The sequence below is a fragment of the Denticeps clupeoides genome, chromosome 9 (genome assembly GCF_900700375.1).
Source record: "Denticeps clupeoides chromosome 9, fDenClu1.1, whole genome shotgun sequence".
Classification (NCBI taxonomy): Eukaryota; Metazoa; Chordata; class Actinopteri; order Clupeiformes; family Denticipitidae; genus Denticeps; species Denticeps clupeoides.
Window position 1 is genome coordinate 17,905,076 of NC_041715.1, and position 144,179 is coordinate 18,049,254.

General features: G+C 44.6%; 1 protein-coding gene across 3 annotated transcripts; it reads right to left on the bottom strand.

The window, feature by feature from the left end:
* Positions 1-44,863: 44,863 nt before the first annotated feature.
* On the bottom strand, positions 44,864-121,380 carry epha3 (eph receptor A3). Of its 3 annotated transcripts, XM_028990302.1 has the most exons (18): positions 121,150-121,380; positions 115,893-115,957; positions 109,820-110,480; positions 80,351-80,506; positions 75,606-75,941; positions 72,227-72,351; positions 67,079-67,241; positions 65,944-66,046; positions 65,398-65,462; positions 65,066-65,191; positions 64,044-64,229; positions 60,736-60,797; positions 58,392-58,601; positions 55,991-56,140; positions 55,201-55,394; positions 51,041-51,196; positions 48,155-48,247; positions 44,864-47,379 (listed from the first exon to the last, which is right to left on the bottom strand). In XM_028990302.1, the coding sequence occupies exons 1-17, from the start codon at positions 121,241-121,243 to the stop codon at positions 48,172-48,174; spliced, it is 2,928 nt and encodes a 975-aa protein (XP_028846135.1). In that variant the 5' UTR covers positions 121,244-121,380; the 3' UTR covers positions 44,864-47,379; positions 48,155-48,171. The 3 variants fall into 3 exon arrangements, with proteins under 3 accessions (XP_028846135.1, XP_028846132.1, XP_028846131.1); XM_028990299.1 differs by lacking the exon at positions 48,155-48,247 and having other exon boundaries at positions 67,079-67,238; XM_028990298.1 differs by lacking the exon at positions 48,155-48,247.
* Between the last annotated feature and the right edge of the window lie 22,799 nt (positions 121,381-144,179).

Consider the following 144,179-nt stretch of genomic DNA (forward strand, 5'->3'; position numbering starts at 1 on the left):
AATTACATGTACAGATGTATGGACAACCCCCAAAAAAGATCCACAGCAAATGCAGGGGAAAATTCCTGTTGCATTGTTCATTTCTCATGCACTGAGCCTGCATTTCTCTAACCTGGTTCCTCCAACATTAATACATTTAGATCTTGTATTTTCCTGCTACTTATTAATGATTTAGCAGCTTAGTCAAGAAGAGAAATGAGGAGGCATTGATTCTTCTTGCTCTATTAACAGGAGGGCTGTTATTGCTCATTGTAGGGGGACGTATTTTGCCCTGGTGGCAAATAAATCATGGCTCAGTGTGTCTCATTGTGTCTCCGTCTATTAAACAGGGGGACAAAATGCACATCCAAATATGTGATGTCTATTCAGAGATGGGCAGTAACAAAGTAGATTTATGTGAGTACTGAAATTAAGTGGAGTTTTTGAGTATCTGTACTTGCCCTGAGTAGTTTTATTTACATTTGAAAATCGTTTTTTTTTTTACTTCAAACTACATTTCTATCAAGAGTCTTTTTATTAATTTTAATTCTGAAACTGGATGTTCTTTGTAATCGTCTGTCACCCAGAAATAAACCAATCAGTAATTAGTAGGGTCATGTCACGTCTGATGTAATCCGTGACCGTAAATTCTAGTTCAACACCCGTACTTTATTTCAGCAACGAAAGATAAGAAATGGAGATGGGGATGGTGATTCTTTGGTGCCATTTTCGTAACCTTTGCAGTTGTTTGCAGTTTGCAGTTGTACGAGCTATTAGATTGAAACAACATTAACGTGTCCAAAATAGCCAGCGAAGTGACTTTGACCACCAATGCAAAGATCCTACTGTATCCATCATATGTGGTGACCCCTATAGGCCTAAACATGTCATATTGCAAATATATTTGCATATTACAACACGTCATGTGCAAAGATGGACACAACAATGGGACTTTCCTATTTTATAACTCCCATCCAAATAATTAAATCTTTCTTGAAGTCTGGTTGGTGCACTGTGAGCCTGATAACTGATAATGTAACTCAAAGTATTTGAAAGTCAATTTTGAAAAATAGATTAATCCCAAAGGTTACATGGAGTGGATTGTATAGTGCAGTAAAAATAAAACTAAATTATTATATAATTTATTATATAAAGTAAAACTAAAGAAACAATTGTACTTCCAATCTCTGGAACAATTACATAACAAAATGCATTTTAGATATTATTTAAATGCATTAAGGAAATTCGATATTATGAACATTCTATGACCCTTCAGGGAAAAAAAGGAAATCTTTGCATCCTATTAATATTCATTCATATTTAATATTTTTGGGTTTTAGGGCAATTGTTAGGTCGCATATTCAGACCAAAGCATCACTTACCATTTAATACCAGAATTTCTGAAAAAAAAAAAAATAAATAAAAGAGCTCTATTTCATGTTCAGAACAGAAAACCACATCTTGGTGCGTGCCCAAGCAAGCCAGTCTATGGAATCTATTGAAGCAGGGCAGCTTTAAACTTTACAACACAAAACCATTCTGCTGCATTTAATAGCTTCTACTAGAACAGAAGAGCCTCTGACTAATGAGGGAAATGACAGTAACCCAGCCTGACCTTTCTCATTAAACCGCTATCATTGTTATAATGGGCAACACAGGATGAAAATTGGAGGGAAAAAAATCATAATCTCTTGAAATCTTGATTTTCAAAGCAGACGAAGGGCAATAGAAACATTTGAAAAATTTTATCCAATACTGGTGGATCATGAAAATGAGGGAAATAGCAGCAAATTAATTTGCTGCCTAAAAAAAAAAAAATCTAAGCAAAAACTCTCCACTAGATAACACTAGTCTCATTGAGAGGGAAGGAAGTCATCATCTTCTGGAAAAAATTAAGATATCACATTGATGATGAAGTGCCAGTGTGCAGCTCTCCGGAATATGAATGGTCCACTTCAGGCCGGCGTTCAACAGCTGAGAATGTAATGAGACCCTTCGACCGCGGCACTCCGGGCAGTTCATCATCAGACCCAACACAAAAAATGACACGGAAACATCGTTCATCATCAGCAAATCTAAACAACGCTGTACACACTCGCCCCGCGTCTGACAGGCACGCCGCAGGAGGCCCGAGACGCTTTTGCCGCATTTTTCTTCTCCAAGCATTTTTTTTAGCTTGTTAATCTGTATTTTCCATCTGTTTCTTCATGCAAACAGAGACGTTGTTTTTCTTTTTCCCAGCATTGCTAGTGGAATGTGTACTGAAGGACTAAAATGATTAGTTGACAATTATTCCGCAGAGGCTAAGATATGCATCTGCTGATGGCATAATTCAGCTTTTCACCTCAGAAAGTGTTAGAGCTGACGCGGGGGATCCATTCAGATTTGTGCAAGGTGTAGTTTTTCAGCTGAGCGTGAGTGACAGCTGTCTGCTATTGTTAGCAATTTGCCTAAACAGCCACCAGAAAGGAGGCACTAATAAAGAATATTGCACCACATAAACTTCTCACTGCTGTCCAAAATGTTTTTTAATAACAAGGAATGTTGGAAATGGCTGCATTGCACCAACAAATCTGGTGAATATTATACAACAGATATTATTTTACATATATTGAGAGCATCTATTTAGTGGTATTTAGTGTATTATAGAATAGCATAATACAATAATTTTACTCTAATTCATCACATGTCTGATATTGAAGTTATATTGTATTGCAATGTTTTTTGAAGATTAAATGAATATTTTGGATCATGGAAATGCATGTTTGGTTTATGAAGGTTTCTACAGTGGCATTTCTGAAACAGAAACACTAACAAGCTGAAGTTAATACACCTCACCGAGCACGTCACATGCACAGATTGATGCAAAATTACTGTAATGTAACTGTGTGGCGAGTCCAACAACAGCACCATCAACCAGCTGCCAGCTACCATGGCCGACCCAGAATGCATTTAGGTTCCAATTTAGCTCACTGGGGGATGTCAGTAATGGAAACTAAAAAGAAAAGAAAATGTTCTGTAATAATGAGAAGATATTGGGATGTGATTCATATTTATAACAGCCTAACAACACGTCAACATTTTCATTTTAACTGTGGGTGTTTTCACAGGTTTTAATCTACCAACCAAGCAATGAATATGTACCCGGACACCAGGCTGGCCACTGCTCATAATGGGTTAAACACAGATGGCATGTTTCAGTGTGTCACTATGTGTGTTACAATGATGAATTAGAACTTATATTATGCTATAAAGATGGTAAAAGATTAAATTTTTTTTTTCTTGATCGTACCTTTTGTTCTTGCTGTCTTTATTTTTTTTAATTTCATAGCCAGATTCAATAAAAAAGAAGACAAAAAACATAAAGCAGAAGGATCAGCTGCAATCAAAGCTGTTCTCTCTGTTAAAAAAAAGCACATAGGGACAATAAAAGGCTGTGCTTGACAGGAAGCATGCTGAAAGTGTCATGTTTTAGGCAACAGCATCACTTGACGTTTCCAAATGCACTTTTGATGGATGAGCCACAAAGGGTGACCCGTGGATATTGAATGCTATGTCTGTGGGCCATAAATTAAGCATGATCGGATGTATTGTATAGCACTTCTCCCGCCTCGAATTGCGTCCAGATGTCACCGCATTTCAATTAAATTCAAAGGCGCAGCTACGTGTTTCATAAAAGTCGAGTTTTCCAAGCAGGTGCAGGATGATCAGAGTGTTCAACAATGCACCGGAGAGGCCGCGGCCCGCACTTGTCCACCGCCCCTACGCTCGGTGCGGCCTCCGCTGAGTCCGTGAAATCCAAGACGCTTTCGCACGCCACACAGCGGCATGGACATGCAGGCTGATCTGCCAGTGCCCATCAAAGTTGATGTCTCTATTTACCCTCCTGTTCCAGGATGTGACATTCTTTTAAGTGAAGGAGCTCTGCACTACAGAGCAGCTGCTTTGCTTGTCGATTTATTGATTTATTTATTTTTGAAATAGGGCTGTCCAGGTAATTTACAGTAAATAGCATTTCCATTTTATTTGTTATCTGCAGTATCTTTTAAATCATTGTTTATATGCTTTATATTAAAGAAATAATAAAGAAATAATGTACTGGCCAGCGGTATCATACGGTCTTCCATCCCCTGCCACTTCACGGTTGTTCTTCTTAGGGAAAGAAAACGGAGGATTGCAGCTATGTATCAACTACAGAAAACTAAACGACATCACCAAGAAGAACAGGTACCCTCTCCCCCTCCTCAACACCGTGTTCTATTTTTTTAGCCGGGGCAAAGATTTGTACTAAGATTGTCATGATTTGGGAGGGGGGTGAGTGGTAGACTGGTTCCCCAACAGCCACTCAGAATATTGCGCGATGCCGTTTGGCCTGTCCAAAAGCCCAGCCACCTTTCAAGGCTTCGTTAACGATGGGGCGGCGGTGGCCTAGTGGTTAGCGGTAAAGGTGGTTTGAATTTCGATCCACCAAGGTGCCACTGAGGTGCCACTGAGCAAAGCACCGTCCCCACACACTGCTCCCCGGGCGCCTGTCATGGCTGCCCACTGCTCACTCAGGGTGATGGGTTAAATGCAGAGGACAAATTTCACTATGTGCACCATGTGCTGTGCTGCTGTGTATCACATGTGATAATAACTTCACTTTACTTTACTTTACTTTATGTTTCAAGAGATCTGTTCAATATGTGTGTCTTTGTATACCAAGACAATGTTCTCATCTTCTCCCCTGACCTAACCCACATCCACCATGTCTGTTCCATCTTTCATTGCCTCCTGGAGAACAGACTATACATTAAACTCAAGAAGAGCTCCATCCATGTTACCCACACCACCATCCAAAATCAGCCCTCAAGGAATTGCAATGGATCCCGCCAAGTGGTGGCCTTGCAGTTAAGGAATCAGCTCCGTAATCAGAATGTTGCTGGTTCGAATCCCAATCCGCCAAAGGTGCCACTGAGGTGCGGTTGAGCATTACAGCAGAGTTGCCCAGTCCCTCACATCCCTACTCAGGTACAAACCTAACCAAATGCTGTGGACCCCTGTGGCCCAACGTGCCTTCATGTAGCTGAATGCCCGAGTTACGACAGCACCATCCTGATTTACCCCAGCTCCCTTTCAGGTTGGAGGTCAACGCCTCTGATACAGGAGTAGGGGTGGTGCTCTCACAGCGGGACCCCAAGAACAATAAAATGCAAACTTGTGCCTTCTTTTTCTGTCGTCTGACATCAGCAGAGTGCAATTATGACATAGGCAACAGTGAACTGCTGGCAGTCAAGCTGGCACTGGAGGGATGGAGGCACTAGTTGAATGGGGCGGTCCACCAATTCCTGGTCCTGATTGACCACAAGAATTTAGCCTATTTCAGAAAAGCATGACGACTGAATCCCAGCAAGCACGCAGGTCACTGTTGTCCACCCGGTTCCACTACCTGTCCTACCATCCTGGTACCCGCACCACTAAGGCAGACGCCCAATCACAACCTTACACTGGGGACAATACACCACCTGACATGCCACCCGACCGCACTATTGTGCCCACAAACACGCATTTTGCAGTGGGGTCACTATGATTCCCTCACGGGTCACTATGGCTGCCAGAGAACCCAATGCATCTTCTGGTAAACTGGCGTTCCCTGGCAACGTCATAGACGTTGTCTATCGTAGTCTATCCCATCTGTGCCACCAAAGGCCAATAACCAGTGACACCACACCATGAATAAACCATGAGCTCGAAAAATATCTGTGGTGTTACTGCTCAAACCGTCCTACTACATTGGCCAAGCAGCTCCTTCTGGCCAAACTAGGCTGCAATGGACATGTGTCTTTGGCTACCAGTCTCTCCTCCCCCGTGTGATTCCCCTCTCTCACCGCCAAAGGCCCCGTAATCAGAAGGTTGCCGATTTGAATCCCTGACTGCCAAGGTTCCACTGAGGTGCCTCTGAGCAAGGCACAGTCCCCACACACTGCTTCCCGGGCGCCTGTCATGGCTGCCTGCTTATACCAACTATGATTTTGAATTTCTCTTCTGCTGTTCCTCTGCGAGTCTTCTGAAGCACCAGCCATCCAATGAGCAGTACAGGCATCAGGGGAACAGTGTGTGGGGAGGGTGCCTTCACTGTTTGGGATTTGAAATGGCCAATTCCAATTAGGGGTCCGTTTTCTTACTCGCTAGGCCACCACTGCCCCATGCAGAAATTTTAAAACTTCATTAAGAGCAACCTTCATGAAAGCAGCCCTCTGCATCATGAGAATATTCGTTTAGTGTGTTTCTTGACCCTTTTTTAAATAAACACCTCTTAAGTGAATCAGATCAGTGAGAATCCCATTAGGCTCTGGGAACAACAGTCTCTACAGCTCCATAAAAATGGTTCACCCTGTGTGTGATGATGATGAGGTGCAAACAGAATGCTGATTTAGCCTGAAGGTGATGGTTACACAGCAAAGCGCACCCCAGCAGATGGCAGGAAAAGATGTGGCACCCTCAGTTGACCAACCTCTCCTGAGTGAAATATTACAGAAGGACAGATACATAAATTGGGACGTCTATCCTACCAGCGAGGAGTAAAAAAATGCAGTAAAAACTTGTATGTATATGTATGTGCCACAAAGACACAGTCTCACACATACACTCACTGGCCAATGTGACAGAGCTGTTGCCTAGAAAGCCACCTAAGTGGGTTGAGTTCTGATACGTGTGTACACAGCTGGGTGAATGTGTGTGTTCTTGTCTTGAAACTTTGGATTCACTTGTTTTTTGTAGATTAATAAGGCCTAAACTGCCTGATCTCAATAAAACAACCTCACGAGAAATGATTTGTGGAAAGGTTGATTGGGTAAATTTCAGAAATTCACAAATACAAGATAATCATCATCACTCGTAAAACTAACGTTCTTTGTATTATCTTTATGATTATGACTGACATCTCAAAAAGTATCTTCACTTATAAGATAAACAGGCTGAATGGGGCTTTTAAGATACATTTTTTTAATGTGAACTTTGATACCCTGTCATTGGTGCATTCAAGCAGATCAGAAGCAAGCACCCTAATCCTTGTGTCCCTTCACTGGAAAACACAAACAGATGGGGGGAAGATGACCCTCTGCTCAGAAGCCCAAACCAGTGTTTGATTAGCCAACACCGAGATCTATGATTGTCAGATTAATTTAGGACCCCCGCGGCTCCTGGAGCTGAAGCTCATTTTCATCTTCCCTCGAGGCCACCTGCTCCCCTCCATCGCAGGCAACATTTATGGAGCACTGAGCATGTATGGTGTTGGGGCGTCGAGGTCAGATGGACACATCTGTCCTTAACCGGACTCGCGGATGTGGACAGGTGTGGAAGGACGGCAGGCTGCAGTCAAGGTTTTTGCTTTTCTTCCAGGCTGAGAGGACAAACATGTTAAACGACAGCTGCAAACTATGTTAAAAAAAGCTGCAGAGCTTCAGCACCTTAAAAACATGATTAAACATCATTCTAAATTTCTCATTTTGTGATTTTTTTTGACGGGTGACAGATTAAGTTCCAATAACTGCAGGAACATCCATCTCTCTCATGACCCATATTATTTTGTTTATTTATTTTCTTGCAAACTCAAAGCACTTGTTTTTACTGGTCATCTATTTTAAAAACTCCAAACGTTACTTTTCTGGTATCATTTGCTGTTGTGGAGCCCATGCTGCAGATGCGGCTGACAGATCGCATGCCGTTTGACCCCCATTAACGATCAGTCACGTAGTACAACCCATATGACCCGTTGTGTAGTGTGATCTGTACACCAAACTGATGACTTTGAAAGTCGTGAAAAACTGAATTTGCCCTTAGACACTCTGAGCATACTGCACCTAATCGGAAAACTCGGCTTTTATGTAGGTGCACCTTTAAATTTTATTTAATACTGCCTTTCATGATGGTGATGATGCCCCCAGCAACAGGACAAAAAAAATCAGTGAAAGGTTGATGATTATGTAGCTAACGTAAATCATTTTGCATGTTTCTTAAATTTGAATAAAATAAAAACTTCTGTTTCAGATCACATGAGCCAATATTTTATTGACAACAGAACATTGATAACATAATAAAGGTTCAAACTGGGAAACTGTACATTACGTGAGCTCATTTCAAATGTGATGCCCGTGACCAGTCCCAAAATCTAATGGCTAAAAAAGCCAAAATTATTAAAATGATGTGGCTAATTGGTCATTGGTAAAAGTCAATCGGTATCATGTCTTTTATATGATTAGCCGTAAATGTGATGTCTTAGAGAGGCAGACACTCTCAGACATAAAGATGGGTAAAGTCACCTCCTAACCCCTTACTGCAGCCAGCTGAGGGCCTTTTGGTGCTGGTTATCATTAGTCCTCTTGTATGGTCTGCCCAGAAACATTCCCCACCCAAGTTTTCATGGCTTGGTGTGCATCCAAAGCCGCCTCAGCCTGCGTATGAGGGGTTGTAGCGTTTGTCACGTTGCAGGCAGCAGTGCAGGATGCCTCCGGACAGACGGCCACAGGGGTCAGCCTCTCCCCACCAGTGCATATGCACAGCCATCAGTTTTCCCATGCAGGAGCCGGCGCCGAGCCTCCAGAGGCTGAGGAATGTGCAGATGCTTTAGCTTTTGTCATTGCCAGCCAGGCATGGCTGCCTCAGGGGTGGAGAGGTCGCTCCTCCGCGGGCCGGAAGGGAGCTGGAGTGAAGAACGGACCGCTGACAGTGACGGGCAGAGCCATGGAAACAGAGGGCAGCTAGAACGTGCCGCGCCTTCCTGGATGCTGAGCCCACAGTACTGTGAGGAAAGCAAGAGTGCTGACCTGGGTCATTTGATGTCAGATGGATGGAGAGCCTCCCAAAATCACCTCTGACCAAATTAGAACCTTTTGATCCTAGTGATGCCAAACTGCAGGCCTTTGGATGTCAAGTCATAGCATTCTCTCTGAATTATTTTTATAGACGACAACCATATGTGTCAGCTATCTATAGCATACAAATACATTTTAGAGAATAAAATCGTTTTTGCAATAGTATTAGAACGTTATTTTGATTGCCCTGGAAGTGACAAAAGTTAAGATTTTTTTTTATTACATTATTATTTGAACAGGCTATTTGAAGAGTAGTTTATTTGGAGGCGGTAAAAGGCTACCTGAGCAAGACATACAACCCTGAGTTCCTCCAGCAGGACTATCCCTGCAACTATGGACTGTAGTGCCGTCAATCAAGTACAACTACTGATATTGTCTGCATAATTTTTTTATCCTGAAATCCTAGAGAAATCCTAACAGAACAGCTAGTGGTTATGTGACTGGATTAATTAAACTAGTATCGCATGATATCTTTTCAAAAACACCGTTTTGGAAGGTTTTTTATAAATATGTAAGACTTTCTCTGAAGCTCTGTCTCTTCTTAGGTGTCAGTGGGTTGCACTACCTGTTTTCACCACTAGAGATAGCTGTAGCGGCATGGCACGAGTGTCATTGAAGACCTCTTTCGATGGACACCCTCCACCAACACCCCCATAAAAAAAAAAAAAGGTCTGGATTGCTCTTGTCTGAAAAATCCAACAGCAGGCGTTCAAGTTCCCAAAATACAGAATTATTATGTATGTATTTTGAAAGAAATTCTTAGATTCAGACTGACGAGAAAATATATCATTCGGCATTCCTGCCAAATTCATTAACATGACAAAAAAACGAATCCGGCACTCGTATAAGATATCAGGATTGTTTTTTTTTTTTGTTTTTTTCAAAGTTAATTGCAGATATTTTTATATGCCCGAACACCCCCTGATCATGTGAATGGTGGTAATTAGCTCTACATTGTGATACCCACCCCTACCCTGGACCTCCCCTCCTCCCCCAGCTCTTCTTTTCACACTCCAAGTTGGCACAGGTTTTTAATGCGCCCGGGTTTGGGGATGAGATTAATGGTTTTGGGCGAAGAATAAGAATGATATGCAGACCTTATTTGCACTGAAATGGCCCTGAGCTCTCACCACTTCTATTCATTACTGCATCAAAGGAGGTTTGCGAGCCACCCCCCCTCCACTGTGAAAAGTAAATAGTTGGCTGGCTAGTCCCATTGAAACATAAAAAAAAGAACATATTCTCCTTTATAGCGCCTTCACCCACTTTCTCGCTTACCTTCATCTGAAAATACTCGTTAATAATCTCATTCCGCATGCCCATAGCCATGAAAAAAATTCATTAAGCATGTTGGGGAAGGCTGCAGATGATCAAATTCACAGGGCCGAGAGCCAGTTTGCAGCACAGGGCCATAGGCTGGAGATCAGTGGCCATTCATGGCCGGATAATCGGTCGTGTTTTCATTAAGACTGAAAGTTGGCTTTGTGAAAGCCGTCCGCATTAACAAATCTGACTAATGAAAGACGAGCGCAGAACGTGCATTGTGGGTAATACATTCCAGAAGTGTGTCAGGGGACGGATGCTTCAGGAGCGTGTTGCACGATGCGCGATCTGATGTTGCTATTACTGCCGTGACATTACTGATGTCATTCTAGAGCTGATGACACCACGGGGATCAGAACTGAGATAAACATCTGCATGCTGATTTGCATGTCAATTTTGAGATCTGCGCTCATTACGCTGGAAACAAGTGTAAAGTGATTGGGTTGACTGACAAGCTGCATAACGAACTCTGAACAGGCATCAGACTGACATGAGCTTGTGTTGCTTTCTTCACAAGATCACAAGAATACACAACAGAGGGCCAAAAAATCTATATAGCAAATAGATTTTGGATACTTATCTTGCGGGCTTAACTATTTGTTCACGTTTTCATGAACAGAGACCTCCATCTCCATATGCCTTCACAACTCAGAGTTATGGAAACTTTTTTTTCTTTGAGCAATGAGACATGGACCCAACTGCACATCAAAGTCTTCAGTTTACTATAAATCATGAAGGAATATAACACCAGTTTTAAAAAATATATAAACCTGAACAGTAAAGCAACATAAATGCAGCTTGGTGAACATGGGGAATCCTGGGAAGTGTATGCTGAATAGTAGGCAGTTGATTGGCAGTTTCTATTTAGATAATAAATATGTTCTTTCTTATTGTGGTTGAGCAAAAAATGCATCGCTCACAAATCTTGTTACTGTTCATCCTAGAGTAATAACAGCAAATGGACAGTAGTCAGTATACGTCAGTAGTGTCATCGCATCTATCATGTGTGAGCTAAGTTACATATAATTCATAAATAGAGTGTATGTTGTCATAGAATCTTGTAAATAGGCTTTTATGTATGAAGTATTTACATAAAGGACCATAATGTTTTTGTAAAAAAAAATGGAATTTAAAAGTCTTATAGCTCTGGTCTCGGTACATCATTTGGTTTTAAAACAGGTATAAAATACAATGCTTAGCACCTGCACTATGAAGAGGGACTGTCACGAGGGCTGCATTTTTTAGCAGTGCCATTTAAAGTGGGTCGGCTTTAAGGGCAGTGCACAGCGCAGCTTTTCTGGGAAGAAATGGGGTGGAAGGGGGCACCTTGACGAATTTGACCCCTGCCTTGTTGAAACAGCAGGGGAGGGCAACTTGAGCCAATCCCACTCGACCAAACTAACTTTGACCGGTCCGCATATAGAAGGGTGACCTGATAGCAATATTTAGCAACACAGGGGAACAACACCATTCTAACAACACGTTAGAACAATTGGTAACACTTCACACCATTGACACATGTGTCCATACTATTACATTCCAAGTAATACAATGTTCCAAAATGTACTCTCATATCTTCACCCAAAAAAAGCCTAAATTACAACACATTTCAAATTCTGTTACATGCTATAATGCTTTTTTCTATTAGAGATAAAGTGATTTAACAATATCGGTATTTGAACATCAGTTCATGCAATTGGTAATATTTCTATCAGAGATTACTATTAACCCAAAGCTGACATTTGTTGTAATCTGTGTCCTTGTAAGGTGGGATGCAGGGTCAAAGCTTCTGTGTTTGCCATCAGCTTAGTCTCTATCTGGGTGCTTATTTAACATCACTGACACTTTTAGAACATTCACATTAGGATTTGGAGCCCTGATATCCCGGGTTGAAGGGGTTAAAATGGACAGGACATGAATCCTGGACCACTGGTGCCTGTAAGAAAGGGGGTAAGCTGACATGATTTTCATTACACAGTCGATTAAAAAGCTGCTCTTTACTGACGCAAGATTAGCCCCGGATCAGGATTTTATGTGATTTCGCAAACGAGAAGAAAAAGCAAAGGAACGAGGGAAGGTTTGGACAAAAGATTGAAGGGGCTCCAGGGAAGGAGAAGAAAGAGAGGGGACGAGTGGAGCGGTAATCTTCATAGTGTCGTGTGTTTAAAGCCACATTACAGCCTGATCCACAGGCACCTGGTTCCATAGCCAAGTCTGGATCCGATGGAGGAAACAGAGACCCGGAGAAGGACAAATTAGAGTTATATGGAGAAGGATATCAAGAGAAGGAACTCTGCATTCCAAAATCTGTCCCACAATTTTTCAGGGAAAAAATAGAGGGAACTCAATATGCTGCTGGCAAAAGGAGATAGAACCTTCCGTTTCATGGGAGGTTTGTGTTCTGAAGGGAATTTTCAAAAATAAAATTATTCTTTTTTCTAATAGTAATTGAGAGGAGAACAACAAAAAAAAAAAAGTAAGCTTGGCCCAAGCGAGCTAGGGAATGCCGACGGATTTCCAGCGTCTCGGATATTAATAAGAGGCTGGCGTGTTATCCAAACCCTCGTAAAAATCAATTACAGGCAAGCCATGCGATGTTCCTCGCCGACCTCATCAACAGCCATTACCAGCGCCTACGCCGCCGCGCGCTCCAGTCAATAGCCTAAACACGGGCCTGTTCACGTTACCACAGGACCACCGCCCCTCTGCTTCCGGGCAGCCAGGAGACAGAGGGCCGCTTTATTACAGCACCGAGCAGCTGTCTGTGTTCGGAACTAATTTAATGGCCTCTTCCCGTGTCTAATGAACACAGGCCCCTTACGAGCGTGAACATTCAGATGTTGTAATTTTGGAGATAATTAGTTCACTTGTCAGTTTTATGTTCGGTACCTTGGTGGCTTCCTAACATGGCCGGGGAAGCAGTGTTTTTTTCGTTGTGGTTTATTAGACACACAGGAATGGATTTTGCTGTTCTCTTTAATTAGCACAGTCTGGAGCCTGTGAGGGAAATTATTACATTTATGAAAGCAGGCGAATAAAAGTTTTTTAAAAATTAAGTTGTCGTTGTCGCGAATAAACCGCACAAACCTGCTGTCAGTAGCATTATAGTAAAGTAAAAAAATCTATTTACTCATAAGCATTCATTTGACATCTTAGTTAAAAAGAGTACACTAATATCATGTAATATTATGTAAAACTAATGTAATGAGAAAAAAACACATTAAACTAACAACAGCTACGGTTTACTTTTTGCAAATCTCCAAAATCATTATCATTTTCATACTTTTGCCAGGGATGGGCAAAATAAGCACTGAATATATTGCTATAATTACCCTAAAATGATAACTTTTTCAGAATACTTTTACATACATGCATGTATGTAAAAGTGGGGTATGTTTTTATTTTTACATAGATTGAATTCAGATACTTTCTTTCTATATTCTGATTAAACATCACTCTTCTAAACCAAATTAACACATTCATTAAATCATGCGAATGCCCCCAGGCAAGTATATATATATATATTTTTTTGCTAATGGTACATAAGTCACTGCGTTTGGACTGATCTGTAAATTGATTCACATAAAATTCTGTGATCAGAAGTGCTTTTGTGACAAGCAGCCTCAACAACAGCTAATTCTTATACACTTTTAAGGGAGATTATAAATTTCTGCAGCAAATTCATAATATGTTGTACCCTGCTGATATTCTGGCGACTTTTCATCTTGTGTTTGGAAGGGACTGATGCAGCCCAGCATGGAAAAGTAATCTGTACTCCATTACTCGACTGTGACAAGAATCAGATATTGTCCCCCAAAGGCCTTTATTTCAGCGTTCAAAACAACTTGGCCAATTACTCTGCGGACACGATGCAGTTTCCAGAATATTCTGGGAGTGAACTTGGCAGCTCGGAGAGGTGCTGTTTCCTCTTTATGAGCAACGAAAATGCCTTGAGGCTTGGTGAGTGGGAAAAGTCGACTAAATCCCTTCATTTAATTCAGACAATCTATCATCCTTCAAAGCCACAGCAGCCTGCGGATTTCTGAGCCACTGTGCTCGCTGGCTCCAGCCCATTAACTTGTGGAAGCTGCTATTATTCATTAGACGATAAAGAGGAACAAAAGTAATTGAATTACACCCCGATGTACACAGCGAAAGCACAGAGGCTTGAACCTGAGCTTTCCTGATTTCTATCGTCGCATAACGTCTCCGGGCTGGGGACGTGGACAGAAGGCTACAGGAGAGCGAAAAACCGTTCCCCCCCGCCGGCTCGGAAAAGTGGGGTCTGCCCGCCCTCGCCGGCGGAGAAGTCTCATGTCACATCTCTGTTTGTTTAAACTCCGCACGCGGGAGAGGAGCTCTGAGTGAGGTTCTTGACTCGTGTTTTGACTTGGACGCTCTTGCCGACCTGTAGCCTAAGTGTTGGTGGATGGATGATGGGGGCTGGGCGTGCGTTCCCAGCGAGCCCCTTTGAGCCTTACGTGGGAAGGGATGCATGACTCTACGTCTGCCGATAAAACACCAGTTTATCAGAGAATAACTGTACATCGAGGACGCCGTTGTCAGGACAGCAGCTTTTAAAGTACACTAAAGACTCATCGACTCAGTGTTCAGCGCCATGGTCTCCTTCCGCAATTCAAACACAAGCAATGTGGTTTTTTTTTCATCCTATGATGGACGGGTGGCTTTTTTTGGAATTTCTTCCTGCCTTTCACCCAACTGTTGATATAGACATTTTACACTTCAAAAAGGATGTGCCCAGTAGATTCATCCTGCACGTGCCAATTATTGAACCTCAACAGTCCTCTTTGTCCCTCTTTTTGGTTGTCAAGTATAAATGAGTACTTTCTGATCCCCAGCCGTAATATACTAAATGGAAATAATATTACGGCACTCTTGCACTGACCTGCTCCAAGCACTTTGCATGGTCACTTAAATTCCTGGCTGCTCCTCTCCGAGGCTCAAGTTTCAAGTTGAGCTTTATTGTCATGTCAGTTACGTACAGATTTGTGACCCTGTGTTTTCTGATGGTTGTCTTGTACTATTTCAGTTGTACCTCACATTGCTGCTCGGCGTTTTATTTTTAACCAGTTTTTCTGCAGCCAGACTGATGAGCTGCGCTCATGGTTTTATTCCACCTGCCAGACTGCCCTGGACTCTCTGGCTCCATTAAAAGCCAGGCAGACCAAAACAAAATCAGAACCACGGAGTGCCGCAAGCTGACCGCAAATGGAAAAAAGACTGACTGTTGGTGTAATTATCAAAAACCTGTAAAAGACGGCAAAAGAAAACATTGTTGTGTCACACTGTCACAATCCTCGGGTTTTAGTTAAGACTCTATTCTTAATGCACCACAGACTGACTGTATCAAACCCTCACCTGCGGCCTGTGAATTTTTTTTTTTACTTTTTTATTGAGAAGGTCCCTTCCACTAGGGCTCAAATCTCTCCGTCTGCTCATGCCCTCCCAATCTCTGTTCCTGTTCCCTGCCTTGCTGTCTTTGAAAAGTTTTAGCCTGTGACACTGTCCTCTCTAGGGGAGATTGAAGGTCGGTTGAAGCCTGCAGTGTCTCCAAATGATGCGGTCCCTCCCCGACTGTTTAAAGAGGTGTCACCCACACTTGGACCCGTGGTTCTTGAATTGATCAGTGATTTGTGTCAGGTTTGATCCCTAAAAAGTATAAACATGCAGTAGTTCAACCTCTGTTTAAGAAACCTGCAGTTCAAACTACAGACCCATCTCTAAACTACCTAATATTTCTAAAATCCTTGAAAAGATCAGCCAACTGATGTTTTTTTTCAAGGTTTTTCAATCTGGCTTTAAATCCTTACACAGCACTGAGTCAGCCCTTTTAAAAGTTTTAAATGACATACTTTTTGCTATGTCGCAGTCACTCCTGTGACTGTGTTTGTTCCTTTGCTTTTAGATTTGACAGCTGCATTTGATACAGTGGATCATGCCATTTTATTATCTATAGTGGGTGGGTATCAGGGGCACAGCACTGGGGTGTTCCTACTTGACGGAGCGAACTTTTTGTGTCAGTCTTGGTGACCATGTACTGTCCTCTGCTAACCTCTTGTGTGGTGCCCCTCAGGGCTCGGTTCTAGGCCTCCTTTTCATTTGCATTTACTCCCTCTTGGTTTTATACATGGTATCAAATTTCACTTTTATGCTGATGTCTGCCAGATCTACACCCCCCTCAAGAAAACAAGCGCATGCTCTGTTCAGCCATTACTTAGATGTCTTGATGATATAAAAGCCTGGATGGATTTTAACTTTATAAAATTCAATGATAAAAAGACTGAAGTTTTTGTAGCCCCTCAGACACCAGTAAGATGTATTTAGATTCTTTGATAATAAGATAATTGTCTCAAACTTGGGGCTCAAACAAGAAAAGAAAGTGAAGTGATTGTCATTGTGAGAACCAGCACAGCATATGGTGTACACAACAAAATGTGTCCTCTGCTTTTAACCTATCACCCTTGGTGAGCAGTGGGGAGCCATGACAGGCGCCCGGGGAGCAGTGTGTGGGGACAGTACTTTGCTCAGTGGCACTTCAGTGGCACCTCAGTGGCTCGGGATTCAAACCGGCAACCTTCTAATTATGGGGGCTGCTTCCTTAACCACTAGGCCACCACTGCTCTAGGTGCCCTAGATAGTTAAATTAAAGCAAGCTTCTTCCAACTGAGGCAGCTGGCTAAAATAAAGCTTATTTTCCCAGCAGCATTTTGATACAGTAATACATGGCTTTGTCACCACCTGGCTGGATTACTTCAATGCACTTTATATAGGAGTCAGTGCTTCTTCCATCATGCATCTCCAGAGGGTTTAAAATGCTGCAGCTTGTCTTTTATCTGGCACTCGGAAGTTTGAGCACATTACCCCCTATTTTAGCTTCATTACACTGGCTGCCCATTTCTTTTAGAATTCTTTTATTTGCTTTTAGAGCCCTCCATGACCTTGCCCCATTCTATCTCTTTGAGCACCCTCTTGCTCCTTCGGGTCAGCTGATCAGCTGTTCCTGACTAAGGAGTCCCAGGAATAAGCACAAACTTAGAGGACACTGTGCTTATTCTGTAGCAGCTCCCAAACTTTGGAACAATCTGCCTCTAGAAATTCAACAGGCCTGTTCTCTGTCAGTTTTTATATCCTGTTTGAACTCCCATCTCTTTACCCTGGCTATTGACACCTTGTTTGAATTTTTATTTTACTATTTTAGTCACTTTTAGTAATTTTATACTGTTTTATGTTTTAATTTAGCTGATTTTGTTTAATTCATTTGTCATGTATTTTATTTTATTTTATGTGGTGCTAGTTCTTTTTATTTATTGTCTACTTCTTTACTGTACGGCACCTTGGTTGTTCTAAAATGCTTTATAAATAATATAGGATTGGATTGGATATACATGTTAGACATTATATAGTGAAATGAAACAACTTTACTCTGGAGACTGAGATGATCTTCTCATTTATTCGCTGTAGGGTCTTGCAGTCCGACGTGGTGCAATTCCCAAACCAGACAGCTGGTCAGAATGGTCTCAAAGATTACCGCTGTGTCTGAAGACACTGTTGCAGGGAGCCGCTTTTTAACCGGTCTCCTGAAGTGCCGCTAACTACACTCGTTTCACGACTACGCAAGAGTGGGCGTGTACCTAGTTCGGGTGAAACTAACGCCGATTGACAACAATAACGACAGCGAAAGCTAATACATTAACTTAGCTCGCCTAGTCACGTCAACAAAAGCACAAGCACTTCTTAAAAACAAGCTACCCAAGACAGAGTCAAAGTTTATTTACTCACCTCTACAGAGAACCGCGCGAGAAAGATTACCGCTGTTGATAAAAATCCATTACTAAAAGCGCAGGCAAGTGCACTGATGCTAGCAGAGTTCGGTGCATCATAGACAGGGAAGTGGAAGGGAAGGGAAGTGGAAGGGAAATGAGTGGAAGTAGAGAATAGATACATTTGGAAGGCCATAATATGGCTGCATTTAAATGCATGGTTTTACGATATGAACCCTTTAAACGCTGCTTGTAGCGCCTGTCACCTGGTCTGTGAACGTGCTCAACACAGCCACATGTTACAGACCACGCGTGAGGCCGAGGTGCCACTGAGTAAAGCACCGTCCCCACACACTGCTCCCCGGGCACCTTTCACAGCTGCCCACTGCTCACCAAGGGGGATGGTTAAAAAACAGAGGACACATTTCATTGTGTTTCACAATGACAATCACTTCTTACGTCTGCATCGCTGCCACATCAACACCATCAGAGCAGCTGTTTTCTGCAGCAGGCAACATCAAAGAGCGAGCCTGAGTCATGAGCATGTGGACATGCTCACATTTATGGATTGCAAAGCAGAGTGTCTGAACAAAGGGAGTGACAAAGAGTAAGTGTATGTGTGTGTGTGTGTGTGCGTCTGCGTCGGCGACTGTGTGCATCTGCAGTGTAGTTTAGAGAACAAGTTCTGACATTAAAATCATGTAAAATTTTTGGATTGGTATTGCGCTTTATTTTTTTATGAATTCTTATTGTTCTGGCAACTTTATTGTTGTGAAACTTCATTTTAAAAAGGCTATGTATTTGGCAGATGTAAAGCATGCATGTTTATGTTTTTTGTGTTGGTCCATTTTTATATTATTATTATTATAAAAGCTCAAGGAGCAGCATGTTTCTGCACTTTCAAACGTATGTTGTTGAATAAAGGGTTGGAAAAAAAGTTAGTTTTTTTTAATACAATTCTACAATATAACTAACTAACTAAATAGATAGATAGATAAATAAATAAATAAATAAATGAAATTAACGGCAGATTAATCGATTATAAAAATTATTGTTAGTTGCAGCCCTAGTATATATATTTAACTCGTTCAGCTACACTGGTTTCCTGTTATATTCCGAATCTCCTACAAACTCCTTCTCCTATCGTACAAATCCTTCCATACCCTAGTACCTACTACTCTCCCACATTCCTGCTCAGGCTCTTCAGTCAGCTGAAAAGAGTCTCTTTTCCGTTCTACATTGGTGACGGACAATTCAGTGCTGCTCTTCTGAAATACACAGTGACCCACCCCTGGACCTCCTTATGAACCTCCTAAACTCACACCTTTTCTCAAAAGGCCTTCAACATTTAAGTATCTCCGCGTGCAGCAACCTTGGCTTGCCTGAAAGGTGCATTTTGCAGCTGCAGAATGCTTCTCGCCATAATAGTAATTTATTTAGAACGCAATCTTCAGAGAGGCACTTGGCCGACGTGGCGACTGAGTACAAGTGGGTTTCACGTTCCAGACGGAAGACTGCAGAGGCCCCACCAACCCTTTTATGACAAGGAAATAACATAGATTAAGGTACCTTGCCTCCCTTCTCATCCTTTGTCCAACAAGGACATGTGAGCGACCCTGGAGTTCAAGGACGCTGCCGTTGCACAGATAATGGCGAATTCATGGCTGACACGAACATCAGTCTTCCGCCCGAGCTGAGGCGTCATCTCTCAACACCGAGCCTAGTGTTTAAGAAAGGAGACGTCTTTATGTAAAAAGATGTTCAGCAGTAAGACATCCATTTGGCGTGACACGCATTACACACAACGTGCAAAGCCATTTCTCATTTCCATTTCCATTCAAATCACCTGGGCCACGTTCCGCGATCTCAGGAAATAATGGAATTAGGATAAGAACCTGAATACACAGAGGCGCAGAGGCGTTCAGCAAATCACAGCGGTGTGTTTTCCTTTTCATCTCGCCTTCCCACCCCAGCAAGCCTACTGTGTGGAGGAGTGACGTGATCTCCTCGGGCCAACTAAAATGCACTGGGCCTGTCGGAGTGGCACCTTGTCAGCGAAGGTCAGACAGGGAGAGGGTAATAAATGAGGTCGTTCTCCTGAAGGTGATCCCACATCCACTCCGCTCCTGACGTTGACCCCTGTTCCCTTTGGCCCTGCCCCAGACCACCTTTATAGCAATAGGGCCAGGGTCTCACAACAAAAACCAGACAGCGTCAGTGTTCCGATAACAAGCCCATCCATTTCTACACGGCAGGAACAACACAGGGCGCGGCATCATTTTAATTACTACACACACACACACACTTTTTTAAGACAAAGACATCCCTTCATGGCTCAGCTTCTGCACCTCACTGAGCTACTGTGTGGGTGGAGACACGCTACCACTCAAAAGTTTAAATTCATTTTGTCACTTTCAAAGGTTTTTTATTATTACAAAACTCTTGCAATGATCTTAATACAGCTTGTACTCATAAAAAAAGCAATGACACTATCTAAATGCAGAGTGGAATGTCAGCAAATGTGGGTTCGACTGCATTATTGTTTAACTTTTTGAAATATCTTAAATTTTAACTCATTGCCTGTATTTTTTATGTTTAAACTGAAAACAAGGATAATTGTAAATTAACATCCAATACACAATTGTAGTGATGTATGTGCGGACACGTTGCTTCTGTATCTGCTGTACAGTATAACCCTGATGTAGCAACATTAGCTCATTCGTTTTTTTTCTCACTCTGATATCCTCTGACCGATTCCTCATCTTCCATTTGAGCTGTTGGGTGCATTTTTTTTACTTTAAAATGTAGTTTTAGCAGCATTATCCTGAGAAACAAGAAGTGCCTCTATCATACATTTACAATAAAACACAAACTAAAGACTTGGATTTTTACGCATGCATTTTTATGCACGTCATTTTGTTCCTTTGGAATTGCAAAAGCTATTGGAGAAAAAAATTTCATTACAATAAACACACATTTGCGATAAAACCATGGGACATTGTGAAGTCTTTTTCTCACTTCTGTCCAGTTTGCAGCACTTCCATTACTCAAGTCTAGTGACAGAGGGTGCGAATGTTAGCGTTTAAACGTAAATGAAGCCTTTGCCTTTGTAACACAGCACAATGGCTCAGCCGCTTTTGCTAAATGTCAGAGACACCTTGAAACTCGCGTCCCGCCGTAGGTGATTCATCCCGCATTCATTTTACACCCCACGGAATAATCAACAGATGTGCTCCCACCGCTTCTTCGCGGTCTGTTAGGACGTCCCCGTGCATTTAGGATGTTTGGAGAAGGCGAGATTGACTCGGGTAAACTGACGTGAAAAATCACGTGCGCCGAACGGCCGCGCGAATGAATTCGACACTCCGCATTAACCCTAACATCAACAGCAGCAGGGAGTGAGCGATGGCCTGCGTTCGGATGAACGGGAGGCCGTCTCACCCACCGCGCCTCCTTCACACCGGGCCCGGGGCCATCTGGGCGCTCAAGGTGAAAGTAAACCGCAGGCGTGCCTCCTCAGATCGCACCACATCAGTCCTGCACCAGGCCGGAGCGCACCGCCACCCTGGCCAGGCCTGGGATTATGTACCCCATGGGCGCCAAATCAAAATATTTTCCCGTGATTAACGGGCGGTGCCAGGCCGACCGGCATGACCCGCGCGTGCTGGCGGGAACGTTCGAAGACGCGATGTCATTGTCGTGCTGGGGGTGCAGGTGACCGAACTGCTTACACCGTCCCACATGCCCCATCCCGCTGAGGTGTTAATAGGCTGAGGGTGTCATATCTCAGGTGGCGCTGGAGAAAATAGCTTTTGTTTCTTGGAGGCTGAGTTTGCACGTTCATTTCTGCTGGAAACGGAGAAGGAGCACGTGCTCTAACACGATGCTGCGTTAGATCAAAATGACAAGCTGCAACTTGAAAAAAAAATTATATATATATATATATATATATATATGGATGGTTACGACCCGATTGTGAAGATTAATGTCAGCAGAACATCAGAGATGAATCTTAAAGATTTGTTTTCATAATTCTACCCTAAATCTGAGCCATCCTTGTTCTTAATGTCATATTAGCATTAGAGTCAGCAGAAATTTGACTATATGGAATACTGAAGGAAACAGTAGTGATTTAGAAATTTTATTTCCATTTTAATTACAGTCAGACTCTACAGTGCAGATAATAAACAGATCATCTCCAGTCATTTGGCATTGTTGCCTCTGTCATAGTTTGAAATGTGTATGTAAGCTTTAGTCTCAATAACAGACTGTGATTAATGTTAATTGTAAAATGTTTATTGAATGATTCATTTGTTAATTTTTTTAATATATAGGATGCCCAAATTCAGTTACAGAATGTAGAACAGGCATGGTTATACCGGTATAATATTGATATTTCGTAATAATTGACAACATTTGATTTATGTCAACTAAAGAGCAGAAGTGCTGGCACATGGAGCAACTTCTGCTCCTTCAACTCCAGCTGAGGAGCCGCATGTTGGTATCTAAACACCAAACGGCCAACAATGGCTTACATTCCCTTTGTGTTGCTGCTTGATATCAGACGTCAGGCCCCGCCTGTGCAATGCTGTATAACCCTGGTCGCTCGGTAGCTTACACATGCAATTAGGTTGTTTGTTTTACATGTATTTATGGGTCCTGGAGGTCTGACAGACACAGGGCAGACCCTCCACCCCATTGAGAACCATCTGGCGGCACCGAATTAATATTCAACAGGCCTTCTGGTGCAGAGCTCATCCTCTAAACCTGCTGATGACGAGACGCGGCAGAGCCGCTCAGATGCGAATGCATGTAAAATGTACAGATAAGGTCAACCGCTATTTTTAGAGCCTCAGTTCGGTTGTAGCTTCTGAATTCTGAGCAGAATGTGTAAACGCTGCCCCCATTTCTGATCCAAATGGTGATTAACTGGTCGATTAGTTCAATGGGATGAGCCTGGAGAATAGGTGGGAGTGGCTTGTATGAGTGACACAAAGCAGAGGACACTCTTTTGGGAAACCGTTTCTGGGGAACCTTGATCTGTTTTCAGTGTGTGACTCGGGGTAGTTGCTGCATCAAAGCGCGCCATCATACCTACAGAACAAGGTGTTGATTTGGTCAACCGAGGCGGGATTTGTGGTGCGGGGGCACTGTCCCTCAGGAATGCTGAGAGTATGCTGACAAAAGTGACATTCAAAAGAGATTCACACAAAAACGTAACACCAGCTGCATCAGGGGTCAGGTCATTTTTACTATTACTCTGTTGGTTTTTCTTTTGTCCCATTCCCATATTAAGCAGTAATTAGAATTTTATACTGCCTGACTGTTAAACAACCCCGAAAGGAATCACCTTCATGTATGTGCACCGAATAACTATCTCATAGGTGAATGCTGCATTTCAAGGGCTAGGACCTTCTAAGGTTACATATGAAGACCAAGCTAAAATGGCGCCGCAATGCTGTCCCAATTCAAAAGCTCCTTCAAAAGCACCCTGGAAATGCGTCCCCATTTTCCTGGTACAACATGGACAACATATCCCAAAAATCTATTAGCATTAAAATCTTAAGCATTGGGGTAACGCCAGCCAAGGAATGGCTCATGAACTTTAGAAACTAGTGTTCACCTGTACCTCTCTAGATTGATTTCTTGTGTTTTGATGTATATGAGAATATATTAGGGTACATATACACCCGCATATATCTCTACCAATTTCTTTCCATCAGTCTTACCCCATTGCAAGTGCCTTTTAATGAATAATGCAATTGCACTTCCTGCCACTCCTTCGAAAGTGAAAGAAAGTGAAGTGATTGTTATTGTTATTGTGAAACACTGCAGCACAGCACATGGTGACACAACAAAATGTGTCCTCTGCTTTTAACCATCGCCCTTGGTGAGCAGTGGGCAGCCATGACAGGCACCCGGGGAGCAGCGTGTGGGGACGTTACTTTGCTCAGTGGCACCTCAGTGGCACCTTGGAGGATCGGGATTTAAACCGGCAACCTTCTGATAACGTGGCCGCTTCCTTAAACGCTAGGCCACCACTGCTCCTTCATGATGCATAATAGGAAACGTTTCTTTTTTTGTCCGTTGTGTAATTTAAAAGAAAGCTGTGGCTGCAGCCATAAAGGGATGTGACTGATGAACCTACCTGAGGCAAGAATACAGACTTGTGAATTGTTTCTCGTATCCCTCCTCACACGTTTGTTTAAATGTCTCGTGGGAGGTTCATGCTCTCATGCATTCTGTAATTCAGTCAGGTGGGAATAGACAAGCCCTGAATACACATATTTACTGATATCAGTGGCCGAGTGGGATATTTTTACCAAATTCTTCTAAAGGATTTATCTGTATAAAGAATTTATTTGCAACACCATACAGGTGTCCTTTCTAAAATCTTTGAACATTTTTCTGAGCTGTGTTATGTTATGTCTGAGAGGCTAATATAATGAAATATGCACAAAATGTGTTAATATCCCTATATGATGAAAATTCTGTCTTTCAAATAATTATTTAGCAACCTCAAACTTAGGACAGAATTCAGACAGAATGTGTATACACACACACACATATACAGTATATAAAAGAATATGAAGAATATGAGCTCACTCTTGTTTGGAGAAGATATCACTGCAAGTGATAGCCAACATGTGCCTCCCAAAGCCCCCGTCTCGCTTGGCTAACCTCGAATGAAACCTCAGATGAAAAGAAAAAGCTATTTTCACTTACCTCACAAGCCCGAAGTGTGAGGCGTGAGAGTCTGCGCTGTGCGCTGCTCAGCTGAGCCCTGTTTACTGGAGTACAGATGGGGTTCACACAATAAAATGGCAGCTAATTATTATTGTCCTTCGTGCTCGGAGGGATCGTCTTTCAAAATCGATCATGTGCCGTGGGTTTTGATATGCAATCTGTGTGCATCTGTGTTTAAAAAAATTATTTCAGTGAAATACCAACAATGAGCAATATCTAAGACCGAAATACAAATACACAATTTCACCTAACCGTTTTAAATGGTTTACAATAAATCTATTACATTCTGCAATTTAACATGCTCCACTGCTGAAATGCAAAGAAAATTAGATGCATTTATTGTAATCTGAAGTGCTTATATTACACTCCTCTTCTTTCATGGTGAGCAATGAATCTGAAATATACATAAAAAATTGTTTTTTATATGTATCATATATATGTATGGTATGTATGTATCACAGTATTTATGGCAGTGCATGTCTTTTTACACTATATGCGTTCACTATTTTCAGACTCTTCAGCTTTAGTAATTGAATATTTTGTTAGACAGTATGTCTTGTTTAATATTATCTATACTTATTAAGCATATATTAATGTACAAGAGGTGGTGTGTTTAAATGTGCTGATACACTTGTTAATTACTTGAGCATGGTTATAGTAAGGGTAACTCTAATACATAAATACTGTATGTTCACATGTTATGACATAATTTAGCAACATAAAGTGAGGAAGTGTTCCCCTTTACTAAAATCTGTAAACCTGAAACCTGCTTCATCTGAACCTCTTAACTCTTCTTTCGAAAGAGGTGTGGGTTTACGGGGAGTCTTCATCCAGCAGATCTACTGCCGAAAGCTGACGTGCACCCGGCTGTACATTGAGTGTGAAACAGAGACATGAGGCGTTCACAGCACTTCCAAAAAAAAACACGGGTCCTCTCGCCTCTGCGTCCACGCTGATGCCGCTATCCATCACATCATTTGCACTCGGTCACATGGGCTCCATCCTGAGAGCCAAGACCTTTGACCTGCGGAGCCTCCCTTTCTCCGTCGTTGGCGTCGTGGAAAACCATCAGCTGACAGATTTACAGCTCGACGCATTAGTGAAATTCAGGAGAGGCTACGGCCTTGTTGGGTTACATTTCCCTCAGGGCGCTCCTCCTCCGAATAATTTACAGCGAGGGCGCCCCTCTGGAGGCCGGGAAGAATATACTGTTAGTGTTCAAGGAGATATGGATCTGCTGCAAAGTCAATTTAGTGGCCTGGATTTAAAAACCATCCACGGGAACGGCCAAACGTTTGACAATAATAAATGTTTGTGTAGTATTGCAAATCTTCCTGCTGACGGGCAGTGAGGATTTCGGTGAAGCCAATCACGTGCTGGAAGTGGCGTGTACTGGCAGAGCGTCAGTGTCAATAAATGAGCTTTATTTAATTTGATAAGGACGGGGGGGTGTCAGGGAGTGCAAACACATCGGCCAATGACAGGTGTCCAAACACCTTTCTTTATCCCTAAATAAACCATATTGTGTGCAGGCTTAGATTTCGGAGTTGATGGTTCCAATTAAAATTCATGGGAGTGGGATTTGGCAGAGCGTTGTTTGAGGAAAATAATGAGAAATTAACGTTTAACCCTATTAAGATAGTGCTGTACTTCTTGGACTGCTTTGTATCTACTCCGCAGCAGATTGTTGGTAAAAAATGATACCTCTCCTCCAACCATTAAATTCCCATGACTGCATCAGCATTCTCATGAAATCTCTGAATTGAGTGCTATGTTTTTATCTAATGTGCATTTTTTATGCTGTTTGCTGAGTTCTTGGAGCTGCTTTGTCTCCATTTCATGCTGGTAGGAGTGGTGTTATTTGGATGAGGCGTGGCTATGTGCATTGCTTTGTAATATTAAGGCCGTGAAATGACGTACACCATGGCCGCTCTCTGAGATGCTGTCCGTTGGATGTAGCTGCATGTTTGATTTGGCAGTGCTCATGGTTTCATGATTATTATGACAGATATTGTCTTTGTCAGCAGGACAAGTTTCAGGAGCAGGGTTAAATTGTAGAAAAAGAGGAAGTAAGGTGCAAGAGCTCACTGGGCACCTCCCAAATTTAAACTCATTATGAAAGACCTGGCTGACATAAGTACTCATACAACAACAAACAGTGCAATAAGTTGTTCTTGTTAAAGGGCCAAGCGGATATTTCTTGTTTTCATAAAATTTCACTGTGGACGTCTTTGGACGTGAAGAAACTCCCTCTCAACATCTACTGTAGCTCTTTGACAATAGGACTTCTGAAGTCAGCAGCACATTATTAAATAAGTGTTTAGTTGCATATTCTAAAAACATCTAGTACACGAGCATTTGGTGGTCAAAGAGATTCTGCTGCCCCATGCAGCAATACATTTAATTGCTGTTGCTTGTTGTTAATAACAATTTAGAAAAAGTGATTAAGTGATACCTTGCTCTTTCATATTTGATGTAATTTTATATAAAAAAAAAAAAAAGATAATGAATATAAACCCTCTGAGGTCTCCTGATCCCTCACCAGTATCACCAAGGAAAGACACCTAATCAGATTCCCAAAGCAGCCCAGCTCATTTCTGTTTATGCAGTGGAGCCTTGGTTTGTCCATGAGACCACCAAAAAGTCATTTTCAGTCACTTTTATTCACTTAACCTCTTGTAATCTCACTCTCTCCATCACTTCACAAGGATCATGACCATGGGTGAAATTGGGAATTGAGAGTGATGGGCAAATTGCCTCTTGGCTCAGCTCCTGTTTTACCGTAACCCTGCTGTACAATAGGGTCATTGCTGCATTTTCAACATCCTCTTTCCTCTCCCTTGTGACCAAAGCCCAGAGAGACTCTCCATCGTACTCTACAGGGGTACCACATCCTCAAAAATGGAAAAAAAACTCTACATGAAACAGCAGTAGGATCATGATAAAGGGATAATTACCCGCAAAATGAATCTGACAGGTGCCCAATGTCCAATTCTGAAACTAATTTGCAGTTGATTTCATCGGCTGCCATAGTTAAACCCATGTCAGCACCCGGTGTGGACCCGATGTCTGACCGTTCTGCACAAGTGCGCCTTTGCACTTTGCACAAAAAATATCTGGAATGGATCCAAATGAGAATCGATTCTGCACTGATTTCAAGCAGCCGGAACAGATTTTGTATGAATGGGTGATTCAGTTTTATGAACCAGTGTAAGCTCCTAAAAGAAAACAGTTGAATCCACCTAGTTAAATACATGCCTTTGGGCAGCAGAAGGAACCCGTGGAACCCAGAGGAACTGTGTTTATTAAGAAGCTATATTTGCACTGCAGAATGTTAATATTAACAATTTTGTTTCATTTGTTGTCCGATTATCTACTTACTTACACTTATGACTTGTTTACTTTTTAATAAGGTCCCTCCTGTTCCGATTTAAAAACTTTGGAAATTCTTCTCAAACACCTGATATTAATACAGCGCTCTTTTTTTTTTTTTTTTGGGGGGGGGGGGGGGTTACTGAGAACTTTCGGGGGAAAACAAACTTTGCTCTCTCCTCTTTTGGGTTCAGCTTAGCAGGAGTCTAACAATTAACGCACCACAACCAAATCTGCAAATCCCCGGGTGGCCCCTATCTCCAGCACACACAACATTCCTGCCTCATTGTCTGAGATTTATTCCAATCAATCAAGCAAGCCACCCCCGCCTTTAATTCCCTGAGCCCCTTTTCCATGTCTGCCCCTCAAAACGCAGCCACTATTATTACCACCTCCCAAGCGTTTCGCAAGAACGTTGCAGACTGCAATTAACCATGAGTCAGTCCATCTTTCTCATTAGATAAATAACACTGCCTTTTTGTTGTCTTCTCCCTCTGAGAAGATGCTGTGTCAGTGCTAGTATTGTTGAGGGCTTTTCCAGTGCCAGTCTGGGGGGGGGGGGGGTGCATTGTTAGGATGGGAGTGACAGTTGGAGGGCACGCTCCTACTTATATCCACTAGAAACCATTTATTCTCAATTGTGTGTCAACATTTTACATTTACATTTACAGCATTTATCAGACGCCCTTATCCAGAGCGACTTACAATCAGTATTTACAGGGACAGTCCCCCTGGAGCAACTTAGGGTTAAGTGTCTTGCTCAGGGACACAACGGTAGTAAGTGGGATTCGAACCCGGGTCTTCTGGTTCATAGGCGAGTGTGTTACCCACTAGGCTACTACCACCCTCAAAACAACAAATTGAGCTAATAATTTTATGTTTCACATAATACAATATACAAGTGATCATAAGGAAATAGCATCAGTTGTTGTTAAAATAATTTGATGTTTTATGTTTTGATTGAAAAGAGGAGTGTTGAATTCGGGTTTAATCCAAATCATCATCCTTGTTTAAATATAGTTCTAATTGCTGACAACCATAATGCGCATAATCTCTTATATTCTTATTGTCAGAATTGGTATGATTTTTCCACCTGTCCCAATTTTCCATCACCCCTGAACTGACTCCTATAGACTATATTCGCAAACTCAAAAATTCTCCTACAAAATTGGCACACAGGCCAAAACCTACAGTTGCTTGGCGTGACTTTGCTTTGGAATCTGGTCCACCACGAAATCCCACCCACAATGTGTAGCTCCTGTTATTCCTGATGCTGCACCGTGATGTCCACGGCAGGGAATGGGAAAGCAGTCAAGGATGGCCTGCAAATGGCGGCCATTAACCCGGCGCTCGCACCTTGTGTGTGCTGTGAGCGTGCAGCCTCATTCTTTTGTTGTTTGCACAGCTCTGATCTCCCCTTGCCATCTGAACGCCTCAGTGTGCATTTGTGTATGTGTGTGTGTGTGTGTGTTTGTTGGGGTGGGTGAGGCGTTGTGATGATGGTGAGCTAATGCCAGGATGGAAATGATCTGCATCTCTTTGTCATGCTAGATAGAAGGAGGACTCCATCAGGACAAATGGTCCCAGCATTCCTGAGGCCTTGATGTGGGTGAAAGCCCACCGTGACCCGGCTGACCTCCCTCAGCCTGTTTACCCACAACATCAGTCCTCAATCGCGACGGGGCCTGTGCTGACCCGCCGTGACCACTTGACTTTTACCCAATTAAACCAATTTGCATCAGGGAATCGGGGTAATACGTCAGCGCCGCTAATCAAAGCGGAAGGCAGTGGGGAGGGGTGACGGGATTAAGGGAAGCACCCCGGGGCGAGCGAATGTGTCGGGGATGGGGACCAGCTCGCTCACTTCCAAATGTCCACATGCAGCAAACCTGATAGCGTCTTTCTCTTCAGAGCTAAAATCCAGATGGCAGGCATGCGGGCTGCACAACAATCTGCTCATGCACTGAGACTGATTGTCTGGTAACGTAAAAAAATGTCCTGGAAGGGACAAAAATGTCTTAATCAGTCCAAGAAAATTAAGAAATTCCACTCTTTTTTCCATTTAATGAATGCAAATTGGTAGTGTTTTTCCGTTTCATCCAAGCGCTATTTCTCAGAGATGACTAAGACATATGTAGCTGTGCAAGCAACAAGCGGAAGCGAAGCCAAGAAGCTGACGCCGGCCCCGGTCCTCTGGGCCCTTTTCTTTTTCCTTTAGCTACCTTTGTTTCGAACTCCTGTGAGGAAACCATCTCCAGCCCCGGGTTGAGCAAATTATCAGCTCCCTGCCATGCCTCGGCACAAATCAAGTCCATCACGAACCTCACCAAACCGCACATGCAGTTGTGGGATGAGTTTCAGCATCTTCTAGGCTTCCCTTCTGGAGTGGTCAGCAAGGCCGGCGGTGCGTTCTGTTCCAAAAACGCAGGGCTTTCATCCGCTCGCCAAACGCGCCTGTGGAACCCATCCAAGAAGAATAACGCTGCCTAAATCCCAGTTGTATGCATCTTCAGGGAAACAATCGTTTGCAGGTTTTACAGCGCCACTTTGTCATGGTAATGAAGCGCTCACATGCGGCACAAATGCTGCAGTTTATGGTGCCTTGGTGCTGACTGATGAGGATTTTTTTTTTTTTTAAACAGGCCTCCTCTGGCTCTCAAGTGCTAATAGAGGGAGTTTTTAGCCGTGGAGGTGTGATGAAGGGAGAGTCATCAACTTGCTGGGGATAAAGAGAGACCAGGTGTGGCATTTTTCAGTGAAAAGTCATGATATCTTTAGCCGTGATATCTTTAGCAGTCTGGAACCAGTAAACCAGGAGTATACAACAAACTGATGCTGATAAACATTGACATTATTAGATGATTAATACAGTGAAATAAAAGCTTCTGTGTATTTTAGATAAATAGACACACGAAAAAAGAAAATGATGAAAGCCTGACAGGAAAAAGTTCATAAAAAAGTACATTATTAAAACTAAGAATTATTGAAGTATAAACTTCAATATATAAACTTCTTATATATTATAAATATATAATAATGTTTAAATGAACAAACTACAACAATGTATACCTAAATGTATATTCAAATTAAATAAATATAACAAAACTAAATATAAGTATATTTAGTTGAAAAAGACATTATTATTGGTATTATTATACGTTTTTCAATGAATACACATAGTGTATTCGATTATAGTAAAAAGAAAATTGTATTATATATTCCATTTATACAGAAATACTGATTATACATTTATTATAACTTTAAGAACCGTTCACATCCAACACAATGTGTATTTTTTTTGGTACCTTGTGGTACTTGGCCTTGAACCTTCTGCTTATGTAAAACCACTGACGCGATTAAGAAAATGAGGGTTAATGCCGTATGTCTTATGAGGAACAGATTGTGGGCTGGAAAGGGATGGGAATGATGTAAACTGGCCTTTCAGATGTTTCCAGAACAGCATGCCAAGTAAGTCCCAGTGCTTTTGTTTGGGCTCATGTTCGCTTGTTTATGAGAACGACTGTCTATTCAACACTGGTTGGCTCAGGGTTCCTATCAGAACCACCTGTCCAGTCTTCAGATGTGCTGAATGAAGACCCTGTCCCATCATGTCCACCTTCATGTGCAGTTTTAAAGTTGTTGGCGCAAAAAAAAAAACAAGTCATACATGTATGCAGATTGTGGGAATGAAACATAATAGCAAAACTATGGTTTCATGTTTTTACTCAATACAACATGCCAATTTACCAAGCCAATCATGACAGTCAGGACTATACATTGGACATGAACGTTGGCCAACATTTCCCACAGAGCTTGAAATCCCCACCGATGGCACTAGGACTGTAATAAATATTCAGGTGTTAAGAATTGCCATAAAAAGCCTGTGGGGGAAAAAGTCAATTTAACAAACAGATGCTTGTAGCTAATGACTTACTTGTCATTTTCTGTTAACGCTTACAATCAATGCGTCGATGCTCTGGAAACAAGGAATGCAGACACAAGTATATGTAAAGGCCACTATCCACATGTGCCGCAGTCCACTAATTCCTGCAGGCTATCGGCTCTGTAATGAACCACGCCGAGGGGAAAAAAGTCATTGTTTATGCACTCTCTCTCCCTCCATTTCCGTGTCTCCTGTGTGGGATATGAAAGGCTGAGCGGACTAGACTTGCGTTCAGAGTCACATTTCATTTCCCAACAACGAAGAGTGTAAAGAATCTCATGTGATTGGTGCCAAAAGATGAACAAATGAGCCCAGGACATGCTTCATGGTGTATGAATGACATCACCAAGTCCCGCAGTAGTATATAAGTGAAGTGTCCTTGATCGAACGTTTAACCTGCACCAGGCGACCCTTTGTAGACTTGGCTGACTCTCGCACCCTGGGTCCAATCTTTCAGCAGAAAGTAAACTGCAAGTTACCAAGTTAATATTATGTCTACGTTGAAACTTGCTCCATCCAAATCTAAAAGACATCTGAAGTTTCGATAGAGAAAGAGAGGAAACATCTGCGTGGAGAAATGCCGTTCCAGAAGGAGGCTGGCAAACGCTCTGGTAGGACAACAATCTCGGAAATCCTTCCAAGAAATGATTATTAATGAATTTCCTGTGCTGATGGAGGTGGTTTTTAATTGTGAACGCGCCAAATAAAAAGGATGCTGATCGAACGTTTCTTTGGAAAGTGTCCCGCTGATTTGTTTCTGCAATGACACCCATTTGTCATTGTCACAGAGTTTGACGTGAAGTGGCCGCTCTGTGTATCAGACACACCGGCACCCGGACCGGTGTGTTGCGGAATAAATTAGCACGTCTGCCGGCGGCAGCAGGGAGTGTGTGGTGGTACCGGGAGGCTCTGGCTCGTCTCATTTGAGCCCTGTCGGGGAGCAGTGGGGTGTGGCTCCAGCCTCCGGAATCGATGTCGTGGGTTCGTTCCTGTCAAGCCACCACCAGTCAAACGTGAAAAATAATAATAATACAATAAATAAATGCGCAGTGATTGTTTTTAAGTGGTATAAAACGAGTACAAATTACATTTTATAAACTATTAAATGTTTTTTCAAGAGCATGAAGAAAATAGTTTTAAAAGTTTAATTTACAGTGGGCCAGGCTGTATATACTTCAAAAACAACATATTTCAAAAGCAGCATTACATATTAAAAAAAGTTTATACATTATTATACACACAAACTGAGTGTCCATTCATGTGCATTACATCTCTGCTGAACACCAGAGAACAACCCGTGAATGTCATGAGCCTGTACAGATGCAGCCGTCTTCTGCCATTTGGAAATGTTGTAATAATGAGTTATGTGCACCCGCATGGTCAAAAAAATATTTATTTACTACTGGTAAACGTTTCTGTGAGACCCAAGATGATGAATTATGTTGGTAAAACACAAATTGATGGGGAGATGGTATTTTTTAAATAATTTTGTACATTAGATGTTGTACATGATCCAACAAGCTTCTCAATTTGAAAGTCAGTTTAATACATAGAAAGTCAGAGAAGTGAATGAAACTGCTAAACCTCTATTAATGCCATGTAACAGTAGAATGGTTCACTGGCCAGCTAGGAGATGCCGTACAATTTCCTAAAAACATACTAGTTTCTAGTTAGAGTGATGTGTAATTTTGTTGTAATTATGATTTTCCAACATCTGCAGCATATGGACAATAATACTATGCCATTAAGACAAGATACCAAATGCAGAAAGCTTCGTGCAGCTTTTTGTGTACGTTTTATATAATTTGATGTCAGAGTGCATGCCGGCTAAACAGGATACATACAGGTTGGCAAGTCTGGAAGAGGGAAGTGGAACCAACTGTGATCGTGGTTGCAGTTGTGGTTCTTTTCCCTCCTTTTTCCTTTGGACACAAATGGAACCACAGTTGAAGGGCATCTAGATTGTCTTTTGCCCAGATGGTGATCAGCACTTTTATGAAATTTTCTATTTAGAGCTGTTCCCTTATTAAACATATTTTTTAATGCTGGCTCTGATGCATGGTGGATGGCGTTTGAGGGTTCGATTCCTGGACACTACTGCCTGAAGTTTTCATGTGGGTTCCCTCTGGGTGCTCCAGTTTCCTTCCACAGTCCAAGAGCAGCAACAAGCATAAATTGCCCTTAGGATGTGTGAATGTATGTGTGGGTGGACGAATGGAACTGTTCCATAAAAAACTGTAACAGTAACCTTTCTTGCTGGGCCAGAACCCCATGGAAAGTTCCTACAATTTAAGCGACCAAAAAAGCAGCCTAATTGCATAACACCGTCAGAAATGCTAAAAATTAGAGGAGCGCGAAGTGATTTGAATAATTTGAATAATCTATACACTTTCACAAGGGGAAGACCGGGCACAAACGCTGATCCAGATAGAGTGAGCAGATTTGTTTAAACCTGTATGAGTAATGCCTCGGTATGATCAAAACCAAAATACGAGTCGGCAGACATGAGTGGCGTGCTGCGAGCAAGCTTCTTTAAACAGAGCGCCGTAAAGCCCAAAGGCAGCTTTTTCCACTCTGGCAGCCAGGTTTCTGATTGGTTACGGCCTGAAAGCGTATCGACGAGCGAGGTATATGATTACAGTGTCAATACCTGTTATACAGGCCATTTGAGTTGTTTATCACTAAAAGAAGAAAATCTGTTTTTGAACGGAGATGCTTTTCCAGACATAAATTTTGCACAGTGGCGGTAACTGTGGTGTACCTTCAGACATGTTGAAGCCATAATGGCGGGCAAATGAAATCTGCGGCCAGATCAGATTGGTAAATATTAAATTACATTGGTTTGGATTAACACAGTCAAATGTGACAGAAAGCATGTGTCTGTAGTCAGATTGGAATGTGATATGGCTAATCATACTGTAAAGCCAAGACAGAGTTAATCCCAGTCTTACCAGGATAGATGGGGCTTTAAGCAATTTTTTATTCATCAGACACATTGCTATGATCAAGTCATCACATTAGAGACAAGGAAGCATATACCAGTGTACTGCATATTTTTATGTTAAAAGACCAAAATGAATAAATTAAATAAATCAAATTAAAGATTAAAACTAATTTGACAAGATAAGATAAAAAAAATTAAAATATATATTTCAAATAGGATGTGACCAGTTTGTGGTTACCAGTATCTAATTTAATACAGGAAGAAAGCATTGAGAACAACATACAACTATTTCTATTTTGATTATGAGGAAACTGATTCCTTTTGGCAAGTGATACAAGAACAAACGTAGATTTTTTATAAAGCACCTCTGTCTTAATTTGATTAAAATACAGGATGATGACCTCAGGCAACTGCATCTCCAACTCCTGACAGGTCTGGAATGCAGCACCATTTCTTAAACGCACTTTACTGATCTCCTCATTAAATTCCAGTAATGCAGAAAATGGACATACTGCCAGCCAATGTGTGCGACAGTTCGACCAATGGAGACATGTCCACAAGTGCCAAAGCATTCTCTGCACCCGTAGCTTAAATGATACTTACACACCCGGGTGGTTACATGGCAGAAATGTACATATGGCGTCAGTTCATAATGAACTGAGAAAAGAGAGCTCAGCTACCCGTTTTTCCACGGGCCAAGGTTTTAGCAGACCATCACACAATTAGCATCACGATAGCTGAGGGCAATGCCAGTGGTCGAGGCCAGGTTTTGTCTCGGTGCGGTGAGAGGGAACCGTCTCCCTTCTCCAATGCGTCTCTGTCGGGAGTGAGTGATGTTGCTTGCACCGTACAATACGTCTGAGCACAGTTAGAGTTACCCGTGAAATGTGTTTAGAGATGGACTGATGGCTAACACAGTGCCTGCATTATAAGAAAATAAATAGGAGCAGTTTTATCCCACGCAAAGCGGTGAATGGGAAACCAGTTTCCGAGGTTCCCGAGCCAGGGAGGTAATGCAATGAGAACGCACTCTCCATTATATAGGAGACAGCGTTCCTCTGTTCAGATCAATAAAGATCTGAGTATTCAATTAAACTGTCTGGGGAGTTTTGCTGGCCTTACATATCTGTATTTACATCAGACCCATTACTGCGGTTCCTGTTCCTGAAATCACAGGCCGTTGGGAATTGAAGAGGCGACTTACAGAACAGGGCAACCAGGTTGGAGTGATATTGTTTTCCCCGCTTATGACATTAATGGTAAATTGAAGGTTTTTATCTTTTCCCATTTGGAAATGAGCTTCGTTCCTGTCCAATCACCACGACATGCTTGTAAAAGGCCTCTGGTCCATACACACTGTCCCCATAAAGCTGGCCATGATCTGACGACGTCTAAACATGTTTGACAATCAACAGCACTTGTGGAGGACTCTCTGCCAAAATCCAAATGGGCAGTAATTGTGAATGTCAGGTGGAATTAGTGGAGGAATAAATAGTATTTTACTTGGTGCAAGATACCAACAAAGCCAGAAGTGGAGGAAAAAAACCTCCTCAATCTCTTCCCACTGTGAGGCCTTTTTCCCACCAAATGATCCCCAGTAGAGAGACCAAGTTGTGACAGCGATTAACTGGGGAAACATGTTGTACATAATGGTGACCAACAGTGGAATTAGTGGCAGAAGAATTTTGCATTAGTTTATTAGCCACGTCACTGGATGCATCTGGGATGCAGGTGTTAGCAGATGAACAGTGGAGCGATCTGGTTGTGTTCCACTCCAGATGTTCATAATCTACACCTAAATCAGTATACAGCACTGCTGTGTTAAAGAACCTGTTCCAAAGCACAATCAGAAACAGGAACTTTCAGGAACTGGAACTAATGGGACTTTGAGTTCTTGTTGTACATTTGGAAGTAACTGGACCAAGCACTGACAACAATATGTTGTGCTTGTTGGCCTGATTCCTTACATTGACCTCATGCTCCCTAGCACTGTCTTGAGAAAAAAAAAAAAACCTCTTCTGCTTCCTTTTAGTTCCGTCCAGCTCATGCTGGATCTTGTTCTCGGCCCAGATGTTACCTCATTCATCCACGGTTCCATTTTTATTCAACTCTGACTCTGTTTTATGCCTGTATGTAAGATGTCACAATTTGTTACCATTGCAAGACCATACGTTGGTCCGTGACTGGAATCTTTTGAGAAGTAGGAAATAATGGGAAAACATGGTGTGCAGTAACAAAATTTGTAATTGAAACAGTTGCTCATCGGAAAGGCCCTTAAATGTTCTCACCTCATGAAGATGCTACAAGTAATAAATTATGTAATAAATAATTTTTGCTTCGCATTTATGTATTTTATAAGCTGCAGCATTTAAAAAATACTATTTGCCTATATATACTCTTCACATGCACATTCTATTGTGTGCAACAATTTCAGTAGCTACACAATACATTCTGTGCAATGCAATGAGTGTAACCAGTAAATAATGACATTGCAAGTGGAAAGCCAGCAGACTGAGTAATGATCTGTTATTACACAAAAAAAAGAAACTAAAAAAATGCACCCTCCATAATCTGTGCACAAGGCAAATGGCCTTCATCAGAAACGGCCTCATATAAACTTTCCCATCAGAAAAGGAAGGATTAATACTTCGCTCTAATTTGAATACAGTCCAGTCCATAGAAAAATTCCCAAAGACTTAGTGAGACTGTGGCTGGGCCGGATTTCTTGGTGGCAAGCTGGAAAGGATTGGTCATGTCTGAGGAGCATGGAAACATCCTGAAAATGAGGAGACAGAGGGAGGAGAGGCTAATGAAAAGAACCGGATCATTCTTAAAATGCTACGGCTTTGTGGATTTGGAGAACATTAAAGGCCTCGTCCTCTGGATGGTGCCCTGTGGTGATGCCTGCATCTCTGGGCCTGTGGTCCTGAGGTCAGAGCCGTCCCAGGCCTGTGTTGTTATATAAGTGAATTATGGCAGATTCCTCAGGCTTCCTCTTAATGTTTCTGCACTTGTGGGCTCCCCTCTCAGCAGGCAGCTTCCCGGCTACTCTGTGGTGCCTTTGTCTGCTGTCCGGTGTGGTCCGTAGGGAGTCTAAACCGGCCCACCACACTGGTGTCCAGATGTCTTATCCTTGCGCCAGCGTGACCCAGACCTGTGGTTCTCGCCTCAAATTGGTCTTTTTTTGCGGTTTCATATGCATGCTGACACACAAGCAGCTTGAAAGAATGAAAGTCTTTGCCTCATGCATTCATCTAAAAAAATGGCCTCAGTCGTCCTCACGAAATGGACAGTTTTTCACAAAAAGGCCACTGAGCCAGGATGCAGCACGCAGGCAGTCTATCACAGCCGTGACACCTCCACTTGCCTCGGTCCGGGTCATTGCGGAAGCTTTGAAAAATTGTAACAGCAATGCTAGTCAGTAAAGGAGAGTCTATCACTGACGTCCAGTCCACACCGTAAAACTCAGAAATAATAAAAACAGGAGGACCTCAGTAAATCTTCTATATGGTTGATCTCTGCTTTTGATCTCCGGTGGCAGCACCGCATGAAAAAATACATTCATTACAAGATCAGAGAGCGGGAGCCAGGGAGAAGAATGTCTTGGTACAGAATTGAGCTTTTGAACCAGTAGATCCTGTGACTTGTTGTTTTAGGAGTACTGAGATATATGGTATAAAACAGAGTAATATATTAATAAATGAGTGCTGGATGGTTTGGGTTCACTTGTCCCCTTAAACGGGAGGATGGTTGCAAATCAACCTTTGTCCTTTGGATAACTTTTCACTCATGATGCAAGCAGTGACTTTCTGGACAGATGATGCCCACAGTGAAATGTGTCCTCTGCATTTAACCATCACTCATCGTGAGCATTAAAGGTGCCCAGGGAGCAGTGTGTGGGGACGGTGCTTTGCTCATTGGCACCTCCGTGGCACCACAACTATCATTGAACAGTTGATAAATATAAAAATGATCGAACCTTAACCCAGTAGTGAAGCTATGGAATATTTTGGAGTGACATTTGAATGCATTTCCTTATCGTCCAATCACTTTATATCATTGAACACTATTTGTGTGTGAGTGTGTCCATCTGTATTTTGAAACAAAGGCAACCAGCTATACTTTATCCATCGGTGTAGTTATTTTCGGTCACCCAGAACACGATCTGTAATGATGTTGATACGGGAGGAGCCAAATGATTGACAAATGTCACTCACTCCTTATTCTGGATGTTTTAAACCAGCACCCACCAGTATGTCCCATGTGCAAACATCATTAATGACCCTGTTTCTTTTTGTTTTATCAATTTATACATGTCAATTATTTGGCTTTAGACAAACTGAGCCTTGCACTGGACTTGGTCTTCTTCCTCCATTCCCTGCTCCCGTTAAGGGTCGCCACAGTGGATCAACAAGCCTGGCTCCCTGCAAAATCAACATGTGACACAGCCCTCCCCATTTACCTAACCTCGGGATGGGACCTAACACACCGTCACACACGTCCCCAGTGTCTGGGTTCTATAACTGCGCTTAGTGCCTTGGTCACTATTCTGCATTCTTCAGGTGGAAAATATTTGTTATTGCTATTTATATTCTATTTTCCCACTCAGTTGTACTACCTTAAATTCATACTTGTTGTCTCATGTTCATATCTGACCCTGTTGCAATCATAAGAATGAACAAGGAGAATTTCTTTCGGAAGAATGGCATCCATCACCCGCTGTAGAATCTGAGCCAAGGACAGACTTAATGAGGTATTTTATTTAAATTGTCACCAATCTTTATTTTGTCTTAGGCTTTGTATCACTTTTATAAATGTTTCGCTCGGAAACAAGCTCTAAAGCAGCCATGACAAATAACTAGTCCACTATCTAAAATCAATTAACAGTGTGAAGGGGCAACCTTCTTCATGGTGGACATCAGAGGACCAGCTGTTCCACCCCCAAGCTTGTTGACTCAGAGACGTAGCCACTCCAACTTTCTAAAGGCAAACACAATTATATGTTCATTCAATATCTGGCACTTTGAAACGGCCGCTTCATGATGTATTGTTGTGATTCAGCTTAGGGTTTCAGTGTAATGAGTTCATGTTGGTATGCGCATATCTAAGCAACCCTGATGTAATGGACCCAGAGTGCAGCACTCAGAGCTGAGGAATGCTGCCTGGAGACTGAAGTGTCCATCCTCAATCTTAGTCAGACGTTTGGAAAGCCGTCATTGTGCTTGAGTGGATCCTATTGTAAGCACAGGCATTGATAATGCAAACAAGACGTAAGAGCAGGCATTAATTATCATGCCTAAGCACAGGAACTGATCATTTCAAGGGTGTTTAACTCGACACTTAATTCAGTAAGTGTAAACATGATATAAACGTGTCACGTCTGAGGGTCTGACGGGGGAGGGAAGCGCAGGAGAAGGACATCTAGGCAAAAACAGGGATTTATTAAACACAAAGGAAACTCAAACGTTGCATGAGGGCCGAACAGGAAACAAAAGGTGAAAGAATTAATGCAGCCGTGTCGTCCTGCGGCTGCTCTCTGTATTTAACCAGTCCTGATCGCCCCTGCTCGGCAAGCCGCAGGTGATCACAAAAATGATCAGCCGTCACAAAAATGTCATGATAAGTGTTAAAAATATACCATTTTCATTTATTTGTGTAAAGTGCTGTTTCTGTGTTTGTAGAGGACAGTTTTTTTGTCTATAACTTTGTAATCAGCAGATGGTTTTTCTTCAGAAATCATTTATAGAAAAAAATCCAAATAAGTAAATAAACAAATAAACAGGACGTTTATTAACAATTAACTCAAATTGTTATTGACAGTAATTATTAACAATAACCTGGAACATCTCAGTCAACATTGAGGGTCAATTTAATACATTGGTATCTACACAGAGATAGCATCTCCATAGAGAGGAGCACAGAGACATTACATGATTCTTCAGTAGATACTGCTTCAACTGAATAAATATTTCTATATGTCAACTTTGATTAATTAGGTAAAAACTAAACACAATTTTTGCTCTAAAACCTTTTAACGTATCTGTATAAGGGATAATCTGTGGCGAGGTGTTTGCTAAAGGATTTTAACACATGACATTGAGGCAAGAACCACATGAGGCAAGTCCACTCACGCCCTGAGAAAAAAAAGGCCATTTTCCAATTTGCTGCTGAATGCATTAGTTCTTATTACTTTAATGTGTTAAATAACAGATTCTATAGTTACTATGGTTACAAACAAATTCATGTTTATTAATTGATTAAGTAATTAAGCTTGACCAGGACTTTCCCAGGACTTACCCATAAGAATAATGTATTTACCCAAAGATGGAATAATACCGAATTACTTCAATGGTGGATTGATGTTCTATTTCAAGTTTGGCCTCATCTTTGATGCAACCGTACAATCCTGTCAGCATAAAACAATGCAACCTTTTAACTTTCCTGCTACTTACTCTCCTTTAGGTGATTTATTATAACCTCAGCACCAACCTACAGGTCTGGAAATCAAATTAAAAAGGGGGTTTAAATGCTAATTTCCTCATATGAATTTTTAATGGGATACATGTTTTTGCATGAGAATATTACTGTTAGTTTTTTTTTTTTTTTTTTTGGTAGGCAGTGGCTTTTTCCGAGATGGTTTGCATATTCCTATGTCTCGGAGTCAAGTGATAATGAACTTCCAGTGAGATTAGCATAGTGCCTAAAGTAGCTGCAATAATTGTGGAAATGGCCCACTTTCTTTTTGTGTTTGATATTTCCAGACCTTGAAAAGGATTAAAAAGTATGAAATGAAAAATAGAAAGCTTTCCCTCCTTTGTACAACCATAAGGGTAAAAAAAAAAAATCATTGCGGAGCATTTGTGATGATAATTTCCTATCCGCATCCGACAGATCATTTGTTCCGGCAGCAGGAAAGGGAGCTGTGTGTTAAACCCAGGGACCTGTTTCCTTCTCGAACTGACACCGAGTTTTCCCTGGGTTCCTGGGAGATTGACGAGCCCGTCCAGCCAGAGGTTCTGAGAAGGCCACCGCGGTGGTGTGCGGTGGGGCATCATCCATCCTGGCACATGCGCCCCGCAGATGCGTGCAACGAGGCTGACAAAACGTTATGACAGGGCCACAGTGGCCCTTGTGGCCCGGTACTCTGGATCAAAATGTGGAGCTCATCAAGTGTGGCTTCATCAGTCAGGCTGAATGGCTGCTTTCTGCCTTAAATTCATTACTCTTCTTGACAGGAGTCATTTTGCGCAGAACACTTTTGCCTCGATGCATTAAATTGTATTTTTCTATTGTTATTGAGAATTAATGGGCAGAAAATTCAATGCTGGTACCATCAAAACATTTCTTATGCGCAAAAAAAATCTCAAAAATGTGTTTTTTTTTTTTTTTTTCTTCAAAATGCCATCCACACACCCTGCAGTTTCACCAGGATATTTTGCCACTTACTGTATGTGTTTGCAAGGTGGTACTGGGGCTCCGGCCGCAGCTGCAAACAGCTTGACGCCTTTTAACAGGGGATGTGGAGACGGGCTGGTCGCTTCTCGGAGGGATTCCTTGCAGCCTTGTTTAAAAAGCGCTGATATCTGAACCCACAATCCCCCGACCCGCGTCCGTGTTTTGGCTTAAAGTACTCCTCAAGTCATTTTTATTACATTTTTTCGAAAAGCCGAGAACCCACGGAGATCCACGGTGTTCGGGATTAAAGCATGTTAAGACGCGGCCGCTCCAGGGATTTCTGCCACATCCTGCGCTACAGAACAAAAACAGATCGACATTATGACCCGCAGGCCGAGGCTCCCTGCGCCGCAGAGACACCGCAGGCATTAAAGCCCTGTCATGTGCGCCCTTAAAATAGAGCAAACCTGCAGTACGTCCGCACTGTCTGCTCAGATCTGCTCGTAATGCTCGGGAGATTTTACTTAAAAACCGCGTGTGCACGTGTAGGAATGACTGCGAGACTCGCCAGTTTACATCCCGCCTCCGTCTCTCTGCCTGCCCTGGCTGAACCTGCAAGAGAACTTTTTATTTTGTGCCCCCTGTTTCAGCCACGAGAGCGCATCTGCCCCGGCACATCTGGTCCTTCTCAACCTTTCAGTCAGCAGTCAGCTGGCGACGGCCACATTCGACCGGCCTGGAAAGCCCAAAGTTCGGTTGCATTAAGATCACATAATAAATCCAGCTACTAACTATGCATGTAAGGATATGAAATGTTTTATTGAGGCTGGCCTGGTCTGTCCCGGGGCCTTTGCTTTGTAGGATATTTGTAATGCACCGAGGACAGGAGTGCCGTGCCGTGTACCAGACAATTGAAGGCTGGTGGCCACATGTGCGATGTCGAACCCATAAACCTTCAATTGTTTTTTTTTTTCTCAAAGCAACAGGCATTTCCATACAATTTATGATAAGTGAGAAATGGAGCAATAACCTTGTTACTTAAAAGAGTCAAACCATACATTTCAGTTCTTATAACTGTTAAATAAATTAGATAAGCACAAAAAAAAGAGTGTTTAAAAGGCTCTTTATGTCCGAGGAGCATTACAGCATGGATCAATAACCAGCTCCAATATTCCTTTATATCATACTGTGCCTTTAAAAGGGTGTAAAAATGATGGGTAAACATTTGTCAATTTGTTTTTAGAAAAATCAATGCGCTTTGTCATTAAACCGTTTCAACCCAGTCTCCACGAGAAGAAAACACTTTTGTAGATTTGTAGAATAGACACAGGCAGAGCCTGCCCACTCCGATCTTATGAGTTAAATACTTCTTTCACATATTGATTTTTTCACAATATTACTTAAATCGAACAATCAGTAGTAGAAATGTGCCGAACATCTACCAATGCTCTTTTTGATATAATGTTAGCTTTTAGAAAAAAACACACTAACAAATGAGGCCCAATTTGGGTAACGATCTAGCCGACCGCGCCCACACTTTAAGTTCATTACTTTCAGGAACAAGAAACAGTAAGATTTCTGCAGTCCTCAACTGAAGACGAGTGAAATGCATTTAGAGCGCATTAAAATGAAAGTCTATCCTCAGTTACGATCACATTTCGGCAATGTAGCACCTAATTAGGTTATATGAATTGTTGCGATTTTTTTTATGCTATCTGGTCAAAGGTCACGGGAATAGTAGCTCCTGCTCAGGACTGCGCCTCCGCTATTTTAGGTGATGCTCCTGATGGGTCTACGGGCAGTATGGTCTGGACCGCCACACAGAGAGGACCGCACTGCATCATGGTTAAAGTCAGGTGAAAGTCAGCGGCACGCACCAACAAAGTAAGACCCGTGGGAGACATGTTTCTCAGCATTCTTTCTTTAGAAAATATTTTCAGAATGTTTATTATAAAAATATAAATGTTTCCACTACAAATCATTTTACATTAGTAGACAAGGCCATCTACATTTGCACACCCATACGCACGCACAGGTCTAAAGAAAGAAGAGAGAGAAAAAAAAAAAAAAAAAAAAAACAAAGGTTGGTGTGAACAAGTTGTATTGCTCTTTAAAACGTCATGTTCATAAAGAAAATACAAAAAAAAAAAAAAAAAAAAAAACACACACCGACAGCGTCACAGGAACATCATAACTTACTGTATGCTACAACCAAAGCATTCATTTTCACTGGATACTGTGTGTTACCAAATAAATAATAGGTAATTATAATTGCTTTTTAAATGTAGTAAAAAAAAAAAAAAAAAAAAAAATCAAATACAATACAAATAACATGACATATATAATACGGATGGTTTGCTTTCTCATTTCATTCGTTCTCTTACAAGCTGTTTTTGTACAAAGGGACGGCCGCCGCGAGAAGACTGGCTCACTGTTCCAGGGTCTGGTTTACACCGTATTTACATGCTAACAGTAAATAGAGCAGCGACGTTTACAGGCAGGTCGTAGGGACGGAGGAGGACTTGTGAAATGTTCCTTAGAAAAATGCTGAGCCAGATAACATCTGGTTTCTTCCTTTTTTTTTTTTTTTAGTTTTGTTACAATTATTATTATTTCTGCTAAGTTTTCTTTTTTGAAACAGGCTGTTTCTCACTGATGATGAGAAATAGTGATGAAATATGAAATACAGTGTGGCACCATGCGTCCGCTGCCTGAATGTCAGTAGGAAGCAGAAATCGTTTGACTGTCAGGGTCTCAAGTAGTCGTTGGCGTTTGCCTTTCTGTGACTGTCCCTCCAACACCTTCTGTCTCACTTTGCATACAAGTGACAAACAAAAGGAAAAACGATTACAGCAATTGTGAGGTCACCTATATCTTACATTGGAACACTTCTATACTTCTATATGTCAGTGTAATTTTCCAGGATGTCACCAAATGCGGTGTCAAAAGACATCTTTTTGGAAGAATTGTGTCCATCCCTCTAGCACCTTGGCTATGAAATTGTAGTACCTGGGTTCCCTGCCAGGAGACCCTAAGATTATTATTAATATTCACATATGTGTAGTTATTATTGTAGTGTAGATATTATTCTTATTACTGGACTATCACCTTGGTGATCCTCAGTGCTATGTTGTCCAGAGCTTTATGCTCCTGGCAGGGTCTCCCATGTCAAACTGGTCTGAGGTCACAGGACAAACCAAGAATACCCCAGAGTCTCCCCCATAAGTACACATTTTAAATTTGAGTGTACCCCACCCAGTATGGGGCTGCCAGGACTGGAGGTTGGGATCACAGGCGAGTGACTAGTGGCTCAGACCAAAGTGGTAATGTGGGATCAGAATGTGGGTCCAGCACCCGCATGATGAAGGATGGGGGACAGGTGCGATGCCACCCAAGGGGTAGGCTTCAGCCTGCTTTCTACTCAACCCTCATGTGGACAAGTGGATGGAAACCTGGACTCAGTTTAGTACAGTTAATATGTGTTTGCTGGATGATCAATAATAAATAATATTAATATTAGGAATAAAACTGCCTCTTGTGAAGATGCGTTAGATGGGCCCATGCTACTGTATGGTTAATGACATTGTGGTGGCACTTGTCATGAAAAGCTGTGACCTAAAAGCACTGAAATTGTTCAGAGTGATTTTTCCTTCAAATTATTGTCACCCATCTGTGTATTTATATAACATACATCCTGAGATAAAAAAAAGCAATCTCCGACTGTCCCGAAAACCCTCAATCTGCCATTGTGTCATGTCCTGTGGGTAATTACAGAAATGTTATTGAGCAGTTTCCCATTATCCGCATCTACCATCCATGCTGCACCCCTCCCTCCATTAGGGAAGTCCCAGCCTGCAGTGTTAATTGGAAAGATCTGAACCTTATTGACACTTTATTCAAGTCAATTTAGATATAATCACAAAATAACAATTCTATAACTGCACTCAAATCTCTAGGCTAATCCAAATTCAGGCGTTGTTCCTTCCAAATATTTAATCAGGATCTTCAAGCAAGTTTGACAGTGACCAGTTACATTAATTAAGAGCAATTCTCAGTCAATGCACAGTCAATGAATTTGACAAACTGGGCTCAGTGGTTTCCATTCCGTCTGTGACTGGCTGTTTCCTTCTGGATTTTTTTCAACTAATAACTTACACCTTCACAACAAACAATAATCTATTCTAAGTAACTGCTCTTGATCTTACACTCACACCTACTTTACTACTCAGGCCCATGTCTAGGTCTAGTGGGCTACTTTCATGAGCAATTAGACTCAAAGGACATTTCCATTATTATTCCTTGTTCCTTATTTCCTTATCTCCTCGTTCGATTGCAACCCTCAGCAGTGAAGTTGGTATGTGTGGATGAAGTTGATCATAACTTACTGGAAGAGCAAATGGGACAGGGAGTGACATGGTACGAAAAAACTGCTCACTCAAAGTGCACAACTCTCCCAGCGCAGGCGCTGCCTCTGCTCAGGAGAGACGCTGCATGTGTAAAGGTTTTCAGAAAAAAAAAAAAGGCATTTCACTTTCCCCATTCGGACGATTGGCAGCTGGACTGGGCCTTCCCAGGCTGCAGGCTCCATCCCTCTCCCCTCGTGGGACTCCAGGTTGTACCTGGCAAGTGTGGCGGCTCCCGTTAACCCCGGTGAGCCCCAGAGCAGGCAGGCATGGCTTACTCCCCATCTCAGGTCTCTGCAGTAAGGCAACGTGTCATTGGTGGGAGGTTGAGGGTTCGTTCTCCACCTGGACGCCGCAGGTCCTGGCTGCTCTCTGTCTCTCTCTCTCTTTTTTTTTTTTGTTTTGTGTCCTCCAGGGAGCTGCACTGCACAGATACCCTAACCATGTCAGTCCTGTTTCCTCCTTTAGTTGCTGTTTAACACATAGTTTCTGTTCGGTTGAAGCCAAAAAGCAGCAACAGTCTCCTGCAGTTTACACTGGAACAGGGCTGTTCTTAGTGTGTGATTCAAGTGCTTTGATGCTGCTCACAATCTTCTTCTGCGGTCCTACGATCGTCACACCAACCTTCTTGAAGTCCTTCCTGAGTGAAAGAGAGAGGAAGTGAGAAAGGGATTTTGTTTGGTCACTACCAAGGATAATACACTACACAGTCTTCAGTGCTGTTCCATCTTTCAATATCAGTCTTACCATATATATATATATATATATATACATATCTAGACACACACACACACACACACACACACACACACACACATATGTATATACATATATGAATTCAAGATGCATCAAATTCAAAGGATAATCAAATGTATATGTATATGATATCTTAACACACAATATACAATAAAGAGAATCATTATTAGTGCAACAATAATGACATTTGAAGAAAAAAATTAGTCCCATGCAAAACAAAACAGGGGTCCAACTGTCCTTTTACCAAACGAGGTACTCAAGACATGCACTCATTTGGACTTACAGGTTAGAATTAGCATTATTACGACTTATCACAATGGAATAAGAAAGCCAGGCTTACATTTCATTTCATCAACAACTTCTAACAAAATTAGTATGAAAATGCTCGGTACATTTGCCACTTTCCGCAGATTTGGGATGAGAGCTTTTGCTTCTTTGCGAGTTCTGGAGATTACCAAAGCAATTAGTAGATTAAGCAGTAGACCTAGAGTAGGGTTAGGACAAGCAGAGCTTGAAGGAGCGCTGAACGGGCAAACAGTTGGCTTTGCTTGTGTGTAAGTCTCCGAAAGAAGCCCTTGGGGAGCACATGATTGCAAGCAGGGTTGGATTTAGGGAACGTCAGCAGTCAGGGGAGGAAACCATGGTCAAATCAAACCCACCATCCGGTCTCTAGAGGTTAAAGTGTTGTGATGCCCATGGACGGGTCCCACTCAGGACAAGTGGCAGCTGGCCTGACCTCTGCCAGGCAGATTCTACGAACAGAGTAAACCTTCAGAACGACTGTGAACAAGCCTGCTCATAACATGAGACAAAGGGAGCTAGCTAAAAAAAAAGACAAACATACACAAAACCCCTTAAAATCATTTAGTCTTGAGTTCCAATGGAATGCTGTGTCCTCTAATGTTTGAAAACCCTTAGGACAACTCATGCCATTTTTTTTTTATTTTGAAGAAAGCAAGGATATTTCTAATGACCCAAAACTTTTGAGAAGTATTGTTCAAAAGTCTCTTCTTTTTCAGTAGTCTAAATTTTCTTTATACTGATATTCCAATGTTTTAGGTGAAAAAAAAACAGAGAAAATTGTGTTTTTTGATACAGCACTGATCCATGCCACACGACTGTCTGATCTGTGATACCTTTTTGCCCATTTTGTGTGCACATGCCTACACGCTTCAGCATGATCTGTGCAACTTGTTGACTGGCGTCTGGAATGAACACGAATATGAATTAAAATATTTAGTTTACAACTTGACTACATTACATGACATTTAAATATGACACTAACTTATCTGGCTTTTTCATTAAAGGTGTCCATGCATAGCTAATATAGCTGAAGTTGACACTGCCTGCAAGGATTGGTAACCTCATGAAAGACTACGCTTATGAGTAGAAATTTTGGAAAGGCTGCGGTGCAGACTATGCGGATCTGAAAATAAAAGTAATGAATGCTGCTAGTCATTGAGTGAGGCCAGCCGCATGATGAAGGAGAAAAGGACGTCGTAATGAGCTGCCGGCCCGTAGACACGAGCTGTGAGGAGGTGTGCTGCCACACACAACAAGGCGCGTAGGATTTGTGCGACCCGTTGACTCCCGCTTCGACAGCGAAGGGAGCGCCATTCTGTGGACCCGTGGATAAACCCTGATGGTTCAAACGGATGGATCCTTTCGCAATTGATCACCAAATGGCGCAGGATACTTGCTGAGATTACAGCTGATGACACACAGGAAACGCGATACGTGTGGACAGACATGACTGGCTGATGACTTCAGTTCTTTTTTTTTTTTTTTTTTTTTCGATGCCTAATGCCTAACATCTGCATTTCCCGTGCAACATCCACCGTTACTTTATCTGCCGATTAACGTCTTTAATTCTCCCTGACCCGCGCAGCATTTGTTCCATTGATCTTGTTTGACAGGAAGACAATTTTGTAACCGTAGGCAGCGCAACGGAAGAGCAGATTTTTTGATGACTTTGAAGCATCAGATGTGATTAAAGCGATTTCCAAAAAAAAAAAAAAAAAAAAAAAGACATTATATTCCATTCCACCACCCGGCTGCAGATGAAACGCTACAAGCAGTGACTCCAGGAGGCCGAAATAAATGGATTACCAATTAGCTGACGCCGCCCCGCGTGTACTGCCATGCTCAGCAGCCGGACGCGGTTAGGAAGACCTTGTTACATCAGGCCAGGGGCTAAGCACTTTATTTTGTAGGTGGGGTGTTTTTAATACTTCAAGATGATAACTAAGGGGCTAGCAAGGGGCTACCGCGGCCAGATAACTTCTTAAATGTTAAAAGGCGTCGTGTTTTATTGAATCCGAGGGTTGTGCTTGTTTTTTTTTTGGGGGGGGGGGGGGGGGGGGGGGGGGGGGGGTTTGTGTTAGGGTCGGCCCAGCCGCACACAGACCACCCCAAAGCTCCATGAACGAGTCAAGTGGGTCGTGGGTAAGGGAATGTTAAATGTCCTTCGCATCTAATTGTTTGCAACGACAACAAATCAAACCGCGCGAGGAGACTTCTCACAACCGTTCGCTTATTTGTGGTGGAACTAAGAGGCTCTTTTCTGCACAAACACGACAAGGCCGGAAACGGCGTGCCTTTGATCATTCCGCTAATTAAACGTCAAACTATTTACAATGCCAAGCGGTTCTTTGACTTGGGAAATGTCGAGCTTTTCCCATGGAGTAGCGCAAATGCTACGGGAATGCGATGCACCACACGCTAATTTTGATGTAGCTGTTCTGGCTCAGTTTCATCTATATGTTATTATTTATCCCAAACGCACACATATTAGAAACATTAAGTACACCGTTGCCATTTTAGCTGTTATTGATTTTTTTCTTTCATGTTTTAGCCACAGATACATTCCTTTTCATTTTAGCAGTTGCTAACAAATGAACTAGCCAACAGCCCTAATTATATAAAGTGTGTGTGTGTGTGTGTGTGTGTGTGTGTGTGTGTGTGTATATATATATATATATATATATATATATATATATATATTAAAGTGATTGTCAATGTCATACACTGCAGCACAGCAAACCAGCGGGCAGTGTGTGGGGACGGTACTTTGCTCAGCGGCACCTTGGCGGATCGGGATTCGAACCGGCAACCTTCTGATTACGGGGCCTTAACCACTAGGCCACCACTGCCCTTGAAATAATTGTCATAAAAGTATTCTAGATACATTCAAAATTAACAAACAATCTCAAACATTGCATTGCCGTTTTTGTCATATTGCTAGTGTGAATGAAAATGATTTACAAGCTGAAAAGCCACCGTGTGAAGTTTTTTTGTACAAGATCAGATGCCTTTTTTCTCGTGCTGCTGTTTTTAAATGGCGGTTTAGGTTGCTGTTAAACATAAGTAACACAGAGACCGTAGTCAATACACAAATCAAGTGATTTGTGGTTTACACAATAGATCCATTTTAGGAATTTCTATTTGGCTTCATTTTTGGCTTTCCTTTTATGGATGCTTCTCCATGTGAAAACAGTTCCCTGGTCACTACAATATGAATGGTTTGGGGAATGAATGCTGCTTACTCTGCAGAGGTCTTGGGCAAGGTGTCGGAAGAACTATAGCTGACTCCGCTGAAGGCCTCCTTGCAGGGCAGCGTCCGAACGTTGTCCAGCCAGTCACCCATGGTGCGGAAGGACGTGACGTCAGTGCTGTTCTGATCCAGGAGCAGGTTGGCGGGTCTGGGGGAGAGGGGGGACAAGGCAATCCTGTTACTATCCAAGCGGGAAACCACACGCTCAGAGACTGCTGTGCTGGTTATTTCTATGCCGGGGCCACACAAACTCCACCACGAAAAAGGATCCAGTCAGGTCTGCCTTTCACATCAGTTACAACAAGAGCCATCGTTGGGAAAGACTAGCCAAGGGGGTGTTGCAAAAGGGGTACATTTTAGTAGACAACACTTTATAACATTTACACATGCATGGCCATATCATATTGTCATAATTATTAGACTTTAAGAATATACAGACAATAACCATATATGCAATCAAAATAAGTCAGTGACATGAGAAAAAGTGAACCAGCTAAAAATAAAGACAAACATACACATATTGAGTTCCAATGGAATGCTGTGTCCTCTAATGTTTGAAAACCCTTTGGACAACTCATGCCATATTTTTTTTATTTTGAAGAAAGCAAGGATCACCTAAAACATTTTATTATTATATATATATAATAAAAGTATATAATAAATAAATCTAAAGAGATTTATATAAAAAAGTATATAATAAATAAATCTAAAGAGAAAAGTATATAATAAATAAATCTAAAGAGATTTTGTAAGCATAAACAGCACTGTCTAAGAAGTCTTTTTTTGTTTGTAAAGGCAAGAAATCCATGCCACACATGACTGTCTGATCTGTGATACCTTTTTGCCCATTTTGTGTGCACATGCCTACACGCTTCAGCATGATCTGTGCAACTTGTTGACTGGCGTCTGGAATGAACACGAATATGAATTAAAATATTTAGTTTACAACTTGACAATATTACATGACATTTAAATCTGACACAAACTTATCTGTTTTTTTCATTAAAGCTTTCATCAGCTTCTAGACTGTGTCCATGCATAGCTAAAATAGCTGAAGTTGACCCTGCCTGCAAGGATTGGTAACCTCATGAGCGGAAAGGCAAATTTAAGAATATACAGACAATAACCATATATGCAATCAAAATAACTCAGTGACTTTTCTTAGCAGTTATTATTATAAACATGTTAGCTGCCCAGACACACCCAAATAATGAAATTTGTAGTGGAGCGACTCCTGCATGTGTCCAATGGACTGGATCCAAACTGGCCTGGGCACTCCGTGTACGCTCCGACATTCCCAATCCAAGTACAGACTGTAACAGAGCTGTGAAGTTGCCCAGTTTACAACTCAGGGTTCTCATTTGCCACCAGCTAAATGCTTTGCCTAGACACCAGTCAGTCAATATATCATCCTAAACGATTTTTTATTTTATGTCATAAACATACCCTGCACCTGATCAAAACCAGGAGAACAGAACGTAGAAAATAAGATTAAGATCCCCCAGGAGATGACTAAAATTAGCTCTGTAAACAAGCAAATTATAGGAAAAGGAAGTCCGCCCCAACTGCAGCCACATGCTCCCAATGGCCAAATTTGCTGCGCAATTTGATGACAGGAGATCTAAGCTCTTTTGACTGTATCCGGGCAGGGTCTAGGGCTGCAGGTACGGATCATATTGCGTTCTGGGGACGTCAGCCTCCGCGCTGCTGGCACAGGCTCCAGAGCAGGGCACAACACACGCAAAAGTATATTAAACCTACAAGTGCCAGGGAAGAAAGCCGAGCAAGAGTTAGCAATAATCTTTCTATTTCTGGGGGTTCTCAGGTAAAGCTGGCGCACGATTACTATCACAGTTCAGAGTCTTTGGCGGAGATGAGGATGCTGTCAGGGAGAACGGGAGCACAGGCGACGCAAGATGAAGCATTGCAGAGGTGGAAAGAGAACAAGACTCCTCCAGACTACGTCCTTGGGTGAGAAGGGAGTTTCATTGATCCCGACCGCTTCCTCCCACCACTCCCTTCACCTATAGAGTATGAAGTTAAACTGCAGATGACCTTGTTTCTCTCCCCGTCAGTTTGCTTACTTCATTTTTTCTGATGCAGCTCTGGCATCTCGCCTGACGATACAAGGCGGCAAGAGAGAGGGCGAGATGAAGGGCAAAAAAAAAAAAAAAGAGTCTCTTTTGTTGTTGGGAGAACAAGCGATACCCAAACCCCCGTGTACATGCTGGATCTCAAGCCCCGAGAAGGCTGGGCGAGGCAGCGAGGAAGGAACAGTCTCGTTCTCCCTACCGGTGACCTCTTCATAACCGTGGCTGTGTAGTATCATGTTTTTAATGCTCTCTGCGGAGGGGAAAGACGGGCCTGGGCCTTCTCGAACGTGGAGGAGACATCTGGGCTGCTTCGTGACAGACACAGGAATGCTTCTCTTCCTGTGAAGAGGAGTAGACCTGATGCGTCCGCCAGCTTTCGTCCGAGTAGGGGCCTCCTCCAGACCCCACCCACCCCCCTTCGGTGCCGAGGCCTGGGGCCGCAGAGCCAGCCTGCCGGGGGTTGCTGGCCCATTAGCACTGCAGCGCGTGTGGATGAATGAGGTGTGCCGGCGCTGGGTGCAGCTGTGCCTCCTGTCCGGCACCGGCCTCCACGCGGGAGCCGAGGGCCATAAATCATGCCCCCTCCTGCTCGCCGGGGCCACCGGTGTTAAAAGCCAATCAGGGAAATTACGTGCCGCCTCCCAGGGAGCCATTTTCACTTTCTTAAGAAATCATTAGTCGCTGTTGCGCCCGGCCAACGTCTCTGTGTTAGCAGAGCTCTGCGGTGCTGTGTGGATTTTGACACGGCGCTCCCACCATAGGCTCAGATTTATGGCGGCAGCAAGGGAGAAAAAAAAAAGGGGAACGAGTCAAGGAGGAGAGAGTGGTGAGGCACGTTTATAGAGCCGGGCCATAAAAACAACATCGGCGAGGCAGCGTATCCTGCATGCAAGAGAAGCGGGAAGTCGGGGAGTGTTTACAACACTCTGGGACCGCCTACAGACAATGTCACCGCAATACCGGTTCCAAAAACAAGCACACTGTAAATTGGAACAAATAAACGAATGAAACATGCGTCGAGATCTCATTCACACAGGTTGGCACGACACTGAGGATTCAAGAATAGGACGATACACAAGACTCTGGGAAGAAGACGCCATTTCATTACCGCCTGTATGCTACTATGAGAAGGACATTTACATTTACAGCATTTACCAGACGCCCTTATCCAGAGCGACTTACAATCAGTAGTTACAGGGACAGTCCCCCCCCTGGAGCAACTTAGGGTTAAGTGTCTTGCTCAGGGACACAATGGTAGTACCATTGGCTACTACCACCACATGACGCAAACCGTGCAGTGGAGTCAGTTGGGGACCGGGGACGGACTACAGTGCTGCTATGAAGTAGGCAGCTACTATCTACCAAGCAAACAGGGGACGTCCCCATTCGTGACATGCACTATTGGTGTTTTACATTTTGAGTACGATCAAACCCTCAGAGGAGGGTCGAATTTCGTACTTCCATTTTGGCCCTACCACATAATAAGAACTTTGTTGGGATGTTTACTATTTTTAAGTAAACTGAAGTGGTTATGGTAGCCAGTCTTTCGACAATTAAGAGCACGCACTGTACAGTGTAGTGTTGTTTTCATCAAATAAATATATGAAAAAAAATATCTTCGTCAACTAACCTTTTTGACGTGACGAAGATGAGATGAGATGCAACATGAATGCTGGTCAAGTGACTATAGATACAACGATTCATATCTTGCAATATTGTTGACGAATACAAACGAGACTAAATACGGTTTAAAAAAGAAAAAAACTATACTAAAGTGTGTCTTCATTTTTGTTAACAAAAAGAGATGAGAGGCTACTTTCTCTTGTTTAATGTTTCTCTTGTAAAATGTCATCAGTTCTCACTGGCTAAAGTTAGACTAAAGTAGTCACAAATAATTCTGACTAAAATAAGACTACATTTCTAGACTGAAAGTGGATAGTGTTGTGTTGTATTCATATAGGTATCGTGATGTATTCATGCTGTTATGGTGAGTGTTGACTCCGGTAAAGAAAGCACTCCTGGGCATATGACAGCTCGGACTGACCGCTGGGTGACCCACCTAGACGGCGCGTTGGCCGTGATTTTCAGGCTGCCGGGGTTGCGGATCAACTTGTCCAGTATGCTGACAATCTGCTCGAACTTGGGCCGGTTGTTGCGGTCCTTCTGCCAGCAGTCCAGCATTAGTTGGTAAAGCGCCGCCGGGCAGTCCATGGGCGGGGGCAGCCGGTAGCCCTCGTCCACTGCCTTGATCACCTGAGGTACACGCACACACACACACACACACACACACACACATGGATGACAAGAGCTTAGCAAGGTCCCTTTCAAAAATTCTGACATTTCTTTGGAAAACTATTTGATCAATTTCCTGCTTTAGATTATTTCTCTGCTCCTCGGGGTAAATAACTCTCCCGCTTCCAGACGCTGGAAATGGCACCAGATGAAAGTATAACTGGAAATGGGCTTTCGTCTTGGTAGGAACATGAAATCAATTGACTCTGGAGCACGGCGGGGGCTTTTAAGCACTTGATCATCGATGCCGCTCTTAATCCGTTCAAAATAAACTCCCCGGGCCCTCCCCGGCCCGAGGCTCATCTGACAGGAGCCCGGGAGATCGCGGCGGCAGAGGTGAATCAGCCCGGCCTGATTCATCACCCCCCACCGCCCACTGCCGCCGACTCCGCTACGACTGCCAAGTGCCACCGCACCGGACTTGACTCGCTCGCGCGTGTCTTCCCCTCGTGCGCCGGGCGGCAGTCTCGGCGGAGCCACCTGGCTGCTCCGCGCTTCATTTCCTCCCACAGCAGGAAGTTCATTAGCTCCCTTTTGCTGACGGCCCTGGAACTCACGTCCTGATTGGACATCTCCCAGTAAGGCCTCTCTCCGTAGGACATGACTTCCCACAGCACGATGCCGTAGCTCCACACGTCGCTGGCAGAGGTGAATTTGCGGTAAGCGATGGCCTCCGGCGCCGTCCACCTGATCGGGATTTTACCACCCTGCAGCGAGAGAGGAAGAAGGAGGAAGGGGAAACGCTGTCACAACCACATTTAATAGTCTTCAGAGCCATTCCTCATATCTGTACGTGCAGCATGATTAAACGGTGAGGCTTTTTTTAGGGCTCCCATCATTCCTCAGTTCTACTGCATTATGGCGACTTGCTACAAAGCTGCTAAAATCTCAAGTCTAATTTATGGCGCTACCTGTGAGCCAAAAGCGCAGAAATGGGCCCTATCCATTACTACGGCGGATTTTCCACACTGATGTATGCGATAAATAAACCCACAGGCCTGACGTCAGCACCAAGCAGGTATATAAATAGGCATTTGCCTCGGCTCTGGCGGATCGGTTAGTCCTCTGTCTTCATCAGAGCTGAGCCACCCAGGCTCCCATCATGCACCAGGCTCGGCGGAGCCTCGGCACTGGCCGCGTGCCCCCCCCCCCCCCCCCCCCCCCCCCCCCCCCCCCCCCCCCCCCCCCCCCCCCCCCCCCCCCCCAAACCCCAGAGGGAGCGTGGTCGTGTTTACCCTGCTCTGAGCGACCCTCGGTCAGGCTGCTGGATTCGCTCAGGCCCCCGGACCCTCCGTTGTCATGCTAACAAGGGGGAGGGCGGAGGGTGGGGAAGCCAAAGCTAACCGCTTCTCCGGCCAAGGCACACAACTCTTGTCCCGCTTTCTCCAAACACACTGCCCTCGCAAAATAAACCACTTGTACGCTAGGCCCTCCCCTGTGAGCCCCTGTCAGCCTGTGCAAAGGGTCCGAGCTCTCGCCGCAGAATGATTACAGGTAATTAATGCTCAATATGGCTATGACAGGGAGTAAACAACAATATTGTCACTGAGTCATTTTTTTAAGCACTTGATTCTCACTGAAGGCATCAAAACTATGAATGAACACATGTGGAGTTATGGTCTTAACAAAAAGTGGAGACCTGACCTCCACAGTCACCGGACCTGAACCCAGTCGAGATGGTTTGGGGTGAGCTGGACCGCAGAGTGAAGGTAAAGGGGCCAACAAGTGCTAAACACCTCTGGGAACTCCTTCAAGACTGTTGGAAAAGCATTTCAGGTGACGACCCATTGAAGCTCATCGAGAGAATGCCAAGAGTGTACAAAGCAGTAATCAGAGCAAAGAAACTAGAATATAAAACATGTTTTCAGTTATTTCACCTTTTTTTTAAGTACATAACTCCACATGTGTTCATTCATAGTTTTGATGCCTTCAGTGAGAATCTACCAACGTAAATGGTCCAGAAAATAAAGAAAACACGTTGAATGAAAAGGTGCGTCCAAACTTTGCTCTGTACTGTATATAAAACAAGAAAGAAATACCTGTCCTCCAAATTCACCTCTGAAAGTCTGACTTCTTGAGCCCTTTGTGTTCAGCAGAGGAGACTGAGGACATTTGGCTCAGATCACCTCGGACACGGCGGAGCGTGTTCTGAATTTATGCTAGCGCTATCTCGCCACCGAAATTTATTTATGCGTCGGCTATCTGCCCCACTCCAGCAAGGCCGGCGTGCTTGTTTGGGAGTGACATATGTGGCCATTAATCTCGGACGCGGGAGATATGCTCGGAGAGCTGGCCTTGGGAGATAGCAAGGCGCAGACACTGTGTGGCCTCCCGCTCTGATTTCACTCAGCTGTCTGGCAGGAGGACGGGGCTCCGCCTCCAAGCCGCTGTGCATTCAGCACGTCTGTCGTGGTGGACAGAGGACGTGGATGTTCAGCCCCGCTTATGCATCTGAGTGTATAGAACTAGAATATTTTGCGCTGTGGGTTTGTGAATGCTTGGTCCCTGATCCCGGTATGACGAGTCATCCTTTATGAGATTTCCTGCATTTCCTATATGCAGTAAAATGACTCGTCACTTTACTGCATGTAGGAAATTAGTCTAGACTGTCCTTAGTCTGCAACTTGTACTGATTTGTTCGTGTTGTGGATTTTGCCATTCAACATACATTTAAGATGACCCTTTAATAAGATGTCATTTTTCCTTTGTGTCTAGCAACTCTAGTTTATAATATAGAAAAAATATAAAAAAGCTCAAACTGGCAAATTCAGCTGAGCGCAGTAGACTGGAGATTAAGAATCCGGACACTGTTTCCATGTCCATCTTCAAAAGGTTATTAAACTTGACAGGTGCTGTCAAGTTGAATTTATCTATTATAACTAATCCCCCAATGACTGTATTTGCACCAATTTATGTTACAGTAGGTAAAAATAACAGAAAAATGCACAACGTGGTTACCCTTGTTGTATATGCAGCCTCTGGGTCGTCCTCCAACACCCTGGACAGGCCGAAGTCCGACACTTTGCACACCAGGTTGCTGTTGACCAGGATGTTCCGAGCCGCCAGGTCTCTGTGTACGTAGCCCATGTCTGAGAGGTACTTCATGCCCGAGGCGATGCCACGCAGCATCCCCACCAGCTGGATCACTGTGAACTGGGCGTCGTGTTTCTACCAGAACAGAAGCAGGGAGAGCAGGGTTTCATATAAGGTATGATGATCTGGAAAAATACATACCGATCGGAGTCGGCCATGGAACATCCATTATATCATATCAAAAAATCGCAGTTAAACTTTTCAGTGGTCAATGAAATGATCTCATTCCTTTTTAAACCAGGGAGTCTTTAGTACAAGAAGTTCAATTGAGTTGATAGTTAATTTTTGAATGAAACAAGTAACAATTCCATATATCAAAAACTACAGAGAGGTTATTACACATGAATTGTTAAGTGACTATGCATGTCCCATAGTTTAAGCACATCCTGAAATTATTTATTCTAAATTCCACACAGCAACTCGTATCTGGCCTAACAGACTGAAGAACACGTATCTGGACAATCTTCCCGAAGCTGGTTTGGGATGGTGCCTGTGTTTACACTGGCAGCGTGAATGGGATTTCATACGCAGAGTGCTGTGCGGTTGATGCGTGCAGGAGCCCTAAAAATAAACAGGGTGGAGGCAGATCTTTATTTCCACATCGAACGCTAGACAGGCCAGATGAGCACGATAAGATTTTCTACGGAAGCGTAACCAGAAGGTTGCGGGTTCGAATCCACCAAGGTGCCACTGAGCGAACTACCGTCCCCACACGCTGCTCCCCGGGCGCCTGTCATGGCCGCCCACTGCTCACCAAGGGTGATGGTTAAATACAGAGAAGCAAATTTCCTTCTGGATTAATAGAGTTTAAAAATAAATCAAATAAATACAATTCAAGGCCTCTGTTCTCTTTAGCCTTTTCCCCTATTACGTGGTCCCTTTTCTTTTTGTGGATTCAATTTGTTTGTGTGTGTGTGTGTGTGTGTGTGGGGGTTGAAGAAATGGGGGAAAAGGGAGCTGTGCTTATGCACCAAACGCCGAGCACATTTTTCGGATGAAAAAAAACAAAACAAAAAAAAAAAAAGCGGACCTCCTGGAACACGGCGCAGCTCACGCAGGTTCAAAGCCTTGCTAATAATAGAGGGCGAGGCAGCGGCGAGGAAAAGCGTATAGGCGGGATGAAGAGGGATGACAGTTTCCCTCTGAGAGAGTGCAGGCCACTCTCAAACCAGCAGGAAATTGCAGCAGAACACTGCAACTGTTCTCTCTCTCCCTCTCTCTCCCTCCCTCCCTCGCTCTCTCGCTCTTTTTTTTAAGAGAAGGCGGGATATTGTGCAGACACACATGGTATACAGTTCAGAGAGGCCCCGGCAATGCCAAGTCCGTGTTTTCTCATGTTGTTCTAATGTTATGCCACGGTTCATTTCAATAATCCAGAGCCTCCGTTCAACGTTTAAGCGCGCGGTGTAACTCCGGGAGGCCGGGACGCCCGTTCCGAACACAGGGGCCTTTTATCAAAATGATCCACGACCTGCGTCCGCGCTAAAGAAACTTTTACCCAACATGCACTCTGTTCTCGCTCTTCAGCTGTCATTTCCCCGGCGCTGGCGAGGGAAGAGCAGACAACGTCCCCTGCCGATGGGGAACGGATGACGAGTGGCGGCGTGCCGCGCCCCGACGCGTAGGTCAGGTGGCTCGGGGCAGCCAAGCCGCCACGCCGGCGCGCGGAGGTTAAGCCGAGCCGCTTAATGAACTCATTAGTGGAAATCATCAGCAGGCTTCAGGCCCCGGCCACGCCCCGCGCCGGCCTGTTGTTCGGCGTTTGAAGGACGCCGCTGCCCGGTCCAGGCTGCTTAATTGGCAGCGCCGAGGCGTGCGGGGGCCGGCAGGCATTAGGCCCGTTTCCAGCCCGTACGTTCGCGAGGCGCGAGCTCCAGCGTGCTGTCAGCTTATTTATCTATTTATTCACAAGCTTTTTTGTTTATCGGACTATAAAGGGGAAAATGGCGCGTTAAAGAGTGCCCCGTTAACCCGCGAGGGTGGGATCTTCTTTTAAAAAAGGGCCCGTTCTTAAACTGTGGTTCCATTTAAGATCATCACTGGGGCATTTGTCTTATAATGAGATTGTTAAGAAATGTTCTAAAAAGAAAGAAAAGAAAGCAACAAGACCACCAATCAGGGACACCGATGGATCATGCTTCATCCATGAATTTTTGAGTATGAAATGGCAGCGAGCAAGAGTGAGTGAGGCAGGAAGACAGAGACTCACCCGCAGGAAACTGTCCAGAGAGCCGTTCTCCATGTACTCGGTCACAATCATCACCGGCTTACCTACAGAGCAAATAAGGACACATGCTGCACGTTGTCAACTTGTTCAAGTGGTAACACAAACTATTTTCCGGACAATCATTGTTATGTTGTTCTTTCCTTTTTCCTTTACGCCTTTACGGTAGACGCCACAGGAGCATCTCCACCCACACCACATGATTCAGAGACATTTTTTCCCATCGGAATTTGGAATGGACTGTGACCCCTACTACCGTTCCTTCATACCTCAATTTTTTGCACACAACCCCTTCAGCATAAGCACTTTGCATGGAAGTAGCTTGTTTTACCACTTCTTTACGGCACTAATAATTTGTATGATTGCATAATCGACCCTCCCATATACTCACACATTCAAATGCATAGTTTTGTCATGGTGTATAATTATGGGTTTTTTTCTCTATTACAATTTTAAGCAACTGTAGCCTTAGAATTTATCTGTATTGTAAAATACATGCAGTGATAAAGCTGAGCTGAACGTAACACTATTATTATTATTTGATGTAGAAATGCAAAAAGCCTCTCCAAGCCTAACATGGTTCTGCCAGGCTCCTTCCTAGACATCCTGCTCCAGCCCCCAGGAAGTCCCTACATGGTCGTAGCCCCCCCCAAACCATCCCACAAAAAAGCCTCCCATTTACGACTAGGAACAGGATCAGATGAAAAAAAATTGAATAGTGACTTCGTGACTTTGTCTCACATACACAAAATTGTATTTGTGATACAGAAACATATAGATTATTTATTTCTTTATTAAATCAGTTTAGATTTGCGTTGGTCATGTATGGGAGTTATCCAGCAGGCTGCTCACACGAAACAGTGATTTAACATCAACGTATGCAGTTTTCCACTTTCTATGCGAGACCATGCACCGAGCTACAGTTGTGACCCTTCTCATGACACAGGTTGGGTCAGTCATTGACTTACTGTGCCCCTGTGGGACAGATTCGTGAGCGCTTCCTCCAGGATGAAAGGACGTGTGGGTGAATTTAGAGGGCCCACAGGGGCCGCTGTCATCCTCAGACAGCTTTATTCTCCCATCATTGCGAGACATAAATTACTGATTTTATTATCTTTTTTTTCCCTATTTCAACCGCTGCCGATAAGCAAAATAAATAAATAAATACAAGCTCTGAAATGTTCTCAGGAATGGCCCTGGTGTCATCTGACAGATGGCTTTGTTTCTACCCCCCCCACCGAGTGCATGTATCAATGTGAACACCGCACATCTGGCCGAGTGAGACCTGCGCTGCAGACGTCCGCGCTCCGGAATGATAGATGGTGTTTATAAAGCGCAGCGCATACAGTCAATACGAGCAAGAGGCGATAAAAAGCCTCCCAATTAATGCAGCGCGCCGACCCCCGTTACTCCGATCATGAACCCCGCTGAGCGATAGGCCAACCTGCAACAACTCAAACCACTTTCTTCGGACACGAGAGGCATTCTCACTCCAAACATGCGAAGATGGAGTTCAAAATGTCCTCTCCAGTTACTAGGAGTCTTGAATCTTTTTTGGATTTCGTAGCTCAGCACATACACTCCTCGTTTGATCCCAGGACCCCGGCCTCGTAATCAGTATCGCAGACCCGGCTGCGCCGCCGAGCTGCCGTCGCGGCTCTGCAAATATTTTTGCTGAACGCGGGGCCAGAAGCAGCAGGTTAAATGGGGTGTGAAAGTCTCTGGATTATTAAGAATTAACAGGGGCGAGTTAATAAATCACCGGAGTAACAGGCTGGAGCAGACGCATGCCAGCCAGCCCCCCTCCACCCCACCGCCGAAAAAAGCGCCGGGGCCCAGAAATGCCCTAAATCACACACATGTGCTCCAAGCGGCCTCGGCTTCAGCAGACACACAGCGTCCGCACCTTCCTACGTACGTACGAAGCCCTGGCGACAGTCGTCGTTCGCGATAATCACAAACCTGCTTTCTTACCAGATGGGTTCATTTAAGATGCCCGTGCATGAAAATCCGGTGGTCTGTGAAGACCGAAGCTGGCCAGCCGCTGAGGGAGCTTTTCATATTTGGCCAAGTGGACAGTCCGATCAAGCAGCGCACTGTGCCGTAAGAAATGATTTAGTGTTTGTCCAAAAAAACGACAGCGTTTTTTTTTTGGGTTTCATGGAGACAATCGAACACACATAAAACATAATTACATAAAAATAACGGAACGGCCAAAACTAACTTAATCAGGTTCACAAGATTTCTTCCGTTTTTCTGGAAGGGTTATAATTCAGCCCACTACACAGAAATTGGCACTGCTCTTTAACAGGCTTGGATCAAGTCAAGGTTTGGTTGGGGAGCGGGGCTTGAACCAATTATTTTTCGCTTTATTTCGCTGACCGTTGCCTTAAAAGAAGACTAATCGGAGAAAACAGCACCACTAACTATGCTCCTGAGACTGACTTTATGGGTTCTCGATGCATCAGATCCAGTCTTTGATCTGGGCAAATAACTGGGATTGACCCAATGCGACTTATATTTCAAGACAGATTCTGTCGCTTCTATCGCGAACCGTTGTACAGAAAACAGGCTGCTTACTTTCTTTATAATAGGGCCGAATCGGGCCGAAAATGCCTCAGGTTTGATGTAAGAGCTCCGAGTTGAAGTGTGAAGTGTAGTTGCGGCTTAAACATGCACAAATGATTAATGAGCCTTTTCAGACAGGCTTCATTTGCTGTATCAACAGGCTGGGTTGTACAGCCGGATTACGGCGGCACATGCACTATATGAGTTTCCCAGAAATACATTTGGACTATTGTCTTATTCGGTCTGACATAAAACCGGCAATTAAGGCACCACAGATAAACAGTCACTTGAATTGAGAATGATAATATGTAAACACGCTTTGTCGCATTCCTAATCAAAAGTCCCAGCGCACCATTCGACTTTCTACAGGCCTCCGCTGCAAATCAACGAAATGTCTGCACAAAATCATGGGAAATTGTCCCTAATAGCATTGGCTTCCTTCGACGTCCTTTCATGCCGCCCTGCAGCTGCTCCCACACTTTGAGAGCCACTGGTATAGGACAAGCATGCTCATTTACATTTACAGCATTTACCAGACACCCTTATCCAGAGCAACTTGCTATCAGTCGTCACAGGGACAGTCCCCCCCTGGAGACACTCAGGGATAAGTGTCCCGCCCAAGGACACAAGAGTAGTAAGTGGGATTTGAACCAGGAACTTCTTGTTCATAGGAGTGTGTTACCCCCTAGGCTAGTACCACCCTTGCTCTATTCTCAAGTACTTACTGCGAGTGACCACGCCCTCCAGTCTGATGATGTTCGGGTGGTCAAACTGTCCCATGATGCTCGCCTCGCTCAAAAAGTCCCGCCTTTGCTTCTCGGTGTAGCCCACCTTCAGGGTCTTGATGGCTACGCAGATCTCCTTCTTAGAAGGCAGCTTCAGCCGGCCGCTGCACACCTCCCCGAACTCGCCTGGAGAGCAACGAACACATGGTCAAGTTTGTCCCTTTTTAAAATCCTCTCATTGTATTATCATTCTTCGAATCAGACACTGCCAATGTCCACAGTCAGCACTAGAAACATCAACAGAATTCAAAAAAAGAAGAGAAAAGAAATATTTTACAGCCCACCATGTATCAAAGGCTTCCAAGTAACCGACCTTTATTTTTCTGATCTTTAAAAACCCATTTATAAAACTTAAAAAGGTGTGAGATCTTCTCAAGTCCCTCCCTGGTTCATATGCAATTCAGCTTCAAAGGGCCGAACAGGAGGCTCACCGAGATACATGGTGACAGGGAGCTGGACGGATGGAAAGTGGGTAGGGGTGATGTCATGCCAAAGCCATCCAGCCCAAGACCAAGCACTGTTTGCGTCATTTCTTGTGTAATTATTTCCCGTGCAGGTTGAGGGGAACCACAGAGCTAATATCTGGAAAGGCTTTGAGGGGAATAATTGCAAGCTGTCCAAACAGCCACTGAGCTGAAGCTGGCTCGTGGACACAAGTTGGTAAACTCGTTAAAAAAAAAAAAAAAAAAAAATCACCCATATTGTAATTACATTAATGGGTACAAGCTTATTATCATCCGATCCACATTAATAAGTCACTTGGGCAGTGAGTAGGTCATTCTATATACGAAATTGGTGTTACTGAGTGGGACATCTGTGAATGGCGTTGCCAAACCCATCCAGCCAAATTGTCCAGAAATTGTAAGGCAAAATCCCGCTGTTTTTCTCTCTGGTGTTTAGAGATTAGAGGGGGGTTGGGAAAAAAAATGGCTTCCTCTCCCGCCCGAGCAATGGACACTCACCTGCACCAACCACCTTATCAATGGCAATGCTGGACGCCTCCAGCTCCTTGGCGAACTCGTGGACGGCCTGGCTCGGGTCCTCGTACGTGTGCGGGTCCACATATGTCCTGATTCCAGGCAGTCTCACTGCAGAATAACCGTTTGTAACAGATGCAACAGGCAGAATTACTACCATCTAAGTCGAGTCTAAGCACATGTGTTCGGCATGTGTTTTATCATCAAAGTTTGGGTCTAATACTGTGTAACGGCATCTAGGGGTTTGGCTGATTGCTGGCCGAAAAAAAGTCTCAGGAACTGGACATGGGAGAGAAAGAAAGAATAAACAGACTCACGGTGGCCGTTCCCGAAGTGGAGTCTCTTCTCATCTGGATGCTTGGATTTGCTGTAGCGACAAAACCTGACAATGAAACCAAAGGAAAGAGGGCTCATTGACCTCTGACTGTGTCGCCTGGTAAAGCTCCGTCTCGAGGCGTGTGCAGGGGGCGCTGTCACAAAAGAACCGGATTGGCGTTGACATGACTGTTTTGCTAAGCTTTGGGGCAGAACACTGTTTTTGTGACTCTTAATAGGCGGGAGATTTATGCGTTCTTTCAACACCGGACGTTGCCAAGTTCATCTCCACCGCAAGACAAGGCACCCTGGTCTCACGGTGCCTCCTGATCCCCTGCTCAGGAAAAATAATACATCTAGCGCCAAGATATATATATATATATATAGAGACAGAGAGATACAGATAGAGAGAGAGAGAGAGAGAGAGAGAGACTATATGTAAAGGGGGGGGGGGCAATTCTCAGTGTTGTTGTCAAGGAGGAAGAGGAGGAATAAGTGACAGTTTGTAGCTGTCACCGACCGACCGTTCACCCAACTGAGGGACGCACCTGCCAATCAAGACGTAAAGCACCACGGTGAGCAGGATGATGGCGACGGCGGAGGAGATGGCTATCAGCACCACCTGGCTGTTCTCGCCGGAGATGGAGAAAGCTGTCAGGGGAGAGAGAGCGGATTTCAAGGATCGCAATCAGGCAGCTTATTTTGAAGTCCGCCCATCTAAAAAGGACACGCGTCATTTTTCCTGTCATCTCAGCACAACCAAAGTTGTCTTCTCAAGATCACAACATTATTCTCAAGGTCTGAAAATGACAATAATTGTATTCTAGGGATCACATCCTTTTCGCGAAGATGTCCGGTTACTGTGTTCTGTGTTCTCCTGTGTTCTGCAACACAAGCATTGCTTGAATTAAAATATGTGTGTTATTGAGAAAAGTCAAGATAACAGCATTGAGTATATTTTGATGTCAAAATATAAAAATAATGCATGTCCTCTATGGACATCAATAAGCATATCCCAAAAAGGAACCATTTAGCATTCCCCAAATATTTGTGGTCTATTGCAGTTAGCGATGATTTGCTGACTTCGACCCCAAGTTTTTTTTTTTTTAAAAAAAGAACAATTTTCCATTAGGACCAAATTGGCTACATCACGATCAAAGTCAGAATTTATTGAAACCAAATACAGAGTAAAGAAACGCAGGAAGTCTATTAAAACAACGCTTATTCACTGGCTGTAAATCATGCGAAACCGGGCCCTCTCAGGTGCTCAGAGCACATCTGTCACAGGCGCTCGTCGTAACGCGGTCGTACTTTTACATTTTTTTTTCCGTCTCGCCGCCATTGATTACCTTATGCGGATTATTTTCTCTGAATACGCAAGGGCCTTTAGGGACTATTTCGCCAGGTTGAAGCCGCTGTTGAAGAACGGGAGGTCGCGTCCACCTGAGGATTTATGCTTTTCCCCCCAGGTTGGTTCCGAGTTAGCGAGGTGACTCTAAAGTTGAAGTGCAGCTCTACTCTTGTGGGCTTCGTAATAACATAATAACGGTATCTTATTAACCGCAGAACACATTTTTAAGGGAACGGCTTCGCGTTTTTTCTTCGGCATAAATAAGGGGATTTGGAGTCATTTTTGCGTAATATACTCATGTTGAAGCGTAACGACGGAATCTGAATGCTCACAGTCCGGGCTGGTCTCAAACTCGAACTTGCGGCTGGTGCTCCCGTAGCCGGCGGCGGTCCGCGCCCGGATCTGCAGCAGGTAGGTGGTGTCCGGTTTCAAGCCGTTCAGCGTCACGTTGGTGCCCTTGGATCTCAGGATGGTGTAGCTGGTCTCCTGTTCCTGCTTCAGGAAGTACGGCAGACAGGGAAAGAGGAAAATGAGGAGGAGGCGAAAGCGACGTCTTCATACCGGCCCGTGGCGCTAGCCAGAGCTGATGTTCGGGGCCACCTGGCCGTGGATGGGCCGCGCAGATGCCGGAGCCAGGAGCTCGTCAGGCTGGGTCAGTCCCCTGTGCCGAAAATGTGCGTTAATAATCAGCTGCACCCCTGGCTGCTGGGGACCGTGCCAACTCCCCTTGATAAATTGCCACCTTTATTTTTTATGGCTTTTCTAAAGATCTCTGTGGTGTGCTGATCCTCTCTGCTAGCAAAACGGCGACGGATTTATGGGGCGTCTTTACTTTCAAGCCATTGTTTCCAGATGTGCTCCTGACTGGGGGAAAGTGGGGTGTGGACCTCTAAGTCATTCAGCCAGGCATCCGGGAAAAATGGGAGGAGAGCATTTTTCCTGAAAGCAGCAGGTCACTCCAGTGCCACAAGCATGACCCTCAGCCAATCACATTCACCAGAGTACACATCTGTACCATCTCGCTCGAGCAGAAGTCCTGGCCTAATAATGCCCTCTGTGCCCTCTACTCCAGCAGCTGGATTACGCCACGATGAAGCAATTAATGGCAAACAAGATTTGTGTGAATCATTTTCGGGGCCACAGCAAACACATAACAAAATGGCTCTATTAGGTTTCGTGTCTAGACGACAATCATTAATTGGTTTGCTTATGGAGGCTGGCATGTCCCATAACTGTCAAGTGTTACCATATGAGAGCAAAACTGGATACAGATGGGATGGAAAAAATTAAAAAATACATTTATGAAGTACAATTTGTGGTATATTTTTGGTAACAATATTTCTAAGCAAGCAAGGCATATATTGTGAAATTATTATGTACTTTTTTTCTACCTCAGCCCTACATGGCAACCTAATGTAACAACGGTTACCAAGCTTTGTTACCACGTTCATAATAATTGTATCTACAAAAATTTTACTTGGGGTCTAGTTTTAAGCATAAACCAGCTATGGCATATAAAGGGATGCAAGACTTGAAATGACTTAAATTTCTGAGAGAATAAAGCCGCTCTTATCGCAACGTTTTAAATACATGACTGTGTTGCTTCGCAAACTGAAGTCACTAACGGAGGGCACTGAATTTTACATGCCAGTTTAGTGTTAAAATGCCTGGGAAGACGAACAGCGCATTGTATGTGTCTTCGTTTAAGTAACAAATCTTCTCACGAATTGTCACTGTTCACTGTGATCATGTGATCCCGGCCCGAAAATCACACACAGGTGTGTCAAGACCTTTGTTGGCTGTAAGGTTCTCACCACATGTCCTCGAAGTCACGTAATGCTCCATTGGTACTGTTTGACAAGGCATGCGATTGTTACTTTTCATCGTGCTCCGGACTGCTGGCATTTCATGTTTGTCATGTTCTGCTCTGACAGTATAAATAATGCAATCTGGACTTCATGCTGTACTCTCTGCCAGAGAGACGAATTGTGTAAATATCACGTGCATTTCAACAGGCCGTCCCTGCATTCGAGCCTTAAAAGAAATAAACACGTTTAAATTAGAGAAAAATCACTGTTTATTTTCTGGCGCATGGATTAATATGAAAAAAAATGAAAAATAATCACAAATCTCTGCATTCCCACCGTCCCAGTTTTCCTTAAGGGCTCCATGGAGCTGTATCTCAAATGCAGAGTAATTGCACATGATGATCCCTGCATCTTTCTGGGAAACTGTTCTGATTGGAGTTCTCACATTTACAGAAAGCTGCCTCGTAAACACGTGAGCTTCGCCCGACTGTGTATTGTCTGCGCTCAGTGAGACACACGCCCTTGAAGCGGAGCATTTTTATAATTTTTTTTTTTGCCCCTACCTAACATGCAGTGTAATTAAACGAGGCTTTATGGTAAGTGAAGCAGCATGGTCCTCTTACTGGGGGAGCAGGGGCCTGGATGCGCCGCACAGCAGCTGCAGTGGCCCGGTTGCCATGCCTCCTAATGCCTGTTGGGCAGGCATTTAGCGCTGATTTATGGTACACAACATTATCCACTGTAAACACGGGGCTGTTTTGAAGAGAGGGTTTCTTAAAGTGCTTTGCGTGCTGCTTCCGTACAGCTGCAGTCTGAATGTGTTCTTGCGGTGAGTGTGAATGGTCTGGTGATTTCCAGGACACTGGTCCCCTCCCGGAGTGACAGGGAGTTTGTGTGTGGACAAAGATTCCCCACAAGGTTAACATTGACAGCGAACATTTGCAGTTCCTCGTAAAAAAAGGCTATAGCGTTAGAATTAGTCAACCCAAAATGTCATTTATACTATATTGGGGTACCTACTGATAGAAAAAAATATTTGATTGTGTTAATTATTGCGTTAATAATGTGGAACTTTTTAGCACAAATTGGAATAACTGTTTTGAGACTTTTATGAGTAAAGTTACTTTTGTTTACCAGTGAGATACAATAAACTTTGAACACATTGATTCAGGCAGTTGCTCCTGCTTATGCAAAAAAATTATCATAAAAAACCCAATTTGAAAAGGAATTTACTTGTGCCAGAATAATATATACTTGAGAATTGTAAATTTCCCAACAACAAAAACAAAATGCCATTGGTTAAGTTTAAGGTTTTGTTTTGTCATATAAATTGTATATTGTTATCTTGTGGTAAGAATACATTAAAATGCATATGATGCATATTTATTACACTAGGTCCTCACAAAGTCTGTCCTCAGAAGGCCTTTTTCCCCATCATGAGATATAGTACAATGCTGTATCTAATTCCCCATGAAGAATACAGCTTACACAAATACAATCATTTAAATTTACATACACTCACACATACATACACATTTAGACACCAATGGTGTGTGTGTGTGTGTGTGTGTGTTGGTGTGTGTGATTGTCTGCTATGGTAGGGGCCCTCTGTCATCTCTTGCCAGCCCTGATCAAAGGGCAGCAGAAGTCTTACCCTGGGTGACCATGGCTTTTCCACATGGAAGCACCGATTGTGTAGGATCTGGGAGGCTCCAGCCATGCCATTCCCCAGCATGTTTACAGGAATCAATAGTGAGACGAACTACATTTCGCGGTGAAAGGGGAACGCCGTGCCACCCAGGGTCAAACGAGACGTGGCGGACTATGGGAGGGCCTGCTGTGTACCTGTGCCAGGCCATAAAAACGCTTGGAGATGAGACTTCTTTTTGCTTGCAAATAAGGGGATTAGGGCTGAACCAGGACTGTTCTCACATGCCCAGATTTGGAGGCTCACTGGTCAACATGAAAGGCATGTTACAAAGGTTCCCTGTACAGAGCATGGGGGTCCTGCCAACGCTTTGTTGCCAAAAAGATTTAACATCATTGTCGAGTTAGCTAGTGAGGTGAGATGTTTTCCTGGACAAAAAAAAATAAAAAATCCCTGCAAAAGAACCCATCAGAGTCATTAAACCTGTGTCCATGCATCAAATCTTGCCAATAGTTCATCAAAGGCCACACAGAAGGGCCGTCATTTGTTCTGCCCTAATTTTCACACACAGCCCTGGAAGACACATTTATTGTTGGCAATAAAGCCTTTTGCCATTAGCCCAGGCTTCTACTGCTCTGTCTGGAAAGACAAGAGCCTGTCTGCTACGGATCTGAAGGGGAGGGTCTCTCCACAAAGTTCAGACGTGCCACACAGTGTCATGAATGAAAGGATACAAGACTGCGTTGAAGCAGCAGTTGGTAAACAGCACCTCTTTAGTTTCAGGTCTGCAACCGACCATTCATTGGGAGACAATGAGAGACTGTCTCGTGCAACGGAGTGTGTTTTTATGCGAATGTGTGTGGCTATACAGTGAAGCCCATTTTTTTGCTCCGTGGTTAAAACCTGGCTCACCGCGGCCCCGGAGACCCTTTCTTTCACGCCCTCAGATCCCCTGCCAGTTTTAGAGAGGAGGCTCCCACAATGTCAGGCACCACTTAAAGGCCAAAGCCAGAGTTGGCCTCCTCCTTGTCCTCGGCCGGCCCGAGGGGTTCCTGCGCCCACTTCACGGAGGAGCAGGAGACATCACAGGCTCTGACAGGCTGAGAGGAGGGCCGGCGAGGACCGAGGGAAAAGAGCAGCATTGATGTGGGCCAACAAAGCTCACCCTGCTATTCAAGCACATTAAGCCAATCAGGGCCGGGTGCCTGCATGCCTCATTAATCACATGGCAGCTGGGGAAAACCTGGGAGAGGCGAGGCGGGAAGGCCCGCTCACCACAGGAGAAGGGGCCGCCGTGGGGTTTTAAGAGGACAGTGCCGGGGGGCTCTGGCAGAACATGATCTTAACAGGCTGGGGGTTGCCGAGATCATTGATGGCCGACACCGACATGCCTGTGGATCAAAGTTTGAGATAATCTGACGTTTTTATGAACTGGTGGAAAGCATGTCGGGCTGCTTGTGATGAGAACCTCGTAACCTACAGTGGAGGGCAGAAAGAATTTGGGGTATCCTCCAGTCCAGTTCATAAATTGACTTCAGCTAAGTTCACCGTGCAGTTCACACTTTACAACTTTCTGACTTGTGACCGGGTCACTTCGTACTACATGAGTTATTAAAAAATTGGACAACTGACAAGAGCCAGTGATACAAGTTGTCCATCTGATGGCTAGATCTGTAAAAGCACAGGGGGAAAAAAAGCCTGGGGGCCCAAAAATGGTGGTACATGTGGTCGGTATAGTTTTGAGGGGTCCCCGACCTTTTCTGTCATTCTGTTATCATGTCCTGCACTCTCATTGGCTGTTATTCGGACCAGATATCTACCATGCTGGTTAAATTGCTGAGCACGTTAGGCCACGGTCACACAAAATCGGGCTTAAACTCATGTAGCCTGGACTAGGCATTAAGGTCACAACCCGATTTAATCAAAGTCATGTGACCTGAAATCTAAAATAAGGTCCACGATGAGGTCAGCTGGCGTAGACCATTTAACAAGCTAACGCTCACAGAGAGAAGGTTGCCCCCCACCTTTTCGTAGTACTTGACCTCGTAGTCCAATATGATGCCGTTGGGTCTCTCTGGCTCCAGCCAGGATAGAGAGATACTGTTTCGAGAGGTCCTGTCCTTCCTGATCACCGTGACCGGAGACGGTGCTGCAGATGGAGACAGAGAAAGAGACAGGGTGGAAAAGGGGGTAATGAAAAAGGGGATTAGCATGGCCACAGCTCTCAAGTTCATAGGAAGTTCAGCAAACTTTTTTCCCTCTTTTTTCTGTTTAGTTCGGCGATTTGCATCCGGTGAATGGTTCCTGTTGACCTAATTGAGTTTGCGATCCAGTTGGGGCCAGGCTCAGAGCTGGGAGAGCTGGAGACGCACACAAAACGAGGCCGCTCCCTACTGTTCCTGCTCCTCAAAGACCCCTACAGATCCATCCGTAACTTTGGCTGCCATTTGTCAAAAGTCTAGACATTAAAAAAAGCACTGAATACAAATGAGTCAACCACCCTTTCAGCAAGGTCCACGCAAACTCTCGAATCCATAGGACTTTCAAACACATCTAGATATAAGTCTCCCCTTCTTTTCCGCTTTTATAGCTCTCTAATTGCAAGGCAGCACGGAGACCGCAAAGGCACCCAACTGGCCAATGTTTTAATTTTATTAGACCACAGGAAAAAACATGTTGTGCTTTCAAATGCTCAAAGTTTTTTTTTCTCTTTTCAGTCGCGATCACACAGCTTCTTCACCCGCCCCAGCATCCCCCACATAATTAATCCAGATGGACTAACTTTGTTCTGCCGACATCCCATCAACCTACCGCCCATCCAGAGGGGAGCGGTACCGCTAACGGCTTAGAGTAGTTCTGAGTTTACAGCGTCTGGGCCACCAGGTTCCTTGACGTGCTGTGTCTTTCTCAGCTTTCTCATTTGCCAGAGAGGAAAGTATGGCCCGCAGTCAGGAAGCACTGAAGGAAATGCATGTAGAAATTGTAAGTCTGCTTGGGGAGCAATGAGATTCAGAATTGGGGTTAAAGAAATGGTCCCACACTGTTTCCAGGCATTTCAAAGTAGACTAAGAAGTGAGTGGTGCTGGTGCACCTGATGCCAAACTTATAGCACCATTCAGGGTGGCGAAGTACTGATGAAGATTGCCAAAATGTGACTTAATGATGCTGAAGAGCAAGCAAAGAGGAACCAAATGTCCTCCACAGGGTATAAGTGGGCGAGTGGTAATGTGGGAAGCCCTGCGTTTCCTCTGCAGTATGACGGTGCATCATGAATCTATGATTATGACACATATTGGGTCATAATCACAGTAGCATAGTAGCCTAGTGGGTAACACACTCACCTATGAACCAAAAGACCCAGGTTCAAATCCCACTTACTATCATTGTGTCCCTGAGCAAGGCACTTAACCATGATTGTCTCCAGGGGGGGACTGTCGCTCCGGATAAGGGCGTCTGGTAAAGGCTGTAAATGATATTGATTTAAGACATTTCCTTTACATTTACTGCCTGAGACCTAAAACATATTTCAATGTTAGGAGCCCTTTTGAAGTTCTTTTTTTATGTCATTTACAATTACAGTATCATTGTTTTCTCATTTAATTATTTAAGTACAGACTATATTGTATTTAACAACAAAAGCCTAAGGTATGAGATATCTGTAGTTATTAGTGAATATGGGGGGGTGTGGCTGTCCCTGTTCCTGCAGAACTCAACTTGCTGTTTGGAAATGAACAACAACAGCAATTCAGACTTCTATAGTGAAGTCAAGAAACTCAAGGACACTGTACATAGAAATACGTTGTCACCTCTGTCACGTTCATACTTCTATTCTCCATCTTATGCTTGCTGTAAGGACAGTCTGCTCAGAGAGTGCAGGGTCATGACCCCTCTTCTCCGGCATCGTTTGGAAGAATGCGCTCGGACTGAGCTGAATTACTCGCTGTACTCTCCGTGTTTAGAAACAAGCCGCACAGTTAACCAGGAAGAAATAGCAGGAACCCTGCAAGCTTCTCCCGCCGAGTGTGTGTACGCGCGAGTGTCTGTGTGTGTGTCGGTGTGTCCGTCTGTTTTGTCTGAGGAAGTTGAAATGATCCAATCGGAGATAATCAGACTGATGTCAATGCACCATATCCTCTCAGGGAAATTGCGTGGCAGCTAATGAGCCTATTCCAGCCTAAAAAGGAAATGAATGTTGCTGCAACAGACCACCTGTCTTTCCACTGCAGAGCTCGCCGCGACCCACTGGGAAGAGTTCGTTCGTAACCGGTGATAGCATCTCGCCGAACACTAAATCCATATTTACTACTCATCGCTGTACAGGTTTACAGCATCGTCATCACAGCATAGTGACTCAGCAGCATCATGTTTAATGGACCACGGCTGCGATAACAAGGATCATAAAACCGCAGCTAGCGGAGTTGCTCTGGAATCCATTTGTGGCATTTAAAAAAATAAAAAAACGAATAAATACGTAAACAATGAAACCGAACGCATCAAATCTGGAGTCTCAACATCGTGTCAGTTCCTTCCTGAATTACGCCCTAAGATCAAGTGCTGTGATAGTTCTCACGTCGTTAGAAAGCCATCGGCGAGACGAGTTTCGGCCCACTGATAAAATAAATCAGACCCCGGGACGGGTGTTCCGTACGGGTGTTACGAGGTTTTAACCGCAACCCGCTAGTCCCCGTGGAGTCCGAGTGCAAAGCTATCAATCTGTAGCCTTTGATCTACGGTAGTCCTCTGCCTGCTTTTTTACGACACCGAGCCACACCGCCCCAAAGCTCCGGCCTAAGCCCTGTGCTAAATCATCTCCCAGGACCTGCACCTATCACTTAAAAGCCTGAGCAGACCTGACAGGAGAAGACGGAGACTCCCATCTCACAGGATGATGTTCGCTCTTCACTGGGGGGAAATCGGACCTGGATGGGAAGCAGATGGGAGTCACGCTGTTAACGTCTCACTGTCTTTACAGTAACCTGAGGGGGTCGTGACCCTTCGGTGGTTCCACTTGCCTCGAAACAAGAAACAACCAGACTGCTCTCACATCTACTGAAATGGACTTTAGAGGTATGTTGGCTGGTGGTTCCATAAGCTGACACAGATAACCCGGAACTCAAAGATCCCGTGGGCTGGTAGTAGCCTAGCGGGTAACACACTCGCCTATGAACCTATGCCTCGCCTATGAGGACCCAGGTTCAAATACCACTTTCTACCATCGTGTCCCTGAGCAAGACACTTAACCCTGAGTGTCTCCAGGGGGGGACTGTCCCTGTCACTACTGACACTGACACTGTCACTACTTGGCGTCTGCCAAATGCCGTAAATGTAAATGTAAATGTAAATGTAAATGTAAATGTAAGTCGGATAAGGGCGTCTGGTAAATGCCGTGAATGTAAATCTCACCAGCTTGGTTGGTCGTTATAGTGACGGCAGCGAACTGCCGCAGCGCCGGAGCCAGGGAGGACACGCCATTCTGCGCCTCGATCTCGAAGGTGTAATTGGTGTGGGCCAGCAGGTCGGCCACCGTCACCGTGGTGTTGTGGAGGCCGGCGGCTCGGGGCAGGAAGCGCACATTGCTCCTGCACGGTTCGCACTGGCGCGGCCCCGGCCAGCAGCGTTTGCACACCACGTTGAACCAGATGTCCTTCCTGCCGCCGGTGTCGGCCGGCCAGCTCCAGTCCAGGATCACAGACGTCTCGTTGATGACAGAAATCACGTTACGAGGGGCTGACGGTGGCCCTGGTGATGAGAACAAAGCACAGAACAATTAATCTACTGTGTAAACATGCCCATCATCAAATCATGGACAAGACCCAGGGGTCGTGACCTACAGTATCAAGTACTTTACACTTTATGTGCTTTCGCATGAGAATGTAGCTGAATATTGTACAGAACTGACACACTCTGGAAAATCTTAGACTGCCATACAGGATATTGGGGTAACATTTGGTATTTCACAGAAAATTCCAAAAATCGTATTGCTAACCAGTTGAATTCCCTCCATCCACCTGCACTTACACACACACACACACACACACACACACACAAGCTGGACAGAAAACCACACGCACCCTGGATGTGAAATTGGAGTCCTCCGTCTTGATTGAGTGCTTGGAGCAGTGAGGGAACTGGCAGGACATTTTTGAAAACTTCCATTCTAAGTTATGAGATATGGAAGTCACCCCGTGGGATCATTAGATTAACTTTAAAGCAGTGCTTCCCTAGAAAGATTTGATTGGAATAGCAGGCTCGTAAGGCAAGCTGTGCACTTGTGACAGGACACCAATTTAGCACAAAACTCGAATTCACAATGACATCAAAAGAAAACCCCCAATGTTTTTACAATGGACACACTTTAAAAGAAAGTATTTCCAGAGTTAAATATCGTACCGGTGGGTGTAATTACCAAAAAATGCTCCTAGCTCCTTACTAATGAAGGGGGGGAATGGATGGAGGATGGACGGCTGGGGTCGTGTATCATGATGAACAGAGCGAGGTTGAGCTTGTTTCATTTGACACGTAGAATTTACTCAACTCAGGAGCCCCGCAGCATTCGGCCATTTTAACCAGAGACTAGTCTCGGGAACGCTGTCTTGAGGAGGCAGGAAACTGAGGATCTGATACCGCTTCTTTATAGGAGGGCACACCCGGCCGTAGGATCTTGCTTCAGCGATGAGGGTCATCACTCCCGACATCTGACAAGTACAGGATGTGCTCTCTCTCGAGTACCTTTTTATTGTAAAAGGATGAGTCTGCCGTCACGTAATGTTCACTCCGCAGTCTTAATGGCTGCCTCTAGAAGCCTCTTGTCCGATAGCACCTGCGGGTACGCCACGCGGTAACCGGGGCAGTATTTTCCCAGCACTACACACAAGCTCGGGGGCTAGGGGCATGTAAATCACTCATGTCTCCTGGATTTAAAGAAATGCCGTACTGGCCCTATAATGAAACAGACCTCCGGTTTTTTTTGTTTTTTTTCAGGACTAATGAAAACACTTGCGGCGTCTGGCGAACGATTCAATCAGAAAAAAAAAAAAATATTCTTCTGATTTCCCTGCTGTATAGTTAATGCAGAACAGCATCTGTCTTCTACCCTTCACCTGAGTTTCCTGTGCGCATTATCAGCACTTTAATTCGAGCATTTCTGACGGGCGATACGCTCAGTGTACAAATGACATAGCGTCAGTTCAAATTGGCCCCAGATTTCCAACTAGGTTTTCAATGTCTCCGTCTTTTTTCTCTTTTCTCTCTCTGTGTGTATGGGGTCCTGCTAGCTAAAAAAGCTGATAATTAGATTTTGGTTTATGGTTTCGGCCAACACACTTGAATAAAGTGCACATTATGTCCCCTCACACACTGAGTAGCTGAACAAAAACCAGCAGAACAAGAGACAAAACTGTAAAAAAAAAAAATAAAAAAAAAAAGGAGGAAATGTATGGAGCTCTAACATCATTGCCAGGCACGGGATCCTTTGATCTGCGGTTCTAATAGATATCGCAGCGCGCCAGTTAAAGCTAACAGAGCGGCCGGCCTGCCAGCAGCACCTTGTGCCAATCGTGCCGTAGTGAGCCATCCATTACGTCCCGCTCCCAGTCTGACAAGCTGTTCCCTGCCCACGTCGGTGTGATTTCGGCTTCCGTTACCGCACCGCCGCAACGCCAACATCCCAGACAATGCGCAAGCCACTCTGCGCACGACGCAAAACAAAGGGCGATAACGCATTTTTCTGTGGAACGAGAACATATATCGCTTTTAGGGATCAGATAGGCATCGCGAGTGCAACTGAAATGAAGCTTAAATGCTGCATGCAACTTGGCTACTAGAGAGTAGATTACCCACAAGGCTACTAGTCCGCCTGTGAACCAGAAGACCCAGGTTCAAATCCCGCTTACTACCATTGTGTCCCTAAGCAAGACACTTAACCCTGAGTGTCTCCAGGGGGGGGACTGTCCCTGTAACTACTGATTGTAAGTCGCTCTGGATAAGAGCTTAAAATGCCATAAATGTAAAATGTAAATGGGTGGATAATTACACCATTGGGCCACTTATTAGCATAATAAAATGTGCATGATTTGACTAGCATGCATAATTTGGCCTTCAGTCACAAAGAAAATAATCAAAGTAAGAAAGAAGTAAGGATTAAAGATGTACTGTGCAAGTCTGGGAATTATTGGAGATTTTGCAGAGATAAACGTTACGGCTCTTATTAGCCGTTTCAGCACTTTCCAAGCCGTTCCTGTACCAGGGCGTCTACTTAGCAATCGCTTTAGGAAAAACCAATTTGCCCACAAAAACTCACAAAGAGACTGCACATAAGTGCTCAAGTGGAAAAGAATGAGGGCGAATGGCTTCTGACAGTGTGGAAAAAGCGGGAAAGTACAATGTTCCGTCTGCTCTGGAAGCCGCGTAAAAACTGCACAGCCTGTTAAACCTGGCCGCACGTCTGTCTGCGTTTTTTCTTCTTAAACGCTGATCTGAATCGGCACTGATAGCAACGCCATGATTTATGGATAATGCGCTTTTCGGGGAGGGGAGGGGAGGGGGGGCTTGGCAGGCTCGACGTGCATCTGGGTGCCATCTGCATTTTCTGCTCCGGGGAAGAGAGCGGGCTGCTGCGCGCCGGCTCGGCAGAAGCCCGTGCCGCACTGAAATGGTTAAGGAATAAACAAACAGGGCCTGTTCTCGCTGGGCCCTGGGAGGGGGGCGAGCAGAGGAGGATCAGAGGGCCCCGTTTCCTCCAGCACATTCCCACAAGGAGACTGGACACTTCGGAGAGGACCATTTGTAACACAAGAGCGGGCTGAAAGTGACTTCTTAAAAGGGATCTCACAAGTACTTAACCATGTACAACAGTTGCGAGTGGGACGTATTACTCAGGTCTAACGCGAGTATTCAGAACTTTTAGGATCTGAGTTGTTTTCAGAATAATACTTCTCCTGAATGACAACTTAAACAACATCACTGGTTCTATTGCAGACGTCTGATTTTGCAATTGACTCCTTGATTACCAATAATCTGAATTCATATTTACCCTGAAATTCGCGCTATTGAGAAATTCCTGAGAAATTACTGTATATTTCTGTACCAGTTGTACAGTGCCACTGTCAGTCACTCTCTCTGTGTATCCTGTTTGAGCCACTGAAACAAGCACCACCTCCAGAGTCCAATGAAGAGACCACCAGAGAGGTGCAGGTGTGGACATGGTCTGCTGGCCCCACCACAACCCCAGATCCCACAGACCCAAAAACTCTAAGCGTCGTCGGCCTGGGCAATCCAAGAAATATTGGACTTCTTACTCGTTTGACTCTTGTTAACCACATGTTGACAGATGCCCACTGAACGCTCTTGCTAGCCTGGGAGGGGACCTCTCTCTGAATTACTTCTTCCCAAGGTTTCTTCAAGGCTTTCAAGGAAGTTGTTCTTTGTGTCCAGAGAGGTTCTACGTACGAGGGATGTTGTCTGTAGAGCTTGTGAAGCACATTGAGACATACTGCCTGAGATTTTGAAGTGAAAGTGAAGTGATTGTCATTGTGAGACACTTCTGCAGCTCCCTTCCAGCACAGCACACGGTGACACAACGAAATGTGTCCTCTGTATTTAACCCATCACCCTTGGTGAGCAGTGGGCAGCCATGACAGGCGCCCGGGGAGCAGTGGGTGGGGACGGTAGTTTGCTCAGTGGCACCTCAGTGGCACCTTGGTGGCTCCTTACCCGCTAGGCCACCACTGCCCCATTTTGGGTTATACAGGTCTTGTTCCTATTTACATAACTAGATAAAATAAAAAAGAACCACTTTGTAGTTTGTAGAATAAAAAAGGAGGAGCCTGACTGTTCATCCATGATTGCTTCCTCATTCTGGCCCATCAATTTGTCACACGTGCACACATAATTAAATTCTCTCTTCTCTCTTATTCAGTTTATAAATCCTGAAGTTGCCTTTCACATTAGTCTACGGAACAGGCCCCATAGTGGTACTCTGGTGCCCATGGTCCAAAGTACAATGTCACCAAGGGCTGCGGTTCTGATATCTGTTTATCCTTTCAGCTCTTGCCAAATCCCTCCCTGCAAACCTCACAGAAGCCTCACACCCCCAGATCCCTCCACAAGCCCGGCATTGGAAAGGAACGTCATGCATGTGAAACACATACGTGTACAGGCCATGGAGTCCGGGTCCCCCTCTGCCCGGAAGAAGTTCTTCTCGCAGCCGCAGTGGATGGAGCCCTCCTGGTGCGTGTAGCTGTGAGGGGGACACTTGGAGCACTTCACGTTTCCCGAGGAAGACTTGTAGAATCCGGGCCGGCAGGCTGAAGAAAAGGGAAGAAAAAAAAAAGACAAAAACCCATTAAAGCACATTATAGCACCCACCACTCCCTCTATTAGACATGCAAGGGTTCTTGATCGGATGGGCGCCTACACCAGAGCCGGATCGTACTGAAAAGGCAAGTAGGCGAGGCGCTCTGAATACGTTCCACATTAGTGGGGAGCAGGAGCGCTTTAATGAGTTGGGGGGAAAGTGTGTGCAGACGTATGTGGCAGCAGTGTATGTCCGGTCAAAAAAAAAAAAAAAAAACGCTTTTTAAGCAACGAGAGGCGACGACGGCAGGCTCCTTCAGAGACCCGTTCACGGGAACATGGCATGAATTATGCAAATGTGCCTTTTAAAAAAAAAAATTAAAAAATGGCGAAAAGCGCTCTTTAAAGATTTCTGGTATTAAATTGTACTCAGCGGCTCATGTGCTCCTATTCATGAGAATCCCATTCCATTACCCGTAATGAAGGGGGGGGGGAATCACAAATGAGATGGCCAATTAAAGAGCCGCACGCCGGCTCCCGAATTCCACCTGTCCAGGGTGGCGGCTTCACCTCTTTTTATTCCACGAACACCGCGAGCCGCGGCTTTCAGGTTCTCGCAGTACAAATTCATTTCACCCCACATGGAAATATGGGCCACATATGTACAGCCTGGAGATGGCGGGACCCGTCTGGGAAAATGCTAAGTACATTTTGGCGGAATAAATAACGTCTTGTTGACACAAGTGGTTGCGCCCTCAACACAGTTAGCTGTTGCCCCATTTCACCACCAAGTGGCCCTGCAAATGTGGCTCGAGGAGCACGGGGAGCAGGACGATGAACAGAATCAGTTTTGAATTAACCTCCTGATCTCCCCGAAGCGTTCGCCGCCACAGTTAGAAAACAAGGCTGACAAACATGGTCGGCTTGGGCCGCGGCGTGCTCGAGGAAATCGCATGTGACACAGTCTCCCCAGTTCAACGGCTAAGTACCGGTTAGCAGCAAGACAGACTGCGTGCGCCCCTGGAAACTGTAGGAAAAGTCGTCAGCCAAGCATTTAAGCTACGCCTCGTGCAAAATACTTGATGCTTAAAATATCTTTGACAATTAACCTAATTAAGTCAATTAATCATGACATGAATTTAATTCAGGAAGTTAATAAGCTGCTAATAAACCGTATTATTTCTCCCAATCTGGCAACAGCGGCAGCACTCCAAACATATGACGAAACTAAACACATACCAACTCTGAATGTACAGATCGGGGAAAGTAGGTTTATTTTCCCTTAAAATTGGAATATATGAGTTGTTCCTTGGTGGAGCCATGTAGCGATGGCAAGGCGACTCCACCAGAGCTGTGATCGGGCCTAAAAAGACATTTCCGCATCTCTCTCACGATCATCACATGATGACGTTGGTCGAGAATTGCAAATCAAATTAGCATTTCATTCAAACATTAACAATACAAAACACTTTATCAATAATCGAAACAAATTTACAAGCAGCAAATCATCCAGGAAAAAATAGGTACTATAGACCAGAAGTTTGTGTTTACCCTGCAATCTCGAGCCGACCCGAGCCTGAACCAGCGGGTCAAGATTTACAGCTGTAGACCCCACTGGCAGCTCCAGACAGATATTTACACTCAGAGGCGATCAGTCCCAACACCGCATCTGCGCGATAAAGCGCTGATAGCCCAGGCCTGACGCGAACCAGACGACCGCTCCCTTCCTGCACGTCCTGGTGACCCCTCAGATCATCAGAGGGTTCCGTCCAGGGCCGATGGAGTGTGGTGTGATGTAAAATGGGACGAGTCGCTGGCGATGTCATAAAAGAAATGCCTCAAGTCTGTCTCTTTGACAGCTCAACTGTTTCCGTGTGCACGTGTCCTGGGGGGGGTTATTGATCGCATATGTGCTGGGTGGAGATGGGAGGGAAGGGTATGAATGATCTGACAGAGTTCAGGCCTGGAGAGACGCAACAAGGTGATTCCTCATCCCGGCCCTCCGGCGGCGTGCAGAGCTTAAGCAGCCAATAAGAGGAGCAGTGGCGCTCTCACAGGGGCTAATAAAGATATGATATGTGATCTCATACTGGGACACGAACTTGATCTTGAGGCAAAGAAAAAAAATGAGATGAGAGGAAGAAACTACAGCAGAAACTAAGCAGTAATGGCAAATCTGTCAGGGGAGGTGTCCCTGCTGACTTTCGGCTCAAAACCCCTTTATCAATCAATATCCACATGAGCTGGAGCTCGCAGCAACGTTCATTTACTATAATGTCCATAAGGTAGCCGAGGGGGACTGGAAGGCTACAGGGAACTAATGTGATCATTCAGAAGGTCCTGTTTGTGCTAATTGCTCATGAAACCCAATCGCCTAAGCCCACGTTTGGACGTCCTCCAGAGATGCCCTAAAAAACTGCCGGGTCAAATACTGACAGTTCAGACACTCGACATTTGCAGCTGATTTTTAGTCAGGCTCTACCGTGTACATATTGGAAGAATCAGCACCTTCATTTGCTAGATCAATATCCCTGGCCTGACAGCTTTGCACAGTTGGCTGGAGTGATTTTTCGTACCAGTCACTTTTTTCCTCATTTTGTTAATAACGAGTCTATCTCGTAATAGAAAAAATGACCTCAAGCCAGCACTCTATGGAGACAAAAAAATGGAATTCAAAGCCCCTCAATCTGGCAACATTGTTCTGAGCTTGGACAAATATCTGCATACAAAGGTTTATATCAAGTTGGATCCTGTCCTGAGATCCTATTCTAACCTCCTGTCAGTCATGTCAAAGGTACTGCCCTGTTTTAGTCCTAATTAAACTGAATTCTCACCATCATAGAGTTTGGGGCATCATTTTTTAAACAATTCAAATCAATAGATGGATGGAACTTATGGCTTACAGAGACACATAGGATCAAGTCATGTGACTAGGCTTGCACTGACACGACCTACGCAACGCTCAGTGGTCCATCTCAGGGGAACCCAGGCAGGCAGAGGGGGGACCGGTGAAATATGAGCGCAGCTCTTGTTTGTCCAAGAGGCCATACAACAGGGACCCACCTCGTCCTAAATCAATACACGGCATCTTGTAAACAACCCCGATGACACCATGGTGCCTGCCTCACTGCCGTTAAAGAAAGAAAAAAAAAAGCAGCCTTGCATTAGGGGAGTATGAAATGCCGAAACTTCATTTGAGAGCAGGATCGAGCAACACTGTGCAGGCCCAACCTGAACGTGTCACAACCATCTGGCATAACGAGGCAGGTGAACTGAGACGGTGACAAAACTAGACGAAGAAGAAGGACGCATTCGTACGACGTCACGAAACAAGGGTTTAATTTGTGAAGAACAGGACAGGGGAGACATCCGGCAACTGGTGAACATGTAACACAACACAGACCCAACGGTGAACAGACACGAACAGGGCAGCTTTATACACTAGACACAGGTGAACACGATTAGGGAACATTACACAGGACAAACGCGAAACTCCGGTCCGGTTCCAGGACCGGAGTAACCCCTTCCGGATCGGATCCAGGACCGGAGTAACCCCTTCCGGACCGGATCATGAAAGAACGCAGGGTCGGCCGGAGAGAAAGAGCGAAGGACTAAACAAAGGATTTCCTGACTGGACTCCCGTCCATCACACAGGGTCAGCGGGACCTTCGCTTCCCTCCCTCGTCGCCTCGGCCGCCCCTACCGGCACCGGGTACATTCCGATCTGCTCCGGCAGGAGCGTCATTTCCCAACGTTACGGATGGCAGGGGGAGATGGGAGGGCCGGCGCCACAGAAAGAGACAGCGGGACGAGGGGCGGGTCCCGCTGGATCCCGCTGCGCTGGAAATGGATATTAGTATTGTAATGCGCGGCGAGCTTTTGGGACTGTTTACGGATCCAAACATGTGTTTCCGACCTGCTTTCCTGGGCGGCACAATGCGGCTACTGTGCCCACACCTTCCTAGACCCCCCCCTTCATCAGCACCCTTTATTATTCAAATCAGCCCTCCATCCAATCTCTTAATTAGACAGCGGGACCGCCAGCGAGTGCTAATTTCCCTCCAAACCGAAACGCTCATCCATCTGAAGAGGCTCTTCGAGGTTTTCGATGTGAACTAGTCCCACTTTAGCTCCATTACTGTGCAGTTACGAACATAAACACAGATCTGGACCCGTTTTCTGTTTTATTATCTGTGGAGTGTGCATCTTTAAACATTTTAACTCCATTTAAGCTCCTCTGCCATGAAGCACAGATGATTGGTTTTGACCTATTGGATCCGTATTTGTCTGCGAGCTGTGCGTATTCCCCTCTGCAATGTCCCACTAATAGATTCTGTCACGAGAACCAACAGCTGAACATCCATTTACCGCTAATGGGGAACAGATATTCATTACATCAAATTACAAATTTGAATACAATTTCCTTAAACATCTATAGAAATGCTATTTAAAAGACGGCATATCGTTCACTGTGAATCATAATGTTTGCACTGGCTGAGAGACGCTCATTAGAATGAATTAACGACATATATGCGTGAGCAGACAATCAGACAAGGTCAGGATGCTGCGGGGTCGTCGCCAGGAAGCCGCCCACCCTCCACACTGCTCATTAAGAGCAGAGCTGTTCACGGTAGACACTTAAGCCCCTGTAACCCCAGACAACACATCTGATGTTCTGCCATTTTCTTACTGTTTTGGGTCACACATCTGAACATGCGTGCAGAGAGCATCGTCCAGGTCCATCAGACCACCGCCCCAAGAGACCCCTGTATTAGGTTCATTAGAAAACAGCTTTTTTTCAGCTTGGTTAGGATATCACAGCTTTTAATGAACATGTAGCTGATGATTGGGTAGGCTTGGAGGACCCTGACCCAGGAATGTTCAATTGCACTCTAAGATGATGAAATTTAGGCTTGATTTGCCAGTTGCCAGATATAAATATCCAATAAAACCAGCTGGATCAACATAAACAGACAGGTGTTGCCAGTTGTGAGGACCAAAAATATAGATTTATCAGCATTCTTTTGCTATATTCCAACTTAAATATGCATGTTTGTTTTTTTACAAAGAATGGCAAATGCAGGAATAAGAATGACAAAATTAAATTTGTCTCTACTAATGAACCGAAACATTAGAATATGGCAAAAAAATCATTACTTACAGTAAACTTCTGTAACATGCAATATTTCTGCTAGTTTATTTGATAATGGCTTATACTACTGTTGCACTACTCTGCCATTTTTGCTACAGCCACGAGTGAGGACGTTCCCTCCAGTCCCCAGTGAAAAGCTCACCTCCTTCTCACAGAAATGCCCAACTTTCTGTGCCATTGTCGGTGGGTAAGGTCAGGCTTGTGTGCATTCTGTGTGTCCCGGTTGCAGCAGTGTGTTCACAGCTGGTTGTGTGTATGGAATATAAACTAGGCAGGGAAAACAGCTGGGAGCTCTGCTGGCAGCAGGGCCTGGCAACGTGCTGGTGTGTGTGTGTGTGTGTGTGTGTGTGTGTGTGTGTGTGTGTGTGTGTGTGTGTCTGTTCGCGCACTGGGGCCTTGAGACTGACACAAAATACACGCACACACACACATACACATACCAAAAATACATGGAAGGTATACTGTAATGAGACTGCCAATGACACTACCCACAAGCCCTAACATGCATATGAACACACACAAACACAATTATGGGTAACAGTTTGTGTGTGTGTGTGTGTGTGTGTGTGTGTGTATATTTAGAGAGAGAGAGAGAGAGAGAGAGAGAGAGGATTCGTTGCCCTTTCTGCAGCCATGTCCCACCGCTGCGGATGGCTGGGTCACTCAGTAATTTTAGGACATCATTTTGCACAAATCCCCAGACACATCTCAATAAGCCTCCATGATGCCTAAAGCGAATTGGGCAAATAAAAAAAAAAAAAAAAAAAGAAAGAAAGAAATGGTGAAAAACAGCTAAGCCTATTAGCATTATTTTCAAAGCCCCTCGGAACGTGATGCTGCTCCTGCTTCTCCCGTCTGCTGCCGGCCCCGGTGCCATTGTACAGAATGTGCCGCCTCTCTGACAGAAGGCCACACAATGGGAGCACCGCATCGGCCACCACCTAATCCCCTATTGTGGCAGGTTTATAGCCCAGCTCTTTCTTTCCCCACGGTCAGGTCTTCCATTTCTGGTGGTCCGCACAGAGTTCCCGGCTACTGATGAATCTCTCTCTGCTCGGGCGGAGGGACGGGGGGTCAGCCAAGGGTCCGGGGATTGTTCCTGGCCACTTTAATGTACGGCCGGCCGTCAGCCGTGGGCATGACTGATAACGCGGCCATTATTTCACACGGAGGGCCCGGCGCCCAACACCAGCAATAAAAAAAAAAAAAGTCCCATTCTAATCCAAATGACCGGCTTCTGGCTATTGTGGCGGAGGCACAGCCCCGGTGCGGTGCTTGTGCGTGATAATCGGCGCTCTTGCAAGGGGCCGAGGAGCAGAGATCCGGCCACATGTGAATTAATTACTATCTGCCATTGTATCCACATGTGGGAACGTGTTCGGCCAGCAGCCACGGGAAGGGCTTCCATATGTCCGTTTCCAGGACAATGACGGGGCATAGAAAATCCCCGTTGACAGGTTCCTCGCTGCCTAGAATTTTCTCCCCGAGCAGACCCATCTCCAGGGTAATGTGAGACAGGCAGAAGTGAGGGAGGACGACAAACAACACCAAAGGCATATCGGAAAGAGTGATAATTAAAATCCCTTATGAATTATTCAGCTCACATATGTGTTATGGCGGCCTCTAGATTTAGAAACAGTACAAGAGTGAAGGTTGATATCAATAATGTGAGAATCAGATTTTTACTTAGTTGTTCTATTTGTTTGCTTCAGTGGTCGACTGTAAAATGTAAAAATATTTGATTAACCACAATAATTCCGTACAGTTAGGTGTCTGCTCAGTGTGGCCAGATTGGGTGGTTTTGAATATGAAATTTTGGGAAAATTTGAACTGTTGCTGAGAAACCCATTCCACATTCCATCGAGACACATTACATAGTCAAGATGGTTAAACACGCATCCTACAGTTTTGTCAGGTTTGTTTTTGGCGCATTTTGAAGTTTCAACTGTCCCGTATCTGGCAACGTGGACTCTGCGTGTTAATTTCTTCCTCCTTTTGTTACATCACTACTGCACATGAAATAGTGTCACAAGCTCACAATGTATCACACATACAGGTGTGCTCCGGCAAACCAATTACGGAGGAAACGCTAACAGTGGCACATTGATGCATTTTGCTTTTATCATAACTGGGGCACACATGTGTAGTCCTTCTCTAATAAATAAATATTAGTAAAAAATACAGTTAGCTATTTCTGATACTGTATTTGTATTCGGCTCCACCTCTGGTCTTTGTTATGTCTATACATGTGTGTCGTGGATTATGAGGGTATCCGTGTGTGTGTGTGTGTGTGTGTGTGTGTGTCTCACCATGAACAAAGGGCTGCCGGAATGGCCAGCGAGTGGAAGGGAAGTGTCCTCCTTTCAAGTGCTCTGAAATAGGTCAGCTGCGACACTCGAGCAGTCTAGGAGGGTGGCCCACTTCGCCGTCACCGGCGCCTGCCTGTGGAGGAGCCTCTTCGCACTTCAAACTCATATCATCTATATAACGAGGGCCGTCTCAACAAAAAAAAAATAAAAAACGGGCCTGTACATTTTGTCGCAAATGTAAAATATATTGCGTCGCTGATGGATATTCTCTCGGAGGAAAAGTGGCGTGTTGTTTGGACGGCTTTGCCGAGGGAGCTACGGTACCAGGTCGGCCTGGGCCAACGAGAAGGGTCTACATTTCCATCCCTCCATTACTTATGGCTACCGTACAGTTGGCCGCTCCGCTTTCAGATAAACACGCTCGACACAGAAAGCAAGGTGAGAAACGCGGCCATGATTTACCTGGCTTATGGGATTTAGTTACTGGACAAAAAGGAAGTAAGATAAATACAGTGTTGTTGCCGCTGGGTTAGCGCCTTGGCAGCCCCGCGTGTTTTTGTGCGGGTCGCGAAATGTCGTCTGACTGTAAACACGGGACCCCGGCGGAGGAATGTCGGCCTTCTGGCCGGTGGGGACATAAAACGTCCAGAGAAAATATCGGATTCTTCAGAGATCAGCGGCACCCAGCGGGGTCGGAGCGAGGAGGGGGGGCGCGGGCGCACACCGGAACGAAGCGCGTACAGGACTCGGGTGCTATTTACATTCCCCCTGACAGGTGCCCTGATGGGTGCCCGGCCAGAGGACCCCCACAAATCAATCCGGGCCTGACTGGCCGCTCCGCGGGGTGTCCGGACATTTGCTGAGGCAAAGCGCCCATTCGTCTCAGCGCGAGGGAGGGGGCGGGGAGATAAGAGGCCGAGCTGAACTGTCCTGCTCCGCCCGGGTGCGCCGGGTCAGGGTGGGCGGGGCGGGGCGCACCCGCGATAAATCAGAGGGCCCGAGCGCGGAGCTGCACAGCGGGGCTGTCACGGCTGCAGGAGACGCGCTGCCGCAGGTGATCCCCCAGACGCGGCGGCAGGGGCGGCCGGCAACATCAAGCGTCTCCGGTTACTTCCTCACTGACAGCTGCTGCAAGTGTCCTGTGCCTCACGCTCACACACACACACACACACACCGACGTTCTTGTTGCATAAAATGCCCTCCTGCAAAGCTCCGGAGATACATTCTGATGATGCAGCAGCAGCTTTCAGAATTTATGAGCGCAGAACAAACCATTTATGAAAAAAACACAAGAGCTGCAAAATGTGGCAACAACCTGGGGCTTTGGTACGGACCGATCGGCCGGCAGTGGATCTTTTGATATGTGTACAGCCCTGGCTCTCACGAGCAATTTATCACCACCAGACCTCTCAGGGACGGACACACCGGGAGCCGCAGGGCCCTCGCAGGAGAGCCAGGCTTATTAGGGGAGCAGAGGGCCGCAGGGCTGACATTTTTACCTCCGCCCCGCCCTCCTGTCCCCGTCCTCTGACAGCGGCGGCTGTAATTATCGGCGTGTTTTACACTCGTCAGTGGGACAATTACCCGGCAGAAAGGTCAGGTGGCCTCGCGGATCGATCGCTCACCTGCTCTCCTCTCCCGCTTCCTCCCAGCCTGCCCTGCTCCACGGCTGATCGCGCTTTCATCTCCACACATCACACACACGCTCATCCGGCAGCCTGAACTCTGACCCCACGTCATCCTTTACACATCCAGTTTTTTTTCTGTCCTCTCAAAATCAATAGACTGGTCTTTTACTTCCTCAGGCTCACCGGCTGGTGAAGTTCCCACATTTCTTATGTGCGGAAACCGGGCCCTACTTTCAAAGTACGCAACCCGTAATGGGCACAATCCTGTCTGCTAATGGCAGGTCAAGAGGAACTTTAGGATTTGCATAAATAAAAATATGAAACCTGAAAGGGTTGCTTGAAGGGCTTCTTCATTATAGAGATTGTAAACCTGCTTACAAAAATACATCAAATGCACAAAAAGTGAGATATATATATATATATATATATATATATATATATACACACACACACACACACACATACATACATATAGTAAAAAAATTGCCATTACATCATACTACATTCATAAAAGTATTGTTTATTTAACTTTTTTGCACACTCTTGCACACTTTTATATTTAGTACATATATTTTATACTATTTGTATTTTTTTAAATGTATTACCTTTTTATTTTCTATTTCTCTATTTCTTATATATTGGGTGACATTTTGCACTGAGGGGTGGTGGACAGGACCACAATCTTGTTGCACAATTGTACTAAGTATGATTGTGCAATGACAACAAAATCTTTAATCGACTGCCATATGTTTAACTTCTCTTTTCATCATTATTTAAACTGAGTCCACATGCGAGCAATGGTTCTCAAATGAAATCCACCTTAAACCTCACCAAGTCACCACATGACCAAACACATAATACAACATGCTGAGGAAAGATGTTACTTAAGTTTCATGCAGCTTGCAATAAAATGCTCCAGTAAAACAGAAATCCTCTGTTATCACACACTGTCCTGCCAGAAGTGAACAGGCGAGAGTATCGATTGGTCATTACGGGAGTCATTAATACGTCTCAGCTGCCAGCATGTTATTTAATACTTACAGTTTTCTTAATAACTGTCCAACACATTGTTAAAACAAGAACCATCATCATGTCAGCATCATGAAATCCTGAATGACCTGTTACCGAGGCTAATCATAAAACAGGCTTTGGTGTATTATAGGCCACACCACATGACCTTTTTCCGTTTTGGGTCCAGCGTTTTGCTGATGGGTGCAGATTTACCCAGTTCCAGAACAACGGGTGGGTCAGCACAAGAAGGGAAGTGCGATACAGGTCTGAGTGGGACAATGACAGGATTCATCATGGTCTAATTGGGAAAGAATAGTTCTGGGAGACCATTTTCACAACTGAGTAAATTCCATCCAATGTTCAGATCAAATGGTTAGAAAACGGATCCAACTGGTCTTCATTTGGGACAAAAATTTTCATACATTTTCGTGCCGAGGAGAGACACGATACCATGTTAAAAAAAAAAATCCCAAAAGAATATATTTTTATTACCAGGGTTTCCTCAGGGCTCGAAAACACACAGAGGAGAAGTGCACACACAGCAGAACAGGAACTTGGGCGAGGATAACCAAGTGAGTGCTGAGAGCTTGCAGACCTTGGCAAAACTTTTGCATTGGGAAATAATGACCGATTCCATATTCCAGTCATTACAACCCTTACACCTCGCTGGCTTCTGCTCGAGTTGCACCCACACATATGCACCGAGACGCCCCAGAACATAACACACTCATTAAAGCTCACCTTGCACACCACCTCACGAAATCATTTACATTCCAGGTCTGCTCTCAGGAATACCTTCAGCATCGCCCCAGTCTGGTTTGTCTCACTCGTCGCAACCAATGTGATTTTAATCTGGACTGGCCTCTAAAGGCCTGGTTACAGCCCACGTGGACATTAATGGGACGAATGCACAGGATGCAAGAAGAATTTGAGCCATGAGGGAAACATGTTGCAAAGTATGCGATTAAGAAATGTCCATATTTGGCCATTAAAATAACATCAAAAATCCTCTCCATTGTAAACAACTGCATACATGTAGAGACATGAGTTTTAATTGGAATGCTGTGTTCATTAATGCAAGTCTGTCACTTTAAAAGCTCCATCGATTATTAGAGAAGCCTTCCTGAAATGTCCTGAAACAGCTGAACTGGTTTAAAGAAGCAATAAAACTGGCCTTCTATAGACTATTTGAGAATCCAGAGCACTGAAATATGGGTTCAACAACAATTCTTTTTCCTAACTTTCTTTTTCACATTCATTTAGAAATATTTACATTTACATTTACAGCATTTACCAGACACCCTTATCCAGAGCGACTTACAATCAGTAGTTACAGGGACAGTTTCCCCTTGGAGACACTCAGGGTGAAGTGTCCTACTCAGGGACACAATAGTAGTAAGTGGGATTTGAACATGGGTCTTCTAGTTAATAGACAAGTGTGTTACCCACTAGGTTACAACCACCCATGTTTTTATTTCCTGGAAAACAAGGACAATTCTAAATGGACTTATGGAATGGTAATGTTTTTCTGGTATTAGATAGGGGAGTATATAGTCATTACTACATATTTCTAATATATATATATATATATATATATATATATATATATATATATATATATATATATATATATATATATATATATATATATATATATATATATATATATACACATACATATACATACATACATACATACATACATACATACATATATATAGATAGTGTGTGTGTGTGTGTGTGTGTGTGTGTGTGTGTGTGTGTGTGTACTAATATAACAGTGGTATTCCAGTGGGTAAGGAAGCGGACCCGTAATCGGTTTAAGGTTCCCTTGTTCAAGGTACCATCCTCACACACTGCTGCTCACTAAGCCCGCTGCTCACTAAGAGTGATGGTTAAATGCAGAGGACACATTGCATTGTGTCACCACGTGCTGTGCTGCAGTGTTTCACAATGTGTTTCAACAGGCGCTCGAAGCGAACTTCACATGCAAGGACGAGGAAGCAGTGGCTCCAACCCCCCCAACCTTGTCTTTTGACTGATAGATCTCTTAATACATCAGAGAGGAGATTAGAGCACCACTTGACTGTGAAAAACAATCCCTTCACCGCGTCCCGGCGAGTGGGGGCCTGATCGATGCGCGCAGACGCAGGGCTTGTCAGGGCTGGGCCGCTTTGATTGGGCCCTTCGCTGTACAACAGACAGGGGACAAGCTGACAGCAGACCCCCCCCCTGCTCCTTCCTCAGCACCTTCATTCCCCCTCCATCGATCTTCCGAGGTCCCTGCGCCCCCCAACACCCCACCCGGCGCGCCCGGAGATACAGACACACGGAGAGACGCGCTGTCTGTCCCCCGCTGCTGAGTGGACGTGGTAGAAAACCGCACAGCTTGTCACTCCAGCATGAAACTCACACACACACACACACACACACACACACACACACATTCTCAGCCATGCGTGCGCTCGGAAGAGGACGGGCCGACGCTATAGATAGGCAGACATGTGAAAACAGCCCAGAAGATCTGGCGTACGGAAGTGAGGATAACAACTCGGGACCAAGAAGAAAGTGTGTAGGCGTGAAGCAGGACCGTATAATCGAGCAAAAAAAAAAAAAGGAGCTTTGTTCTGTTACACTAACATAATACATCGGAGGCCGACTCTCATGAGGGCCTTTGTTGGACTGATTGCTTCACTTACGTGGGAGTGCACAATGTGTCATTAAGCACACCCACCCACTCTCCTCAGAGAGACAAAAACGGCCAATCACGGCCCAGGCTCCCATTACAGCAGCGTTTGTTTGGACTGCTGCAGGAACCCGGCAGTCCCCAATCTGCCCAGCCGCCTGCCGAGGACGGCTTCCTATGGGACCCTGACTGACAGAACATGAGTTGGAACACAAGCGAGAGGTGATCTTTACAAACGCCCTTCACCAGACCTTACAGATGATAAGAGGAGAAGACCCTTTAGAACATGGAAAATGAAGGGACATGTAGAATAGTCTGATATTTCTAGATAACGTGAACTGGTGGTGCAAACAATTCAAATGATGACTGTAGAAAACCATTGCACCATTGGTAGTAACACACCTATGAGCCAGAAGACCCAGGTTCAAACATCACTTACTACCATGGTCTCTGTGAGCAAGACACTCAGCCCTGAGTGTCTCAGAGGGACTGTCCCTGTCACTACTGTCCCTGTGGCTGGTAAATGCCGTAAATGTAAAAGTAAATCCACCGAATTCTAAATCGTGAATTTGTTTAGTTGTTTTCATCAACTTTCCATTCATTCAAGTGTTATGTTTATAACTCGTATTCAGGGACGTTTCAGCATCCCATGATTCCATGCAGTTAGCTGAAATAATCCAATTCACAGCCACTTAACAGATCTGCAGTGAACGTAATGCACTTGAGATAAGAGGTTTTGTTTAGTCAAGGTCATATCTGAGCACTGCACCATATGTAATCTCTGACAGAGAGGAGCTCTGTGTGTGTGTGTGTGTGTGTGTGTGTGTGAAGAGTGTGTCCAGTGTATGTGGGTGTAAGATGGCTGATAGGGTCACTGAGGCATAGAAAACATGAATGCTTTTTTTTTTTTTTTTCGTGTTGTCGTCTTCTCCAAGCTGACATGGACCGATGAGGTGACACGACGCTGATGGGGATCGGAGGGGCGCCGGGGCCCGGGACAATGGCGTTACAGTCGGGCCCCCGCTAAATGAATGTGGTGAGGAAATCACAGGGTCAGAGGAATGTCCCCCTACTGGGCGCACACATGGTATTCCGCTTTTACGCGCCCCCACCCCGCCACACACGAACAAACACATGCAACGCATACAGTACACAGCCATGCACACGCTACACGGGCAGTGCAACACAACACATACACACACATACATACACACAAGTCCAGGTACGTCTACGTAATACATATATAACGTAAATACAACATATCATTTCAAATATAGAAAAGCCTTTTTACTACACTGACAAGAAAAACAGTGGTTAAACTTAAAAAAAAATATTAATTTGTCACGTGTAAACAGGTTACAGCAGGTTTGTTTGGTTTATTTACATAACGTCAATGCTAAAATATTTTAGCATATTTCAAATAATTAATTGCATTTTTTTGAAGTTTAGCCCCCTTTTTTCGGTGTAGTGAGGCCCAGGTAAAGACCCTGCCACTGCACAGTTGTTAAATGTTTAGCTAGAATTAAAGACGTAATACCCCACCACAAAATGCACATTCAGGGATTCGGGGTGTGCTGTTCTCGCAGACTCAATGTTGCCAGACTTTTGGCAAAATAAACCCTCAAGAACAGATACGGAGGAGCCCATTCCTTATTAAAGTTTGCTAGAGTGCAGAGTTGCTGCGGTTAAAGACTTATGAGATGTTTCTGGCAGTTTGGGGAAAGTTTGGCAGCTTATCTGGCAACACTGTTTATTTAGCTATTCCTAATGCATGTCAACTCATCCCCCTGCTGAAGGTGGAGTTTTAATAAAAGCCCACTTTTTAAACACAGACCACTTTAAAAACGTGTAGGTAATAAATATTTTGTAATAAATCCATTATCTTGGCTTTTCCTAATTCTCATCTTCATGTTCAGCTCCACCCCTAGCCAACATGGGACCCTGCAAATCTCTTGGCCATAAACACCCCCCAATCCCCAACGGGAGAGCAGCGCATGAGAGACGTCCAGGGTTCCGCGCCCTGAAACGGACTTATCCCGATGAGTGATAATGCGGGTTTTATTCTGGGCCATAAATAAAGCGGGCGTGAGAGAACCGCGGGCTGATAAACGAAGTCTATTTACTGTCACGGACCCGACCGAGTAGTAACGTTGCCTTTGGACGGCTGGTGCACCCCCGGACCTTCTCCGACTCGGATTTCTACAGTCTAAACACCGCCGATCATAATTAGGCCAATTAAATGATGAGCAATAAGAGGGCCGATTCTTCCCACACCTGGAACCATTTTTCCGACGCTCCCCGACCACGCTGGTGCAATGATTAGCATTGATCTTCGCCGCGGCAGTCTCCGTTCGGCCATTGTTCCTCGAAAGCCCGTCTGCAATTTACGCAGCGCAGCCAATTACGCCGGATTAGTCTTTTCTTTTAACACAGCGGAGAGTGACCGCAGCGCAGTAGCATTTGTTTTTCATTTCTGCTTATCCGCCCCCACCCATCTCTCTCTCGCTTTCTCCCTCACACACACACACACACACACACACACACACAGCAATTCTACCAAAAATCTGCTCTTAATCGCGAGGAGTAACAAAGACAAAAGAAAAAAAAAAAAAACCCAGTTGGGAAAACCGAAAGAGCGACGTGGCTGTGAACTCGGCATGATCGAGACAGTCGCGGTGTCCACGGCTGCATGGTTCATGTATGAGCTCATGATTAGCGCCTCAGTTCGCCTCTAATTGCGCGCAGCGCCATCAAGTACAGTAGCTTCCAGACCGGCATTCGCATGGAGACCACGTGCAAGACAAAGCAGCGGAGCGGTGTGTCTATTTAAATAACGCCAATCGACGTATTAATTACTGCGCCCTTATTAGACATGCCAGAGTCATCAATGGCAGACCAGCACAATCACGCCACTGCGGGACAGGCCTGGAATGATGGCTCTTCCAAATATCAGTTTATGTCATGATCTTGGAGCTAAAAAATGTAAAAAAAACAAGCATTTACATTTACAGTATTTATTTACATTACATTTACAGCATTTATCAGACGTCCTTATCCAGAGCGACTTACAGTCAGTAGTTACAGGGACAGTCCCCTAAGTGGGATTCGAACCCGGGTCTTCTGGTTCATAGGCAGGTGTCTTACCCACTAGGCTACTACCACCACACTATTTTATCAGTGTGCCCTTATCCAGAGTGACTTACAATCAGTAGTTACAGGGACAGTCCCCCCCCCCGGAGCAACTTAGGGTTAAGTGTCTTGCTCAGGGACACAGTGGCAGTAAGTGGGATTTGAACCAAGACAACCAAGAACCAAGATTTGAACCAAGACAACAACAGTAAAAGAATGGTTTTATTTTTTTGGCCGTTGGTTTGGCTTAAATACATTTCACTGCGGGAGGATTCGGGTTTTTTTTGTTTTTTTTGTACGAGCGACGCGGCCCATTCCTTCGGTCACTTGGACTGAAAATGCAACAGCTTCCATCCGCCCGGCGCATTGGAAGCGACGCTCCGCGAGGACCCCGGGCCGCCGCCCCGCTGCTCTTTTTTTGCCGGGAGACGGACTTTTCTTTGGCGCGTAAAAGGCCCGTCCGAACTGAACGATAATAAATATGCGCCGGCCTGCGGGCTTTAATCGCGTGGAACGAAGGCTTCTGAAGCACCTTCGCGTTCTCTCGCAGAGGAGCGAGGAGCGGATGCTGATCGACAAATAATTGCATGTTTGAGCTCGCCCTGCCAGCTACGGACAGGCCGCCAGACACGTATTGTCAGTCAGAAGGAAGAAGAGAGCTGAGCGCTGTGCCAGAAACGGGATTGTTTGAGTGGGTTTTAATAGTGCCGGGCGCACATGAATCATCTTCTTACTGTCCTCCCGTACGAAAGCTAACGATGGGAACCTGGGAGGGAGATCGTTGAAGCTAAAAAAAAAAAAACATGTCTGGCAAACATTTGTTTGGGCCGTGTAATACTTTAAGGGTCTATTTGGGTTTTTTGAGGAATGCATGGTCATGCAGTTTAGGGTTGCTAAAACCCTCCCACATTGCAGACCTTCGATCAGTGCAACATCTGATGGCAACATTTCAGACAATATTAGAAACTAAAATCCGTTTTAGAGAAAAGCGTTTTCGCTTGGACGGGGCTGCAATCGTGAAGACACAAACAGCACAAAGAAAAGCATGAACATCCACGGGTCCACAGTAGGCTTGTCAATAAAAATCGATACTACAATTTTATATGGATTTCTGTACCAATTAGCACCGGTATCGATACTTAAATTCCAGTTTTGCATCTGCCGGTTTGCGGAATTCCGTGGACAGCCTTTCCCCAGTGGAGGACCTTTGACACATTTAAAACGCGATTCTGCGGCACCAGGCTTGCTAGGAAATGCAAAAAGAAGTATTTCGGGTCGGTTCGGGCTCAATTTTCATCATTTTAGTCGGAATCGGGACGAGCTTGTGCAGTAAATGATAGGTCTGCAAACGCAAACTTCTGTTGCCAGGTGATTCGTTCTAGTAATTTGCGAAACGGAGTATAGCACTCATAGCACGTGCAAAGCTTTTTAAAAATCTGTACTTGTCGGGTCGGGTCAAATCCTGCCAGGACTCTGCAATATATTTTCCACTTCTGTGGCATGAGAAGCGAGGAGTGGTCAAAAACATTAAACTACATTTCTTTCATTCATTGGTATGTTTCTTAATGCATGTATTTATTTATTTGTTCATTTGTTATCTTTTCATTATTTTATTTATGTAGTATATGGTATTCTGATTTTGTTTAAATATTTTAAAATGATTGTTTATTGCTTTAAAAAATATTTTCCTCAGCTTGTAGTATCAAAAAAAATAAATAAATAGATTGAGTATCGAATGCCGTCCTTAGTATCGGTATGGAGTTCGAAATTTCAGTGACAAGCCAGGTCCACAGTGGCCTTGACCTCTGACCACCAAAACCGAATAGGTTTCTATATTGCATCAAAATTGACAAAACCATCTCAATGACTTCTAGAACAGACAGATGGATATATAATATATAACATTTTATTTCGCAGCATGAATAGGCAGGGGCTGGGTGCATTAATCTGGCTGGACGTTTCCCTCTGACATTTCACAGTCCCCCGCCCTCGGCATATGTGCCTTAAAGACACACCTGCCACGACGGCCACTGTACGAAAGGTCAGCGCTCGTCTGAACGGCACCCCGCGAGCCTTGGCGCTTCCTTCCTTTGTCCCGGGCCTTAAGGTGGTCAGCCGTCACAAAGATCAGACACTTTCAACACAAAGCGGCGGGAGATCACAAGCTCCGATGCCTTAACGGGAATTTAAACTTGACCACGCCTGCGGGCCACTGGCTGCATCTGAGCAGAGCGCCTTCAGAAACACCGCCCCCACGGCAGCGCCGTGGCCTCCATGCTCTGCTGATGCTGACATTCAGGGTGGCGAGGTGGGGCGAGTCAGAAGTGATGCACGGCCTGCACCCGACGTCCCTTTTGTCCCTCTGCACCCTCGTGCATGTGTCCTCCCTGGCGGACCCACCATTAGCCACATTCCAGGGTGCGGAACGACGCGTTCTTCGTGTGTGGAGGGCGTGGCCTGGTCTGTTTCCTGGCTCTTCTGTTCGCTATGTGGTTTTGATTCCAGATACAGCGTCACATGGAGTTCTCGCGAGCGTCACACATCTCTCACAATAAAAACGTCACAATGAAATGATCTGATTTTTAAAGTGCTGCTACAGTAAACGTGCCATTTTAAATATGATGTTGAAAAAAGCATTAGAATAAATATTATTAAATAAAAAATAACATTTTTATTCATAATAAGAATGGTTAAAGTATTCGTAGTGGTAGCAGAAGAATCCTCTTTTATACATTAAAAAGAAATAAAAATATGATAAATAAAAATAAATAAATAAAATATACATTTATAATAAGTAAAGATTTGGTAGCCTGCCAATGTGAACTCCGGAGGGTGTAGAACGGGAGGGTGTAGAACGGTAACCGGAGGGTGTAGAACGGTAAAGTAAAACGGGAACCGGCCGCGGGCGTTTTATACGCCGTCCCTCCCTTCACTCGCCGTTGTCCACTCCGCGGCGTCCCGAATCTGGAACTCGGCGCCGTTGTCCACTTCATCACACCGACATGGGGAGCTCTCCCATGGGGGCTTTGTGTGTGTGTGTGTGTGTGTGTGTGTATATATGTGGGTGCCCATGGGACGACACGTCCAAAAACAGCCCCGTGCCGCGTCGGCTCTCATTCATATTCACATAAACAGACGCGGGCGCGGCCATGTGCAGCTAGGTGCTTAACAGAGCGGGTCAGTGGCGGAGTGGAGGGGGGGTCGTTCTCCAGGCCGTAATTCAAAAAGAGAATATTAGGCTGACAGCGCGGTTATAGCCGAGCCGTACGTCACCGCAAATGGACGCGGAGTGAATGTGACCACGCATTAGGAGATAACCGGAGCGGTGGAGGAGGCCGGGCGGCGGCGGGCATTAAATCTGTCCTCTCCTCTGCCGGGAGGTAATGATCTGACCGAATCAACAGAGCTGTCTGGGGAGGCGCGCAGACAACAAATCCCAGCTGAGATGTTAAGGGCTCCGTACCTACCGCTGTGGTGAGGATGAAGGAGACAAACAACACAGTCCACCGCTAACTTCAAAGAGCAAGGTCAAGGACTCAGGCTGTGTGTGTGTGTGTGTGTGTGTGTGTGTGTGTCTTGTTACAGAGCCGCAGTGCACCGGTTGTGCAGATTCGGCCAGATACCAGCCTGCATTCATCCTGGTATTAAAACAGACCTCGTTTATAGCAGAATCTGGGGAACTTCATTATTGGGCCATATCAAAAAGCACAAACGAACCTACAGATGTACAGTACAGGCCAAAAGTTTGGACACCTTCCCATTCATGTGTTTTTTTTTATTTTCTGGACCATTTACGTTGGTAGATTCTCACTGAAGGCATCAAAACTATGAATGAACACATGTGGAGTTATGTACTTAACAAAAAGTGGAGACCTGGACTCCACAGTCACCGGACCTGAACCCAATCCAGATGGTTTGGGGTGATCTGGACCGCAGAGTGAAGGTAAAGGGGCCAACAAGTGCATTAACACCTCTGGGAAGTCCTTCAAGACTGTTGGAAAACCATTTCAGGTGACGACCTCTTGAAGCTCATCGAGAGAACGGCAAGAGTGTACAAAGCAGTAATCAGAGCAAAGAAACTAGAATATAAAACATGTTTTCAGTTATTTCACCTGTTTTTGTTAAGTACGTAACTCCACATGTATTCATTCATAGTTTTGATGCCTTCAGTGAGAATCTACCAACGCAAATGGTCCAGAAAATAAAGACAACACATGAATGAGAAGGTGTCCAAACTTTTGGCCTGTACTGTATATGAATCTGTTCATTTTGAGGACATGGGTGCACAGTGAGAAAGAGCCATTTCAGATCAAATTACCAAATTATAAAGCGTCGTGCTAATCCGTAGGACGTAAGTGACAGAATAGTCAACTGTTGTCTGGAAATGCTGGAGATGAGATTCCTATGACGCGTGAAAGCGATACAGCAGAATGGCCGGTCGTAAGTGACAGGCTAATTAATAACAGGGCCGTCAAAAGAGAAATATGAATTGGGAAGGCGGCCCTCCACCAGGCCGAAGAGGGCTCCATTGTACGGGCCGGGCCTGAATGGGGAGCTTCCCCCCGCGAGCTGCAGCCGCCAAGCCGGCAGAGCCCCGGCGAGGGCTGGAACACTGGCTGTCAGTAGGGCCTTGTCCCGCTGTCAGGCCAGCACCACGCTCATCGATCACAGTCAGACCCCCTCCCCAGCCCCGAGTCCCATCCACTGCCGGGGGTCCATCCCAAATAAACAGCCCCTCTGCCCCTCCTGCATCTGGACAGTGGGGCCTGCATTCCTCTGTCTGTGGTTACCATCTTTGAAGTGAAAAGCCCCCCCTCCTCCCTCTCTCTCTCTCTCGCTCTCCGACTCTCTCTCGCTTTTTCCTCTCGCGCTCGCTCCGCTCGGTGGAAGGTGAGCTGATAGAGAAGCAGTCGGAGGAGCAGGCAAGGCCCAAAGCGCCGTGGAACGGCGGCGCAGAGACGGCCATTGTTTTATCTCTCTTTCCACCATGATAGTTAATTCCGAGACCCAAAACTCTTTTAAACATTCTTTTTATTTTATTTTTTTAACTCGTCAACAAAGCGCGTGATTTAGACACCGTCTCCCCCACATGCCGATTACGTGTGTGACACCCCACTGTTGCTCGATTTTAATTCGTTTTGTTGTGCGTGCAAGAATGGGATTTTTGGGGTGCGTGTTGGAGTGCGTCAGTTTTAAACGCAGATGGCAAAAATCCCGCAGTGAGAAAACAAACAACCTCGCACATGAATAGATTTCCTTCCCAGGCGCTCGGTGGCGGCGCTCAGCAAAATACTGGGAGCGGGACGTGATGCGATTCACGTAAAAGAAAGCGATTTTTCACTGTGTGACCTCAGTGTAGACAGTGAAAACAAAATGTCAATTTCATAAGAATAATTCCAATTACCAAATATGCAGGTGGAGCTGTAATTATTAATAACGTGAATGATGTGTTATTCTCCGTTCATTATGGTTAGTTAATATCTTTTTTAAAAACTGTGCTGGGTTCCAAACCACGTACCCAGACAGCCACTGTGCACACAAGCATGTTCAATAGAGTAACCAGTGATGGCCTAGCGGGTATTCTGATGGCCGGACCCGTAATCTGAATCCCGAGCCGCCAAGGTGCCACTGAGGTGCCGCCGAGCAAGGTGCCGTCCCCACACACTGCTCCCCGGGCGCCTGTCATGGCTGCCCACTGCTCACCAAGGGTGACGGTTAAAAGCAGAGGACACATTTCGTTGTGTCGCCGTGTGCTGTGCTGCACTCTTTCACCTGCATAGAACGTAACAAGTGAATAAATAAGAGACTGTGGTGCTGGTTTCTGAGGCTTTAAGGGGTTAATTTATGACAATACGTCGATGGAAAATATCACGGAGGGGACTTTATGGTGGAAAAAAGCCTGAGGGCTGGACATTTTGCGGACGAGCAGCTAGAAAAATACTCAAACGGTGAGTGTCCCCGCTTTTTAAATTGATAGAAAAACCAAACACGGTGAGTCAGAGGTCCCGTAATGGCTTCCATCTGGGACCTGACCTCAGTTTATGAACAATAATTCCTGCCATAAGGCCCCGGAGCAGATCTGGAAATGACCACGTCCCCTGCAAGAAAGCCGGCAGGTGAGTGGAGGCTCTGCACTGCAAAGGCGTTAAATCGTGGCTGTGCAAACCCCATATACAGCGGGCGTGGCTGCGGGTGTGGGCGCGGGTCTGCTCCTGAGTAACAGCGGAGCCCCAACCTCAGTGATCGGTGACTATGAGCTGAATCGACCACGGAAAGCGGGGCTTAAGTCAACTGTGGCGCACAGAGCGTTGCTCAGCCACCGCGTCTCGGGGCCGAGTGCCAGCAGTCGGCAGGGTAATAAAGCGGGGGGCACATCTCCACCCTCTTCCAGACAGAAGCCGCCTAACTTCACAAACTTTTTTATTCTGTTTAGTATTATGCTCTTTCCTCCTGTAGTGGGTGTAAGAGGAAACGGGAAGAGGAGAAGAAGGTCTGATCAGGTCTGATCCTGTAGGGGATTATATAATATTATTTGAACATCCATCCTTGTCCATAACGCCATAAACGTCCAAACCTTCGTACGGTCTGAAATTGAGGTGAGGAAGATGAGAGGAAGTTTAAGAGGAAAGGGAGCGTGGCAACGCGTTGACGACTTAAATGGGACATGGTGTATGGAGGTCAAGAGGGAAGTAAGCATGAGTAAGTGGCAACCGCACTACTGCAACTTTCTACCAATGACGTCTTCCGTACACAACGTCGTCGCGCTGATCCAGGACCTCTGTTACCAAACCCACTCCTTCTTGCCTCTCGGCATCAAACAGCGGGTCACTTCTTGTCTTCTGAGAGCATCAAGCCTTCTCTCGTCCAAAAAAGCACACATCCCCTTTTCAGTTCTGTGGTGGAACCAACTTCTACATTTCTACATTCCATCATTTACGGGATTTACCACACGCCTTTATCCAGAGCGACTTACAATCAGTAGTGACAGGGACAGTCCCCCCTGGAGACACTCAGGGTTAAGTGTCTGGCTAAGGGACACAATGGTAGTAAGTGGGATTTGAACCTGGGTCTTCTGGTTCATAGGCGAGTGTGTTACCCACACTCGCCTATGAAGGCCTTCTCCAGGCCTTCTCCACACTGTACTTTTGGTATATAAATATAAGGTTCTTTGCACTTTAATGGGGTTTGTGATGGTATGATCGCTTGTGTCGATCAGCAACGTAGCTATACGGATATGAAGATCAGATAAGGAATACAAGAGCTTCCGCTAAATGCCATAAATGTAAATGTGAAGGTTGGCTCCACTAAGGTCGAAGCAGAAACAAGAATGCCAGACAACATCTCATGGAGGAAGACAGTTGGTTAAGTATTAAGTACATACCTACAAAGAAATGGTTCCTAATAGCCATGGTGCTCTGTGTCGAACCCCAAACTTAAACCCAAAGTTCAGGTACCAACTGGAGTGTGTGTGGGGGGTTTTAATGAAACATTTTCCTCCCTATTCAAAATGAGTACCATCAGTCCTCACTTTCGCTGAAAATCCCGCTGTTTTATGTTAGCGAGGACATTTGATATTCATGGCGACAGAGGAACAAGGACACACAGAGAGAGAGAGAGAGAGAGAGAGAGCGGGATTTAACACGTGTGAGCATCCGAGCCCGTGAGGTGACAGTGTGCAGGGTTCTCTGCGGTGACGCCCTTCACGTCTCTGAGCTAAAACAGACCCAGTCTGGAAAAGCCCTTTGCTCTTCAGACGCATCCCGACCGCGCCGGAGCCGGAGTCCCACGCCACTTCCTGCCCCAGGTGCGGCAGCGAGCGGGATGACGGAGCCACACGGGGGGGGTTCATCCGAGTGTGTGTGCAAGAGAGCAGAGGGTAAAGCGCTTAAAAGGACGGTGCGGAGAGTGATGCAAACCACATGGCACAAGGTCCACCTAAACGGCCGCCGGGACCACGGAGCTACCTCGCAGGTCCACCAACCGATAATAATAACTGGTGAATATCTGCGGAGGCCAAAGGTCACATGGGAGAGTGAGGCACCTGGAAAGCTCCGTGTTTTGCCGGCGCCGAGGACTTGAATTGTGTCCACTGAGCGCCCGTCAGGGAGCCGCAGCCTTCGCAGTCATTAGCGAAGGAATTAATGAGCCGTCCTGCTGCTCTGCCCTAAAACAAAGCCAGGAATCCGAATAATCTGTCCTGCTGTAACTCTGCACGCGACAAATAAGAATACAATTAATACATACAAATGACAAGAAGCATGATGACATTATGATATTTAAAGAATTGCTGTATCGCAATATTTAAAATGTTAGGTCAGATTACCAGTCAAACGTTTCAACCCACATTCAACACACACAGAAGCTATAAAGGTGGCTACTTTGAAGATTCTAATACAGCAATCATATTCAACATTTTTGTTGACAGAATAAAATAAAATCCAGAATAAATCCAGAATCAGAATTCAGAATCAATTGAATAGTTTGCTTTGATATATATTCTATTGGTGTAAAATCATACACCGCAGTGTACATCACACTGTATGTCTATTGTGCTTTAATGTATAGTAGGGTGGTCGTAGCCTAGCGGGTAACACTCTCACCTATGAACCAGAAGACCCAGGTTCAAATCCCACTTACTACCATTGTGTCCCTGAGCAAAACCCTGAGTGTCTCCAGGGGGACTGTAAGGCACTCTAAATAAGTGCATGTGATAAATGCCACAATTTGCTGTAAATTTAAAATAATTTTATTAAATGTAATCAATTAACTGTGAATAATACATAATGGAGCACATATTATTATTTTTTTTATTATTGGACTGTAATGTTGTATCTTTGATTATAGTTTCAACCTTTGTAACTGAAGCAGCATAGTTCCACCTGCCGCTATTCTAACACATCGGCACTCAAATGTCAGGAAAAGCAGAGCAGATTTCCGCTGAATGACATCCATCCACAATCCTGAGGGTCTTCGGTGGCTTGTTAAACTGACCTGCTGCACTTCTCCTCATCGGAATTAATAAGATCTGATAACTAATCAGGGATCGCAGGCGTGCGGATTGTATATCCTGGTAAATCCGGCAGGAATGCAAACCACTGCGTCTCTCAGAGGAGCTCCGCGGCAGCTGCGGGCGCGGCCAGGCCAGCGAGCGGACAGACATCCGGCTCGTTCGGCCCCTTTTTATTTGTTGTGTTAAGATCAAATGATGCTTTAAAGGAATTTCACACAGATTGCGGACAGTTCACCTGCTCGGTCTCATTACGCCGAGAGATCAAGCCCTTAATCCGACTGAAGTTTCTCACCGAGGCTGTTGCCTGTTCGGAAGCGGCTCGAGATCCTCAGGAAGGTAACCGCGCTGATAAAGCTCCCAGCGGATGCGTTATAAACGCCTCACCCCCTCCCAATTCTAACCTATTTACCAACGTGGATAATGAAATTGACCTTCATTTATCTTTTTTCGTGAGTAAAATTAAGTTTAAGTGTCTTGAATTATTTGGCACATGAGCTCTAAATGACTGATATTTATCTAAAATGTAATATGTAATATCTTATATTATTACTTTTATGAATAGAAAAAAAAAGTTTGTAATACGTCAAGCTCCCAGCAAAAAAAACCTTTCTGTTGTATTAATTTTCATTTTTACCAACAGTATGACTGTTTAAAAGTGCTTTAGTGGATTTGTAAAATACAATTTGACAATTAAATAAGGTTTACATTCATGTCTCCAGGTCAGAAGTGTCAATCACATGCGCACACACACACACTGTTACGTCCCAGACAGAGACTCTGAACGTTGCACAGCGGCTGTACACCTCAGGCCGCCTCGGCGTATCTCCATCTTCACTGCAGCGATCAATCTGTTAACACATCATGGCTGCGGAGTGACGGGTGAGTTAGGCCATTTCTCCGCACACGGCGGGCTTGTGAGTGAAGGTGCAGCTGTCCAACCCGGGTAACATAACCCCTTATTAGTGTCCATTAGCCTGCCCTCAAACTAATAAGAGATTGTCAAATAAGGTCCAAACTTTCGCACAACCATACACCAATTTGCTGTCGTTTCAAGGCAGAGACGATGCGAGCTGAAGCCGGAAAGGTGCGGTCCGACTCTGAACCCTATGGCGGAGAGCGTGGCTCAAGCTCGTACAGCTACGCGTCACCACGCACTCCGAAGATTGATAAATTGTACGAGCCAGTCACCTCCAGTGGCAGAAGTCTGGAGCCAAAGCACAAAAAAAAAGGCAACTTGCCAGTAAAAATGCGTGACCACGCACAACTATTTGAAATGTATGGTCGGGGTGCATACATCAGCATTTGTATTCGGTTTCACTGAAAGAGACATTTTTGGCTGAAATCCCGATTTGCCTCACCCACAGTGTTGGAAAGGGTGGAAAAAAATGGCCGGTGTTCAATAGATGCCATGAAAGCGAAGCGACGCCTCAGTAATGCGGGACCATTTTACAGCAATTCCAGTAAATACGGAAAAAAAAAACTTTCATCGAAGGGTCAACCTCCACTCACTTCTACTGAGTCCCTGAGGAAGACTCCAGTGGGACTGTGATTTTTGACAGTTTCAGCACTAACACAGCCAACCACTGTGAACTCTGCTGTCCGGTCACCGCAACCTTTCCGCAAATTTGACCGTCAAGGGTCCATAGAAGGTGCGGCATTTTAGGCAACGATCCCAAGAACTCCCAAAAATAAATTATCCTGGAAAGTACATCAGCTCCATATCAAATCATGCTTTAAGTGTGTACATTATGAATAAACACGTTGGCGTCCCAGAGATCGTAGCTTCGGTACGTCCCAAGTGTAAAGCGAGCTGGTCAAGTGCCTCGGTGCACTAATGGAAAAGCCACTTGGCCCTACAAGTTTAACACTTGGTTTTAAAAAGCTCCTCTAAATCTCTCACAGACGCCGACATGTGACCAGAGCCCAAAGTCGACGTTTCTTATCACGTAAAGCGTATACTGTTGCTGCGCATGCGTTCGCCAGGACGGAAAAATGTTCACATTCCCGCAGCTGTTCGCCATATACGGTTCCAGCCCCATCACTGATACCTCCCCGTCCACACAACACGGCATTCCCTCGAAAATTCCCAAACACGTCCTGGACGAGCGGGACGGAGGGACACTGAACACTTTATGAGGTCTGCTGATTTCTCCAGGGAGGCGGCTTAACTCGAATAATACCAGTCTGAGCCGCGCCTCGCTGGAAGCCAGCTGCCAGTCTATTTATTAACGGCCTCCTCGACGACACGAATACCTCGACACGTACGCGTTTACGTCCATAAGCACGCGAAAAACATTCAGAATTAATACAGCTTGATGTTATAGCTACGAAATATGTCACAGTAGCATCCATTTCAACACCGTTATCAGTGCTACGGACAGGACATAAATTGACAGAAGCCTTTCAATAACCAAAGCCGGGCAAACATATGCATTAAAAAAAAAAAAAAGCTGAAAGTATGCGCTGGTAACCACGATGCTCATAATTTCACACTGACTGGGGAAAAAGAGAAAGTTAAATACCCAACGTAATCACCCAAACAAGGAACAGATGATGACAAAGGTTCTCAACAGAGAACAGAACGGACACGGCAACGAGTAACTAAACACGTTCTGCTTATAGAGGGCGAGCAGGGCCAGAGGCCAAGGCAAGGGAACAATATCACACATGATTTTGATAAAAATATATCTCCATTATATATAAAAAAAAAATCATAGAATATGTACTGTTGCAATAACAGTACTTTAAGGCAGGAACGAAATTAAAATGAATCTTTTTCACTTTCAGGACAGTAATCCTGAAATTGTTCAAAAGTGTAAAATGCAAAAGTAAAAGTGTGAGTGATGTTGATGTTGCTATGAAGAGATGTGCAAGAAGAACTGGGTGTACATACATATATGCATACATACAGTACAGGCCAAAGTTTGGACACACCTTATCATTCAATGTGTTTTCTTTATTTTCATGACCATTTACGTTGGTAGATTCTCACTGAAGGCATCAAAACTATGAATGAACACATGTGGAGTTATGTACTTAACCAAAAAGTGGAGACCTGGCCTCCACAGTCACCGGACCTGAACCCAGTCGAGATGGTTTTGGGGTGAGCTGGACCGCTGAGTGAAGGCAAAGGGGCCAACAAGTGCTAAACACCTCTGGGAACTCCTTCAAGACTGTTGGAGAACCATTTCAGGTGACGACCTCTTCAAGCTCATCGAGAGAATGCCAAGAGTGTGTAAAGCAGTAACCAGAGTAAATAAACTAGAATATAAACATGTTTTCACTTATTTCACCTTTTTTTTTTAAGTACATAACTCCAAATGTGTGTGCTTCTTACTTTCCTGTCTCATAACCAATTCAAGTAAGCCCACAAAGAGGCAACCCTCTCAGCCAAAATAGTTCCTTTCCCAATGCCCGCTTTCCATCACCCACATCTTCTTCTCCTCCTCCTGCTCCTCAGCCAGCTATCCTGCACGCCAAACATGTGTCCATTTCCTCTGTTGTCCTGATGAGGTGATACGGAGGAGTGTTTCACTGGCCTAACTACTTCAAGCTGCTCCAGGCTGAGATCCATTCTCCCTTCTGGGGAGGAGAGTATCAGTAGAGCAGGGTGGCTCTTTTCTAAAACATTTCTATGTAAATGATAAAGCTCCACTGATGACATCATCTCACTGCAAAACTTCTGAACATACACATAAAATAAGAAAATAATCTATAATCATAAATTGTATCCCAGCAAGAGACATGGTAATGTCAGTTTCTGAGCTTTTGTCCAACAGAATCATTCAAAGAACATTGCACTGATGAACGGTAGAAAATGGTCCGTGAAATGGAAGTTACAGGGGAAGAATCAGGGTACATTGGGCAAAGAGAAAGAGGAAAAGGAAGAAACGGTCCAGAGACAGAGAGGTAAGCCAAGATGGAGACAGCCAAGTAAGAGAACTTCCAAGAAAGCAGAGAGCACTTTATACAGTAAAAAGCGTAAATATCTTAGATCTAAATCCCGTTTACTGCAGTTGTGTTCCTGAGGAAGACACTTACGTTGGTCCAGGGGAACCTGGAACCCTATGAGTGCGGATGTAACAGTGACCAGCGACAGGCTAGATGTCTACTTCATGCATACATTCTGAGTAAACGATGAGCTACAACACTAATCCCAAAATTAGCTCAATTATTTTGAGCTGTCAGAAATGATGAATTAAGTGTCATAAATCATAACGTAGCCGCCCCGAAATGGATCTCAATCCACGGTCTCGCTATGAAGAATAAGTATATATGCTCTGTCACAGATCTTTCTACATTTAGGTATAAACATTTTTGCATGCCGCCGTAAGAATGAGTAAAGCGTGGTAGAGGGAGAGCAGAAGAGAGCTGTGAGGACTTCAACCATCAACGGTACCTTGGCAGGTGACCCCTCGCTCCTCGAAGCCGATGTTGCACAGGCATTTCCCAATGGGCACCAGCCACTCCCCCTCGGTGCTGCAGTACATTTTGGGCGGCTCCTCCTCCTTGGAGTTATTCACACAAGAGCCCCGCACCTCCACAAGCGACTGGGTGTCCATGGGCACGGTGTCAGGGAAGGTCGCAAGGTTCCTCACCATGAAGGGGCACTTCTTAAAATACACCCGCACCGACACCAGGGCCACGCAGGCCCCCACGTCCTGGAAGGCCAGGTAGAAGCCCTTTTTGGTGACGGGCCCCACCTCCCGCACCTCCGTGTTGAGCTTGAGGATGCGGTCGCCCAGGTCCATCTGCGTGAAGCTCTCGTCGGCGGCGATGGTGTCGATTTTGGAGAACTGGTGCTCCCGGAAGGTGGAGCCCTGGTCCTCATCTGTTTCCAGGTAATGCAGGTTGAAGGTCTCCTTGCAAGTGCCGAGGACCATCGGGATGCTGTTGCAGTCTCTCAGGGTGAACTTGAGCTCCACGTAGATCTTCTGGGCGGAGTGGCGCGGCACCCAGCTGGTCCGCAGCCAGTTGTTCTGGCTGTACTCCATGACGTTGCACACCTGGAAGGTTCGTATGGGCGTGTAGTGCTCGTCCACACCGCTGATCTCCTCCCACTGCGAAAAAGACGAGAGATCGTTTAACGCATCCGAGTGACACCGGGCCGCGTGGTTTACACATGTCACGTAACACCAAGACAAATGCTCAACACCTTATTCCTGGGTAATAGGGACACTCTAACATTAACAAATGTTCTCCGATTAATGTCCCTTTCCAACCATTTGTAATTAACGTGCGACAGAATGAATGAACGCTCCACACAAGAAACGATTCTCTTTCCGTAAGGAGAGACTTCTAAGTACTCCAGGCCGCCGTGGTTTGTCATGTGCTCTGTCCAGAGTCGTGCTGCACCGGGGCCAGAGCCACGAAGCTTTCAGGGCTTAACATATACAAAGGAGTCATAAACGATGAATGGAGGGCCTGTGTTTTCTATTAGAATAATAGAGCCTGGAGTCCGTCTCTCCCCTCACTCCGCAGTTTATAAAAGCCCTTAGCTGAGTGAAACCGTCCCTCTTAAGTGCCTGTGAGATGTTCATTACCACGCTGAGCATGTGTCTCAGAACAGAAGAGCGAGGCTATTTATAATTCGACTGTGCTCCTAGTAAAATGAAACACCCAAGAAAGAGACGACGGCTTTTTGATTTCAGAAAATCTGTCTGTTTCCACTTTCTTTTTTTTTTTTTTTTGGTTCATAATAAGTACAGCAAAACATGGGGAGAGGGGGACAAACGAAAGGAAAGGCCTAAATAAATGAGTGGAGAAACATATTTTGAAGTGGTTTTCAGATGTCAAGCCAACACCCAGCTACAGACGATTTTGGGGTGACCGTCAACAGTTGGATGAGGAACGACCCACAATAAAAACATTCTGGTAGAAGAAAATTTCAGAAGACATTTAACAAAATTTGTAAGTGCACAAAATTAATGGAGACAATCACATTGTGTAAGAAGTAAGTTAATTATATATACAGTACTGTACAAAAGGTTTTTCATATTCCCAACAGTAGCTCTGGTTTTGGATGAGTACCTGAATGGGTAAAACACAAAACTAATAATTAAATAGTGAAAGTTGCTTTAATTTCACCCGATCTGAAAATAAAAATATCTACAGATATCAGAACTGGATCCTAAATCTGTAAAATATCTCCTACAAGCAAATGTCTACACATGCAGAACAATATTATATAAAAGACACTCAAATTACTTTTGCACAGTACTCTATATAAAAAGAGAGAGATACACAAGCATATATATTTTTTTTTTAATTATTTGAAGTCCATATATCCAGACAATGCTTATTACATTTGCTTATTAATTTATACACTTGCATATTTATTGAAATAACCAACAAAAAGTGTGTATATTAAAAATATTGATTTTTGTTCTGAAAAATGTAAATCGAAAAAAATTGTATATAACAACATGAACAAAGTTGTTTACCCAGCTTTGGCAAAATCGTATCGGTCGCTCTGGGAAATATCTATTTGTGAATCCAAAGGGTTCAATAAGGAACAATATCACCAGAATCATGCCTAGAGACAATCTTCACTCGCCTTTAATCATAAACCCTTTTTTGGTTGCCTTTTTTTCCCTTCCAGAAATATCTCAAATTTTCCTGCCAAGAGAATTCTGCTCTGATTATCTCTTCTGGAGCCAGGTTTTATTTGAATTTTTTTATTTTTTATTTCATCAATTGCACGGATCCATATGGAAGCCTAATTAAAGAGGGAAGAGAGTCGCATTCAGCTGCTCCCACCAAGAAGCATTCTAGGAATGAGCGTGAGTTCACTCAGAGTGCACACACCAGCGAGCCGCCACAGTATCCAGTTTGCAAAGTTATTTGTTTATTAGTTTTTCATTTTATTGCTCCAACGTGGAGCGGCGAGACGCTCAGGAGAATAAATCAGACGTACAAAAGCAGCGATTTGTCTGTATTACTCTCCTAGCATGAGGTATTTCTGCATTGCCAACTTGGTTTCCACCAGAGCAGTTGATGTCCCAAATGAAACCCAGGTGCCTGGGCCTCGGCGCCTTGTTATATTCCGCCGAGCTGGCGCACACAGACCGAACGAAAACGTCCCACGCAACGGAGAAGAGCGCGTCACGCATGCCGTCCAGTGTCGCCAATGACATCGCCGGGGCCATTTTTTTATTTGATTTGAACTATAAGCCTCTTTGAGACGGGCTTTCATTCTGGGGCACCTCGAGTAACCTGAAGCAGACACCCTCGGACCATCAAAATATCGGGCCGCAAACGCACACCATGCCTGCGCCGCGCCCTCCCAGGTCCCTATCGGAGACGGAATCTTGGCATTGCGCAACTCCACCATCCACGGCGAGGTCGAGGCAGACTGTAGGCTTGGACAAATATCTGCTTACAAAAAGGCGCTCTCCCGGCAAGAGATGCGACGCCGAAAATCCGCAGTTGGCGCGCCTGGCGAGGGCCTGGTTCGCGTCCCCCCGCGTACAGTCACTGTGAAGGCCGGCCAACTGGTAAATACTTTCGACTAATAGATTCCCTGGCACCGCTGGACGAAGTCAAGGAGAGCTTATGTTTCGGGGAGATATGTAATAAAATTATAATCCCGCGCTCTCTCGTGTTACGGCGGAATTGCATTAGTTAGGAGAGCCCGACGTTTACTGCGACTCGCCCGCCGGTATCACATGCTCGACTCATGTACGCAGATATACACAGTGCCAGCTCCCTGATATCAGGTCTCGCTCTTTCTGTCTGGAACTTTGTGAAGTCAAAATTAAACATAGATCTGGTTGCAGGGACTCCATTATGTGGCTGCAGATGAGATTTCAGCGGAGGCCATTGTGAATGCATTAATTGCCAGGCGCGGCGGAACAGCGAGAGAGGGAACGAGGGTTCTGGCTGAGCCAGTGAAATGAGCCTAGGCTCTTCCTGGACGTCCTGAATATGGAACGACTTTTAGAAAGGGAGAGCATCAGCCAAAGGGGGCCCGTGGGGTCATCCCCGTGAGCCAAAATCAGTCCGAGGTCAGAGTTTAATCTTCCAGTCACTCCAGTTTAGAATAAACACCATAATGCTGGTAGCTGCTTTTAGCTGCTCTTGGCTGGAAGACCAGCACAAAAACACAATGCAAGCTGACCAAAGCTGGTTTTAGTTGACAAATGCAAAAAAAAAAAAAAAAAAAAAAGACACCTTAAGGTGGTCAAACAAGCTCTTTTTATTTCTCAATAAAATGGATATATGTCAGTGGATCAATAGATTGTGCGTTTTCAATGAACAGGGTACAACAAAACCGATCTGCAGTCCTAACGGTACATAAGAAACAGTAATTTTAAAAATACAGATTAATACAATCAAATTGTTACAATGTTAACATACGCACGCCTGATTTATGGATAATATCATGTTAAGGATTTCATTCATTCATGCAATTCACTGTATTACATCACTGAGTCTTCGAGGATGGCATTTGAATAAAGCTAAAATTCTAATTAGACTGATTAGCTAAATAGGAACGTACGATAATGCACAATAAGACTCAGGGAAGTGTCCATGTGTTGCTAATATCACATCAAGGCCGTTAACATAAAGAAATATGAGCGAGACTAGTCTCGTGTTTGGTGGCTTTACCGGGTCATAGCTGGTTTAAACACAATAAAAAATAATGATCATTCTCTGTGCTTAACATAGCTGCTCGGACAAGTCATGTTGCCAGGTGAAGCCGGCCATGCTTTCTGCTGCCTAATGAAGAAATCAGTCGCTCCAGAACGTTCTGGAGCGTCGGGCGAAGCCAACACAGATAGGTTCCGTTTACACCACAGGCAAATGGTCCTACGCCGTGCCGCGTTCCCGCGGCACTGTAGTGGAAGGCAAGTGCCTCTCCGGCTAGGATTTCCTGCACCGGAGCAGGGTGACAACTGGGCCGTATCAGTCAATGGCTTTTCATCGCAGCTTTTACTGCGGCGAAACCATAACACCCGGGCCGGTTCCCAGCCAGACGTCTACAGGCAGAAAACGTGCTAATCCCGGTTTATGGCGATACGGCTGGAGACCGGCTGGAGGGGGGGGGGGGGGGGGGGGGGGGGGGGGGGGGGGTAGGAGAGGGCCACGAAGGCTTGCGCGGAGAGGACCGCGGGCACGGCGAATCGCACAATAACAACCGGACTGCGGATACGGCGTTTCGCCTCGCCGCGTCCCTGCAGACGTTTGGAGAGGCCGCGCGAGGCCCTAAGAAAAACGATTGAATATCTCTTTTTTTTTTTTTTTTTTATTATTTAATATAGAAAAACGTAATAATCAGTTATAATCAGTCATGGCGACTCAGCACTTGACACTTGATAAGTACGTTAAAGTGACGTTAGCAAAAGGCCCCAAAATCACACTGTACAACAAATCAACAGATCTTATCTGAAGAGATCTTACGGTACGGTTTGTTATCATTACTGGTAAAAATTGCCATTATTAATCATTTGAAAAGCAGTAAGGTTACGCGAGGCATTAATAATCCCCCCCCCCGTGATGGAGGCGCTCCAAACCCTAATCAAGGCCTAATCTCGACCGGCTCCGTCTCCCGTGTCGCCGGTGGAGACGGTCCTGCGCGATGCTTCAGACAGATGACGGGCAATCACGCCGCAAAAGCACCGAATAATCCGCCCGCCGGACGGGTAATGAATCCCAGACTGGCTGATGCAATTTGGACGAGGGGCCGCGCCGAGCACAAGACGGGTTTCTATTTACCGCACCTATCTGGGCGTGTGGCGGGAGCGGCGGGAGCGGCCCACTCCTAATTTGCCGTGATTTCTGCTTACACCGGCACAAGGCGGGGCGCCCATCCGTCACCGTCAGCGGCGCCACCGGCGCGTTATCCCAAACCGTTTTCGAAGGGGGCGTCGCGCTCATCGCCGCCCCAGAATAATTACGGACAATCCGGCCTTGAGCACCTGAGATCTTCGACTGGAAGGCCGGCCTGCGGTCACCTGACTGAGTTCGGGGGGGGTACTAAATATTCCTCAACCAAGTAACTCCAAGGTAAGAATAATACGCTGCACAGACCCGTCCCTTCCGCCGTATTCCACCGCGGCGACTGTAAAAAGGCCGGCGGGAAACCAGCTTTGGCAGCTATATGGAACAAATTACTGGATTACCTTAAACAACTGCCAGCGTGTAATTTTAACACTTAATAAAGTTTTGGGAACGCTTTAGCCGGAGCGGCCCGGGAGGCCGGCGCTCTCGCTCCCGAACAAATAAACACGGTCATTACCGGAAGTTATGACCTTGGGTGTCCGACAACGCAGATGAATTGGTGGAGGGGCTCGTTCCAGGCCTTGGGGGGGGGAGTATTTATAGGCGCCCGCCATGGTGCCTGCACGTAATCTTTCGTGTTTTGCGGGAAAGTATAAAACCTTCCACGTAATAAATGTGCCAAATCTCCTCATAAGCAAGGGTGTTTTTTAGATATATATTTTTACAAATCCATTCCCATGCAAACTCACCCCATGCGATGGGTAGGAAATCCATCCCAACTCCACTTGACTGGCTTTGGAGTCCAACAGGTTAACTGCGGAGAGAGAGAGAGAGAGAGAGAGAGAGAGAGACAAATGAGCGTCCATGCCTTGTTAGCTTCAATTACCCTCCTGTTCGAGCGTCCGCACCGTCCCGGGCCACCGGCGTATTTTTACAGCTGCGGGGCTCCCAGGACTCCATAAAACCAAACAAACAGCGGCCGGCCCTCCTCGCGCTCGGAGGCGGCTCATCTTCCGTCAGCTGATATCAAAGGCCGGGACGCGGGGAAGGGCCAGAGACGGTACGGAGAGACGCGAAGGGCTCTCGGCGGGAGACCATTAGACCCTCTTTGCGGCCCGGCTGCTGGTAAGACCGAGAGCGGGTGGCGTCTCCCGTGTCAATATCTGTCCCCACCGTCCCTTTGTACGCCTGTTATTCTACTGATAGGCGTCCGCAGCAGTCCCAGGTGGTTTCCATTATCAGGCGCGCATCGTCGGAGGAAAATCCAATATTTTATTGGAACATTTTGTCAGTAAGCCATTTTGTCAGTAAATCTCTTCAAACACAACGCAGTGAAAAAAATTGAAAATATGAGAAAAAAAAAAACAGGAACAGTTCGGGTCGCACGGAAATGGCAAATTAATTCAAATGAAACGCAATTTATTCCTTTTTGGGGGAAAAAAACTGCTGAATTTCACTGAAGTTCATGCAAATAATTCCGCTTTATGCAGAATGAAATTGGAGCGACTGAAGCCACGATCGGTGGCAGTGAGTTGGCGGGCGGACAGTAACGTCACCTGACGTGTGGAGCGCCCAGCACTGCCTGTTGTTCCAAGATACATATTTCATATTTTTCCATTTCTGCAGCATCCATTTCATGAGCATTAATTGCTCAATTTGATACGAGCTGCTGATTAGATTAGAACAAAATCTCACAAGACAAGACAAGGTTTCAGAACCGCTGAACTCTTGTTATTAACATTATTAATCTGGTTTTAATAGTGGGTTTACAAAAACTTGTTTAGTGTTATGGTGACGTTATTACATATTTTCCTATTCATTTTGTCCAATGTATTGGCTCCTCTAAAAATGTTGTTCAGGACACTAACTACAGTAAAGTAATTTTACACAATTTTTTTAGTTAATGAACTGGACATATTCTGATATATTTGGACCAGCGCAACAAGGGTTCGAGTGGAAGTAGTAAAAGAAACTACTGTGTAATTACGACACTTGCTAAGATAACTGCGTTCTAATAAGAGCGCTGCGTTACACGGTGTTAGCAGTGAGCTCATTAAAAGTCGGCCTTAATGGCGCGCTATAAAAGTTTAAAACAAACAGCAGGGGCGGAGACTCGCCCGGCAGGAGGACAGGGGTCCTCGGCCCAGGAGCCGACAGGAAAGGAAAGAAATGTGGAAAGCTGGCCCCGCCCGAGATCCCGCCGAACAGCTGGCCGCCCCCCCCCCCCCCCCCCCCTACACTCGACTGATTCCTATTAGTCCTAATTTGTCAGATAACGGCGGCTCCATCGCCTCCAATGAAAGATTTCTCAACGAGAAAATTCGAATGTCTGCATTGGTGAGGAGAGTCCTCCAGCTGGAAGTTCCTCCTCCTGCATCGGGGGGGAAGGGTGGTGGTGGTCTTAGCCACAGCGCCACCCAGCCGCCCACCGCTCGTCCCACTAAGCGGGGCTGCAAGCGGCCAGCGCAATTACTAATAGCGTCTCTGGGACAGGAAGTAGAAAAGACAAACGGGGGGATCGATGGGGGGAAGAGACACAATAACCAACCTGTCGACCTCGCCCGCGCCCACCACTCACTCACAAACTAGACCGCAGAGTCCGATCCAAACATCAGTGTCGGAAACTCACACAAAGCATATTTTAATAAAGCGATAAAGGATTATTGGCAAATTTAAGATGGAAATCAGTATGGCCGGGTAGAGGATGGAGGGACCGCAGGGCGCACGGGGTGGGACGGGGGAGTGCTTCCCCTCATCCCACGAAATGCACCATGGGCCCTGTCGCACTTGGATCGCTGTAAAAGAACCAGACCCTCCGATACACAATCTGACAATGATAACCTGCCACAAATGTTTATCTGGAATAAGCATGCTGCTATTATCATGTTATAACTATTTATTATTATTATTACTGGCTGTATTAATAGTATTAGAACTGACAGTAGTAGACTAATTGTTTTTTTTTTCTCATTATTTACTTTAAATCATCTGAAAAAAAAACTAAAAATCCATATATTGCACAGATATGCATTTGCATTTATCTTTTAATTCAATAGTGTCAAATAACTTGCTTTTAAGTTTTTTTACATGCAGTCATAGCACCAGACACTATTAGCACACATGGCTACATTTTAGGTTAGACCTGTGCACCCCATAATAGGTTTTATATAATTAAGGCCTGAGATGAAACGAAAGGCCGAGAACACACCCAGCTACACGGTCCACAGTCTGTACCTACAGCGGCATGATGGCAATGAATAATTCAGGCCAGTCTCGCCGGGTCTGAGGTTTCAGCTTCCCCCTGTCCCCTCACCGCTTCGTCCTCCGCCAGCTCCTTCCTCACCCAGCCACCGCCGAGGAGCTGCAGCAGCGGCAGCAGGCAGAAGAAGGGGAGGCCTATTTTTACAAGTGGACCCGTGTGTAAGCACTTTTTTCAACATACCACCCCCCCCTCAAAAAAAAAAAATCACTCAAAAAAAGAAATCAATATTACAAAACGGGACGGGGCGGTCGAGCCCAGCCGGAATCGAGTGGCGGTGACGGGCCGAACCAAGACACCCCACAAACGACCTGGATTAGCAGATTATTTCAATGCCTGAGATTTACACAAGGATTTCACTGCATGGCCCTGACCTTCCTGTACGCTTGCAGCTAAATAGCAAACACACACACGCACACACACACACACACACACGCTCAGTGTACAGAGCTTCTGTAGGGAGTGTGCCGGGAACGGCAGGAAAATGGAAATCCAACTCCCACAAAGTTTGCAAAAGAACTTATTAAATACACGAACTTACACAAACACGGCTAACGGACAGAAAAATTAATTTGCCTCTTTCAACAGATGTATATTTCACTAGGCATGTTGCCCAGGGGACAAAAAGGAAAGAAAAATTCCACATTTTCCGTGTTTTGTTTATTACAGAAGTTAATATAGAAACCAGGAACTTTTCCCGCCACTATTTTTCATCAAAACGGTATTTTAAAATGTATTTTAATCAAGAGATGATTCAAGATATGATCCGATTTCAGCTGCTGTTTATTGCATTGACATTTTTTGGGACGACCTTTGAGGAAAACTTTAACAGAGAATGAAGTAAACTGCACTTTCTTGTTTTTTTACATACACTGAAAAATATAAAGGAACATAACTCTTAATTTATCCAATGCTCATTTACTTTTTTTATTATAATTTTTTTTTAACACAACATAATTTTCATATAAAAATCATTAGAACGTTGTACAATGTTCCTGAGTTGAAAGCAAGGCTTCAAAGCGGAAGCAGTAAATGCTGCAAAAAGTACTGATTTGTATTAATTACATTTTAATGCACTAAAATCGATCTATCTATCTGGACATGTTTGGAGAAATATAACAATAGTTCAATTCCTCTCCTTCTTTTTCATGAACTAGTCCCTTTACAAAAGTAATAAACTTTCTTTAGAAGTTTGTGCTGCTTTGCTGTATCGCGTAGTTTTTTTTTTTTTTTTTTACTTTTTTCTTTATTTATTCGGTACTCCTGTGACGGCAAATTATGAATATTTTGCATAAATGTCCGCTGCCGTGTCGCTGCTGCTAACTCGCTCGGTTCAGTTAAAGCTGAAACGCGAGGAGCTTCTCAAAATACAGAAATGAAAGAATAAAACTAACAGTGCTATAAAACAACTGAACCGCGTAAAAGAAAAGAAAGAAAAGACCGTAAAAAAATAAGTAACGGGGGCAGGTGCACGAACTTTACCCGAACTGTCCGGACGAGGCAAAAAAAAATCGTAATAACTATAAAAAATTATAACTATAAATTTCATTTGATAGATAGATAGATAGATAGATAGATAGATAGATAGATAGATAGATAGATAGATAGATAGATAGATAGTTTTACTCAGGCCTAAGTTGAAGGCACGAGTTAAAGTCTCTCTGCTCTTATTCTCGGCCGTGTATTGTCCATTAAAACATTTATATTTCGAATAATGACGCAGTTCGCGAATCGCGAATCGCGTTGATTAAACCGCCCGCAGTTGCAGATGAGAGTCGGACGGAGTGTCGGACGAATCTGCTCGGTTCGCGCTGAGGATTCACGAGCATCGCAGAGCGGAGTCGACTCCGGCGACTCGACACCGACCCTCGCAGGCCGGGAACCGGGCGCGGTGGGTCCGGCTCCGCCGTCCAGGCCTCCTCGCGGCCCGGCGACACGCCGACTCCTTCCAACGCGGAGCGAGTGATGCAAACGAGCCGCGACACGACACGACGCGCTCCGATTCTACGACAATGAGAAGAATCACTTAATAATTACAACTCCGCTCCGTTCGGTTCGTCCACGCAGGACAGTTCTGTGCGAAAAACTCATTTATTAGCTCCGATCTAAACCAAAAAAATATTCAGAATAATAGCTAAAGTTCAGACGCTGGCTGTGACCGGAGTGGCGGCCTACACTCGGGGTCGAGCGTGTTTTAAGCCGAGGATTTACTATCATTGAAGTGATATTTACATGTTTATTATTTGATCCGTCGGAAATATGAAGGTAAAGTGCCTAATCCGCCAAAAGCAGGTGGTTTTCGTGGTTAATCTGGTCCTAATCCGAACTCGCTGCTCACCCCACGGTGCGAGATTAAAAAGCAGCGAATCGTCCCGATCTTCTGGTTCGACGCTGGCTGCAATTTTTCCATTTTAGAAGACATTTTTTTTTATGGGCTGTTTCGCTAAAATCTCTCAGTTTGCCAAAGTTCAAAGTCTCTTGATCGGATAATAATCATCTCGAGAACAGTTCCCCGAACTTTAATTTATTTAAGTATGTATTTCTATTTTCTTATTAAAGCGCGTTGAATATTACGCCTGAATTCGGGTAAACTTGTGCGTGTGAACGTTGTCCTCCGCGGGGACCGGCGTGTCGCGCAGTCGGTGACCGGGAGCCCGGGGGACCCGGTACCGGTACCGGGAAGGCGGAACTGCTCCATCCCACCACCTTAACTACGCAATAAAAAAAAAAAATAAATAAAACGTCACCTTCGTTGGACGGGTGGATGCTGAGCTCGGCCGGGCTGATGAGGGCGAGGAGGAAGAGGAGGAGGAGGAGGAGGAGGAGGAAGAAGAGGTCCATGGCCGCAGCGGCTGGCGCATAACTCCGCGGAGCGCGCCACTGATGTGAGGGACCCGGTCCCGGCGCGCGTTACCATTCTCGGCTCCGGGGCTGATGTCAAGTTTGACACCGGAGATGAGGAGGAGTCTGCGCGCGCTCCCGCCGCCCGGCGCGCTCCCGCCGCGCCGCGCCGCTTCCGCTGGGTCCTAAACTCCCACCCCGCGACCTGCGACCGGGGCTTCCGCGACCTTACTGTCCCTGTCTGGCTGTCATTGTCAGATATCAGATAATAATAGTCATTCCATCACACACACGTGACACATTTTCCCACAATTCAATGTTTACTTGGACTGTTGTTGTACTTCTGCTAAAACAGCAGGAACATCTGAACACACCTTTTCTAAGGTGGTGGTAGGCTGGTGGGGAAGACACTTGCCTATGAACCAAAAAATAAACCAAAACAGCACAAAGTCACAGGTTCAAACCCAATTTACTACCATTTACTATTTATGTAGGTTGTTTAGGACTTACGATCAGTAGAGACCAGGCAGAAACATGCCTTTATCGGGGCAGTGGTGGCCTAGCGGTTAAGGAAGCGGCCTCGTAATCAGAAGGTTGCCGGTTCGAATCCCGACCCGCCAAGATACCACTGAGGTGCCACTGACCAAAGCACCGTCCCCACACACTTCTCCCCAGGCCCCTGTCATGGCTGCCCACTGCTCACTCAGGGTGATTGGATAAATGCAGAGGACAAATTTCACTGTGTGCACCGTGTGCTGTGCTGCTGTGTATCACATGTGACAATCACTTCACTTTCTTTCTTCTTCCGTTCTCCCGTCTCTGTCACTACTGATTGTAGGTCATAAATGCTGCAAATATGAAATGTAATCAGACCTTAACAATGTTGAAAGTGACAGCACGGTGAAAGAACGAAATGCCCTCTGCTTTTAACCATCACCCATGACAGGCGCCCAGGGAGCAGTGTGTGGGGATGGTGCTTTGCTCAGTGGCATGTTGGCGGATCGGGATTCTTAAACTGAAGTGAAGTGATTGTCACATGTAATACACAGCAGCACAGCACACGATGCACACAGTGAAATTTGTCCTCTGCATTTAACCCATCAACCTGAGTGAGCAGTGGGCAGCCATGACAGGTGCCCGGGAAGCAGTGTGTGGGGACGGTGCTTTACTCAGTTGCACGTTGGCAGATCGGGATTCGAACCAGCAACCTTCATGATTACAGGGGCCACTTCCTTAACAGCTAGGCTCTCACTGCCCCGATGTTACATATATACCCCTGAAGAAGTATATATATGGGCTCAACGACACACAGGGGCCCTGCCGAGGGCCACTTGTGATGTCATAACTGTCAGCAGCTGCCGGGTGGGGTTCGATTCCAGCCTGTGAAGGAATAGTTGGGAAAAGAAAAACGTAAAGAAAAACAGAAAGGCAGATTTGGCCTGGCGGCGCGTTTATATTACTGTCGCCGTAATGCCTGCAATAAGTTTGTTTGCCTACACGCCCGTAATGTGGCTAATAAATGTGGCTGAAAGCTTCTTCAGTCCAGTTCTTATAAACCACGGGTCATAAATGTTTAGGGCAGGAAATATTTTACCCGCTGCATATGACATTTATATCCAAAAGTGGCTGAAAGCCGCAGCCGCCGCTTTTCTCTTCCTTGATAAACTTCACGATTAGCATAATGTTACATAAATACATCTCATGTGTCCATAGCCAGACAGCAATGAGTCAAACATGAATCAGGATCTGTACGAGCTATTAGAAATATGTATGTACGTCCCATGACCATTAGTAAAGATGCAGCATGGGCCTTTTTTTTTTTTGCATTTTTATAATAATTTTTTTTTTTGCTCTGCATGACAGTGCGGTTGCTAAAAAGACAGAACCCAAACAGAACAGGCGAGAGATGATGATGTTTTAGTTGGCCTGCCCGGGTGGAGTGGAGCGTGTGCAGCGCTTAACTGAATTTGAAAAGTCTTGTCAGTCCTGTTCAAGTTTTTCATATATTAAACCAAATCCCCTTACGTTGTATCCTGGGAAAGTGTTTGACGTGCGGAACCTGAACCAATGTGAATCTGAAAAGCATCTTAAATAACCACTTGTGTGCCATTACAGAATGTGCGGAGAATAAAACATAAAACAATGATAGTAAAATAATAATTAGCAAATTTATCTTGAAGCTTATGGTGTACATTCCTTTTTTTTGACAGGATGTGACTGTTTGATGCTTTAAGACACCAGATGGGAGAAAACTCCAGTCCAGACATGCTTCGTTTTATACAGTGCATCGCAGAGTTCTACATGCAACACCCCGTAATGAAAAACTGAGAAGTCACATGTACATAAGTATTCACAACTGAGCTCAGATGCCTCCTGTTTCCCCTGATCATCCTTCAGATGTTTCTGCAGCTTAATTTGAGAAAACAGTAGATTGTACTTGGTTTGGAAAGGCACACACCAGTTCATGTCAGAGCACAAACCAAGCATGAAGTCAAAAGAATCGTCTGTAGACCTTCGAGACGGGATTGTCTCAAACACACATCTGGGGAGGGTTACAGAAAGATTTCTGCTGCTTGGAAAGACACAGTGGCCTCAATCATTCATAAGTGGAATAAGTTCATAAGTGGAAGAAACTGAGTGACCGGGGACAGAAGGGCCTTAGTCAGGGAGGTGACAAAGAACCTGAAGGTCACTCTGTCAGAGCTCCAGAGGTACTCTGTGGATCGAGGAGAATCTTTTAGAAGGACAACCACCAATCAGGCCTGTGTGGTAGAGCGGTCAGACAGAAGCTACTCCTTAGTAAAAGGTACATGGAAGCCAGGAGTTTTCCAAAAGGCACCTGAAGGACTCTCAGGCCATGAGAAAAAAAATTCTCTGGACTTATGAAATAAATATTGAACACTTTGGTGTCAATGCCAGGTGTCACGTTTGGAGGAAACCAGGCACTGATCATCACCAGGCCAATACCATCTCTACAGTGAAGCATGGTGGTGGCAGCATCATGCTGTGGGGATGTTTTTCAGCTGCAGGAATGGGGAGACTAGTCAGGAGAGAGGAGAAGATGACTGCAACAATGCGCAGAGACATCAGGGATGAAAACCTGCTCCAGAGCGATCTTGAACTCAGACTGGGGCGACGGTTCATCTTTCAGCAGGACAAAGACACTAAACACACAGCCAAGATCTCAAAGGAGATGCTTCAGGACAACTCTGTGAATGTCCTCGAGTCCCGGAGTCCAGACTTGAATCTGATTGAACATCTCTGGAGAGATCTTAAAATACACCGACACTTCCCACCCAACCTGCAAAGGTGCTGCAAAAGATGGTGCTGCAAAGATGAATGAGCCAAACTGTCCAAGGATAGATGTGGCAAGTTTAATGGCATCATATTAAAAAAACGTGACGCTGTAATTGCTGCCAAAGGTGCATCAACAAATTATTGAGCAAAGGCTGAGAATACTTTTATAAATGTGATTTCGCAGTTTTCTTATTTTTAATAAATTAATAAAACATCGAGTAAACTTTTGTCATGTGGGGTGTTATGTGAAGAATTCTGAGAAAAAAAGGGAATTTAATACATTTTGGAATAAGGCTGTAACATAAAAAAAACGTGGAAAATGTGATGCGCTGTGAATCCTTTCCGGATGGGCAGTAAATGAGTCTGCAAGCTGGAAATGTCTGCTAATGACGGAATACCCTGATACATGTAGAGAGGAACTTTATCAGCAACAATAAGTCTTGAGTTCCAGTGGATTGATTGTGCTCGCTGTCAGTTTAAAAGCTTCACTGATTATTTGAAAAAATCTTTTTCAATGATCTTAGTCAAATTGAAAACAGTTGAAACAGTAATGAAAACATTGTTATTTCAAACTTTTACAATGACTCGATATTATTCTTTTTATATGTCTTTTTCTATTCAAGCCCATTTCATGTTTTTATTTTTTCATGTTAAATGAATAAGATGTCTGATTGTTTTAATAGTAGTGGATATACAGTACACTGTATATACTGTATATATATATATAGTAGTGTACATACAGTGCAGCTGGTTATGAAGTTGTGGAAGCTGGAAAGCCCTGTTCATCACAAGTTCATCACAAAAATATCTATACATCATGTGCTTCTATAATCCCCACATGGCAGCTCCTATATTTCATACACTAATGAGCTAAATGGCAATGCCAGTTGGAGATGCCAGTGTGAGAAGCTGCTTTGAATTCAGAGTCTCAATTACTTTCACATCTCGGGTGATAATATTCAGAGCAGGACTTTCTCCGACAAACCTGGGCTGGAGCCCAGCGGTCCTAAAGGGACGTTCCCACAACAGACCACTTCTCCATAAGTGTGGCATCAGCCGTTGGCGTTCTACATCAGACTCCCCATCTGAAAGGGCTGGAACGGCGGTGGTGGCGACTGGGCCCAAATTTAACAATCTGTTCAACAAGTAAACATGTCTGCAGTGTGATTTATGGAAGAAAAGCTAAACAAGGAGGGAAAACCATCAAAACTGCCAATTAAAAGGAGGGAAACAACATTTGGTTCCCTTGTTGCCGTTGAGGTTTCGTCTCGAGAAGTGTATTCCCTCACGCCGCCATGTGTGATGCTTATTATAGCGTGTGAACGTTGCATGGAATCTGATAATTCCCATCGCAGCCAGATCAGTCCGATATGAATATATGATTTATACTGAACAATACAGTATGGTATGTGGTATAGTATACTAAAATTAAAAAAATAGAATGACAGGTTGTCGTCTTCCTTCCGCTGATCCCGTTTTTGGGTCGCCACAGATGATCAACTGGTCTGGTTCTCCCTATGAATGACCTGGCCTTTATGCTGGATGCCCTTCTTGATGCCACCCTGCCCATTTGCCTGGGATTGAGACCAAAACCAAAAATTGCAGATATGTCCCCAGTGGCTGGGTTAAAAAAAGGACTGAGAGATATATTAAATAAAATATTTTAGTAAACAAAAACTACATATTAGAAACAAAAGATAAATATTATTTGTGGATGAAAATACTGTATATGATCAACCATATAAATAATAATAAAATAATATTATTCCACCATATGTTCCAAAAGGAGTAAATTGCAGAAAAAGAGATCATTGTCTACAGAGAGTATTTACTACTATTGCACTTCAGAGACCTTCCCAGTTTTGACAGAAGTTCTGTATTGTGGGTGCCAGCCCTGTTTGGATGCCATTCCTCGGCCATCTGCTCTTGGATTATGTCAGACAGAGCAGGGAATGGCACCTCTGCCTAGCCGGCCAAAGGGAACAGTTGCACTGCAGTTCGTCTGCCGTAAATTTACTGGCCCTGAAAGACATCCGTCCGCTTGCGAATGTCACTCCGTCACTCAGAGCGCTCTTTTTGGGGGCGGGTTACATGCAGGGACGGACCCTCCTGCTGTCGTACAATAAGACATGGCTTAAGGTTCGATTTGTATAGCGGCCTTGGCTATGGCAGACCCATTTCCTGTTACTGGGTATGTAAATTGTGTTTTAAAAAGAGCCCGTCTGTGAAAATGGCTGCATTGGAGTCACTCACACGTCGACTGCAAGTAGTTCAGAAATCAGCTTCCATCATCCAAACTCATGAGCTGATTAGGAACCGTGTCCAAGGTGGCATGAACGTGTTATTCATTTACCTTTTAAAATCCCATTCCGGGAGAACTTGCTATATTTTGAACCAACAAAAGTGTTCTAAGTCTGAAATCAGAAATAAAAGTGGGATAAATCTGTGCATTTTAACATGTAATTATTATTATGAGGGTGATATGGGCCTCAGTAACTGCGCCACACAGTAATTAACATGCATGTCATTTTTTATGTCCTGCTGCCCACGTACTTTTGGTTTATTAGCGCCCGTAGATGGCCTGTGCAGTCGGCACTTGTGTTTGCGTCTAGACTGAGAAGCAGTGGGGGGGGGGGGCAGTTCCTTCTGACTGCTTCCGGGGCAAATAACTGGCATGGAGTCACAGGGAAAAACAATGATACTTGCCAGGGGAAAAAATGGAAAAGAAATAGTAAAAACTCCCACTTACAGTTTAATGCTGCGCTGAGCGTTTCAGCAGAAGGGCCAGTTATCTCTGTTATGTCTTTTTCCTGTTTGCACCGGGTCAGGGGAAAGACGAGGACGGGAGTCATTCCGGGCGGGTGGCTCTGCGACACGTACGTTCATTTCAAATGAAGTGGGGGCATTTATTAAGAAAACAGAAAGCCTCCCGGTGCCGGGAGCAGCTTCCACCCCTCATTTGGAGTGCAGTGTAATTGCTCCCGTAATTACAGTTAAAGCCCTGACACACAGCGATTCCTGCAAGCAATCTGGAAATATGCTGACGAGGAGTCGTGGCTTTTTAACCCTCCAAAAAGCACAGCTTTTCAAAGGCCTATTATTTTCTATAGATAATATGTTAATATGTTAGTCTGTTATTTCAACAATTATTTAGCGTTCTTTATTTTTTTTTTTTATACAAAATATATGGCAGAAGTTTTGGTCCACCCTCAACTAAAAGTTACAAGAAGTCACTTAAATTCTTAAAAAAACGAATGTAATTGGCTGGTTGTTGAAGTGTACGTATGTGAAAGCTCATGCACGAGTTTTATCACAGCAGATTCAAAGATCTACCGGGTCCTTTACAGCAATTTTGAGAAATAACTTCCAGAACGTCCAGAACTCCCTTTTTCAAGGGAGTCAGTGTCAGTGGACTGATAGTGAGTGTAGTCTCACTAATAATATAAATTTAATTCAACTTAAATATAGGAAAAAGTGAAATCATGTCAAACTTAAAAATATATTATGTGAAAAAAGATTTCTCACAAGCCCTCAAAAAAAAAAAAAAAATCACAAATGAACAGTCATTCAAATTGAAATTAATTGAAAGCAGTCGGATGTGTGATTACAGGCTGCCAACATGACGGCTTTTGCATTCATCAAAATCAGGCCGTGGGCGAGGGCAACACTGCACGAAGGTGCAAGTGTAGAGGAAATTTTCAATGCACACACACACACAATCAATGTTTCTGTGTGTGTGTGTGTGTTTTTTTCTCCCTCAGAAGACTCGAACTCTAAATATAGCTGGGCATGCTCTGCTCTATTGGAGTCCGGGCCGGATCAGCCCTCAGAAACCTACAAAGCTCAGTTAATTACAACAGTGCGACATCTGCATATTCAAGGGGATCTCTGCTAAAGATGTGGGTTTCAGGGGGTAATTAACTGAATAGAGCGTAATTACAGCTGTCTTCCTGCGCTCCCCAGTCTCGCGGTGACAGGCCCCCTTCTCGCCGTCACAACCACACTGACAGGGACTCATTAATGAGTCCCCTCCTGCTACAGGCCCCTGCGATGAGGACCCAGGTCCACAGCCGAAATCAGGCAAAGTCACGCGGGCTCGGGCCGCCCTGATTATAATCATTCAGAACGGAAGATGCCTGGAAAAAAAAATCGATCGTAATATACAGTAATAATAGTTCATTAAATATTGTATTGCATTAATTAATAAATAATCGCACGGATCATAATAAGCATGTAAATATAGACTATAGCATGAAAATATTTTTAAATATATATATATATATATATATATATATACATGTGTGTGTGTGTGTGTGTGTGTGTAGTTAAAGATGTTCCTTTCATTTACACTTGAAGAGTGACTCGAAGGAACTGTCTCCTAATCCTGTGTTCAATGCTGCCTGAGTGTGGAATTGCGTATTTGTTGTTTTCGTGTTAGGGTCTCTCGACACCCCGGATTTGAACTCCCTCCTGAAACGCGGGCGTTCTGCAAAAAAAGAAAAAAATCCAAGGCCGACTCTATCTAGTCCGAGTTGCGGGCCTTTCGACGGAGAGAAGATTACCAGCATTTATCTTCATTACCGTATTAGCTTACTGCCCCCTCGTTGTAACCCGTGGGAGGCCTGGGTAATTGCTCTGTTACCCTCCGAATAAGCAGACAAAGTGATGCAACAGAGCCACGGTGGTCCAGAGGTTCACCTGGCCTCCTCGCGGCTCGGTGGCATTCGGGATGGGCACAACTGAGAGGGGAAAAAATAAAAAAATTCATCCATCAGACCTATTGATCAGAGCATATCCTGCCAAGAAGAGCTGCCTGACGCAGTGCATACTTTCTGCATTATACAACTTGTATGTAAATCATATACAGTACATAATGTGCTTTTAGATCCTTACTGGATTAAGAGTGTGTCCAATGTTTGGGGGTTTAAGGTTCTTTACCCATATAAAGAGAAATTGAGACGTAAAAGTTAATGTCTTCTGCAACAAGCACCAGACAGATTGTCTAATTTACTAATTAACTCCGTGGTTATGAAGTTATAACTGAATAGAATTAAGGCATGATGGTATGTACGTATAAAACAGCGAAAGAATCTGTTTACCAGGTTCTGTGTATGGGGGAAGAAGAGTCACAAGACATTTTCTGAAAACATATCTCCACAGAGAAAATTGCGAGTAACAAGGCCGTTCTGTAATGCGCTGAGGTCAGGCCCTGCATTCTTTGAATAGAGATCTTATTAAGCAGGCAGCCGGAGTGTCGGCTCACATAGCATTTAATTAGGCAGCCGATCGCAGGAAGAAAAAGAAAATATGAAGAACCGTGATGCACAACCCGCTGTTCTACAGCCTCATATGTCCACTTCAGTTTATGAAAAAAATTATTTTGTTACTGCAGATTTTGGAAAATCGCTGAGCAGAACATTATGGCGACCAGATTCAAACAGACCAAACATGTGACAAGACGTATGGGGACAACGCATGTGAGAAAACCTAAAACTTGCTATGTCACCAGCTTTGTCCTCTATTTTAAAGCACAGAACAACAGTTATAACACAAACAGACAACGACTCGCCATTTCGAAGATATTGCGGCGATCATCAGAACGGAAAACAGCCAAACTGGACAAGCAGTAAATGAATGCATTTATTTTCATTCAGTCTATGTAAAAATCCAATGAAAATTTGTGATGGTGATGATTAATTTGTGCTAAAACAGTAAGGAATGATGACAGATTATGAACCTGTCACCATGTGTCTGAAAAGGAGTGAAACATATAATGTTATCTTTTTCGCTCAAAAGTTTTAATCAAAACCATCTTGACATCAACCAGTGCCAGACACTGCCTTCAGATGGCATGTTGTATAAATTGAGGTGGGGGTAGGTCCTTCAAATCCATTTTCTTATACGGGCAAGTATTTGTGTGAAAAATTGTTTCTCGTCATTCCCATAATTTATTTATTTATTTATTCTATTTATTTTTTTCAGAACGCGGCTGTTGTTATTTTTTCAAAGCATCTTTCCCAACCCTGGTCACCACTGGACAGCGTGAGAAATCCCAGCCGGGGCTGCACAGAGTCCGCAGTGAGTGCCGGAGGTATGTGTGTGGGTGTGTGGCTGCAGGGCGGGGCCTTAGAGTGAGGAAATCGTGGTGAGGAACAACAGGCCTGGCTCCCCTTAAGACAAGTGTGAAGGCATGGCACACTTCCTCAGCTCGGTCTTATACACACACACACACACACACACACACACGCACACACACACACTACTGCACACGTAATTATACAGTAGTAAATGTAGAACGTGTGTCATGAATATGTCAGCTATTTGCACAAACGCATGCACACTGTACACATAAATATATAGTCATAATGAATACATACTGAAAAGAAATCATGTTTGACTAAAAATTATAAGTTACATTGGTATTTGCAAATGTAACTTATACAAACACACACACACACACACACACACACACACACACAACATAATAACATAAAACAAATGTTACTTTAGGTCTCAGATGAATTTTTATTTCTTGTCCAGTCCTGCAAATGTTGTATTTTTGTATGCTAAATTATAATTTTTTTGACTAGCAAACAATAACAAACTTTATTATACGTATGTAATTCTCCCAGTCAGGGTCACAGCATCCCAGAACAGAGGGTGCAGGGCAGGGTGCTAACATCACTGCGAATTGTTCTATGAGAAATCAATTTTTTAAATGAAACACTATATTTATGTCTGTAATTTATAAATGTATATAACAATTTAACACAGAAATTATATCTTGGTTTCCCACAACCTATAATATTGATATCAGGTGTCACTTTCGGCAGTATGAAATGATTGTTGCTGTTACTGAGCCAAATTTGACACTTGAACCAAGCTTTAAAATACTTTAACTGTATACATGATGTAACTGTAACTGTATACATAATGAATGTACTTACTGTTTTTCATTAAACTACATTTTAATTTAAATATTAAGAAATCGACCCACAAAATAAATGTGTCAGGTCTTATGTAACGTAATAGGGACATATGGTGCCCCACATCATACACACATGCAGACACACATTCTTTCAAACGAATGCACTCTACAGTTCGACATACATGCACGGCTGGACGGAACACATGCAGTCTGCACGCATGCGGTACGCCCCGGCTAATTTCTCAGACTCTCACTCTTCCCATCCAATCAGTTGGGCATGTCATGCAACATAAAGCCCCAAAGCTCCACATTGGGGGGTTTCTCTCCTGACAGAATTAAAAGTTGCAGAATTACAGTAAAGAAAGTCCCTGCGTGGCGTGACTTATACTCTCTTGTCCCAGGGCATGCTGGGATGCACGGAAGGTAAATGATGCATGGGTAATGCTCGCTGGCCAGTCAGAATGAATGAAGCGAAAACCTGGGTGCGCCGCCATGTCTGGCTCGGGATGTGGATGCCTCCTACTCCTCGTTTTTTTGCCAAACCGCCCAGCCTGGCGTCGGCCGAGACGGAGGGTCTGGAAGATTCTGTGTGTTGTGCAGCCAGTGTCCATTTTGAAGCAAATACTGTGCCAGCCACAGACGGGCAGCATCATCCGTCACCCTGTTCATTTAAAAACCTACAGTGTTTCGTCCGATGAGGAAATAAAACCGTTTGTCTGAAATTCAGCATGTGCCGCCAACGTGGATTTATAAAGTGAAAACGCTGAACCCTTCGAAGCTGTCCAGCTGGTACTGAGAGCAAAGGTAGTTTTACACTAATGTGGAATTTGGTGGTCATATTAAGTTCAAGTGAGGCAAACTAACACTGTCGGGTGCATTCACCAATCGAAGCGTATGGCCAAGGCTGAGACAAAAACAGAAGACAGAATAACTTCTAGTGCATTTTTGTATTAATTGTTTATTAAGCTGATCGTTTTGCATAGAAGATAAAGATAATGAAAAACCTAATAAGTAAAAGTCAAATTTAAAACTTAAAAGAACTATTGTGGTCGTATTATTCACTGTAAACCATTATTAGTAGAGTCACACTCAACAGTTCAGTGCCAGTCATTTGTAGTAAAATGATTTATTATAATTAACTGATTATTTTTTAATATTAGCCATGATCAACGGGCCATAACTTTTTTTGCACATGATTATTCATCAGCACAAGATTAGGAGCATCAGGACAGGTCAAATCCACAATGAAATTTTTTCAAAATTCTAAATTGGTGGCTAAATTGGCCTTAAGACGACTCTAAATCACACATTAAGACTAAAAAACACATTTATTTGGTGCCAGGGTAGTGATAATTTGTGTAAATGGCAATTATAAGACCTTATAAACACCTTTTTTCAGTGGTTTGTAATGCATAGTAAATCTACAGAATATAACTAAAAGCACGAATAATTCAAACACACCTGATATTTCGTACATGGGGACATGTCCAAAATCCAGTGGGGATTCTCTGTGTCATGCATGACCCCAATGGGCCATGAAGCCTCAAAGACATCAACCACCCTTTATCATGAACCCCGCCCAGACTGTGGCAACCGCCGCAATACTCACAACCAGCACACCAGAGACGAACAGCGGGGCAGGAAATGAAAGCGTCACACCATCACACTGGCAGATTTACCGCCAGATTGCCTGTCAGTATGCAGGCCCACGGTTTACCATTACCTTTCCTCCCAGTTGTTTCGCCGATCCTTGTTTACGGATGAGTGCGGCGCCGCCTCCTGCGACCGTCCTGACACGCGAACCATGAAAACGACTGTGCGGAGGTATGATTTATGTCTCGTCGCCGCGGAACACATGTAGGTCCTCAGGATTAATCAGGAATGACAGTTCTACACAATGCATTTTCTCCTTTTTTGTTTTTTTGTCTGCACACATGCGGAATACGTTACCAGCGGCCAACGCGTTTCCGAATGGCCGGTGCTAGCACAACGCTTCTCACTCCGCGCTCCATGGCGGTTAATACTCTCCGGATGCCCAAGGTAGATGCACTGTCCCACAATTCAGAGTAGGACATGTGATGGCACAGAAAGCCCCATTTCATTGCACTCTTAACTTTGCTAGTTACACAAAGGATCTGGGTTTGCTGGGATTTATTTAATTTTTTTCGTGGTGGTGGGTATGGTGTTCCGAAGAGCTATTGCCAGGCCAGGGACCAAGAGAAGGGCAAGGGCATTTTATCACAAACCTCCCATTATACGGCTCTGATGTCCCTCAACAGCAAATCGCAGACATAACTCAGAGCAGGGCTCCCCTGCTCCGTTCTGGACGCGTTTTTGACAGATGCGGAGGCCCCGGTGTGGCCGTCGCGGAGCGCGGTGGCTTAACCGCGTCTCGGTGGCCTTGTTAGTCATTCGTAAGTCCTGCTGCAAGGGACGGCTTATCATCGTCGTCAGGAAATGAACTGCCCCAGCCAATGTGTAGGTAAGGGGGATGGTTATGTTGGTAAAGCCTCCACAAATCACCCGGCAAGATAGCGGGCATTTCGGGGATATATAACGGCCCATATCAGTACATAACAGCTTAGACCAGAAAACACAGAGGTAGAGGTGGTATTCGTCCTGATTTTCTTGTCGCTTTTGGATAAAAGCATCTGCTACATAGTCAAAATGTAATGTAATATTAGGAAGCAACTGAATGATAAAAAGCAAATTTGCCGAAAGCATTATCTGGTAGAAAAGTATGCTTTAGCTGTGCATTCAAGGCTTTTTCACTTTATTCTGTCAAATAATTGATATTGTTCAATACAAAAAAGGCGGCAAAGCAACCTCTTGTCTGGACAAAAAAAAAAAAGAACGCATGCGAAAAAAGGCATGAATTTATGCAAGAAATACATAATTTTTTTTTTTTTCAAAATGACAATAATAATACAGACCGTCAGCTAACACGGCATAATTCATGCAAAAAAAGAAGACCAATTCTAGTTTCACCACAGTGTTTTTAAGAGGTGCCACTGCCGAATGATTAAAAAAAGACCTGTGCCCTATGTCCACTAATTAATCTACAAGCAAGAGCAAGGAAGCAGGAAAATTGCAGCTGATCTCTCCTGCCCTCATATTACAGCAATTTCGTAAACGCTACCAGCTACTCCTGTCCAAAACAACACGGTTTTCGAGACCTGGCAAATTAGACCTGAATCATATTTTATTATCTGTGACGCACGTTTGGCACCCAAATCTGCACTGTTAAATTTTCATTTGCAATACATGTCTCATTAAATATCGTACATTTGGGAAATCTGAAACTTGCATTAGACCAAACCCACCATTATAATATTTTTTTTTGTTTAATTTTTTTAACCAACCAAGTTAAAACCGACCTATTAACCAACCAGGAGCTACTATAAATAAAAAATAAATAAAATAATAACGTTTTTTCATACCTTTGGACGATTAGCAGGTCCTATGAGAATGGGGTGTCAGTCATATCGAACCTGTTAAGTGTTAAATTGGACATGAAGTGAGAGAGTTTGGTGCTGCAGAGACGAGCAAGGACCTCCTGAGCCTGGGTCGTTAGGCAGGGTCATTAGTGGGGCGGCCTACATGTTTTCATTCGCCAGTGAACTGTGGGAGGTCAATTGCTTCTAAATTGCTCACCAATGCTGGGAAAACATCGAACAAATAATTAGTTCACTCTCTCAGTCCAGCCGATTAACTTTGTTGTAAGGATCACTCAAACGGCCAAGCTACCAATATTGCAATTAGTCCAATATGTGCAGTGAATGGGTGATGCCCCGGAGGCATCGCGGCCTTCTTTGCAGCCACGCCGCCACGGCCCCGGACCACAATGGGGCTCCTTCTTTCAACTGTGCGCAGAGCAGGTGGAGGAAGAGAACTCTTCCCTTCCAAATTAAATCCAAAGTGAAGTTGTACATCAAGACGCATGAGGATTACTGCCAGTTTGTCTCTGAACTGTACCTCTCGATGATGAAGAGTTCGAGAAATAGGTCTTGATTGGTCCGTGATGAATTGAGAAAAATGTTCGTTAACAATGCGAACTTTCCCTAAAATGATTTTGCTTTTTGTTGCTTTCTGCTTGAGCAGTAAGCAAATCTCCCTGCAGTGCAGCAAACAGAAATACAAGAAACTGTCATTAACAAAGAAATGTCTTGAGCATTTAATAAAAGATATATATCAATGTAATAAAAATTCCATTGATGTGGGCTAAATACGAGCGATATTTGGTTTCTGTACACAAAATAGGCAGCGCTGTAATGCTGCCTATTTTAAGAAGTAGTCATGTGACTGCTCACCTAACATTTAGAAGAAAAGAAAAGGCACTCGAGTGCCACGGGTATATTTTTGATTCTATTTTAAATTGAGTGTCTATTATTCATGTTCCCAGAATGAAGATAATTAACTTGAACATTTCAGGAGCAGGACATATTTCACACCCCACCAACGGTGGAGGGGACCGCTGTGACAGCACCAGGGCCTCATCTTGTGCAAAGCGTACCCATGTTTGTCCACAGGGTCGAAGGAACGGCGTTTGCTTCACATTAGAAACTCGAACGCATGGATACGACAACAGTGAAAGTGACTTTAGATGAAGTCGGTTCCAACAGGCTTAACGCGAGGAACCGCACTGCAGTTGGAGGAACAGCCGTTGCTATTGTTTTTGGAACCCACGACTTGTTCGGCATGTTCCCAAAACTGAGCGCTAATAGCATCCAGGAGCCCTCTGAGTGATCCCGCTGAGGTCGCCCTCACACACCGTGTTGTGTAGAACTCAGCAGCCTTAAAGGCAAAGGCCTTGTGACATTTCTGGTTGCCATCTCTCCATCTTTTGCACTTGTTTAGTCAAATGGTTCCATTAATCTTTACATTTTGCAAACTGAAATATCGAAATACATAAAACTTTTGCACACAAAGGTTCACACACTTTTATGATGCTGTTCAGATTTTTTTTATTATTTCATTTTTGTTCAAATTCACAATAGAAATGGAGATAATTAATGGAAACTGGTCATTTCAGAATTGTGTTTCGATAATACAGCTCGAGTTTGCACCCAGGGAGAACATTTAAAGATGATAAAAAGACTAACTGCCGAGCTGAAGAGAAGAGCAGCTGATGGGGCTGGAGAAGGGACGATGGGACAGGACAAGCAAGGGTAGAACATCAGATACTAGAGGATGGGCCAGACGGGAGGACGAGGGGAGACAGGCAGTAAATGTATGCTAGTTGGGGTCATGGCACATGTCACAATGGATTACTGGTCAATTTCTACAAAACGTCACAGTTGCCCCCGACGCCTCCCCCTCGCTTCCAAACATATGAGTTAATTCTGAGCCTGAATCCAGCCCTTAAGCTAGATTATTATTCAGCGCTCGGTGGTGACCTCCCCACATGAGGTCCGTTAAGGAGCGATAGCGGCGCAATTACAATCGAAATGGAGCCCGGGATGGAGGAGGAGCACATTAGCGCGATGCGGCGCCCAGTTTGTGCTTCGAGGCGGGGGCCGATATTTATAAACCCACGGGCGGAGTGCTCTCAGCTGTGAAGGGTGACACTGCCGAGGAGGGAAGGACCTGGCTGGTCCTCTCCGCATCCACCTCGATCGCTCAAAACGCCACACCCATCCCCATTCCTCACCCCGCCGCCATCCCTTCACCTGACTCCCCGCTGTCATTAACCCCTCCCCACCTCCTGTTCACACTCTCTCTCTCTCTCTCTCTCTCTATCTCCTCTATCGCTCCGCATAATTTCCACCGCCCCGTCCCCCCACCCCCGTCTGCCAGCTCTGTGCATCTCCACCCGATCGTAATTAAAGCCAGAAGTGCTCGAGGAGGCAGGGCCATTTCCTGTCCTACACTTCCCAACATGTGTTTGCACTGGGACGTCCATCTCTGCTTTCCTTTGCCCCCTCCACCCAAATTCTGAAAAAAAAAAAAAAAAAAAAAAAAGCAGAGGTAGGTAAATAATACATGGCCATGCCGAAGCTGGAACGGAACACAAAGACGGGGCTTTGGATAACACAAAGAAAACCGAGGCAGTGCTGGAATTTACCACGCCAGCTACGCAGAACAGCAGTATCATGTGAGGCGCTTGTAAATTATTCATGCATTTGAACTATTTCATATGTGAACACGCCGTTACACAACCTGCTCCTCTTTTGTTTTTCACAGGGATGAAAACCATCGCCCACCTCCCCCAAGACGAGAGCACGGCAACGCAGACGTGCCCCATTGTTCTCCCCATTTCTTCTGTCAGCAAAATGGAGTCAAATATTGAGAAGCCCAAAAATGCATTATGCAAATCTCCTTTGTCTGTTTGTCGAGACAAACACGGTTATCTAATACAGACCACGGTCGCTGGAAGCTAAAGACTGATTGAGAGTGACCATCAGCAACTGCATGCGCAAACACACGCAGAGGCTATCTCACCGAGCAGGAACCACCACAGTTGTGTCCTTATCAAAGGTCGCGACCTCGGACGCAGCCCCTCTGAGATTGTGGGCTCCTTTGGGAGGATCTCCCCCTCCTCACCCATCGTCACCTTCATGCTCCTGGAGAAACAAACATGGCACTGGGATGACCCAACTTCCCCCCAGGACAGTTCTGGCTCAGCAGGGATGCCAGGAAAGCATGGGCCCGGCCTGATACCACGGCCGGAGCGACCAGATGACCTTGGGATTTAAACTCCCCCCCCGAGGCTTGAAATCTCCTCGACACATCTCACTAGCCTGAGTTTACCCCCGAGCTGAAGCTCTTTTATACTTTTATGCCGTTCTTGAACAAGGTGACTTCTTGATGAAGACCATATCGGCCATGTGAGAAAAGGTCTGTGGATGTATGATGTGGATGTGGATGTTTGTAGACTACCTTGTGTGAGCATTCTTTATTTCTCTAACTATTGTGCTTTTCCTTCAACCAATGACCAATGATGAGACCAATCTAAGCCTTTATTTATGGAATTAAAACCAAATTTACTTGAATTTACTTAATCTGAATGTGTACATAAGTCCCACATCATCAGAATATGGCCAATTAATTGTTACTCTATAAAGATAATATTTAATTCACGTAAGATTTAATACCAATTTAATACCAATTTATTGTGCAATTCCAACACAATTTTGTCACTTTTAGAGTATGAGATTTGTAATGTCAACTTGATTGTATTTCAACTTGTGAAAGTCTTATTTTTATAAGTTATTTCAATAATTTTATGAAGAGACAGAGAATTTAACCAAGCATCTTACAACCATGGGTTTTTAATGGTTGCCCAGGTAACAAGGCTGGTGCTCAAAACAATCACAGCATCACCGACCCATTCTTTACATTTCAACCATTTTCCATTTCCGGTGTTGGGCAAACATGATTAAATTTATTTCAGGTTTTCAATTCAGTCACTTCCAGTCAATGTGAAAGACTCTAGTATATTCAACGCTCTTGATAATCAACTGAAATGCACTTGACTAAATCATGTCTACAAAAGCAACATATTTTAAATGTGGGGCTCCACCCCTCACGACACGCCCTTCTTCCCCTGAATATTAGGGTTTATGTCTGTGTCTGGCCCCAACTCCCCGGTAGTCCTCATCCTGTGGCATGGAGTGTCCCCTGTGTCTGATGTCGTTCTCCAAAGAACCGGTTTGTGCTTAATGTGAGTGTGTGTTGAATCTGTACCATACAGGACCGTGTCTAAACCCTGGTCCTGGTCCTGGACCCACTTTGCTGCCGGTGAGCCGGGAGCGCTCATACGCTGAGACGAGACGTTGAACACGCGATTTTGCACCAGCAGACCGCACAAACATGCTGCTCGGCAAAACCACCCGGGACCCTCTTATTTCAACAAGGCTGGATTGGTTGAACCTTTTAAACTTTTGTTTCAGCCTTTTTTAACCTTTTAAACTCATTTTGTTCCACCCTCGGTGTCCATCGCTTCCCTCTGCACCTCGTGTCGTGACCATGATAAATAACTCTTAACTTACACGGATCAAATCCTTTGCAAAACTTTTAGTTTGGGTACCTGGCTGATCCCCAATATGTCTTCCTGAAGATAAAGAGTTGCCATAGTGTTCATTAGTGTTTATTGGTGGAAACAAAATCAATCCAAACCAAGAAATCAATATTAACCATTGTTACTATAAGTGGTCTAGTCCATTAACAGGATGTGATGCCAGCCAAAGCACCCACTGCCATATTATTGTAAAATAACAGCATAGAATCAGCCTCCTGCAGGCGTGCGGGAGGATATCCTCGTCTTCACCCCTCCAGGTTAAGTAGTAGCTGCGTGAGCAGTTTCCGCTACGCCAGCCAGGAATTATCGCCACTGCACCCGCGTGGGTTACTCGGGCCTCCGACTGACACGAACACCCCGAAGCAGTCAAGCGAAGATTTTTATCAAAACTGATCGGACTCTAAAATATACGTGATTATACGTGATTAATACACACCCATGTACAGTCATGATGCAGTGCTGTGCGAAGGAAGCCTCCGGTACCAGCGGCCCGTTTCGCGGTTCGCACCTGGATCACGTGGGTCTCCTGAGGAGCTGTACGTGTTACTGATGGGAGAGTTTCAGCAAGAAAAAAAACGATTAAATCAGAACAGTGAAGTACGACCGTATTTGATTTTTTTTTTTTTTAGAGATCTGCATTGACGGGGTTTAAGTTGCGCAGTGCTCGCTGATGGCTGCGCTGCGCTGGAAGCTGGGCAGTTGTTGTTTCGGTGGGGCGGGAGGGTCGTCTGTCAGGGGAGACGACCCGGCCTCAGCCCAGCAACACCTGCTCCGTTGCCGTGGAAACAGCAGGTGTGGTCTGGGGGGGGGGGGGGGGGGGGGGGATTGGGGATCAGAGCCTCCCGAGACCCTCTCAGAATGCTGAAGTGTGGGACGTGAGCAAACTACGAACATGCTGACAGGGAGCGACCCCAACTGGCCCTTGAAATGCGGCCGAGGCCACGAAGCCCAGAGGGACACAAATTAAAATGCGGACTTCCGATTCAAGGTCATTCAAAAAAACATTCCAAAATCCTGACACTAAATTTTCTAAATAAACATATTAAATATTGTGAATTACTTTATGTGTGTTTCTAGATAAATTCTAACACATGATTGTCTTGGCTCACTTCCTATACTTGGACAGAATGTGTTTTTATGAGTTACGCGCGCTTTTATAGCCCATCCCGCTCTTTACGTGTCTGGTTATTATATTAAACGATGAAGGGAATTTCTAAATAAATCTGAAATGATCACATCTCGAACACAAGTTATTGACACAGTAAATAAATGCAAAGCTTCTTTCGTAATGAGATTTAGGGCAGCCGCTGGTGTGTCCTCAATCAATGTCAAATTGACTCCTAGTTAACCTTTTCATTCTTCTTAGATGATGGTTATCTTATCTCCGATTGTCCTTCGCACCATGTTGTTGTGCCCCTGATTTCTTCTCCTTAGTATTGTGTGTTTGATTCTTGAATTTAGAGTCCTTGTTCAGTAGAAAATTATTGGCCGGGGCAACGTAAAGTTGAACAGTTATTCTGTTATTTGGCAGGGAAGATCACACAAGTGGATGTCGTTCGGTGGCAGGCTCTGTTTATTAAATGATCTTTAGACCAAGAAAAATCCTCAGAAAATGCATTTAGAGTAAATAATAAACCATAAGTCAACAGGGCCAGTCTTCATAGCCCTGGACCAAACCACCCTAGAGACAACAAATCAAATATCTTCACAGAAACACTCAAGCTTTTTAAATAACTTTTCACGTTAATTTGTAAATTATTTTACCTCAATCATGCCTCAACGCCATGCTCCTTAGCTCCGCCCCTTTCCCCAGCTTCCAGGAATCTTCTTAAAACTCCCCACAGTCTTTTCCCATCAATTAACAAGGTAGCTTGTTCTTAGCCAGCTGGTAAAATTATAAATCTAACCCAGTGTTTGTTATTATTCTATAGGAACGCTGCACACTGGTTTTGACAAGAACTATACATATACAACTATACATAGTTTCTGGCTGTTTTGAGTGTTTATACTGGTTACAGATTCCAGCTCTTATGATCATAAGAGTCTTCTTGTGTCTGAAAAACTTGTATCCCTGAAATGTTCCTTCGGCCAATCACAATGTTGGAGGTTGAAACAGAATTATAATGACGCCCCAAATAAATCTCCCAATGTCAAGAGAGGAAAAGCACCCGAGGAAACATATATGTATATATATTTTATTGTGTGTTCATATGTGTGTTTGTGATCTGAAAAATGACAATCAAGTACCTTTCATCCGCTTGCTCAAACATTCTATCAGCCGCAGATGCACAGAAATGAGATATACTTCAAGCAGACGTTAAGGTAAAAAATGTAGTAGATTTTCAGGAGAGTTAAATATACACCTGACACACACATAAAAGACTTTCAGTCCGGAATTAAGCCGACATGCATGAATCTATTACACAGCTATATTTAGCACTGATAACGCATGTTGGAGTAATGGAATCGGGAAAGGAGATTCATTATGAAACACATTATGATTTAATCAAACTACACAAAATGATATTCATTATTCTCTGACAAAAGACCCATTCGTTTCATGCTGGACCCATGGTGGAACTGCTCCCTGGGTGGAGGCCGTGGTCAGTATTATTTTGGCAAAAAAAAATGTATAATGTATAAATGTATAAATCATTATTTGTGATTCATTATTTTTTTCAGAATATCTGGCCTGTTAATTGGTCGTGACTTGTTTATGTTTTTTGCGGCCGATCTAATTATGCATAATCAAAAATACATTAGAGCGTGTGCTGTATTGGCACCAGTGTGATTCATTTGCCACAGTGAGAAATAATACCATCTATGATCCAGCTGTTGGAGTTGTTGCTAATCAATATCCTTCAGTCGGTTGTCAGGCAGGTGGGAATGAGGAGGAATGACATTTAAATCACACCGAATTTCTGGAATTCCTCTCAGCCAATCACAATGCGAGGTTGGAACAGACTGTTGCATAATTTATAGTCAAGCCCCAATGACACTCAGGATGTTTAATGGGTAAAAGTGTTAAAACCAAAAGTCAGGGGGCTAAAAATAGTACCTGAGGTACAAGACGGTCCTTGGAACGAGAACAAATGAGTTAATTTGCTGCTTTGGAGCTGTGTTAATGGTGTTTACACCGCAGCCTCGCCAGACAAGCTTCCAGGAGAGGGCACTGACTCACACAACCTTGGTCCCTGCCCACAAAACCACCCACAGGCCCAATGTACCCCATGTGCTATAACCCTCTCCCAGATACCCCCCGAAAACAGATGGCATACCATCTGTATGTCAGTCTGACTTACTTTTCATTTTTCCTTTTCAGATTGAACTGTCATATGATGGAGAAATTTGTCAGAAAAATCAGTTCTGATAACAGGTTTTTAAAACACTGCCTTTTAGCATGTGGTAAAGTGTAAAACGTGGTCGTTGGTACGGGAGTGAGCAAGAAATGGATTGTAAGGTGGGCAGATCGGCGTTCCAGTGCAGTGTGGGCCACGGTGTCCCGGCAACGTCGTACCTGTAGCAACGTCCCCCCCACGCTGCAGCCTACACCAAGTGTGGTCAAGAATTCACTAAGCGTATATGTGCTTGTGTGTGTGTGTGTGTGTGTGTGTGTGTGCGTGTGTGTGTGTGTTCTGGCGTGTCTCCCAGAGTTTTGCTTCTCATCCGGCCCCAAGGTTTATAAGACCCTGGGTGTGATTACCAGGGACCTCTGAGTCCCCCTTTAAAAAAGCCCTCATTCTAATGCACACTTAGGAAAGTAAATAACATTTAAATAATAATAAATGAAGTAATCCTCGAGCAGCCTCTCCGGCTCAGCCCGCGGGCCCGGGCCGGAATTTCCAAAACCGCCCAACTGGCTCTTTTATGTTAATCTGGACTCTAACTGGCTAAACCACCTGAGCGAATAGGAAACACATGTCCCAGCTCGGCAGCGGGCCGCACAAATTACCCATTCATTCTGAGACACCGGCTCCCTGAGAGAGTACAGCCGGAGCCGGTGGCTGGAATAACAGTGCGGAGCCTCGCCGGCCTTCAGGCGGCTGATGGCGAGGGGCCGCATTTCACCTTGGGCCGAGGTGCGCGGCTCGCCAGCGTCGACCGGGGAGTGTGGAGGAATAATTTACGCGCCGCGCTGTAGGGAGCGCGCAGCGGGACGGAGGGGGTCGGAGCCTCGGCCGGGCAGGTGCGCATAGGTGGTCCGTATGAAGACGGCGGAGAATGTGCTTATGTTGTACCTGCCGCACACATTAGCGTGAGAAGAACGTTCTGTAGTTCTGTTTAATGCGGAGCAGACAGCATTGGCCACTGGCCCAGCGGTTCTGGCGCTGCAATCCAACAGGTCAGATTTGTGACTGCGCTCTGCGGAAGTTCTGCGGGGTCTGCAGAACTTTTCTTGTGGCTCTGGTGAGACTAGCAAAACTACGGTTTAGCACCAAAAGGGTTTCACTCTTGAACTGAATCTTCATCTGTGAAATAAAAGGATAAGGACACCATATTAATCCCATTTCCATTAACATTTTGATTGGAGAATACAACTACACTTACTGTATATTGGCAGACATTGTTCATAATCTCATGCGGTGGCATTTCAAGCAATTCGAAAGAGGAATGTTTTGCCAAATTGCTATACAATTGTGTTTTTTTTTTTCACGGTTAGATAGAAAAGTATTTTTAGTGTGTAATGGAAA

Bases quoted from the DNA above. Each gene is read 5' to 3' on its own strand.
- epha3 (XM_028990298.1), bottom strand. From the start codon at position 121,243: ATGGACCTCTTCTTCCTCCTCCTCCTCCTCCTCCTCCTCTTCCTCCTC. The intron at 115,958-121,149 runs GTGACGTTTTAT...CTCTCTCCGCAG, and splicing joins CATCCACCCGTCCAACGAAG to TTAACCTGTTGGACTCCAAA. The intron at 55,395-55,990 runs GTGAGTTCCAGG...CGTGTACCTCAG, and splicing joins GGGAGATGTCCAATCAGGAC to GTGATCAAGGCAGTGGACGA.